The following is a 118,169-nucleotide window of genomic DNA, read 5'->3' as shown; positions in this document are numbered from 1 at the left end:
TTTATTTATAGCCGACAACTATATTCTGTATATGTCAATTGTTCTGATAGCTCAACTGCTAATTCTCTGCCTTACAAGGCAGAGTCCACCGGATCAAATCCCTGTAAGGAAGGGTGTGGCTAGCTGATGAGGCCAGAACAAGGCCGAAATGGGACCATCCTAGTCTCCCTTAATTTTAAAATTCCAGCTAAAAAAACAATTGACACATACAGAATATAGTTGTCAGCTACAAATAAATTAACTGCCTTGAAATGGCCCTGGGTTGGGCCTAGAGGCAAAAAGGAGCTGTGACATTCCTTCAAATATACCAGGGTGATCCGACATAAAAAAACATATTTTCAAATCTTTTACTGTTTGAAGTTTTTCCTCTGCTGCTGCTTGAAAAAGGGCCCGCCTGCCCATTCCCAGGTTTATACTTATTTACTCCTTTGCTGATAGCTACTGAGCATGCGTGGAAGCAGAATGGCACAAGGGGACATGTGATGCGAACCGATGGCAAAGGTAAGTGAACCCAACCCTGGACTGAGTAATTAAATTGCAGTTGATATCTGTAAAATTAACTGATAGTTGATAGGCACAAATGTTTGTTCAAAGGTTTCTTCAATTTGTGGGCAAGAAAACTGGAGAAACTTTTTTTCCCCTAAAAATCTCCAGGGTAAGGAGAAATCTTCAACAATTTCTCAAGAGCAGAACTCCTTGTTAGCAGAGATTGTACTACTACAGAAACAAGAAAAAACAAAACACTTATTATTACACTGCATTCTAGTGCTTGTCTTAAAGAGTATAAACTGTGAATAAAAGTTTAAAAGGCAAAAGTGCAAAGAAATGTAATGTTGTTTTCTCTCAATTTTTATTTGCAAATTGAGTCACATGATACTGTTTTATCAAAAGTACACTCAAACCTTTGCTCCAATTGAAATGAGATATGTATATATAACAATATACTGAAAGATAAGAAACCAAAGATAGAATAGGCACTCCAAAAAAAGGACAAATAAATAGTAAAAAAATTACTATGCTATTGGCACTAAAGGGAACATAATAGCATGTTAAGATAAGCAGGACACAGTAATCAACACAACTAAATTGGCCACTGTGCAAGAACTGAAGAATCATAAATTCCACATTTATGGTATGTTGCAGGGGTAAGATGAGGAAAGTATCTCCCACCTTCATGTTCACCCATCAGGTATGCAGCAGGAAAATCTTGTTTCTCATTTCCTCAGGCTTTGACATGCATTATAGAAGCTCTTATCACATTTTGGAGCAAGAGGTGGGAACTAGTAAACCATAAACGAAACAGAAGAACTTTGAGCGCCTCTGACCAAGTAGCTATAGCAAGAGCCTTTGTGAGCCTTTAAAAATCTTGAATGACTCAAGGCAAGTTATGGATGACTGCCAACATCGGGAGGGATGCCTGCAGTTATAAACACATTCAATCTGCAAGCCACTTCACTTTTTAAAGTCCATCATTTTTAAAGTTGGGACACAGTCCAACAAATAACTTGGCACAAAAATCACTGGGTTTAACTGTGCCTTAGTATTTGTCCTCAAGGTGTAAAATGGCTTTTGCTCAAATCACATTTGCAATACAAATGATTGTTTATATTTTATACATTTCTCTATTGTGTGAACATCACTGAAATTTTAATTTATATTTCAGATGCAGTAAGGTTGTGAGTTTAAAGCAGCTACTGGAAAAGGGGCAATTGGAATATATTTTTTTAATTTATTATAGGAGTTGGAAGGGATATTGTAGGTCATCTAGTCCAAACCCGGTTCAAGAAAGAGTTCCTACACCATTTTAGAGAGATGGCAGTTCAGTCTCCACTTGAAGGTCTCAAGTGTTGGCGCTCTCACAACTTCCGTTGGCAAGCTGTTTTCACTTCCAGATTGAATCTCTCTTTGGTCAGCTTCCATCCATTATTTGTTGTTTGGCTTTCTGGTGCCATAGAGAACAGCCTGACCCCCTCCTTTCTGTAGCATTTTAAACATAACACTGGCAAAAATGTTGATTATTCTTCCCCCAGCATTTTTGTATCCTTTTTTATCTATCTCTTTTCAATCTTAGAATGTTTAGCTTTAAATGCAAAAAAGGTGGTTTCTTGGATTAGTGCCCCTTCTCCTTTGCACCTAATAATAATATCAATTTCAGAGGCAGCTTTGAGGGACAGGATATAGCAGGTTTTATCTTCATTTAAACCTGGAACTAAACCTACGGTAGTTAATGGTTGAGATATTGACCATATTGCATTACTTTGGTCATGAAATAAGCAACAAACTTGGTCCTTCTACCATTTCACAATTTAAATATTTTTTTAAAATAAACACAACAAAAGGCCATTTGTTTGGTGTATCACACCACAAATGTTAATATAATCAAAGGAAGAAAAGTGTTTCTTTCCTAATGTAACACACTGCACATTTACTTTGAAATAATCATAATTTCATTATAGATAAAAACCTAGTTTGATGAGAGAGAGGGTAGGGAGGGAGAGGGAGAGAGACAGAGAGACTCTGACTGACTTATGGAAAGTTTGTGCTTGCTAGATGTTAATGACACTAGATCTTCCCTTAAGCAATGAATGTAGGATATTGACCTCCTATTTATGAACTCTTCCTATTTTGAGTTTTTAAAATGGTCTTTACTTTAGTCAGGTTGGCTACATTGTTGTTCATACTTTTTGATGTTTTAAAGGTACTCCTCTGCAATTTTGGTTATGGCCATATGGTGATAGGTCAATAGAAACACTAAACTACAGTATTTGCTATTATGATGTTTCCTAAATAAAGGGAACAGTGTAAACAGACCTTTATATATCCTGTCAAGAAGAAATTTGCAGACAGGAATTGGAATTTATATTTAATGTTACTTCTTTTGGACATGGACTGAAAAATCACCTTTCAAGTCACCCAGTTTTAGGCTACCATTTGTATGATATGCCACATCATTAATTAGGGTTGTAATCTTATAATAGTATTTTATTTGGATTTATTTTAATATCTTTATCCTTAATTATTTTAGATCCTACTACACTTACTTTTTGTTATGCATAGAAATGTAATACTGATATTATTAGATAATTTTGTTGCATCTTTTCCTTAAGGTTGTGTTAGATAAATTTGTGTTAGAACAGTGGTCCATATGGCATCTGATTTTGTTGTCCATTATTTTCTGCTATGGGGATCAACATTTAGAGAAGCCACAAACTTTAGTATCCAAACTGATTCTTCTGTTTTACCTTTTAGAAACACAATTGGCATGTTCTCAGGGACATTTCTCAGGGACTAAGCAATGCAGGTTGGTGGGGCTGCGGGGGAGGGCCTTCTCTGTTGCTGCCCCGACAACTCCCTATGGAACTCCCCCCCAATGCCCATACTGCTTCCAATCTACTGGCCTTCCATAAGGCCATGAAGACCTGGCTTTGTTTGGGCCATTAATTAACAATTATGTTGTCTTGATTGTTAATTATGAGGTTTTTAATCAGGGTTTTATAGTTTTAGATTGTATATTTGACTTCTTTTTATTGTTTTTATATTTATATTGTTGTTGTAAGCTGCCCTGAGTCCTTCAGGATTGGGCAGCATAGAAGTCAAATTAATAAAATAAAATGAATAATAAATATAGTTGGTAATATAGCTAGAGTCCAAACTGGAGAGGATGGATGAGAAAAAGATTCCTGTTCATAATGGAATAAATTAAACCTGAGAAATCAAATTTGCCATTCCATTATCAAATAGTCTTTCTCGTTTCTTTGCAGTTTTACATTTTATGCTTCTGTAGTTATTGTACCTATTAGTGGAGAAAAGTATATTTGGAATGAATTTATAACAATTTAGGTAAATAAAAACATGTCTCCAATACTTTATAACACATACACACGTTTCTATTTAAATCATTGCTGTGAGGTTGTCCTAATCCTATCTCTAGGAATGACACTAATGGAAACTTTTTGTTGATATTTCAGTGGTGATAGATACCATATGTTTCGAACTATATTTAGATATCACAGTTACAAGGTCATTTGGAACTGCTAACATATTCAAACCAGCTCTGTGTTAAATGTGCCAGAATTAACGATTATATTGTTTGAGCCAAAACAACTTCCTTCCTAATAACATTTATGAAAAGTAATATTTCATTTTCTCAGCTGTTTCCATTAGTGAACAAAATACAGGTGTGAGATCCAACACATGCTCTTATCGTTCACTTTTGTTCAGATGAGAGATTCACAAACTAAGATTGCCAAGTACTGTTACTGCAGTATTAGGGGAAAATATACTTCAGGAACATGGTCAGATTTTGGGGAGTAAATACTGCTCAGTGCATGGTTTCTGCTGAATTTTCCTATTCAATAAATGCCATTATGTGAGAATAAATCCCCTTATAATCATCTCGTAACTAAGTAATTCAAACATTGTTTTACAACATTGGCTTTATAAATCTAAGAAAAATAATGATAATTTTAAAAAAAATGCTAAAAAATAATAAAAGCACCAGAATGCAGAAATACAATAATAACATTGTATAGTGTGTTGTTTCCCATTAACATATATGAAAAACAAATTTAAAATATAATAAGTAAAACAAATACTCTTCGTATAAGCTATTGACACCATTGGGAATCTTCCTACCCCAATAATTTCTTTAAAAACAGTTTCTTTGCAGATACTTTTACATGGATCATAATCTAAATATAGCATTGATTTCTAAGTTCACAATTCATATGCAAGTTTATTTTGACATATCATTTCAATAGGGCTTAAATCTAAATCTTTTTTAGTTCATGAAAATGTGGGCAAGTTTTAGTATAACAAAGCTATATATAACCACAGTGGTTAATTGTTCTGCTTTTGCATGTGGAATGTTATACTTTTAATACAGTTATTTTAAAAAAAATACAAATAACAGTTCCATAAATAAAGAATATAAAATATAGTACTTTGCTGATTAGGCTTAGTGAAGTGTAAAGTTGCTTATTGAGGACAATGAGAATTATAATAAAAGAGAGAAGCAAATCCTAATTTGTTAAAGTAACAGTAAGAATCTTGTATTCTGAGAAAAGATGGATCCACAAACAGCCTTGGTTCAGAAGAAAAAAAGCAATTCCTTATTTAAATCCAAAAGACTAAATATAATGTGTTTCTTCAAATTTCTATGCCAGTAGAATGCTGATGCAGTTCAATATCTCAATTATGAATTATAAAGTATACTGTTACATTATATTAGTCTACGGAGAGGGGCGGCATACAAATTTAATAAATAAATAAATAAATTATGAAGTATAAAGTATAGTGTTGGTTATGACCTATAAAGCCCTACATGGCATCGGACCAGATTATTTATGGGACTGCCTCCTGCCGTATGAGCCCCAGTGATGGTCAGGTCCCACAGAGTCAGCCTTCTCCAGGTCCTGTCAACTAGACAATGGCACCTGGCTGGGCCTAGGGGAAGAGCCTTCTCTTTGGGGCCTCTGGAACCAGCTCTCCCCAGAGATTCACACTGCCCCCATCCTCCTTGCCTTCTGCAAGAGTTTGAAGACCCATTTGTACTGTCAGGCTTGGGCCCATTAGATACTAGCCCCCTGGCCAATGAATGAAATTTATGTTTGATTGTTTTAATGGGAGTGATTGATTTTTAAGGAATTCAAGTTTTAGATTAGTTAATTTAAAATTTAAAATTGGATTTAGGATATTTTTAATTGTTTTTTATATGTAAGCCATCCCGAGTCTTTGGAGAGGGGCACCATATAAATCAAATGAATGAATGAATGAATGAATGAACGAACAAACAAACAAACAAACAAACAAACAAATAAAAAGCTAGTTACATCTTGATAAATGTTTACAACCTTTCTTACATCCTGCTGCCTGTGCTATTAAATCACATGTAGAAAAAGAAAATTGTTCCTGTACATCAATCCCATATTTTCTAGTTTTTTATTAAATGTTTATTTAGTTTTTAGTTTTATTACAAAAACATCATGAATTTGGGAGTTTAAAAATTTCATGCAGAATATGAAGTAGATAATACTATATAATTATGATTATTTGGGCAAATTGGTAAAGTTTATGACTTAGCATTCAGTTCTGTGCTAAAAGACTATTGAATCTTGAATGAGAACTTTATCAATACTAGGAGTGGGTTCCACTTACCTTTGCCACCAACATTTCACACACATGCACATGTGCGCATCCCCTTGTGCAATTCTGTGTCCGTGCATGCTCAGTAACTATAGTCAGCCTGAAAAACAGCTGAGGAGCTGATCAGCTGTGTATTGGGTAAAGAAATAAAGGTAAGTATAAACCTGGGAGTGGGCAGGAGGGCCCTTTTTCAAGAAGCAGCAGAGGGAAAAAAATCCAAACAGTAAAAAAAAGTCTGGAAAAAAATCCAAAAAATAATGTGTACCACTACTGACCAAACTGGATCCATCATGCCATTGTGACATCACCAGTGGGTCACTACCAGTTCAGGTGATCAGGTCTGAACCGAGAGGAACCCACTCCTGCAGGAAGAAAAATATATTATTTCTGAAAAGCATCAAGGACCAAAAGTTATAACTAACACATTTTTAAATTCAGTTATTTTGGAATAACAATATAATATTTTAAAGAAAGACTTGTCAAGTGGAGCTTTAAATTGTGGTGGAGAAATAAATAAAATAAAGATTCTATAAATTTCTTCTTGGACTATAATTTGAATTGTGTAGGCATCTCTCTGTTCTAATAGCATCTAGATACAAATATTAGCAGAAACTGATTAGTAACTTGCAAATTATTATAATGGCTTTATCATAAAGCATAATTCACTTTCTCAGTCACATTTCTTTGAGAGTATTTATTTCACTAAAAAAAAAACAGGTTTTCTTTAAAGTTGACTTCCTTAATTCCTATAATACTGGAATATTCCTTAGATATGTTATTGACCTAACTGTCATATTGAAGTTTCTCCAAAAAATACAATTCTAATAATGACTTTAAATTATACAACTCTCTTTATTAGAGAGTTTATTTCAAAACAAGCATGCAGTATCAGTTCCTGAAAACAATAACTTGATAAATTGCTTTTCATTATGTTCTGGTGTGTACGTTTGTACCTTTGCTTGTTCCTAACTTCAGTTTATTTTGGAGATCTTGCAAATGAGAACACTGATAACACTAGTTGAAGCTGGGAGGCAGACGCATATCACTTTCTCATGCTACTTTACTAATGATCTCTCATTAGAGTGTTGACATAGCCACCCTTTTTCTTTCTTATTAAATTCCAAGTCTGTGCAAAACTTTAAAGTGACTTATGGAATCATAAAATGAAACCTCCCCTTCTTTCTAAAAATAATGTAGCAGCGTTACTTCTCATTTCTTGTAGTAAAGAAGAATATGCACATGAACAACGGTCCCTCCTGATTTCTCCAAACAACTGGTGGAAGTGCTAGAAGAGGCTTTTGTTCATATCTATAGTAAGAGAAATGCAAAAGCTCCTCTCAGTGTAATTGCTCAGCTAGATCAGTGATTTTCAACCTTTTTTGAGCCGCGGCACATTTTTTACATTTACAAAATCCTGGGGCACACCACCAACCAAAATGACACAAAATGACACTCTAACACATATATTATGTTATATATTATAGATATAGTTAATAATATAGTTTCTAAATGTATTTATACACATGTAATGTGAAACCTGGGTCTGTTTCGATGAACACAAACGGGATATCCTGGCAGGAATGGTAGTTTGGGGACCCATGTTTAATTTCCCCAAGGCACACCTGACCATGTCTCACAGCACACTAGTGTGCCACGGCACACTGGTTGAAAAACACTGAGCTAGATGAATGAAATTATTGGATTGCAATCAATAATAAAATAAATAAATTTGTACCTAAAATAAGGATGATATCAAATTTTATGGCAGCAACAATGAAAATATACATTTAAATTAAGGAAAGTTTGTTTTCTACTAAAATTATCATCCTTGTTGGCTTATTTGTTTGTTTGTTTGTTTATATTTGACCTCAATCTCATGATTCTGAGTAGCATATGAACATTGACATCAATAAAACTAAAAGAGATGGCTATCCTCCCTCCCTTAAAATCATTAAAATCTACTTGAAGATTAAAAAAATCAAACTGTACCTAAAAGCTATGAAGTGAACAAACATAATCCCAATAGCAACTTGTTCTATAGAACTGGGATCACAATTGAAGATTGGTTCACATCCTTCTCACTTTATGGGGTACTTGGAGAAGACCTCTGTTGGTTACTAAACTAGACAGCAAACCTCTTGCTGATATAAGGACCAAGCAAGTGATATTTTTTCCTTTTTTAGTTTTTTTTCTTTTTCCTTATTTATATTTTAAGAAGAAATAATCAACATGTCTATTAATAGCAGAAAATACAGCCTTGTGTTATGATAAACCTTAACTTTTGCAGAGTATGAGTTTTTTGAGTTCCTGTCCATGACCTTTCCATGAAGTGAAAATGAATTCTATTGGTTTCATTTCTGCATTTTTTAAAAAGAAAAAATATAAATTATTTTAAATTCACTCACAGCATTAAAAAAAAAAGTTTTGCACCAGGAATTAGTTTTCTGATTGCATTTCTCTGACAGGGAGAAGTATATAGTACTTCACTTTCATCAAAAGTTAAATTATGGAGAATTGTAAAAAGTCAATTTTCGAAAAAAGAAAATATTTTGTTCTTTGGGTGTATCATATGATTAATGATATTTAGTGCAAGTTAAGCAATCATTTATTCATATTTTAATTATTTATAATACATCTTTATCTACTTCCTTACTTGGCTAAGGAAACAAAAAATATTTTTACAAATATTTAAAATGTAATCATATTAATAATACATAATTTCAGAGCAGAATCCCTATTATAATCTCCTTTGACATACCGTATCTAATAAGAAACTAGGTAATAGTTTAAACAGGTTATAGGTATGTATGCAAATTAACATGTAGATGATATTGATTCTAAGCCTGCACCAGGTTTCTGCTTGAGCTGTTTCGAAAAAAAGGTATCTCATGTCTTGCTTTGTGGCTTTGTGGATGGATTTGTGAATCCTATGATACAGAATGGCCCGATCCAATGTTTTCATGGCAACACAAATTCAGTGTTGCTCACAAAAGGGCATATATTATGCTTTATAATGTCTAAATCTTTTTAAAAGCTCTGAGTATATAAGGGTGTTGCCTAGCATCTCGCAATATAACAGTATAAACATTTGCAATTCAAGAGCCTTTTTTATACTTTTGACTTACTAAGCAAGACAAATATGTTTACAGTGACTTTGCCAATAAAAACCAAACATGCTACCTTGGATGTTGCCAACCCATGCCAAAGGAAAGCTCTGAAAAACATAGTCCTGCCCTGTATAAGTAATGGGGGGGGAAAGAATTAATCAATCTATGGTGAAAAATGTATCTCAGTATATTTTGTTTCCATTATTATTGTTGTTGCTGCTTCCATTATTGTTGTTGATAAATAGTCTGAGGAACAAATAATCAAAATGACTGTCCTCAGCAATTCCACAATGAGTTGACTACAACAAAGCACTGTGGAAATTACTAAGTAGTCTTTTACATAAAGATTATTTCAGGCAGTTCTGCTTATAGTAGTAATGTACAATTCTCCTGATAGTAGTAACATACAATTCTGCTCATACCTGTTATGTACAATTCTGTGCATAGTACTAATGTAGTAGAAGTATAGTATAGCATTAGTGTTGGTGCTGCTTATTATATTATTATAGTATACTTTATTTTTGCTTCAAAGAGGAACACAAATTTTAACAATACATTTTGCCGGAGAGGCGGAGTAACGACACGGACACAAGAGCTGGATTTAAAACTGGGTCATTTTTATTAAAATAAATTTGCATAATTTATTTAAATAAATTAGCATAATTAGCATAATTAACTATAACCCTAAGAAGGACCCGCAGGGTCAAACAATTGCTTCCGGGGTGGAAAATGACGTAGAATAAACTTCTGGGGCAACTTATGGGCGTAGCTCCATGCTAATCCAGGTGAGGGACCACTCCCTCACCTGAGACCTTGCCATGCACTTGCATGTGGGAAGTCCCGCCGTCTAACCCCTACAAGGGGAATTAAATGGGCGGGACCCAAATACAGGTTCCCCCCAACTGCTCAGGTCACCAATACCACAAGCCTTTGCAGAGAACCTGTCAATCATCCCCAAAGATGCCCAACGGAGAACACGCAGTTGCTAAACCACCACCCAGTTTTTCACCCCTAACCTGCCACGGAGTGGGGGTCAGATCTCTATCTTGGCCCCCCGACTCCCCCCTCTAACTGCACCAGCTCATGCAGTGACCGCTGCAGGTCCTGTAAGAAGATGGTGTTCCCTTGTTCTGACAGGTGAACACCGTCAGCCCGGTAAAGCCATGGCTGATCTATGGTGATGCGGGGATGGGCCACTAACAACCCCACCTAGCTCTCTGACTACCGTGCCCAGGGCCTTATTCCTTCTCCGTCTAACCCGGTGAATGGCCCTAAGGGAAATGGCGTCCCTCCAAGTGATCCTCGGGAGGATCGCAGACCACACCACTTGCATGGTGGGCCACACAGTGCGAAGCTACCGCAGGTCCTCGCAAGCCTGGCAGATCAAAGGTAGACCTCCAAGCATACATAGGTCCTTGCTACCGAGGTGCAAGACCAACCACCTGGGCACAGCAATGGGATGCCGCCCTCCCAGTACCACCTGGGCGCAGCAATGAGATGCTGCCCTCCCAGCACCACCTGGGCACAGCAGTGGGATGCCGCCCTCCCAGCAATAGCGGTAGAAAAAACCCTTCCCACCGCACGCCTCTTCTCCCCAGCCAGACGACGTTGACCCATCAGCCAATGACAGTTGGGTCCCCCCGGCGGTTCTTGCTGCTGAGCGGCCGGCCCCAAAATATCATGCTGTGACTGCAAAGCAACGCCGTCGGTCTCGTACTGGCGGGGCTAACTAGAAGAGGGCCAAGAGAGGTAACCTAGCCTAAGACCTTGCCCTGGACCCTCAGCCGGCCATTTGTACCCTAAACAGGCCGCTGACCACCAGCGGCCGATTTCCCAAATCCTCCATATCGAGAAACCCCTAATTGACGCACTAGTGGCAGCGCCGATACGGAATGAATGTGTTCCATAGTCGGCGGGATCAATGCCTAGCCTGACCAGAACCCTGGACACTAGAACCCAGAATAGATAGCGGGTCAGAGGGGTACAATCCTGATGCTTAAAAAGGTACCCCTGTCCCAATCCCCTCATCTCTATGTAACTGATCCGTCTTGGAATGTCTCACTAAAAGGGAGACACCCCTGTCCCTAAACTCTAAATCAGCGAACTGGAAGGCATGGAGCGACCTGTCAGCCTGCGAGGAGGCCATAGCCTCGCTGACCCACAGGGCCCCAAAAAACATGACACAAGCCGCTGCCCTAAAAAGGCAGGCCTCGTACACAGAGGCACACAGACTGTCCAAAGCTTGGTGAACAAGCGACAGCTGCTGCACCGTCAGAGCCTGGCGACTATCAGAAGGGGTCCCTGTCGCTCCCTCACCCAGCCTTCCAGCATCTTCCGAATGCGGAAATCACCAGAAAGGTCCATAAACCCACCCGCCTTGGACAGAAAGGCGAGAACGGCTAGCTTGGACCTAATTGTCCTAACTGAAAGGCCACACTGCCTAAGCTGGACACAAAATTCCATCAGGTGTTCAACTGCGGCAGGTCAAATGTGGGGTAACCCCTATCCTGCCTGAAATCCCCAAACTCCTTACCTGCATGCTGATAAGCCCTCAGGGTGCCTGGTGCCACCGAGAGGGCCATGGCCCTGCAGGCCTCTGCTCTCCACAGCTCGGGAGCCCACCCAGGCCAAGCGGAATGACACCACTGGTCGCCTAGTATAACCACGGGTCCCTGCAGCATCTGAGCATAACTGCAACTCAGCTTCCAAGAGAAGCTCATGCCTCCAAAATGACAATCCATTAAACTGCTCTAAAAATTCCCGCCATACACGTAGGTCATCCCTGACCCTGGTGCATAGGCGGGTACGATGATGGGGCAAACGCAGCCCCTTCATCGCGTTGTATAACCTCCGGGAAAAAGCCCGGCCAGGAACAATGACCCGGCAGGCAAAATTAAGAAGCCCCGCTAATTCTTGTAGCTGCCGGAGGGTGACCTTCCGACAACCTAACAATAAATCAAGCTTACCCCGCATCTTGACCAATTTGTCCAGGGGCAATCTAGAAGATTGCTCCTCTGAGTCCAATTCAATACCAAGAAAGGTAATCTTGGTAGCAGGGCCCTCGGTCTTCTCAGGGGCTAAAGGCACCCCCAATTGAGTGCAAAGGGCTTCGAAGTCCTACATTAGAGCAAAACATTGCTCCGAACGTGCGGGCCCCGCTAACAAGAAATCGTCGAGGTAGTGAACGACCGAACCCAGACCGCTGCGCCTCCGGAGCGCCCACTCCAAGAAGGTGCTAAAGCTCTCACAAAGAGAGCACGAGACAGAGCATCCCATTGGCAATGCTCTGTCAACATAAAAACCACCTTCGAAGTGGAAGCCCAAGAGCTCGAAGTCGTCTGGGTGTATGGGGAGGAGCCGGAATGCCGACTTAATGTCGCATTTTCCCATAAGGGCTCCAACCCCACACTTCCTAACCATGGCCACGGCCGCATCAAAAGATGCGTACAGGACTGAACAAAGTTCATCAGGAATGAAATCATTCACTGATTCCCCTTTTGGAAAAGACAGGTGGTGAATTAACTTAAATTCACCACTCGCCTTTTTGGGGACCACACCTAAAGGGGACACCCGCAGAGATGGGGAGGGCGGCTCTGGGAAAGGCCCCAGCACCCGGCCCTCGGCCACCTCCTTTTGTATTTTTGCCCTAATGATGTCTTCATGTCCTACAACCGACTTAAGGTTGTCGGACATGAAAGCTTTCCATATCCCCACATAAGGGATCCTAAATCCCTCAGAGAAGCCCTGCAGGAGAGCAGCCGCTCTCCAGCGAGGGTGATAATTCGTTAGCCAATCCCTGAGCACTGGAAGCTTAATTGGGCTGGGCCCCTTTTCCCCCAGCGGGCAGGGGTTGTTTAGCCTGACCCCCTCCCTTCTTATCCTTCCCCTTTTTTGGCCTGGGACACACCAAAGCGGCGTGGGTACCCCCATAGTTCCCACAAGCATGTCTGAACTTGCAAAAGGGGCGAAAACAAGCCCCCTTTGCAGAGAATTCATGACATGGGGGAGGGACGGCTTTTGCCGCACCCCCCGTGGTGACCTTAGCTGGGGTGGACGCTGGAGGCACCTCTTTCATAAAGTGCCCACTATCTGTGCAATCACAACCCTCATTCCCAGACATGTGGGTTGCTGCAAACCACAAGTCAGGAACGACCATGTCCCAGGGGAGAGTGGGATCGAATGCCACCCGCATCCTGAAAGCCTTGTCATAGTGACGCCAAATTGTGCCCTTGTACTCGAAATGTGCACGGGCTATTAGATCAATATATTTGAGCATCGAGGCAGCCCTAGCAGGCTGCCTCTGAATCACTATGGAGGCGTAAGTCAGATAGGCATACAGCCAAGAGCTGAAGCACCTACTGACTTTCGCCTTCTTAGGCTTCTTTACCTGCGCCTCCCCTTCCTTGTCTTTCTTGGGGACCTCCCTGTTAAGGAGGGAGAAAAGATCGACATATTCCCCCTTCCAGATGGTTTCCCTAACTGAGGGATGTAAATGAAACTCTAGGGGCGGGGATGGCAGCCCCCAGGGGATGGCCCCTGCCCTAATACCAGCGAGAGGGTCCCAAGCTGTGGCGACCCCCACCCCTGACACCCCCGACCCTGACGGAAAAGCCATCATAGGGGGCTGAACAAGCGCAGCCGGAGCTGGCGGGGTCCAAACCTGGCTACAGGTGCCCACAGGTGTACCTAGAAAGTTGACCCCACTTCCAAAACCCGGTGGGACAATGGCCTGTCCGGGCAGAGGGAGGAGCGGTGTGGATGTTAAATGTGGTGCGATCTCACCTGCCCCCAAAGGGGTAGAAGCCATCCATGGGAGCCCCGTTCCTACGGGGCCCGGCAATGCCGCCATCTGCCCGGGCTGGGCCATCTGCCCGGCCTGGGCCGTCGATTCAACCGGAGCTCTGCTGAGAGCCGCAGGTGCTGATGGGGAGGCACCCACCGGGCCAGACACTGACTGTCAACGTTTGAGGTCGTCCAATCTTTCAGTGACCCTGGCCCAGGAAAGAGAGGACGTTAGCATCGGCAACCGGGGGCCCAGACCTCCTACCCCCCCTTGGGGCTCCACCCTGGGGCTCTCCCCTACTGGCTCGAGCCCGGGCCGAGGGCCTAAGTGCCCTCCTCGGCCTTGTCACAGGCTCAGCCAGTGGAGCTGGGGCCTTCTGCCTTTTAGGGGCCATTGAACTTTTTATTATTATTTATTTATTTATTTTATAAAACTGGAACAGGATGGCCCAAGCCCAACAGCCCAAAGCCGGAAAGGGGGGCCTGCTAGGCCGCCCTTCCCTGTCCACCAAGGGGCCTCTCAATAAAAAGCCCCCTCCCCCCAAGGGGAAAGTAATCACAGGGTGGGCAATGCCCTCTTCGGTCTTGAGGAGAGACCAGCTGTGCGCTCCAATCCCAAAGGCCTCGGCGAACCTGAGCCTATTGGGCCGCACCCCCCTTGCCCACCGAAACCACCACCCCTGGGGCTGTCCCAAAGGACCCCCCCCCACACTAAGGGGAAAGTCGCAGGGGGAAAAAGCCCTCCTCGGTTCCGAGGAAGACTTAAAGGGCTTCTCGCCCCGACCAAAACTCCAGCGAAAGCCTCCGATAAGGCCTCCCTGAGATGTCTGCCAGTCACGAGGCCACACAAAATGGCCGCCGCGATGAAGCAGACACCCAGCCGAGGGCTGGCAGGCTCCGGACCACGTCATTGATCAGACCACTCTGGTCTGATCTTCGGCCGAGATCTCGCGAAGCCTCATGGATCTCGGCCGATTCCTCAAAATGGCGGCTGCACCGAGCCTCCATATCTCCCGGGCCTCCTGCAAAAGGCGCCAGGGGATGAAGACCACTGGCGGTATTCTAGCAGAGTGTTTATTTTTATCCATTGTTTGCTAATTTTTATATTTAATTTTCAGCAAAGTTCATTATAGTGGGGTGTTGTTTTTTACTGTTTCTTACATTAGTAAAAAGTGTAGATTAGATTAGAATTCTTTATTGGCCAAGTGTGATTGGACACACAAGGAATTTGTCTTTAGTGCACATGCTCTCAGTGTATGTAAAAAGAAAAGATACATTAATCAAGTCATAAGGTACAACACTTAATGATAGGCACAGAGTACAAATAAACAATTTAATCATACTAGGAAACAATCAATATAAATCATAAGGATGCAAGCAACAAGTTACAGTCATACAGTGATAAGTGGGAGGAGATAGATGAGAGGAACGATGAGAAGATTAATAGTAATAGTAATGCAGACTTAGTGACAGTACTGAAGGAATTATTTTTTTAGTAGAGTGATGGCGTTCGGGGAAAAACCTGTTCTTGTGTCTAGTTGTTCTAGTATGCAATGCTCTATAGAGTCATTTTGAGGGTAGGAGTTGAAACAATTTATGTCCAGGGTGCGAGGGATCTGTAAATGTTTTCACAATCCTCTTTTTGACTTGTGCGGTATGTAGATCTTCAATGGAAGGCAGGTTGGTGGTAAACATTTTTTCAGAAGTTCTAATTACTTTCTGATGTCTTTGTCTGTCTTGTTGGGTTGCAGACTGTTATAGAGATATAGATGACAGACTCAATAATTCTGTAGAACTGTATTAGCAACTCCATGGGCAGTTTGAGCTTCCTGAGTTGTGCAGAAAGAACATTCTTTGTTGTGCTTTTTTAATGACGTTTTTGATGTTTTAGATCTTGAGATATGATAAAACCTAGAAATTTTAAGATCTCTCCTGTTGATATTGAATTGTCTATTATTGTAAAAGGTGGTAGCATGAGATGATTTCTGCTAAAGTCTACCACCATTTCTATGGTTTTGAGTGTGTTCAATTTCAGATTCTTCCAATTACATCACAGGCTAGTTGCAACAGATGCTGGAATAAACACATGGACCACAGAGCTGGGATTTATGGCTCACTTTATTAATTTAATTCTAGACCTGTAGAGGTGAATCAAATGGGGCGGAACTCAAGTTCAAACATTCCTGGGCAACTATGGGTGAAGGTCCTTGCTGAGCCAAGGAATTATGTCCTTGACCTTGGCCTCGGCCTTGGTCTTGCTTGCTCTTAGCCATGCCCAGGGATGTGGGAAGGCTTCACCTGGCTTGTCGCCTGTAGGCTTGTGGCAAGTGAGCCCCAATGGCACCCCCTCCCCAAACATTCAAGCCTGTGTAGGCCCTGAGCTCCTAGGGAGGAGCAGCCCATCACCTTCCAAAAAGTGCCCTAAATAGAATAGAATAGAATAGAATAGAATAGAATAGAATAGAATTTTTATTGGCCAAGTGTGATTGGACACACAAGGAATTTGTCTTGGTGCATATGCTCTCAGCGTACATAAAATAAATATACATTTGTCAAGAATCATATGGTACGACACTTAATGATTGTCATATGGGTCAAATAAGCAATGAAGAAGCAATATTAATAAAAATCTTAGGATATAAGCAACAAGTTACAGTCATACAGTCAACATGGGAGGAAATGGGTGATAGGAATGATGAGAAAAACTAGTAGAATAGAAGTGCAGATTTAGTAGAAAGTCTGACAGTGTTGAGGGAATTATTTGTTTAGTAGAGTGATGGCGTTCGTAAAAAACCTGTTCTTATGTCTAGTTGTCTTGGTGTGCAGTGCTCTGTAGCGACGTTTTGAGGGTAGGAGTTGAAACAATTTGTGTCCAGGATGTGACGGGTCAGTAAATATTTTCCCCACCCTCTTTTTGACTCGTGCAGTATACAGTATAAAGGAGATCACACAGTTGCTGTCAGCCTCTTTTTTCCACCCCATACTACCTTCCCCAGTGACCAAAGGGATTTAATCCAATTGACCTAGTTCTAGCAAAGCGGCCCTGCTAAGCAACTCCTAACTACTCCACTCCCCATCCAACCCCATTGTGGAGTAGGTGAAAAAGCAGCTGAAACTTAAAATGTTGTGGCCGCAAAAATTTCCTACTTGTCCCCCTTAGGTGACCAATAGTCACACTGAAATAAGGGGAGGATGGGAAGGTGCCTGCAACCATGCCAACAAGCCTAATGGAAAGAGGATGGAGAGTGGTGAGCCTGCCTCTTTATACTGAGGCTCACAGCCCCACCCTCAGGCCCTATCATGCCCACCACTGAATGCTGGGCATGCCGGGTGATCGCACTCGCTGGTGCAATCACCCCAACCTTGCTCCTCCTCACCGGTGGTGGTCATGTTGTCCAGCCCCACTGCAACTGCCAAACAGCCTCAAGCAGCTGCCATGCGCGGAAGCAAAAAAAACCTTGCCAAAACACCTGCGGCTCCATGTGCGATTTTGCTACCTCCACAGGTGCAGAAGCAAAATCACGCTGGCCCTGCAAGCACTTAGGAGCCACCACGGTAAGCACAATTTAGCAGTCTGGCCAGTAGCCCACTGCTGGTAAACAGTTACCTAAATATATAATTTGAATATTATTGGACCAGATAATCAAGGGGGTGGGAGAGGGGAAAATCAAGGGGTTTACTTGAAAATATTCAAATATGGCTTTACTTACACTGTAACAACTTAGCTTTAGTAAAATGTGTTTAAAATTTGTTTAAAATGTGCAGGGAGTATTTTTTTCTCTGTTGCAAAATGATCAGATTAGGTTCCAGGAAAGGCGCCAAACTTCAGCCTAATGGCATTCCACCGAGATAAGAAAGGGAATGCAACATAGAAGAAAAAAGTCAGCTCACCAATATTCTAACAGTCATGCAGCATTGGCAAAGAGTTTTTAGCAAGGCAAAAATCAGGTTTCTGGGGGGCATTTCGAGCACCCCAACTCTAACACAGCGTCCATGAAACAACATTGAAACCCCACCCCGAATTTCCCAAAATCATTTGCTTTTATACTTGCTGGGAATGGTATCAAACCCTCAAGAGGTAAAGCTGCAATCTTATTTCCTTTTACTATACAAGTTCTGTTGTCTTCTCAGTAGCCTCCTGTATCTAGCATATAAGAGTGGGTCATCTACTCTAATTTCTTCTTCCTACGACTGGAACCTTATTGGTATATCAGTCCCCTCTGGTGGTTCCTTAGGCTCATCCAGGTCACTTTCTCCCTCACTCTCACTCTCTGCATCAGCTGGCAACCCCACTGGCCCAGGCTATTCAGAGGGGCCTGGCTCATCCTCCTCAGAATCTGACATTACCAGAGGTGAACAAGGAGCGCTCACAACAAGGAGTAAACCTTGAGGCAAAAGTCAGAGCCGGAGTCCTGGAAGCAGTTCATAACTGTATACAGCCACATTCTGATGACTCCAGCAACGTAGCTGGAATCAATCATATTGGCCTTACCATTCCATTGGATTATTTCTGAGACATGGAGAGGGGGGCATCTGCTGCTTGTGTAAAAGCCTATCCTCCATACTAAACTACTCAGGCCTCATGCTCTGGAGAGGTTACTCCAGCTTTGCACACAACATTTTAGGAACTCTTTCCAGAGCATGATACCATAATCTTTAGAGATTGAAGGCTGCTGCTGCTGCTGCTGATGATGATGATGATGATGAAGAAGAAGAAGAAGAAGCCTCCCAAAGTCACTTACAGGGTAGATAAGTGCCATCAGAATATAATAAAATAAACCATATAGTTTAGGTATGCTCGGTTTCAATTCAGTTCTGTAATGTCATCACCTATTTTTTATTTGAACATGAAATGTAAGCTGGGGGATAGGAAGATGTGGCAATAATCAGTACTCAAATAAGAAGACAAAAGATGCTGCTTTTGGATAAGGAAGGACTATCTAACTCCCATCTAAAGAAGTATGACATCATGACCACAACCAAATGACCAAGAATTCAGAAAAGGAGAAGATGGGATATTATTCATTTGTATTATGGAGAGTCTAGATAACTGCTCAGCATCAAAAGACTGCAGAACATCTGTTTCCAAAAGATTTCAAAGCTGGGAGATGAAAAAAAGTTCTCAACCATGGTGGAGCTTTTATGAGCATACCTAAACTACTGGGTTCATTAAATGCATTTTCTAATCATCTTTACAAATTAATTATTTACCGTATTTTTCGGTGACAGGAACAAGGGAGGCATGCCTCTGAGTTAGCCGAGTCCAGCGGAGGAGGAGAAAATGGTGGCGGGAGAAGAGGGAAACAAATGAGAGAGAGAAAGGGAAAGAAAGAAAAAGGGAGAGGGAGAGGGAAGAGAGAATACAGGAGATTACTGAGAAGACAACAGAACTTGTATAGTAAAAGGAAATAAGCTTGCAGCTTTACCTCTTGAGGGTTTGATACCATTCCCAGCAAGAATAAAAGCAAATGATTTTGGGAAATTTGGGATGGGGTTTCAATGTTGCTTCATGGATGCTGTGTTAGAGTTGGGGTGCTCAAGAATGCAACCACTTGTATCCTGCTTTTAAGTGCAGGTTGGTCCTTGACTTACAACTATTAAGTTTAGTGACTGTTCAAAGTTACAATGGCAGTGAAAAAAGTGACGTATGACCATTTTTCAAGTCCACAAGTCTTAAAGATGTAAGTTTCAACATCTCTGGTGCGTGTTTTGTGAGATTTTGGTTCAATACTGTTGCCTAGTATAAAATACCTGTACTATTTTTTAAAAAACAAAACAAAACATTAACATTAATAGAGCTGGAAGGGACCTTATAGGTCATCTAGTCCAACCCCCTGCTCAAGCAGGAAACATTACATTGTCTGGATTATTTTGGTGCCTCTAACAGAGAGGAAAATTGTGAGAAAGGAGGAATTTATTAGGACAAGGCTGCCATGCAGAGTAAGACAGAGATAGTCTTTGACTTATTACCACAATTGAGCATAAAGTTTTGGTTGCTAAGCAAGGGCATTGTAAATGAGTTTCACCACATTTTACTCAATCTATGAAATCTCCTGGTTCTAACAGTCATGTGCAAGCTAGGGAAGAATATTTGAAGGGATATGTAATGTTCTAAGGTACAGAAGTCATGGTTAAAATGTATGGCAGAAAGTGGACTCTGAGTGTTTTTTCAAATGCAGTAAGTGAAGTTGAATGTGTATAGTTTTAGAAGAGGTGTGTGAGTGTGTGCATACGCGCGCGTGTGTGTACAAGCACATACAGTATATATAGTAGATAAGATACATTTTGTGTGCCTGTGTGTAATATGTATGTACACATATGGTATATATACATAGGATTAAATAGAATATTTTGAATGTTTGTAGTAGTAAATAGATGGGAAAATTTTATCTCATTGAGGCCAGACACCCTATCCTTAACCCTAATGTGACTGATGTGAAGTTGGCCACGTCTACTCAGTCACATAACAGCCAAACTACTTGCACACAGTCACATGACCATCAAGCCACTCCCACCCTGTCACATGATCATCAAGCCACTCCAACAAAATTAAACCATGCCCATAAAATTAAGCCATATCCACAGAAGAATCCACCCCTCGATTAAATCCTACAGCATCTGAATGAATGAAAGACCAGAACTGTTAGAAGAAAAAGTAAGGAGTTTAAAGTTAGTTTGTTTAGACAAAATTAAAATAAAACATATTTTTATAAAGTTCTAGGAACCCTTTATGGATTTTTTTCTGACATCAGAATTGAAATGTTAATTATTTATGGATTTTCACACAAATAAGGGGTGGGTTATAGAAAAGAAAAGATATTTGCATATAATCATATATGGGATGAAGGACTACTAAATTTGTTTGCAGTTGCAATGTAGTTGCAGTTTATAGAATTGGAAATCATTTTTAAAAATATTTCTTTTATCCTTTTCCTTCCTTCCCACTCTTCCTATTCTCTCTTTTTTCCCCTTGAATTTAATTCGCTTGGTATTTTACTATTATTTTTTTCACTAAATATTAATTAGGAGTAACATAAACCCTTTTAAAATCTGATCCATTGCTTCGAGCAAAATGGAAAAAATCAAAGGCAACTTACAAGCTCTGCTCTACAAAAGAGACAAAAGCATATGGTTCATTTGCCTTCTCTTGATACTGTGAATATGTCTGGATAAACTGTACATTCCATTTAATGCAAAGATGTGATAGAAAAAGCTGGTTCCTGATTTTTCAGAACACCCTTTTAATTATGTGGTAAACCAATTTCAAATCAATTAAGAATTTTGGCAGCTGAAGTTCAACACATTTGAAAGGCTCTTGATTGAGGAAAGCTAACTTATACAGCATTCTGCCTAAAGGCTGCTTTCACTTATAATAAAGGAGGCAAGCAAGGAAATATGGAACAATAGATCTACATACTGCTTCTATTAGTTTTAATTAATAAACGTAGCTTGAGATTATAAGTCACCACTGTGGCTTCCTTTCCATGAGATCGCTTTCCAATAGCATGCGGCAACATGTCTCAAATGAAAGGCAGATGGTAAAGGAAAAAAAGGCTCTATGCAGGTATGAAAAAACCTATTTAGAATTTAGATCCTGTTTTTCTTGACTAGCTCTAATCAGTTCAATTGAGGTAAGGTGGCCTTTTACTGACATTCCATAATTAGGGTTCTTTTGCAAAATGTACAGTTCTTAGACTACTTTTAGAAGTACTCAACATTCCCAGTTGAGGTTTCATAAATTGTCAGATTTACCAAGTAGGTTTTGGTTTACAGGCTCATGTAAATGACCTCACTTTCTCCTTTGCAAAATCAAAACAGAACTCAGAGTTCATTGTGAAACGTTTCTTATTATCACTTTGCCCTAACAAAAATAACAAAAGAGGCAGTCCCCAATTTTTATAAATTAAAGGAAAAACACAGCTTGGTCTAATTATTTTATGGGTAAAATTAGTAGTAACTGTGATAGGGACCTTGATGTCCTAGTGGACAACCATTTAAATATGAGCCAGCAATGTGCAGCAGCTGCTAAAAAAGCCAACACAATTCTAGGCTGCATTAGCAGAGAGATAGAATCAAGATTACATGAAGTGTTAATACCAGTTTATAATGATTGGTGAGGCTACACTTGGAATGCTACATTCAGTTTTGGTCACCACGATGCAAAAAGGATATTGAAACTCTAGAAAGAGTGCAGAGAAGAGCAACAAGGATGATTAGGGGACTGGAGTCTTAAACATTTGGTTTAGTGGTAAGAGAAAGTGATATGTATTTTTGTCAGTCAAAAAATCTTTCATAGATTCTTTGTACAAAACAGCAAAAAATCACAGAATTACTGCCTTGATCCATTTTATGTAGTAAAAATAAATTTCATCTTTACAACACCAATGTGACTGTGACTTGTTGCTTGTATCTTTACGATTTATATTAATATTGTTTCCTGATTGCTTATTTGAACCGTATGGCAATCATTAAGTGTTGTACCTCATGGTTCTTGACAAATGTATCTTTTCTTTTATGTACTGTACATTGAAAGCATATTCACCAAAGGCAAATTCCCGGTGTGTCCAATCACACTTGGCCAATAAAAAATTCTATTCTGTTTTGTTCTGTTCTGTTCTATTCTATTCTATATCAGAAGAGCTCCAGTTGTTATTATAACATTCAAAATGTTAGTACAGTGGTACCTCGAGTAGTAGTATGGTAACCAAAATAAGGCAAGCTAACCAGCTAGTATTAAACTTTTAGGTCTACCTGGGCCGTCTGGAAGAAAAATAGGGAAAACCTTCTCATGGTATTTGGCTAAATGGGTTTTGTATACATCAACCCATGACCTTGGCAGTTTTGTTCTTGGGTGTGGTGAGAGTCTTATCCACAGAGAGTCTTATCTGTGAGGTTAGTCCAGAACAAGAACTGGAACTACTGCTATATATTATTCTCCTAAAAGGTCCTTCCATTACTACTTTATCTCATTGCAAGATTGAAATGGATTTATCTAGGTTATCTAGGTTCCTGATTCTAGGCAATTTTAACATCCTTACTCTGTGTCCACGGACGTCGGCGGCATACAAATCTAATTAATAATAATAAATTATTATTATTATTATTATTATTATTATTATTATTATTATTATTATTATTATTATTATACACAGTTTGTAAATTCATGATTCCATAACAGTCTTGGTCTTAGAGAAGAAGAAATGTAAATAAATACATGGACTTGATTTCACACAGTTGGAACCATTTAAGGTACAATTGTCCATCTCAGAAATTCAGAGGAATGACATGGGAAAGTGGATTCAGCTAGTAATCAGTACTTATGTAAAGGAGAGAGAGAGAGAGAGGTTCTGGTTGCCTTTTTCAGGTGCTGGTTGCCTATTCCTCAAAGGGCTAGTTCTGGATTCAATGTTACTAGACAACTACTGGCATATTTCTAATTTCCACCTCTTAGGAAGGTTACAGAAAAAGCAATGGGGAACAAATTATAGAGAATATTGGAGGATATGGATTAATTAAATCTGTGATACTCTGGATTTAAATATCGACATGGAATGGAATTTGCTGTTTTTGATTTAGCGCCTGGAAATTGTATAAATATGGAAAGGAAATCTAAACGAATCACAAGACAGGGGATCGGGGTGGGAATAAATATATAAACATAGAAAGTCCCAGTTATTATTTGAGAGATTACAAAGACCATTTTATAAATACTTTTCATATAAATAGTGGGTTGGAAAACATGTCTTATATTTACCCAAACATTTCAGATGGTAGAATATCAGGAGCAATAGCAAGGATTACACAAAGCAGTCTGTAAAAGAATAGTAGCAGCTGAAATAACACAGCAATGTGGAAGGAAGTTCAGAAGGGTTAATTTGGTCCTCTTTATCCATCCTGGTTTATGATAAACTTCCTTCTCCTATAAGGAGAAAATGATTTTATATTTACAAAAATTATTCTACAAATAAATGATAATACAAACTTTCCTTGTAAACTTTCTCCATATTATTGTTTTTTCTCCATAAGATGAGAAAATAATGTTCTGTTTAAGTCAAGAGCAAGCTAAAGATTTGGGGTTGGAATTTTTTCTGCTTACACTAATCAATCATAAAAGTATTCAATTGGATCAATGTATCAAATATGTAGTTTAATACTATAATTTATTTTTAAAACTTTAATTTTACAAATCAGGAATCTATTCTCAATAGATTTGGTGAGGCCTGCTTGCAATCAAGATTCCTTCATTGGGGTTTTGTTTTGAAGTGAAACATATATTCCTTTCTGCTATTTAACATAAATCTATGTAAGGTTTAAAACGTGTGTGTTTGTGTGTGAGTACTGTATTTTTTGGAGTATAAAATGCACTGAAGTATAAGAAGCACCTAGATTTTAGAGGTGGAAAACAAGGAAAATAATATTCTGAACCAAATGGTGTAGTAATATATTACAGTGATCCCTCGATTTTCGCGGCTTCAAACTTCGCGAAACGCTATAGCACGGTTTTTCAAAAAATATTAATTAAAAAATACTCCACGGTTTTTTTTTCTATACCACGGTTTTTCCCACCCGATGACATCATACGTCATCACCAAGAGTCACTTCTGTCTCTCTTTCTCTTTCTTTCCTGTCATTCTCTGCTTCAATCATTTTCTCATTTCTCTTTTTTCTCCCTTTTTCTATCATTTTTTTCTCTCTCTCTACCTTCCACTCTCCCCCCTCTTGCTCTCTCTCTCTCTTTCTCCCTCTCCCTCTCTGTGAGAACGCCTGCCCCCACCTCTCCTGCAGCCCCCTCGCTGATAGCTGGGATGAAAGTGCTCCCCCTCCCTTTCTCTTCCTTTTTCTCTATCCTTTTTACCTCTTACTCTTTCTTTCTCTCCCTCCTTCATTCAATTTTCTCTCCCTCCCTTTCTCTCTCTTTCCTTTCTCTCCCTCCCTCCCTGTGCCTGCCCTGCACCACCCAACAGGGACGGACAGCCCCCAATCGTTGGTTCATCGCCCCCCCCCCCACAGAGGGAGATCGGGCTGCGAGGGCAGTGGATCCGCGTCCCCAGCCACCGGCTTGGATTCCCCTCCCGGCGGCATTGGGCTGCCCTGCATCGCTCACGCGCTCGACTGCGGTGGCTGCTTTGGCGGGGAAGGAGGAGGAGAAGATGAAGGCAGCGGGCAGCAGCTGAGGCGAAGCGAGGCAAAGGCGACGAGGAGTGGAACGTAACCCCCGCAAAAATCGAGGGATCACTGTATTTAATAAAATACCAGTGTAGCAGAATACTTTTTAAAAACATGTATACTTTTTACAACCATGTACACTTTTTACAAACTTTAAACTTGACAGCTTTAAGACTTGTGGACTTCAACTCCCAGAATTCCTTCTCCAGTCATGCTAGATGGGATAATTAGAAGGCAAAAACAGCCCAATTTTTGCCCATGTTTTTACAAAAATTGGGTGGGCAAAGGGAGCCTGCATGAAGCTCCTGGGTACCGGAGAACAACAAATCCCCCCATTTTTCACAAAAACAGGGGAATTTTTTCTATTCCCCAGCACCCAAGAGCTATCTGCAGGTGGGGAGTGGGGCTTTGGGGCAGCAAAACTGGCTGCACTCAATGTATCATTCACTGACATTTCCACCCTCTTTTAGGGGGAAAAAAGGTGCATCTTATACTCCCAAAAATATTGTGTGTGTGTGTGTGTGTCTGTGTGTGCATATCAAAAGAAAAGCAACTATATACAGTGGAACTTCTACCTATGAACGCCTATACTTACTAACTTTTCTAGATACTAACCGGGTATCCAAAGTTTTTTTGCCTCTTCTAACAAACCATTTTCTACTTACGAACCCAAGCCTGGCTCATTTGGCTTTTCTGGGCTGCTGGAGGGGAATAATATTAACTGCATCATATTAACACCTGAGAGGCAAACTAACCCGGCTGCTGGGAGAAGTTTATTCCCTCTCCCAGTGCCCATAGAAAAGAAATGCCCTCTTCACACTCCCTTCACTTTGGGCAGCCCAGAGTCAAGGGAGCATTTTCCATTCTCTGGGTGCTGGGGGAGGGACCCAGCACTCAGAGAAAAGAAGCAGCACCCAGAGAAAAGAAGCAGCACCCAGAGAAAAGAAGCAGCACCCAGAGAAAAGAAGCAGCACCCAGAGAAAAGAAGCACTCCCTTGGCTCTGGGCAGCCCGAGCCAAGGGAACATTTTCTGTTCATTTCATTTCATTTCATTTCATTTTATTGGATTTGTATGCCGCCCCTCTCCGTAGACTCGGGGCAGCTAACAACAGTAATCAAAACAACATGCGACAATCCAATACTAAAGAAGCTAAAAACCCTTATTTTAAAACCAATCATACAAACGAACGTACCATACATAAATTGTGGAAACCTAGGGGGAAGGAATATCTTAATTCCCCCATGCCTGATGACAGAGGTGGGTTTTAAGAAGCTTGCAAAAGGCAAGAAGGGTGGGGGCTATTCTAATCTCTGGGGGGAGTTGGTTCCAGAGGGCCGGGGCCGCCACAGAGAAGGCTCTTCCCCTGGGTCCCACCAAGCGACATAGTTTAGTTGACGGGACCTGGAGAAGGCCCACTCTGTGGGACCTAATTGGTCGCTGGGATTTGTGCGGCAGAAGGCGGTCCCAGAGATAACCTGGCCCGGTGCCATGAAGGGCTTTATAGGTCATAACCAACACTTTGAATTGTGACCGGAAACTGATCGGCAACCAATGCAGACTGCGGAGTGTTGGTGTGACATGGGCATATTTAGGGAAGCCCATGATTGCTCTCGCAGCTGCATTCTGCACGATCTGAAGTTTCCGAACACTTTTCAAAGGTAGTCCCATGTAGAGAGCATTACAGTAGTCAAGCCTCGAGGTGATGAGGGCATGAGTGACTGTGAGCAGTGACTCCCGATCCAAATAGGGCCGCAACTGGTGCACCAGGTGAACCTGGGCAAACGCCCCCCTCGCCACAGCTGAAAGATGTTTCTCTAATGTGAGCTGTGGATCGAGGAGGACGCCCAAGTTGCGGATGCTCTCTGAAGAGGTTAATAATTCCCCCCCCCCCCAGGGTAATGGATGGACAGATGGAATTGTCCTTGGGAGGCAAAACCCACAGCCACTCCGTCTTATCAGGGTTGAGTTTGAGTCTATTGACACCCATCCAGACCCCAACAGCCTCCAGACACCGGCACATCACTTCCACTGCTTCACTGACTGGACAAGGGGTGGAGATGTAAAGTTGGGTATCATCTGCATATTGATGATACCTCACCCCATGCCCGTGGATGATCTTACCCAGCGGTTTCATGTAGATATTAAATAGGAGGGGGGAGAGGACCGTCCCCTGAGGCACCCCACAAGGGAGCAACCTAGAGGTCGACCTCTGACCCCCCACTAACACCGATTGCGACCGACCAAAGAGGTAGGAGGAGAACCACTGAAGAACAGTGCCTCCCACTCCCAACCCCTCCAGCCGGCGCAGAATGATACCATGGTCGATGGTATCGAAAGCCGTTGAGAGGTCAAGGAGCACCAGGACAGAGGATAAACCCTTGTCCCGTGCCCGCCAGAGATCATCCATCAGAGCGACCAAAGCAGTTTCCGTGCTGTAGCTGGGCCTGAATCCTGACTGCTGAGGACCTAGATAATCGGCTTCTTCCAAGGACCGTTGGAGCTGGAGCGCCACCACCTTCTCAACAACCTTCCCCATAAAGGGAAGGTTGGAGACTGGGCGGTAGTTGTTAAGAATGGCTGGGTCCAGGGAAGGCTTCTTGAGGAGGGGGCGCACAAAGTGCTTCCTTGTAGGGATCCGGAAAGGACCCCCTCCCCAGAGAAGCGTTGACAATCTCCTGGACCCAGCTCCGTGTCACCTCCCTGCTGGCCAAAACCAGCCAGGAGGGACACGGATCCAGTAAACAGGTGGCGGAACTCACAGCTCCAATGGCCTTGTCCACTTCATCAGGTGTCACCAGATCAAACTCTTCCCAGACAGGTGGACAAGTACGGGCCCCAGTCACCTTGACTGAATCGTTATCAGTCGACTCTGTTTCCCAATTGGAGTCGAGGTCCGCCTGGATCCGAGCGATTTTATCAGCGAAAAACATGTTAAAATCCTCAGCACTACTCTGCAAGGGTTCCCCAACTCCCCCCTGGTTAAGAAGGGAGCAGGTCACCCTAAACAGAGCGGCCGGGTGGGATTCCACTGATGCAATCAAGGCGGCATGATACACGCATCTTGCCGCCTTGAGCGCCACTTTGTAAGTCTTAAAGCTCTTACAAGTGTTCGATCAGATTCAGACTTACTCTTTCTCCATCGCTTCTCTAGACATCTCTTCTGGCGTTTCAACTCCTGGAGCTCCTCGTTGAACCATGGGGCTCTACGGGGTCTAACGCCATGGAGAGGTCGCAACGGCGCAATTCGGTCAAGAGCCTCCACTGCAGCCTTGTTCCATAACCCCAAGCGCCTTCTGAAAACCTTCTGGATCCATCAGGCGCCTGGGGCAGAGCAACTTAATCAGTTCCACATCCCTGCGGGGAAGGATTGGAGCCAGAAAGTCAAGCCGCAGTAGAAAATGGTATGACCATGACAAAGGCACCACTTCTAAGCCCCTTAGTCTCAGACCATAATTCAATTGCTCAGAGAGGAATATCATGTCAGGTGCATGTCCCCCCTCGTGAGTTGGACCCTGTACTACTTGAGTCAGGTCCATGGCTGTCATGGTGGTCATGAACTCCTGTGCCAGTCCAGAGGTTACGCTGAGTGACGGCAGGTTAAAGTCCCCCAAGACAATAAGTCTGGGGAACTCCACCGCCAATCCGGCTACCTCCTCGAGTAGCACAGGCAGGGCCTGTGACACGCAGCTGGAAGGCAGATACGTGAGAAACAGGCCCACCTGTACCCCTAAGTCCAACTTCACAAGGAGGGACTTGCAACCCGCAATCTCTGGAGCAATGAATCTACGTAGGCCAAGGCTCTCCCGGGCTATAATAGCCACTCCTCCCCCCCTTCCCTGGGGTCGAGGCTGATGCCATATCTGAAACCCGGCTGGGCAAATTTCAGAGAGGGGAACTCCTCCCTCCGGGCCCAGCCAGGTTTCAGTTAAAGAAGCCAGGTCGGCCTCCTCATCCAGGATTAAATCCCAGATGAGGAGAGCTTTATTTACCACCGACCTGGCATTGAGTAGCAGCAGCTTGAGCCCAGGGCCAGAATTACACTCATCACCAGTACCCAGGATTGGGTTCACAGAGCCAGAACAAGGGATCGTTATTAAGCAGCGATCCCTCATTCCCCTGGAACGGCTAGCTCTGTGGCCCCCGCCATATCTGCCTCTCCCCAGCAAGACCAGAATATTCTGACCCTCCGCCACCCCAGACATCAGTGCTCCCTCCCCTCTTGCCTCTTTAGTGTCAGGTAGGCTAATTAAATCATTCATACCATTTTCATAATTTCATCCGAACCAAAATCCCACCCAACCCACCCATAACAGTCATTCATTTCATACCTATCATCACAACCCCTCCAATCATCCATCTAATTTAAAATCCCTCCCCAATAAATTAGTTAAAATATTAATAAGTAAAAAAACTCTAAAATCCTATCAGTAATTAATATAAATATCAAATAGAAAATATAAGTTAATTATTAAATAGAAAATGAAGGAAAAACAGCAGCAAGAGAGAACCAAACTCTAGGCTGGCTGATGTCTTAGTCTTAAAGTGTCTTAAAGCCAATGTCTTAGTCTTAAAGTGCAATAATAGAGTGGACTTCTCAGTGTTGGCAACTGCCATTAATCGGCACTCCAGGATCTGTCTCTTGCCTTATTTGGGATTATTCCAAGTTCTCTCCCTGTAGCAGTCCCAATAATCGCTGGTCACCCCAGTCTCCCCCAAGAGCTATGAGTTCTATTGGGCGACATCTCCGAATCCCCACACCCTCCGTGGCTCCATACGACTCTCAAACCTCTTCTGAGCAGCCTCCACATAGTCCCGACAGGGATGGTCCCGACACAGATGGTCCCCATATAGGTTGGTAATTCAGGTTCCAGGCAGCATCCCCTTCGACGCCAGGCACCCCCACCATTTGGCGTCCTGGCGTCTGAGGTCTGCCTTGTCCAGTAAGCCAGGCTAGCAGGGCTGTCTAATCCAATCCGAGTCAGCTGCAGATTGGCGCGGCAGGCAGGAGGCAATGAGCGGCTCGATTTCCCAATCTTTCAAGCTCTCCTCATAGCCGCCATTTCCCAAGTCCCAGCTGATCCCAGCTGATCCTTGGTGCCTTCAATGTCTCTGCCGTTTTTTCTTCTGTCAGTTCTTTTTCTTCTGTCGGTTCTTTTCACAGTTCTCCCACTGGTGATAGGCAGTTAGGTGTCAGGCAGATGTCAAGCCTGATAAGAAAGTCGCGGAAGCTCACGGAAGCTCAAGGAGGATGGCTCAGGCGGCAAGCGATTAGGGGGAGGGGGGCGGCTCAAGTTGTAATGGCGGCCGCCATTTTCAGCTTCACAGCTGGTCCCAGCAGATCAACTGGTTGACTCTCCAACGCCTCCAACATTTCCCCAGGCAGGGTCCTCCAATACGGGCACTTCTCCCCTCTCCGGTGTTGTAAAAGATGAGTTGCTGCGTTTATTAAAAAAACTCCATATTTTGATGTTCCCCCCGTAGTCCAGCGGAGCAAGGGAACTCTCCTCCCTGTTGCTTCACCGGAACTGGAAAATGTTCTATTCCCTGTTCTTGGGGTGCTGGGGGAGGGGATAAATCTCTCCCAGTGCCCAGAGAAAAGAAGCGCTCCCTTGGCTCTGGGCTGTTCTGTCGAGCTCTCTGATAGAATCCTCCCACAAATGCACAGAGACAATTTCAGACATACACACGTTTGAAAATTCAAAACAATGTTCTGTATAATGAAAATTCACTTAAACCAAGCCCTCTTTTGGTATAGCAAAGAGCACTTGTCTCCAAACAAGCTGGTAATTTGTACAAGTCCCTTATCAGTTCTGTGATACTTAGCTTGCAGCTGTGAGACAATTCAGTCCTTCTTTTTTCACAGAGTGAAACACACTTTGCCCTGGTTTAGTTTCACAACGGGGAAAAATCAGCACACAAAAAGTCAGTAAAGCAGTCACGAAACACGATCAGATAATCCTCCACAATGGCCAAACCCACAGGCTGCTCTTAATAGCAGCCTTACTAATTACCACAGCCCCACCCAACCACAGGTGGCCTCATTTTCTTTGATAATAATCTCTCAGTTGTTGTTGCCTATGCATCGCTCTCCACATGCGTGGCTGTATCATTAACTCTTGTTCTGAATCCAAGGAGGAACTAGATAATTGATCTCTTTCTGAGCTGGCTGCCACACTCTCCTCCTCCCTGTCACTCATGTCTTCTTGGTCAGAGGAGCCTTCATTAGCAGATTCCACCGGGAGCAAAATAGGCCTGCAACATGTGGATGTCTCCCCCACATCCACAGTCCTTGGGGCAGGAGCTGGGCCAGAGCTAACCACAACATGGGCAAGGGAGTGTTTTCCTTTCTCTGGGCACTGGGAGAGGGAATAAACAACTTTGCTGTGGTGACTCCCTTGCACTGCCTTCCATATACCTGGCACGAGGCTGCCTCCCGGAGCATCTCGGTGCGGAAAGGCAAAAGTGGGCACTTTGCCCTGGCTGGATCAACTCGGCATCAGCCAAACTGAGGAGTAACCACAGCAAAAGAAAGGCATCAGCTACAAAGCGAGTGAGTGAGAGGAGAGGGGACCCCTTCAGCATGGGAAGGAAAGGCACCGGGTAGCAGTAGCAGCAGCGGCCGCCTCAAGCTGAGTGTATGAGAGGCACGTATGCCTCCTTGCCCCCTCGGAGTTCCTCTTTTTTAAAAAACCTTAAAGTTTTTAAGCCTTAAAGTTAATGACTTAATGACTGCTTATTTTATTCCCTCTCCCAGTGCCCATAGAAAAGAAATGCCCCCTTCACACTCCCTTCACTTTGGGCAGCCCAGAGCCAAGGGAGCATTTTCCATTCTCTGGGTGCTGGGGGAGGGAATAAGTCTCTCCCAGCACCCAGAGAAAAGAAGCAGCATCCAGAGAAAAGAAGCAGCACCCAGAGAAAAGAAGCACTCCCTTCTTCCTCACCTTCTTACCTTCTTCCTTCAGAAGCAACTCTCCTCCTCCTCTTCTTCCTCCTTCCATCCAAATTCCGAACTTTTATTTCTTTCCTAATGGGTTTTCCCACATTATTCGCTTCTATATTGATTCCTATGGGAAAAATTGCTTCTTCTTACGAACTTTTCTTCTTACGAACTTGGTCACGGAGTGATTTAAGTTCGTAAGTAGTGGTTCCACTGTATATGTATATGTATACGTATATGTATATGTGTATATGTATGTGTATGTAGGTTCATAGGTACGTAGGTACGTAGGTACGTAGGTATGAAGGTCTTGGCATATTCATGTTTCTTCCTGTGTAAATTTCAAAGATTCCTGGTGATGTTTCAAAAAGGTCCCATTCATCATATTCAGGCTGGTGCTTTCAGCTTTGTGCTTGGGTGAATGTTCAGGGTAGGGTAAGGTAGGGTTGGGTACAATACAATACAATAATGTACAATCTGAAAATAGGATTAGTTTTATTCCTAAATAATCATCTGAAAATTATGTTGACATTTATATTCATTAAGAAGCTGTTAAAAGCAAATGGCAGGAAGTGCAAACAAAGAAAACAAGTAAGTGAAACAGGTGAACAAATATGAAATATGTTGTAATTCCATTAAAAAGAAGCAGTATTAGTAAAAAGAAGCAGAACATGCTTATTCTACTGTCTTTTATTATAGTAATTTGCCTTGGATTTAAGGTAGACTACTTACACAGTTAAGTAGCCTGCTAGTGTAGCCCATTATTGAAGAAAGCTGAAGCCTAGAAGCAGGGGTGGGCTGCTGCCCAGACGGGGGAGCGGGGAACGCAGTGGGGTAGAAAAAATGGAGCTCCATCCCAGAGCATCCAATTTGCGCTGAAAGATGTTGGAAGAAAATGCAGGGCATCCTGCATAGGCCATGCCAACAGTGTGGTAGTAAAAACTTTGGTAGCCCTTTATTACTAGAAGTGATACTTTTCATCATAATACTGTTCTGTCGGGCTCTCTGATAGGAGCCTCCTGAAAATTCAAGGATACAAATTTCACACACACACATTTGAAAATTCAAAACAATGTTCTTTATCACAAAAGTCAAAATAAACTAAGCACTCTTTTTGTATTGCAAAGAGCACTCTTCCCAAAACAACCGGGTAATCTATACAATCTGCTGTACGAATCCCAGCGACCAGTTAGGTCCCACAGAGTGGATCTTCTCCGGATCCTGTCAACCAAACAATGCCGCTTGGTGGAACCCAGAGGAAGAGCCTTCTCTGTGGCGGCCCCGGCCCTCTGTAACCAACTCCCCCCAGAGATTAGAATTGCCCCCACCCTCCTTGCCTTTCGTAAACTGCTTAAAACCCACCTCTACCACCAGGCATGGGGGAACTGAGATACACTTTCCCCCTAGGCCTTTATAATTTTATGCATGGTATGTTTGTATGTATGATTGGTTTTTATATAATGGGTTTTTAACTGTTTTTAGTATTGCATTTTGTTATATACTGTTTTACTGCTGTTGTTAGCCGCCCCGAGTCTGCGGAGAGGGGCGGCATACAAATCCAATAAATAAATAAATAAATAAAATAAGCAGCCATTAAGTACTTAGCCAGCTGTGGAGAAACTTCACACCCCTTCTTCCAACGAAGGGAGAGACACACAAACACACATGCTGCTCTGCTTTGATTTCAAAGGCATGAAAAAGCAACAAAGTCCAGCACACAAGATTCCTGACTGCAACAGATATTCTTCCACAATAGCCAAACCCACATGCTGCTATTTATAGCAGCAGCCCTAATTACTGGAGCCCCACCCAAACACAGGTGGCCTTCCTTATTTCCTGTAATATGTTCTTACTTGGTCTCTTCTATGCATAATTCTGCGCTTGCGTGGATCCAAAATGTCATCATCTGAAGCTATAGAAGATAAGGAAGATTGACTGCCTTGGCTGCGGGCCAAGCCCTCCTCTGCCAAGTCACTTCTACCTTCTTCTTCGTCCGAGGAAACTAAACTCTGATCTGATTCTGTCAGCAATAACACAGGCCTGTGACATGTTGAATTTTCCCCTGCATCCACCTCCCCATTCCCTGGGGCAGGAGCTAGGCCAGAGCCAACCACCACAAATACAAAACAGTATCTCCTATGCAATCACATGAAGGACAAATGCTTGTGACTTATAATGATTCAATTCATCCACTGCATGACTATCCCCTTCAATTTGGTGTAAGAATTGTATCTTCATGGCCATTTCTGTTTTGGCTGCCAAAGCAACTATGCACAACATGTATATTGATAATGTCAGAGAATAAACTGTTCTATACTGTCTTACTCCATTACCACACTTATGATTTCATTTTAGTTCTTTACATTATTTAATCTGGTCCAATTGACTTAATGTGGCCTAAAGTAAACTTAAATAACTTTTGGGTTTAGGTGGGGTGGATTGAAAGATTAAAAAGGGAAATAGAGAAAAGACAAAAATGTCCAGTGGGACAAAAATATATTCAAATATAATACAAAGGAATGTGAGATTAAAAAGAACTGTGATATAATTGAACTGCATTGAAATCAATTCAAACTATCTCCAGCAATAACACTGGAATGGTTGTTAACAGTACATGAGGAGTAGCTCATTTTGCTGTGTGTCTATTATTTTAAATATCTCATCTCCTGCAACAGCAAAAGTGCAATACATGGCTTACAAATAACAGAACCATTTTCCAACAGCGACCACAGCATGATAAACTTCAGTCTCAACCTAAGCCACACTATGATCCACCAAAATAATACAACAAATAAAAAGAGGACACATTTTCTTGTGGGTGACTCGACTGTTAGAGGTGTTGATTTGGGACAGAGTAAGGATGTGGTGAAGCTTCTTAATGAATATAATGAGGTGTCTCCCAGGGGCCACTGCCAGCAAGGACAGGAGGCGGATTACAAACATTGTCAAGGCTGTGAGTAAAGATAATAACGTTGATGTGGTAGTGCATCTTGGCACAAATGATTTGTCCCAGAGAAATGTTAATGTAGTAAAAAGAGATTTTCAATGTCTAAGTGTGGAGCTGGGTAAAATAACTGATTCAGTGATTTTCTCAGAGGTGTTACCGGTTTGTGGCCAGGAGGATAAAACAACTTGTATCAGAGAGTTTAATGTGTGGTTAAAGCAGTGGTGTAAAGCTGAAGGTTTTGGCTATGTAAGTCATGATGTCAGTAGGTGGTCTAATAGGGAGTTGTTTAAGAGGGATGGTTTGCATCCATCATACAGAGGTACCCAGGTGCTCAGTGAGGAATTCAGAACTTTTTTGGACAGGCATTTAAACTAGGTAAAGGGGACAGAGATGTAACTGATGTGGATGATTTCTGTCCCCGACCAATGAGGATAAATCAGTTTCTGGAAGCTTATGAAAAGGGAGCTGCAAATAAAATAGATGTAGTTGTTGATGATAAGGGGGAAACTAATAATGAAAATAATGTTCTTCGGGTAATGTGCACGAATGCTCGAAGCTTGAGCAACAAGCTCTGTGAGTTAATGGCCATAATATTTAGAGATAATTTGGATCTGGTTGCCATAACTGAGACATGGTTTAAGGATTCTAATGAATGGGAAATATCTGTACCAGGATATACACTGTATAGGAAGGATAGAATAGAGAAAAGGGGAGGTGGAGTAGCCATTTATGTTAAAGAAAGTCTAAAAACAACACTAATTCAAAATACATGTAAAGATCTGGAGACTCTCTGGATTTGCATGCAAAATAAAGAAGGTTCTGTCATTAGAATTGGGGTGATCTTTAGGCCTCCAGGGCAATCTGAGGAATATGACAACAAGATGGTGGATGAAATTACCCAAATGGCACTAAAGGGAGATATTGTGGTTATGGGTGATTTCAACATGCCTGATGTTGACTGGAATATCCCCAGTGCCCTTACATGCAAAAGTAAGAATATAGTAGAGGCCTTTACAGGAGCAGCTCTGGCACAGCTGGTTAAGACACCAACTAGAGGGGAGAATATTCTAGATTTAGTTTTTACGAATGGGAATTGGGTTTCAGAGGTCAAGGTGGGAGAAAATCTAGGTTGCAGTGACCATCTATGTTTGTGGTTTGATGTAAAAACTGATTGGGAGCAATCCTATACTGCAACCAAAGTATTGGATTTCAGAAAAACAAATTTTAATGCAATGGAGGAATATTCAAATAATGAATTAAAGGGAAGGGATAAAATGGCAGGAGCGAGCACCCAGTGGACTGTATTAAAAAAGGCCATCTTAAAAGCCACTGGACTATATGTAAGACAAATAACTAAAGGTAAAAGGAAGAAGAAACCGCTATGGTTTAGCAATGATGTAAGGGCTATAGTCAATGAAAAAAAGGCTGCCTATAGGAGGTATAAAGAGTCGGGAAGTATAGCTGATAGAGAGGTGTATAAAATGAGACAGAAGGAGGTGAAACAGATAATATATGCTGCTAAAGCCTCAAAAGAGGAAGAAATTGCCAAATCTGTAAAGAAGGGGGATAAAACCTTCTTCAGATATATTAGTGATAGGAAGAAGAAAAATTGCGGCATCACGAAGCTTAGCACCGGGAATAATACATGCATTAATGGGAATAAGGAGATCACTGACCATTTCAATAGCTACTTCTGTTCAGTTTTCTCAACAGACACCTTACAAAATAATACTATAGAGAGATATAGCATTGCTTCCAGCTGTACGGATTCAGCTCCAGTGATCTTAGAAGCCAATGTCTTAGAAGAACTTGAACAATTAAAGATAAATAAGGCAATGGGTCCAGACAGCATCCATCCCAGAGTTCTTAAAGAACTCAGATCTGTCATTGCTACCCCCCTGACTGATTTGTTTAATCAATCCCTGTTAACAGGAGATGTTCCTGAGGATTGGAGAATGGCCAGTGTTGTGCCTATCCACAAGAAGGGCAGTAGAGAAGAAGCTGAGAATTGCCAGCCAACAGAGACTTTCCTTAGTTAAAGTGTTGCTGTGTTTCTTTATTTGCTCTGATCACACCCCCTCTTACATCACTCCCACAATCCTTATCTTTCTCTGTTTCCTATATATATATCCGCTTGCTTATGTGAGCGAGCACATTCTAATCTAACCTTCTTGTGTGCTTGTAGCCATGTTTTTGTTAGAAGCTGCTTGATAAAGCGCAGCTGGCTCAATGAACTTTTTCTGTTTATAAAATAAAGTTTGTTTTCACTATGGTGCCTGCCTGCTGAAGTCCTGCTTTAAAATCCATCCCCAACATGGTACGCCGAGAGATGGTTCGTTTATTTTTATTTTTAATTTAATCAGGCTGATATGCCTGCTAAGAAACGGCGGCAGCAAGCTTTTGATTTTTCTTCTTCTGAACTTCAAAGCATCATGCCGACTCCGTCTGAACATCTGCCGGGCCTCTCTCAAAGTACTTTTTCAACTCAGCAGACATCCATCGAACAGATAAGTGAAGTTACTAACTTGCTTAGTTTAACTGAGCCTGTAAATCAAATAGGTGAAGCAAGGGCAATTAGCCCACATTTTCAGGCAGAGATAGCTGTAAATCCTAGTTTACCGGAACAGCTAGGAGCGAAGCCAAAAGTTAAATTTCAACAAAGTTTCATGTCTAAGCCAACTTTACATGAGAGCAACCTTTTAGACGATGACATAAATATTCAAATTACTAAGTCCTTGGCAGATGATTTAAAGCATGATATTGCTGCAATACAAAAATGTTTATTAGATTTGAAACTGGATAAAGAGTCAAAAGATCTTAGCCAGTCTGAACAGGATCTTGCCCAGTTCTACAGCTCTCAACTTATTGTCAATGAAAGGCAACTGAGCCGGATAAGAGGTGCACAAGTAGAATACTGTGAAGGGAAAATACATGACTCATTAAAGTTGAAAAATATGGTCTCTGTTCAAAGACAGTCTGTTGAGGCCACGCATTTACCAGCATTCAAGGAACTAGATGCAGCACCACCCAATGGCCAAATTGTGGAAACACCCAGTTTAACTTTTCCTCTGGGATTTGGCTCAATTCCAAGCCAGATCCAAAATGCGCCACCTGGTGGACAACTTAAGCAACTGCATCAAAATGTTGTTTTATCGCCAGAGAATTCAGGAGCGCCATCTAGTGACCGTTTGAAGCAATATAAGTTACCAGATGATCGGAGAAACGTTGACTCGGCGCAAATTCCACTTCAACCAGCTCAGCCATTGTTGGCACCACGCCCTCAATTGCAACAACAGATGCCGGCTGCATTTCCAAGACAATTCTCTACCTTGTCACCATTGCAAGGTGAGTCTCAACTTCAAAATAATGGGCGAAATTATAAGACGTGGTTACACCAGATCACGCTGATATTAGCTGCAGAAGGGGTTGACACCATCGTATTCAACCCACCAAACAGACTCTGGACACAAGAAGAAAGAGCCTTAGATAGAAGAGCGACCATTTTGATTCTCATGTCTTTAGTTACAGATTTATCTATCAGATTCTCTCTTGCCAATACTGCAAACGCCGTAATTACCGCGCTCGATGAACTGTACCGTCCTATCTCTCCTGAGGGCACATGCCTGTTGTTCACTGATTTTTTTAATGCGAAATTACAACCTGGAGAGAAAATTGCTCCACACTTGTCGAAGCTCTTGGCGATGCAGAAGGAATTGATCGAAAGAGGATACAATATTGACCATATACAAATGACTACTGCAATCCTCACGTCGTTAAATGAGGACTGGAAAGAAGCTATCACGAAGTGTCTTAGTATACCCATACCTCAACGCACTACAACCAGAGTTTGCCAAATGTTGACCGAAGTAGAAATCATTATGGAACGAATGCGGAAACCCAGATTCACTACTATTAGATCTCCAGTGAGTCGTGGTTACCAGCAAAGGAGTAACCAGTCTAGAAGATCAGATTTTCAACGCTCTCAATCAGTGTTCCCTCTAATTTTTTGGGGGTTGGGCGGAAAAGTATAGTGTCTGAGCGGCAGTCCCTTCGGGACTGGGCAGCACTCTTTTCCTCTCACTCTTTCCCTCTCACTCTTTCCCTCTCGGCTTCTGGGCAGGTTTGAAAAACTCTGAGTTGATGATGATTTTTAAGTGAGCCATTGCTCACTGCTCAGCTTAGAGGGAACTATGCTCTCAATCTGCTGATCCACAACGCTCTCAATATCCTGCCCAGAATAGAGGAAGACGTTCCACAGGCAGTAGACGCAGAGGTTCCAGTACCTATAGGTCAGCTCAACGAGGTTCCGGAAGCGAATCACAATCAGAAATCAATACTGTGCTTCAGAAAAACGTTCCTGACTTAAATTGTGAGTACAACACAAAACGTTTATGGACTATAGATAGTGGAGCTGCTTTTCATATTACTCACCAAAAAGAACTTTTTACGGAATTACGACATTAAGGAGGTGTATGGATTCTCAAACAACTTATCCCGAGTCAAAGGAGAAGGAACAATCTACATAGATGAACTGGACCAGACGATTCCACGGGTTCTCTACATTCCAAATTCTGAAAGCAACATACTCAGCCTTCATCGCCTAAACAAAGACTTAGGCTACAAAGCAATGCTATTGAACTCTGATATCCACATGATTAGAAATGGCACTGTTGTCGCACATGCCATTCCGATTGGTGGTGTTTTCTACCTCAAGCCGAACTTTCATTCATTGGTAGATGTAAGTATGAGCGTTCCAAAACATGAAAGCGCAGGCCCAGAGAGAAAACCTGCTGCTATTATAAAATCAGAGGCTCATAAAGCCAATGAATCACAAGATGTTCCGCATAATGTTGCAAATGCTAAACCTTTACTAAAAAATAAACCTTTTCATTCTAGGTGCATCCACCGTTGGCATCGACGTTTGGGCCATGCTTCCTATGATGTATTATCTAAGATGCCTGAGTGCGTGAACGGTTTCAAAGTTGATAGTAATTGTCCTATTTATCTTGATTGTTTTGTTTGTAATAAATCTAAATCAAAGGCTGCCCCCATTGCTAAACATGCCCTTCGTTTGTCTTCATGCATTTTCGATTTGGTTCATACCGACATTGTCGGTCCATTTCGGCCTACTAGGGGTAACAATAAGTATTTTTTAACAATTGTTGATAGTTTTTCTAGATATGGCTTTGTGTATCTAATGAAACAGAAATCAGAGATGTTTCAGATCTTTACAGACTTTGCTGCAAAGGTCTTCAATCAATTCGGTGTCCGTATTAGAAGAATCCAAAGTGATCGTGGTGGTGAGTTTATGTCTCAGCGATTCCAGAACTGGATGAGACGCAAAGGAATACGGCACCAAGCTTCAGCACCTTACACTCCGGCCCACAATGGGATAGCTGAACGAAGGCAAGGTGTTCTACAGACTATGTATCGCTGTCTCTTAGAAGACGCTGATCTCGATAATGCTTATTGGGGCGAAGCATTAAGGTATGCAAACTACCTTGTTAATCGTACTTGGAGCAGTGTGTTAAAACAAACTCCGTACTATATGTTTTATGGGAAGAAGCCTGACATTCAAAACCTTCACATATTTGGCTCGTATGCCATGGTTAACATTCCACTGGCTCAAAGAAAGAAGGGTGGTCCAGTGGCACAAAAATTGAGATTTATAGGTTTTGATGAAAGTTCCAAGTATTATAAATTTACTGACTCTAATTACAGAGCTATTGTTTCCAATTCAGCAAAATTTGAGGAAGATACAAATTGGTCCAGGATACACAGTAACGACACATCAGTTTATTTTCCTAAAGATGTTCAAGGTACAGCGCAACCTGACTCTCAGATAGATGTTCCAGATGTTCCAATTGTCCCAGATGTTCCTGATGTACAGTCTTCATCAGTCGCAGATGATGTTATTAGCGATGTAAATGAAGATGGAGATGACCAAAATGAATGGACCACGGTTCTACGACGTTCCAAGAGAACCACAAAAGGAGTTCCTCCTCAGAGATATCAAGCGCAAGTAGCTCAAAAATTGTTTCCTGTTATTTGTAACAATGTTTTACTTCCTCCCGATAATTTTTATCAAATAAAACATTTACCTGAACCTGAACAGGAAAAATGGTATAATGCCATGCAAGCTGAACTTGACAGTTTAAAGAAATTGAAGGTGTACAAACATGTTGACCCTCCAGAACATAAGAAAGTTATTGGCACACGATGGGTCTATAGAATTAAGCGAAAGCCAAACGGTGAGGAACTATACAAAGCTAGATTAGTAGCACAAGGCTACTCTCAGACTTTTCCTGATGATTACACCGATACTTATTCACCTACTGTCAGAAATGAAAGTGTCAAAATTGCCTTAACAACTGCCGCTGCCCTGAATTTAGAAGTTTTCCAGTTTGATGTTGAAACTGCATATCTGAATGCCGATCTAGATGAAGAAATCTACGTGAAAGGCGCACCCGGATTCCAGGACCAGGAAGGATGTGTCTGGCGACTGCAAAAGAGTCTATACAGATTGAAACAATCTGGTTTAATGTGGCATAGATGTCTAATTGACAAACTAAATTCAATGGGCTTTATTAAGTCCGACTCTGATCAATGCGTGTTTACAAAAGGGCAAGGTAATGTTTATGAAATTGTTCTTGTGTATGTTGATGATATTGTGTATATTGGTCCAAATCAACATATCAGTGAGAATTTTGCAAAGGGTTTAGCAAAACATTTCACACTAAAAAGCTTAGGACACATTCATGATTACTTAGGGGTTCAAATTCAGAAAACTAAGAAGGGGTTTAGTCTCTCACAATCAAACAAGATTGATCAATTGTTACAACAATGCAACATGGCTGATGCACACCCATGTCGGTCTCCAATGCAGACAGATTTTTATAGGTTGACATACCAAAATAGTCCTTTGTTTAAGGACCAAACACTTTATCGCTCAGTAATTGGGTCATTGTTATATATTAGTAGTTGGACAAGACCCGACATTTCACTTAGTGTGAATTTGTTGTCACGACACGTAGGCAACGCGACTGTATTTCATTGGTCATGTATAAAGAGATTGCTCAGATATATGAAGCACACGATGGACATAAAGTTGTTCCTGGAACCAGAACAAAACAAGTATCCTAAACTGATTTGCTATGCAGATTCTGATTGGGCGAGTGACATTGAAACTCGTCAAAGTACTTCTGGTTTCATAATGTTTTTGAATGGGTGTCCAATATATTGGAAAGTCAGAAAGCAGAGATTTATTTCTTGTTCCTCCACTGAGTCCGAATATGCTTGTGTTTCTGACTGTTGCAATGATTTAACCAATGTTTCTGCTCTCATTACTAGTATCTGGGCAGAGCCAATGAAACCTATTGTCATTATGGAAGATAATATTTCAGTGAAATTCATTGCTGATGCTGAATATGTGGGAGCACGTTCACGGCACATCGATTTACGATATAAAAATGCGAGAAAATATGTGCAACAAGGATTCGTGACTCTACAATATGTGCCTTCAAATGAACAGATCGCTGATGTGCTGAATAAGCCACTGCCAGCTGACCAACACGAATACCTTTCTGAGAAACTGTGCCTGAAGTGAATCAAAGTCCCTGATGACTGCCAAAGAAGGGGTGTCACGCTGAGAATTGCCAGCCAACAGAGACTTTCCTTAGTTAAAGTGTTGCTGTGTTTCTTTATTTGCTCTGATCACACCCCCTCTTACATCACTCCCACAATCCTTATCTTTCTCTGTTTCCTATATATATATCCGCTTGCTTATGTGAGCGAGCACATTCTAATCTAACCTTCTTGTGTGCTTGTAGCCATGTTTTTGTTAGAAGCTGCTTGATAAAGCGCAGCTGGCTCAATGAACTTTTTCTGTTTATAAAATAAAGTTTGTTTTCACTATGGTGCCTGCCTGCTGAAGTCCTGCTTTAAAATCCATCCCCAACAGTAACTACAGGCCAGTTAGCTTGACATCAGTTGTAGTTAAAATGATGGAGACTCTACTCAAAAAGAGGATAAATCAGCACCTAAAAAACAATAACTTGTTGGACCCAAATCAGCATGCCTTTAATGAAGGCAAATCATGTCAGACTAATCTCATTGATTTCTTTGACTATGTCACAAAGGTGTTGGATCAAGGTGGTGCCGTGGATATTGCCTACCTGGACTTCAGCAAAGCCTTTGATACAGTTCCACATAAAGAGCTGATAGATAAATTAGTGAAGATTGGACTTAATCCCTGGATAGTTCAATGGATTTGCAGCTGGCTGAAGTGTAGACATCAGAGAGTTATTGTTAATGGCGAGTATTCTGAGCAGGGATAGGTTACAAGCGGTGTGCCACAAGGGTCTGTTGTGGGTCCTATTCTTTTTAATATGTTTGTGAGTGACATAGGGGAAGGTTTGGTAGGGAAGGTTTGCCTATTTGCCGATGACTCTAAAGTGTGCAATAGGGTTGATATTCCTGGAGGTGTCTGTAATATGGTAAATGATTTAGCTTTACTAGATAAATGGTCAAAGCAATGGAAACTGCAGTTTAATGTTTCCAAATGTAAAATAATGCACTTGGGGAAAAGGAATCCTCAATCTGAGTATTGTATTGGCAGTTCTGTGTTAGCAAAAACTTCAGAAGAAAAGGATTTAGGGGTAGTGATTTCAGACTGTCTCAAAATGGGTGAACAGTGCAGTCAGGCAGTAGAGAAAGCAAGTAGGATGCTTGGCTACATAGCTAGAGGTATAACAAGCAGGAAGAGGGAGATTATGATCCTGCTATATAGAGTGCTGGTGAGACACATTTGAATACTGTGCTCAGTTCTGGAGACCTCACCTACAAAAAGATATTGACAAAATTGAACGGGTCCAAAGATGGGCACAAGAATGGTGGAAAGTCTTAAGCATAAAACGTATCAGGAAAGACTTAATGAACTCAATCTGTATAGTCTGGAGGACAGAAGGAAAAGGGGGGACATGATTGAAACATTTAAATATGTTAAAGGGTTAAATAAGGTCCAGGAGGGAAGTGTTTTTAATAGGAAAGTGAACACAAGAACAAGGGAATACTATCTGAAGTTAGTTGGGGGAAAGATCAAAAGCAACATGAGAAAATATTATTTTACTGAAAGAGTAGTAGATCCTTGGAACAAACTTCCAGCAGACGTGGTAGATAAATCCACAGTAACTGAATTTAAACATGCCTGGGATAAACATATATCCATCCTAAGATAAAATACAGAAAATAGTATAAGGGCAGACTAGATGGACCATGAGGTCTTTTTCTGCCATCAGACTTCTATGTTTCTATGTAACACCAAAATTCAATTTCAAAAAAGCGAACTGGAAAACTCTATTCTCTGAATGCTACACTGCTGATGACCTCTACAACACATTCCTATTCGAAATGAAAATTATCATCAGACTTCACGTACCTCTAACATGTACCATAAACAAAAAAAATAACCTCCCCATCTCAATAAGAAAATTACAAACAAGAAAAAAAATATCTCTGGAGGAAAAACAAAAAAGGACAAGTTTCCAACTTCAAAAGCCGATATAAAAGCATTTGCAATCAAATGAAAGCAGAATGCCTTAACTACTACAGCAAACCTCCTACCCACCAAATATAATATAGCTTTCTACAACTTTGTCAACAATAAACTCAAAGACTCTAGACCCATCCCACCTCTCAAAGTACCCAACAACAAAGAATACCACGATGATTCATCCAAATCCAACCTCCTCAACTCTTTCTTTGGCTCTCTCTTTGTTAACAGCAATGGCTCATCCCCCAATTTCATCAATTGCACCTCAAACTCCCTCAACGACCTAACCCAAGTAGACTTCACGGAAGACCGAGTTGAAAAAGCATTATGTGACTTCAAACCTTCTCTATCAATCGGACCAGAGGGTCTATGTGCTTACTTCCTAAAAAAGCTCTCTTCTGCCATAGCTGAACAACTAAGCATAATTTTCGAAAAATCCTTCAGAACCAGCACACTTCCTAAATTATGGTCAAAATCAATGGTCATCCCCATCTTCAAAAAAGGAGACCCCCTCACTTGTCGATAACTACAGACCAATTTTACTATGCTGCGTCCCATGCAAAGACATGGAATCAATTATAAATAAATCAATTACTCTCCATCTAGAAACTAATAATTTGCTCTCTAACAAACAATTTGGTTTCAGAAAAAAACTATCCTGCAACCTGCAGCTCCTCCACTGCAAAAATATATGGACAACTCATCTAGATCAAGGGAAATCTATAGATGCAATTTATATCGACTTCTGCAAAGCCTTTGATTCAGTGGTCCATGACAAACTACTCCTAAAACTCAAATCCTATGGCATCTCAGGATCCCTCCATAGCTGGATTGTGTATTGGACAAAATAAATAAATAAATAAATGGATGAATGGATGGATGAATAAACAAACAAACAAATACTGGTAGAAACTAGGCATGTTTTTTTTAGTAAGGTTTTAAGAAACATGATGTCATTAGGAGAGCAGGAAAAGATAAGTTGTGATGCATCCCACAGTGGCTCAAGGGCTGGTTCAGAGATTATCAGGACTGGCCAATAGAGTTAGTAGTTTTGTGGATATATCACTCTTGGATGGATAGAGAAAATGTATCGTATATCAACAAAGCTGCATGTTATTGCCTAAAGTGAAATCGGATTTACTAGGAAGTGGGTGATCAGTTGTTTTCCAATTCTTTTCTTCGACGTGTTGCTTTGCGTAAATTTTTATTTATTTCTTTATTGCTCTTTTCTTTAACCAATCATAAAATTTTGCCCATATTTTATAATAATCCGAGTCTTCTTTTCTCTCTAATCTTTTAGATAGCCTGTCCATCTCCGCACCTTGCAAGGCCCAATTTTCAAAAGGGGTTGGGGACGTCTATTCTAATGGCTTGTGCTGTTAGTGTTTATGGGTGCAGTTTTGCTTCTTCGGTTGGACTTATTTGTTTCTTTAGTTGGGCTATTTATTTTTAGCTTGTTTGGCAGTTCTTTAATTGGAATATTGTTTACTTCTTGATTGTTGGTCTGATGCTAAATTTGGTCTTACTCTATGCTCCTCGGAATGTTGATTGATGATGGGGAGATATTTTGATCTTTTTCTTCCCTTTTTGGCTTGTTCATTGTCTTCTTTGCACAGTATGTAGATATTGTTTAGGTCTATGTCTATTGATGGCTAATTTTTCAGAGTGCCAGGCTTCTAGAAATTCACTAGAATTTTTGGACTTGGCTTGGTCTAGGATAGTCAGATTTTCCCAGTTGAAACTATGGGTGAGTCTGTCCATATGTTGTGAAATTCAAGAGTTTTTATTATGTCTTCTGGCTGCTAGTTGGTGTTCATAAATACATTCTGCTAGCCCTTTATTTGTCCTATGGATTGGCTGTTGCAGTCATTACACTGTATGTTGTAGATGACTCCTTTTTTCCTTCTGGGACAGCTGAGTCTTTTGGTTTTGTTTTGTTTGACGTGCTTTAATTTATTATGTCATATGAGTATTCTATGTTATTGTAATAGTCTATTGGTGGTTTCTGAAACGTTTTTGATGTATGGCACTATTATTGTTATGGCTTGCATTGGTTTTGTTTATTGGGATGAGTGATGGTCAGCACTTTTTGAATAGAATAGAATTCATTATTGGCCAAGTGTGATTGGACACACAAAGAATTTGTCTTGGTGCACATGCTATCAGAGTACATAAAAGAAAAGATGCATTTGACAAGAATCATGACGTACAACACTTACTGATTATAGGGGTCAAATAAGCAATGAGGAAACAATCAATATTAATAAAAATCTTAAAGATACAAGCAACATGATAAAATTTTGATGAAATTGTGTGGATATCCTCATGCATCTGTGTTTTGTGATGATGAGTAGGATGTCTGGGTGAGATCATCCAAGGGCATGGGGTGAGGTATCATCAGTATGCTGATGATACCCAGTTATACGTCTCCACCCATGTCCAGTCAGCGAAGCAGTGGAAATGCCTGAAGGCTGTTGGAGTCTGAATGGGTGTCAACAAGCTCAAACTCATCCCTGACAAGAAGGAGTGGCTGTGGGTTTTGCCTCCCAAGGACAATTCCATCTGTCCGTCCATTATCCTGGGGGGGAATTATTGCCTCCCTCGGAGAGGGTCCGCAACTTGGACGTCCTCATTGATCCACAGTTAACATTGGAACATCATCTTTCGGCTGTGGGGAGGAGGGCGTTTGCACAGGTTCACCTGGTGCACCAGTTGCGGCCCTATTTGGACAGGGAGTCATTGCTCACAGTCGCTCATGCCCTCATCACCTCGAGGTTCGACTACTGCAATGGTCTCTACATGGGGCTACCTTTGAAAAGTGTTTGGAAACTTCAGATCATGCAGAATGCGGTCATGAGAGCTATCATGGGGTTACCTAGATTTGCCCACGTCTCTCCAACACTCCGTGGCTTGCATTGGCTGCCGATCAGTTTTTGGTCGCAATTCAAAGTGTTGGTAATGACCTATAAAGCCCTACATGGCATTGGACTAGAATACCTCCAGAACCATCTTCTGCCACACGAATCCTAGCAGCCGATAAGGTCCCACAGAGTTGGCCTTCTCTGGGTCCTGTCAACTAAACAATGTCATCTGGCGGGCCCCAGGGGAAGAACCTTTCTCTGTGGTGGCCCCAGCCCTATGAAATCAACTCCCCCCAGAGATCAGAACTGCCCCCAACCTCCCTGTCTTTTGAAAATTGCTTAAGACCCACCTGTATCACCAGGCATGGGGAATTGAGATATCTCCCCAGGCTTATATAATTTTTGTATGGTATGCTTGTGTTGTATGATTTTAAATGATGGGTTTTTAGATGTTTTTTAAATATTAGATTTGTTACATTGTCACATTGTTATTATTATTGTTGTGAGCCGCCCCGAGTCTGCGGAGAGGGGTGGCATACAAATATAATAATTTATTATATTTGTATGCCACCCCTCTCCGCAGACTCGGGGCGGCTCACAACAATAATAATAACAATGTGACAATGTAACAAATCTAATATTTAAAAAACATCTAAAAACCCATCATTTAAAATCATACAACACAAGCATACCATACAAAAATTATATAAGCCTGGGGAGATATCTCAATTCCCCATGCCTGGTGATATAATTATAATTATAATTATTATGTCTAACAGGGATTAAGTTGGCATGCCAAGTTATGTACCAGCAGGGCTAATTAGTAGGACTGACATTCACCAGAATCCTAGACCAACTGAAGATATATTAGAAGGAGAATAAGAAATCTGCCAAAGTAGAAAGTTGCTTGTGGTAGTGGCACTGGGATAAGGCTTTTATCTGACTTGGGGAACAAGCAGAAGATGTATGGTGAATTGTCAATACAAAGGTCAGAAGAAGTTATGGGGGTTTTATAGGACAAAGTCCTTTAATTGTAGTTTTGTCTCTTTTATGAGTCTCGGAACCTCAGTTTGTATTATTGATTGATTTTACAGAGACAATACTCATCCATGAGTTGGCCATGGATGAGCAAGCTAATCTGGAATGTATTTCTTAAACCTGATTGGGAGAGGCAGAAATATGGCATGAAATTTGCCTTGCAGATTTCAGGTGTTTCAACACCAACAATTTCTAAGTAACAGAGAGAGGATAATAATCCTCTGAGACACTCTTGCTTTGATTGGAAGCCAATAAGATATACTTAGTAAATTTAATATTATTTATAATAATAGTTTAATAATTATTAAGTTTATTGATTAGCCCTTGCATCATCATCATCATCATCATCATCGTTGTTGTTGCTGCTGTTGTTGTTGACTGAAAATATCCCCTTCTCTGTTCCCTGTCCCCTTCTATGGAAAACAAGAAGCAGTTCATTTGAAAAACTTCAGAGAGGGACGGAGGGAGGGGGAGGGAGACTGAGATAGCTTTTACATATCTGTTACCTAGACCAGATGTTCTGCAGTTAAACTTTGTACCTAATTATAAATTCAGGCTTAGCTTTGAGGAATGCATGTTGGATTCCCCTATCCTACTACATATTGGTGAAAAGAAGCAAATTACAACAGAAATAGATTGTGCTTCATTTTGCTTCAGATCCTGTGTTATTTTTACAAATATTGGATGCAACGAAGAGCATTGATGATAAAAGGTCTGGAGCTAGATATGTCTAGCCTGTAGAAGAGAAGGATTAGTGGGACATGATAAATACTAGAGGAGCTGTCATGGAATCTTTTTCTCCATGACACTAGAGGGCAAGACAAGAAGTGCTGGGTCAGATGATCCGGCAGATTCCCACTCTTAGAACAGCAGCAATTCCTCACCTTATAGCAACTAATGGTTTGCGATCAGGCTAGCCCTCATTCTTTTAAATTTTAGAAAGTAGCTAAAAGCTATAATCTTCCACAGTGCTTTGAGAGCTGGATTTTAATGTATTATAAAAGAAAAATTTAAAAACATAATGATTGCAACATATATGCTATAATCAATTGAAGGATTGCAAGGGAGAAAGGAGAAAAGTATAGTGAGAAGTTTACTTCTGACAAGGAAATTAATTTTGGCTCCTGTCAAAAATGTTACTCTGTATTTACTTCCTCTTCCTCTATCCTTACATGCTCTGGAAATTAGCACAGGAAAGTTTTAGAGAAAGGGAGTGTAATTTTCTGTTTGTTTACATCATCTATCTGGGAATTTGAGCTCAAAATCCTTGACTTCATAAATAGTAACTATTTATCTTGACTACAGAATCTGCGCTGGAACAGCTTATATTTTATTTCTGGTCTTGTGGAGAAAGAGGATATGAAGAGGCACGACACAATCTAATTTTTGGTAGGATCCTGGACTTCAGTGTCTCATCTGTTTCTTCATCTCTGGAACTAGGGACTTACAACAGTTCTGCAATAATTCAAAACATTCAAAATTGCTTTTTGTAGCTCTGCTGATTCAGCAATTCACACACTTTTGGGCAAGCTGGCAACAAAAAAAAACCAAAGCAAAGCAAAAGAGAAGAAAGGAAATCCAGCAGAGTATAAATCCACTCACATGCTTATCTCCTGATCAGATAATAAGTAACTTTATAGTGAATTTAGAGATGTTTCAACTCTTAAAGGGTTCCAATTAATTCCGACCATACAGTTTGTTACATACTGAAATCGTTCCTCCTCCTGAACAATCAAAAATAACTTGCCTATCAATTCAAAGATCAGGTGCCATCCTGACCTTAGAGTAGCTTTCATGAAGGTCTGGAGAAAAAGAGGATTTTGTTACATATTGTTTCAAATTCTGGTATTTTGCAATTAGTTTTTTTGTTGTTGGTGATTTCTTCTGCCAGTCATTAGACTTAAGAAATGTATTGGCTAAGAACATTTGAAGACCGATTCTATCTCTGTTACGAATGGTTTGTGTCCCTTGTTCAAGGAGGTTAGAATAAAGGAGAGACAAGCATGTTCACAAGTTAAACATAAAGATGCACTATTGTTTAATGAAGTGACATCGGTTGGGGTCAAAGATAAGCTTTGAGGCTGACATTTTTTGATGACACAATTTCTGCCTATCAAGGCAGCCCTTCCTTCATCTAATTTCTTACAATAATTAATCTCTATTTTTATTGATTAGTTAAGTAGTAGTAAGTAGTATGATTTCCATCTCTGTTTCATATTATCCTTAAGTTATTTGAATTTCTATATGTCCACCCATCAAATAAGACTGCCTTGTCCTAGACCAGGGATGGGCAATTAATTTTGCCATGGGGCTGCATGGGAAATTGGGATGGTTTTAGATGGCCGGACTAATATAATTAACTCAGTTCGTATATTGTGTGTGTGTGTGTGTGTGTGTGTGTGTGTGTGTATATATATATATATATATATATATATATATATATATATATATATATATATATATATATATATAGTGGGGGGGGGGTTATGTCGGATCACCCTGGTATATTTGAAGGAACGTCACAGCTCCTTTTTGCCTCTAGGCCCAACCCAGGGCCATTTCAAGGCAGTTAATTTATTTATAGCCAACAACTATATTCTGTATGTGTCAAATGTTTTTTTAGCTGGAATTTTAAAATTAAGGGAGACTAAAATTAAGGGAGAACAAGGCCGAAATGGGACCATCCTAGTCTCCCTTAATTTTAAAATTCCAGCTAAAAAAACATTTGACATATAGGCTACTTGATTGTTTTATAATGTGTGTTCTGAGTCTGGTTTCTATAGCTGGGATATGTTTGAGGGCTGGGAAGCCATCGAGATAGAAAAACATCCCCAAAATATGAACAAGCGGGATGATACCTCTCGCTTACCAGACATCTGGAAACCAGCCCTCAAACGTATCCCAGCCATAGAAACCAGACTCAGAACACACATTGTAAAACAATCAAGTAGCCTGCAAGTTCCAACTACTCAGGATATCACGCCTAATCTACAACCATTAACTAATCAGCATACCTCAGCTACATCAACGACCCCAATTGTTACCCCACTGACTCACCAGGAAGTTTCTACACAACAGGCAATTGCTGAGCCATCAAACCACACCCAGCCACCAGTATTTATAGAAGGAAGGCAGCTCAGGTCTCGCAGTGTTCGCCTGAGAACAAGGACAGAAACACCAGCCTGAAGATGACGAGTGAGACCTTGTCGAAACGTCGCCAGAAATTTCCAAATCCTACACGGGAAGAAACCCGAATATACCAAGACCGTCATACCTGTACCCGTGAAAATCTACGAAAACAAATACACACACACACACACACACACACACATATATATAAATTCATAATGCAAAGTCATAAAATCATACAGTATATATCATAAACCCCTTATTTATGTATCGTCCATTAATTTTACCCATGTAATTCCATATAGTTCTAAAATTCTAATCCAATTTTACGGATTATTACATCCTAATATTAAACAACACCTAAATATATCTTTTACCATCATTCCATAATCAATCCATATTTAATAATCAATCATCCCTCCTCAAATTTCTACCACTCTCTCATTTCTGGGTACCCCTCCCTCTCTCTCCCCCTTTTCTCTCTCATTTGTTTCTCATTTCTCCCTCTTCCTCCCTTTTGCTCTCATTCCTTCCCTGTCTCACTTCCCCTCATTTTCCATCCGTCTCCTCCCCCCTTGTGTGTGTGTGTGTGTTTTTCTTTCTTATTCTTTGGGTACTTTTTAAATCAAGAGTCACTTCTCTCTCTCTCTCTCTTTTGTTTCTCTCTCTTTCCTCTCATTCTCTGCCTAAATCATTTTCTCATTTCTCTTTTTTTCTCCCCTTTTTGTTCTTATTTCTCTCACTCTCCCTTTCATTTCTGTTTTTCTCTTCCCTCTCCTTTTCCTTCCCTTCCCTCCCCTTCTATCTCTCATTTGTTTTTTCCCCCTCCCTCGTTCTTTCCATCATTTTCTCAGTCCCCCCCCCCTCTCTTTTCCCCTCTCGTCTCTCTGCCTCCATCTCTGTCTCTCTTAGCTTATCCTCCGGTTTCACGCAGAACTTCCTGGTTTTACAGCCAGCCGAGCCAACCGAGCATGATCGACTCCTCTCGTTTCCCTCTTTCACCCTCCCTCTTCTCTCCCAGTGGATGACTCACCCGACAAGCCTCCGACCCCAGACTTACCTCGGCCTTGGAGGTGCCTCAGTGAGGGGGGCGCAGAGACTCACCACCTCCTCCGGGCGCAGTCCCCACCTCCTCTCTCAGGGCTGCCTCAGGGCAAACTTCTGTGCCCTGCCATGCATCTCTGGGGTGGGGTGGGGAGGCTGACCACTGCTATTTCCCCACAGGGTGCCGATGCCATTCCTGAGTGCACAACATTCAGAGGGGGGAAAACCTTCACAGGTGGAAGACTTCCTCACACTTTCCTTGCCACTCCCCCACCGACTCCGATGCCCAGCTCCCCTGCGCAGCCTTAGAAAAGAGGGGGGCTGGTCACAAACAGCAGGTGGGCCAAATGCGGCCCACGGGCTGCCCCTTGCCCAGGTCTGTCCTAGACAATCACAAATAAATTGAAGGTTATCTCCTCTTTTCATATAACTAAAATCCACTTAGAACCTCTTTGATCCATCAAGTTAATTACTGTCCAAACATTTTATATTACTATAAGGTCACAAGATACTACATTGCATCGGATGGGAAATGAACCCTCGGACACCAAGCTGGGAATAAAAGGTTCACTTTATTAAATATTTACAGAGAGACCTGCAGGGGTCACTAAATGGGGCGGAATTTTCTGAACACAACATATTTGGGCAACTAATGGACGTAACTCCATGCCTGGTCAGGGTGAGGCATGCCCTGCCTGCACCCAGCCCTGTAAGCCATGCCCAAGCATGTGGGAGGGCTCACCCCCATGACCCAGAACGTGAAATGATGTAAGTAAGCCCCAAAGGCACCCCGTTCACACCACTCCGACCGGTTAGGCAGCATGAGTTGTGCAGCGGGGGAACCAATCATCTTCCAAAAGATGTCCAAGGGAAAACACACAGTTGCTACTGATACCCTTTTTGCCCTGTTTCTGCCATACAGTGACCAATATAAGCATCAAATTGTTAAATCAAAAACCTATTTACCAGCAGGTGCACCCCCTAGCCACAATTCCATCTCTCTTGTTAATTACTGTCCAAACATTTTATATTACTATAAGGTCACAAGATACTTCATTAGAAGCTATTCAGAATATCCAATCATCATTCTGGTGTTGTCTGCTCTAAGAATACTAGTACAGTATGTTAAATTTAGTTACTATATACTAAATTTCTACATTGCAGAATCTAAATACTATTCAGCTTTGCTTATCCAGCTTTAACGCAGAATTAAAATCTATGCAATGGGGTCTGTGCATCATTTCAAGCCATATATGTATGTATCAGTGATGGGTTTCATATGCCAGTTCAGACACGTATGTATGCGTCGGTTCTGTGCAGAAACTGCGGATGTGCAGAGCATCCGTGATGACATCTAGTGAGCAGAGCCACCCGCAGCCGCCACTAGTAGTACACCTGAATTGGGCCAAATGATAGAAACCCACTACTGATATGTATGTATGACATTTATTTCCTCCCATGTAAAGCAAAGCAACTCTAAGTGGTTTACAATTAAAACAAAAATATTAAAACACAAATATACAAATACTAAGAACAAATACACAACTTAAGAATCAAAGGCAAGAATGGTACCAAAGTGACATCTTTCCTGTTAATCCATTATTGTGAGGGGAAATATCAGAAAAGTTTATTTGTTACAGAAAGTTTATTTTGTTACAGATTTTATTAAAGTGAATCAATTGCTAATGGTTCTTTGCTGAGCTGACGTTTTGGTTGTTTTTAAAAACTATGGAAAATATACTAGTAACTATTTTTCCTAAGTTTGCTATTGGCATTTCAAAGCATTGTTGCTAATTATATTCTTGACAGCTATGCCAGCTATTTTTGTAGCTTTGGAATGAAAAATGAAAAGACAAAGAGGTTATTAAAAATTGCCACTGTTCCCTATAGTAGAACATCAGAAATATTTGAAGTTTTCTTCCATTAGAACACAATCAACTTGAAACATTCCAGTAGAAAATTGGAGTGGAGTTGTATTCTGTAGTTGTTATGAAACTTTATCTTACCATTGACAATCATACATCCAAAGTACAAGTTATTCATTAAGATAGGAATATCCTGTTTATACTAGAGGAAATATTGCTGAATTCGAAGAAGGTAATTTTTTGATGTTGTAAGAGTTGATTTCCCAAGTAACCATTCAGCCAAGTTGTATATGTGTATACCCATCAAAGCAATTGAAAAATACTTTTGTGATTTCCAGATAATCCAAAATTAAATTCCTGAAATATATAATAGTTTCAATGTATGATGACTACTTAGTAAAACCCAGAGATTCTGAAAATGGAAACAAGCCCTTCCCTCCATTCTTTAAATCAGTCCTTAAAGTAAATATTTTGTGAAATTAAAAAAAAAACAAGAGCCAAAAGATATAAATTCTATATTTACTCCGAAGAAGTGGCTCTAAGTAGTAAACATGCTCTCACGTCAAACAATGATTTAAGGAAAGAAAACCCATTTTACTATTTTGTCACCAGGTCTGTGAATAATGCTTAAAAATGTAATGGCATAGTTAGATTTAGAAAGCTGTGCACTTTACTATACTGTTTGCTTAACTGCTCATCAGCTGTTGGTAACTTTGTTTTAACTGCAGGTTAAGAGCTGTTTTAAAATTTTGTGTGCTGGACACCTGATCTACAGAATAATGAAGGTAGCACTTCATTATGTGTGGCTCAGCTTCTCCTGTATTCAGCTTAGTAGGATTGTTTGGGTAGATTGTTTGTGCCTTTTTAATAGAATATTACACCTGCCTGGCTTCACCAGACATTTCCTTTCCTCCCTTCTCAATAGGCTTGGAGAAATATGGTTTTTGTGTTAAAACTGTAGCAGTGTATTTCTCACCAGTTCATGTTCATAAAAGTGGACAGCAACAAACCCAAAGAATTTAAGCAATACTTTAGTTGGAAAAAATTCTGAGTAGCACAATTAAACATCCAGGATTATCTCTATATGCTGACATTTTTAAACTATCCTGTGAATTTATCATTTTTCTCCAGCTTCCTTTTTATGACACTAAACCTGATTCTTCTAGTGTTTCCAGTAGAGATGAGAGACTTAAAACCAAGGTATTTTCAATTTTATTCCATTTCTTTATTTTTATTTCTATTTTAAAACAGTTGTGCTACCTTATAATTTCTATAGGAAACATTCCAAAACTGGGCATTTGGCACCTTTAAAACATAGTGTTTGAAACTGAAAATGGAAAACTTAGCGATCAGCTTTTTTCCCCAAATCTCTTTTCTTCTGATTAGATCAGAAACAGATCAAAGAGATCAATTTGTTTGAAAAAGTATGCATATGGAATGTGAATTTAAAAACAGCCTTTAGCTTAAGGCTAAGGCCCATTTTAGCTTAGCATTCTCCGAGTGCTAATTTGATGTGTCCATTAACAAAAAAACGGTTCATAAAAATTATAAAAAAGTAGATGTGTTTTGCCCAATGCTACTTGGAGGCATGCTGTTATCCAGAGGTAACACAGAGACTTTTAAGACTCCAGGTAGACATCTGTGAATTTATCAGTGACCTCAGTTAAAGTAAAATTTGAGAAATTAAGTTTTAACTTGAATTATCAGAATATCAGTTCATACTACCAGTGGAACATGCTGACAGAAAGCCCTATTTCCTTCCAAGCTTAATGTTTAAAAATGAACAAAGAAAGGGGGCAAATTATCAAAGAAGGAAATCTTAATTTTCATTTGAATGATCCAAGCAGCTCTTCTCTGTTTCAGAATCAACATAAGATTCCTGAAAAATGGCATCCTAGATATGTTTATGTTTTGCTGGTGGCCACCATGTTGTTCCATAGCTATACTACCTCTATTAATCAGTAGCATAACTTTACTTTTAGTGGCCATAATTTGATTCAGGGGTCACTTTCCGTGGTCAGCCACATAATTCCCAATGGACTGATATTAGCATGAATTTTAAACCACAAAAATCTGGCTCTTAATTTTTTCAGGGCTTTTTAATTTTTTTACAGAATCTATTCCTTGCTTTATTTATCATACATTTTTATAATAATTGGGGATGGTCCCAGCTAGGTCAATGACCCTTCTGCATACTCTTTTCATTTTCAGGGCTTTTCATCTTATACAAATGCTTTCTTTTAAAGCTTTGTCATAACCAGACGGGTCAATTCCTTACTGGAGGGCAGGAACAGCCAGAGGCATTTGTTGGCTCATCAAAATGAGGCGTGGGAAGACCGAGATGAAATGGGAAGGGGACGGGACGACAAACATAGGCTGATTCTTTATCTCCGGAAAGAAACAAAACGCAGAGCCTGACACACGAAATTCAGCCAGCCGGACAGTCACCAGAAGGGGAAGCCGCGAGTGGAGGTGGAGGAAGGGAGGGACAAAGGGAGGCAACTTCAGTGCAGGTGACACCAACTTCGCCTTGCACGGGTCGGATTCAGTTTTCCTTTAGACCTCCGAGCCTGGAGGCTGTGGGGAGGTTAATACCAGCAACCGAAGGAAATCGCCGGAGCGGCCGCGCAGCTCTGAGCTACAAGGAGCCGGCGACGACTCTCGTGGAAAGTGCAAACAGAAGCAAAATGCACCTGAAGGACAAAGTGGCTCTGGTCACTGGGGCAGCTCAGGGCATAGGCAAAGCCTTCGTGGAAGCTCTGCTGGAAAAGGGCTGTAAGGTAAGGGCGCCAACTACGCGCTGCTCGAGCACGGGGGGGGGGGGGAGGTGGAAGCCTGGGGGTGGGGGTATTGCAGGAAAGATTCATTATCACTGGCAGGCAGCCCACTCCTGCGTTGCTTGCCTTCTCGCTTGCGCTATGGAGCAATGATAGAAGTTCCTCTCGGAGTTCGTAGGATCAAACTGGCTCCTCCTTTTTCTTGAACATACAAGTACAGTACAGTAGCTCGGAGCTATTGGCTTTGTCCCTCCAGCACTGCGAGCTCTGCAGCTGCTCTCTTTTGGGGGGGAGGGGAGAGAGAGGTAGAGCGGGTTAGGAGTGACAGAATGCTAGTTTAAAAGTGCTGCGTATTTGTTGATATGTGCGGATAATGGGTAAAACCTTCCTTTAATTCTCTTTGGAGAAACTACGTTCCTGGGCCTATTTGAAATAGGATTTGGTGTTTGTATTCCGTATCTAATTTTAATAACATGCATTGATAAAAATAGGCATGCATGTTTTGTCTAAATCTCTGAAGACACTGCTGTTCCATATATATATATATATATATATAGATAGATAGATAGATAGATAGATAGATAGATAGATAGATAGATAGATAGATAGATAGATAGATAAACACACACACAGTATATAGGCCAGTAATGTATTCCATGTGTACTTAATGTCATGCAAAATTCATCTGGCTTGCTGTCAGGAAATTTTATATTCAGTATTCCTTCATTTTTTATGTTGTAAAATCAAGAACTTCTAGGGAAGAACACATTTCAAACAGTTGAAACTTACTTAGCCTCCCTTTGAAATGCCTAGGATTTATGTCCTCAAATACGTTATATAATGTGAAATGGTTAGGTAATATGCTTCCAATTTCCACCACATTTGTTTCATATAAAGTTACATATTTGTACAAATGTAGATATTATATCAGCTAATCACTACTCTCTAAAACAGCCCTTTCTTTTCCTCTTTTATGTCTATGAAAGGTATAACTGATTATTCTGTTTTTTATGTCAACATATGCACCTAATTTCATAGGTCTATGTGGGAACACTGTTTATTTTTTCCTAGGTGGCTCTTGTGGATCTGAATGCAGATGCAGGCAAAGTAAGCAAAGATACCTTTGATAACCGGTATGATCCACAGAGAACTATCTTCATTCCCTGTGACGTTTCAAATGAAGAAAAACTTAAAGGTTAGAAGTTTTTCCCAAAAGGTTTTTTAATGCCCTATCTTAAATGCCATGCAGCTGAAATAATAATAAGTTTTTATCTCCATCTAGCCAAACAGATGAATGTTGTTACTTCAGTATGCAAGTACAGTCTGCTACCTTAATAAACCTGGGGGGAAATGCTGAAACCTCCTGCCATTTATTATATGGAAAACTATTTATAATAAATAATTTTTGCTACAAAGTCCAAACTTTGTACACAGCTGATAGATAATAATCAAATTAAACAGGTCAGGACACTTTAGCAGTATGATTTAATGACCAGTATATATGGATGCCACAGAGAGCATACCACATTCTTAAGGAAGTTCTGCAGGCTCCAAAAAGTATGTTAACCTCTCACACTATTTGTGGAGTCTCCAGGAGCTACACTATTCTGTGCTCCCTGAAGCATCCAAAAAGCAAGACCATTTCCCAAAGCTCCAGGCCTCATGAGAACCAGAGTTGACTTGGATATGAATTTTAGTCTGAGAGACGAAGACAAATAAAAAAAATACAATTATGTATTTATTTATTTATTTATTTAATTTCATTATCCAAAGCAACTCTCTTATGAATTGTTTTGCTTTTGTCTGGGAAAGTGTGCGTGTGTGATGGTGGTGGTGTGACATGTCAGTTAGGCATGTTTTAAATTTTTGACATCCCAAGCCCCAAAGATTCGTTATCAATACTTTAGTGGCTATTACCACACTGAATAAGGTAATTAAAGAATCAATTAGAAATATTGGTATTCAAATGATGTAAGGCTCACTGTCAAACAGGAGTATTGTTTCTGATCCTAGGCAGAGATTCATGATATAATTTTTTAATGAAATCTATAATAGTTTAGATTTAGATAATTTAATTTACACTAAAGTGTAATGAACTAATATAGTAAATGGTATAAAATACTATAGAACAGTATTGTAGAGCTGTTCCCAGGATCAATGGTTTTAGAATCTGTTCCTAAAGGCTTTTTGGAAAACTCAAGTCTTTGCAACTTTTCAGAAGGTTACAAAAATTGGGGTCATCCTCATTCCATGGGTATGTTGTTGCATAAAATGTTAGACTCTACAGAATATTATATGTACTTGCTTGGTAGGTGGGCAGTCTACCCATTATCTGGTGGTCTGATTAGTTAGACAGAATTATTTGTGAAAGATGGTCTTTTAGCCAGACACTGAGCCATATAGGGTTTTAAACATGATGATCAGATCTGAATTGCACTCAAAAACAAAATGATCAGCTAAAGCTTCTGGATGAACCCTTATACTGTACTGCCTTAAGTACCTCCTGATCCAGATTTGACTATACTGTAATTGGCAAAAACACTAAAGCAAAGACTCTGCCCATGACTCCTACCTATTCAGGATCTATGAACCCAGAAGGAAGTAAATGTTTTGAGGAGGAGAAAGAGAAGGATGTGCATGCCAATGAGAGTTGCAAGATTCTCTTATTAAAGCCAATCTCAATAAATATTGTTCATAAGTTAAAGTTGATTTCCTAGTCTGGTTTACCAAGTAAAGCTGACTATACACCACTCTGAACCTAATAAATTACCTTACCAAATGAACAGGAAAAAGAATGAAGCTCGATGCAATCCCACAACAATTACAGCAAAGGTCCAACCTTCCCACTACTGTCACTATTGACTAAATTGCCTAATTAGGACAAGCAAAACCAATCAATCAATATCAACTTTATTTGATTAGTCAATCGACCATATCAAAGCAAGGAAAAGAACCACATCGGTCGTCATAAAACTGATTGGTTAAAATACAATAAAATTGGCTAAAATAGAGGGAATTTGAATAAATAATAAGTTAAAATGTAGTATAATATGCTAACATTGAGTAGTAAAACATGAGAATATAACTCATGCAAAGGATTATATTAAACAAATCTAAGATACTGATATAAAATATTCTTAAGAGAGTTCATCTCCTTTGCATGCCACCCCAATATATTCTATAAAACGTATTGTCATCTGAACAGCCCTGACTATAAACTTAGCAGTTCTAGAAACTACATATATATTTGTACCCTGAAGAAAATATGATAATTGTTTATTACAGTCCCAGTGTATGAGTTTGTCAAGTAGGGGCTGTAAATACTGAGGTCTTACTGAGGAGTATAGTTTACAATTGAGTAGCACATGTGCAATGTCTTCTATTTCTGCTGCACCGCAAATGCATGTTCTCTCAAAATATGGTACTTGGTGGAATCGTCCATATTTGACCATAGAATCTAACTGCTCAAATCTTGCTCTAGTGAGTGCTGTTCTATGGTATTGGGTCAGACCCATTGTCAGGTATGTTTCTAGTTGAAAGGCTGTTTTGTTCTTGGCTAACCATTTCAGTGACCTGCACTTAGAAAGTGCCTCAATATCAGTTTGTGCATTAACATCTAAAACTCTTTGTTTAAATATTGCCTTGGCCTGATGTCCGGCTGAAAGCAAGTGTTGCATTGAGAAACCGAAATATAGGGTGGTTTGAGAAAGTTGGTTGACCCATGTAGTGGGTTTGGGTGTGCCCATCTGTTCTTTTAAGCACATTTTTGGGAGTCTATCAGGTTCCATTGGGGAATCCTCCACCAATAGTTGAAGACTTTAATAACTGTTAAACTGTAGCTCTTACTGCTGCTGCGGATGTATTTCTATTGGTCCCCAAGATGGTTCTTAGAAAGCATGCTTGGTTTTGTTCTAGTGGTGCAGTCTTTAACAGGCCCCACAATTCCGCACCATATGTTAGCACAGGTGTGGTTTTTGCTTTATAGACCTTTAGAATTGGGAGCAGGGAGCTTGGGTGATTATAACTAAGTAGTTTAATTAATACTTTAGAGCTCGCTGTGGCCTTCATAGAAGTTTGTTTAAAATGATTGGCCCAGGGCCCTGTATCTGTAAAAACCACCCCTAAGTAGGCGAATCTGTCTATTTTTCTATAGGCTCCCCATCTAAATACCAGTTATACAGTATTTAACTCGCCTTTTCCCAAAAACCACCACTTTGGATTTGTGCTTATTAATGTTCAAGAAGTTAAGAGCACAATAATCACTAAATTTCCTCATCAGTCTTCTCAAGCCTACTTGAGAATGTGCCATCAGAACCATGTCGTCAGCATATAGAAGGATGTTAATATGTCTATTGAGGATCTTTGGTATGTAAAGGTCTGTGAAATGGAGAAATCCTGGAATGTCATTGACATAAAGGTTAAATAACATTGGGGCCAAGATGCATCTTTGTCTGACTCCTTTGTAGGTGGGGATGCTCTCAGTGACAAGCAAAACCATGTGCTAAAATGATGCTTCCAACTTTCAATCATTGTAATCCAGTGGTCCCCAAACTACAGTCCGCGGGCCGCATGTGGTCCGCTGAGGCCATTTATCCGGCCTGCGAGTGAGTGACAGAAGCACAGGATGCGTCTGCATCCTGTGCTCCTGGCCACTGTTCCCTCTAGCCTGTGCGGTTGCACAGCCACGCAGGTAAAAAATAAACTCCGTGCAGGTTTTTCAAACCACACGCGGTAGAGCCGGCGCTGTTTCTCCCGCCCGACAGTTATCTGCTGTTGGCCAGGAGAAAGCCCCATGGGTTCTGAGCCCCACCCAGCTTCTCTGGCTGTGTCTAGGGACCACGCCCTGCCCATTCCTGCCAATATTCTTCCTGCCGCCGGGAAGAAACAGGAAGCAAAAAAACTCCCAGGAAACAAGGGGTAGCGGTTGGATGGCTTCGCCACCTGTGCGTAGAAGCGGCACCATGGGGAAAAAGCGGTGGGCATAGACTTGTGCCTACACCGGAGCTGTCACCTCGCCCTCTTTCCACCTTTCCCATAAGTTGACTTGTGGGGAGTCTCATTTTTTCAGCAGAGAGAGAGACACAGAGATGCACCCCCTCAAGTTCATTCATCCTGCCTGCTTAGACTTTTTAATATTGGAATTGTTCATTGAAACAATAAGTAATCACATTACATGGGTCTCAGCTATGAAAAAGCTTTCTCACAGGATATTTTGTGGGGATAAAAAAAACCACTCTCATAAAAAACCACCTTCTTATTTGGAGTTCTCTCATTTTTCAAGAATTCTCTCATATTTTTTAGACATTGGCTTTGTTAAACATTAAGCATACAGATTAATTTGGGCATTTGCAGCAGAGCCTCTCCCACCCCCACCCCTGAGGCGCAGTTTTTGTGAGAGAGAGGGAAAGAGAGAGAGAAAGAAAAGGGAAAGAGAGAGAGGGAAAGAGAAATGGAGGGAACAAGGAAGGAAGGAAGAATGAAATGAATGAAGGGACAGAGGAAGGAAGGACTGTTTTGGAGGGGGGTATTTTTTTTTATTTTTCTCTTAACACACATTCAAACAACACAGTGTGCCATCTCATTTTCCATGAATAAAATGTGGTATTTTGTTAGTAAGTAATATCAATCATCAAAAAAGTTGTAAAAGGTTTTTTTTTCTAATTTTGTCATCCAGTTACATTCATTTTCTTTTAATTAAATTCCCTCCTTAATTTTACTTCAAAAAGCACACCAATTATATTTCTAACTTATTAACCATTATGCCAAAGTGCTTCCTTCTTTCTCTATACATTTTTTCTATAAGCTAAGAAAACCTTGTATATCCAATCAGATGTTAACAAAAGAAAATTAAAAACAAAACATAAGCATATATGAATTTCAGATTTCTCCCCCCCCCCTCTAAATAGTACGTTCCCATTTTGTTTTTTACTCTAAAATAAGTTATGTGCAGTGTACATAGGGATTTGTTCATAGGTTTTTTTATAGTCCGGCCCTCCAACAGTCCGAGGGACAGTGAACTGGCCCCCTGTGTAAAAAGTTTGGGGACCCCTATTGTAATCCATCCAAAGGGATACTATGAAGAACAGTATAAAAAATTGCTAAGAGATCTAGAAAGAAGATAGTTGTATGACCTCTACAAGATATATCTCCTATCACCTTAATGGATTCTATCCACTCAATTTCCATCTTGGAAGGAAAGCAAATAATTTTCTTTATGTAATGTTTGGACAGACAACTGATTGTTTTATATTCAGTTGTTATTTCAGACCATTCCTCCTTAAAAGGGTCAAGGACAATTAAATATATATGGATATCATCTCCAGTGTTGCATGTCTTCACATACTTGATTTCCTAAAATTCCTTAGAAAGTAAGGCACTGCTCAGAAGCAATGTGTGAGGAGCAGACACCACTCAGGAGTAACTGTATCAAGCAACCTAGTCAACTTTATATTCTGAATCTAACAAGGCATCCTATAGAACTCTGCCTCAGATTGCTGGTAAATCTACAAATGGTATTTGGAAGTATTTGAGATGTGTCAGCAGTCTTAATCCGAACCTTCTGCTAAATTGGGTAGAGCTTCCAGTTAACCCTGACGGAAAGAGGATCTCACTGAGAGAGCTCAGCCTGTTAAAACTGAAGTGAGGCTTTCCGGAGGTCGAGGAATTAAAGCTACAAGCATTCATTATAAAAATGAAGTTAACTTTTATTGTAAAAAGTAGAAAAAAGTATTTTTGCCGGAGAGGCATAAAAACATGTCTTACATCTTAGTTAGTAAGAGAAAGAAGATGGCCACAGCCAATATTAAGTCAGAGCCGGAGCGGATAGCTGGAACATGTTTATTAGTCGGATTACAGCTACAACAACAACACGAACAAGGTAACTGACAGGATATATATATACCCGGTACCCACTTAGGCAGCCAGTAGGAGGACCGGATTTCTCCCGCCTCCCGGAGGCAACAAATCATATAACAAGTCCTTATTACTAGGCAAATACACTACACACTTTCCCCCTTAGATTGGAAACCACGTAATCTTGTAAGTAACTGGGGGAACGTCTGACCCGCTCTGAGCGGCGGAGGAGTGGAACTTCACCAGAATGCTGTAATTCGGTTGGGCTTCCGAATTGGCCCCTGGGAACTGTGTCACTGTTCCCTGCGGAATCCCTAGTAGGGGGCGGGGCACTTGTTTGAGGCGAAAGAGGGATGCCCAACCCATCCCCCTGATGACCTAACTCACAGCTCGGAACAATTGGAGGAGTGGGGCACGTACACGGCCTCAGTTGATCTATATGGCGATGCCAAACACGCCCATCGGGGAGCTCCACCTCGTAAGACCTGGGCCCCTTAATTGTCGTGACCTTTCCCGCCACCCAGAGGGCCCCGCCGCTATACGATCGGGCAAAAACTGGTGCATTTAGGCCAAAAGAACGCCCTGGGGCAGGCCAAGGGGGCTCACTTGAGTAGGTGGGGTTTAACCTGTCCAGGGTAATCCTAAGCTTTCGGCCCATGAGCAACTCAGCCGGAGACTTATTAGTTGGGGTAGTAGGAGTGGCGTGTTGGGAGAATAAGAACTCTGCGAGTTTTTCCTGCCATGTACCCCAGGACATCTTCTTTAGGGCGTCCTTCCTGGTCCGCACCATCCGCTCTGCCTGCCCATTTGAGGCTGGGTGCCATGGGGCTACGAGGGCGTGGCGAATTCCCGCCCCAGCTAGGAACCCCTCGAACTGGGTCGACGTGAATTGAGGGCCGTTGTCGGAGACTAACAAATCCGGGTAGCCGTGGGTTGCGAACAGAGAGTTTCAAATCTGGATGACAGCCAGGGATGTGGTCGAGTGCAACAAGTTAACTTCTAACCAACGGGAGTACGCATCCACGGTAACTAGGAACATCTGACCCATAAATGGCCCTGCTAAATCTACATGTACCCTGGCCCACGGGCCAGCCGGTGGTTCCCAAACTAAAGGGACCTCCCGTGGAGGGGACGCTCTATGCTCCTGACAGGGTGAACACTGGGCTACTCTACGCTCCACGTCACAATCAAGGCCGGGCCACCATACATAACCTCTTGCCAAGGCTTTCATTCTCACCACCCCTGGATGACCCTTGTGCAGGAGGGAGAGTACCTTATCCCTTAATTTAGGAGGAATGCACACCCGGCACCCTCGCAATACACACCCTTGGATGACTGTAAGCTCCTCTTTGCATCGAAAAAATGGGGCGAATTCCGTGGAGGGGGTGGACGGGGGCCACCCTCGTAAGACCCATTGTAGGACAGTGGATAACATCGGGTCGTGATTGGACTCATCAGCAATTACGGTGGCGGATAATGCCAATGGCTGATTGGTGATGGCTAATACTGATGATGCCGGGGCCGGATCCTCGAGCAACCGCGGCGAGGGGCAACGGCTAAGGGCGTCAGCGTGGGCAATGTTGCGCCCCGGCCGGTACAACAGATGATAGGAGTAATTGGCCAGAAACACTAACCATCGGGACATCCTTGGAGATAAGATGAGAGGGCTCTGGCGGTCACCTGACAATAGGCCGAGAAGAGGCTGGTGGTCAGTTACAATGTCAAAAGGGCGGCCATAGAGGTAGTCATGAAACCGCTTGACTCCGGCTACTATGGCCAGGGCTTCCCTATCGATGTGGCCAAAATTCCTCTCGGCTTTGGCCAGAGTCCTTGAAAAGAAAGCCAGCGGTACTTCAGACCCATTAGGAAGCTTGTGGCTGAGTACAGCCCCCACCCCGTATGGGGAAGCGTCACAGGTCAAAATCAACGGCAAGTGGGGGGAATACTGCGCTAGAACTGTGTTAGACGTGAGAATTTCTTTGACCGCTGCAAAAGCATCTGCCTCCCGGGGGCCCCAATCCCATTTCCTATTCTTATCGAGCAGACGGTGTAGGGGCTCGGCCAAAGACGCTTTGTGGGGGATGAAAACCGCGTAAAAGTTCACTAACCCCAGGAAAGCCTGGAGCTCAGCTTTGGACCTGGGGGTGGGAGCTTCCCAAATGGCCTTGGTCTTCTCGGGAGTGGGATGGATTCCCTTCCTATCTATTATGAACCCCAAAAATTCCACCTGGGGCACACCGAACACGTATTTGTATGCTTTGATTTTAAGACCGGACTCTTTAAATTTAGAGAGGACTAACTTGACCCTGTTGAGGAGGTCAGCCTCAGACTGGGCGGAGACCAAGACATCATCGAAATATGGAACCGTGCCTGGGATTCCATACAGTAACCGTTCCATAAGTGCTTGGAAAATTCCCGGGGCTGTGGACACCCCGAATTGCAGACGTTTGCACCTAAACACTCCCCTGTGAGTCGTAATCGCCTGTGTGTCAGCTGCCTGAGAGTCCACGGGGAGCTGTAGGTAAGCCTGGGAGAGGTCGAGTTTCGCGAATATAGTACCCTCCCCCAACGAGTGCAACAGGTGTTGCACGACCGGCACTGGGTAGGAGTGGTGGCCTAGTGCCTTGTTGATAGTGCACTTATAATCACCACAAATCTGAATTCCGCCCCCCGCCTTCACAGCCACCACTATGGGGGTCTCCCAGGTGGCCTGGTCAATGGGCTCCAGAACGCCCTGGGCCACAAGGCGGTCCAACTCGACATCCACCTTAGGGCGTAAAGCCAAAGGGACCCTACGGGGCTTGATTCTGACAGGAGGAACCATTGGATCAAGCCCGAAAGAGATAGGGGACCCCTTATAACACCCCAAATTGCTATCAAATACCTCTGGAAATTGTGATGCCAACCCCGAGAATGCCATTCCCCCAGACACAAAATTAATCCCAGAAACCGATAAACCCAAAGGCCCAAACCAGTCCAGGCCCAACAAATTAGCAAAAGGGCCGTCCACAATAATAAGCGGTAAACGGCCTGAGAACTGTTTGAAGTGGACAAAGAAATGGCCTTCTCCCACAACCGGAATCTGGGATCCCTGGTAATCCCAAAGATTCAGTGGGCATGCAGAAAGGGACCGTCTGGACAGACGTGGAAAACACCGCTTGATGGTCGCCCAAGGCACCAACGAATGGGCCGAGCCCGTGTCCACCTGCATCGCGCAAGGGGCTCGCCCAAGGGTGACGGAAACGCAGATCTTCTCCCTGTACGGGTTGGTGGCGGCAACTTTGATAGGAGCTCCTGGAGAACGATCGTGGCCGGATGAAGGCACCGCGGAGTAAACGGCGTTGCAATCATACCGCCGAAAAGCAGGGTCCCTCGGTGGAGCACGGAACCCTCCTGGAATCTGGTCCTTGCTGGCAGAAGCGGAATAAGGGCGGCGAATCCTACACACCCGGGCGATATGCCCCCGGCCTCCACAACGGCGGCACGTCACTTCCGCAAAAGGGCAGGCGGCCCGGAAGTGATTGCCGCCGCAGCCACGACACGGAGATGGAGGCGGGCGGGGCCGGCTAGGAGGAGCGTCACGGGGCCTAGAGGCAGCCAAACGACAAACCTCCTCCTGGGCTAAGGCAGATTCAAGGTCTTGAGGCAGCTGGGTGAGTGGCTTAGCCGGGGCCGACGAGGTAGCGTTCACAGCCACATCCATTGCAGCTAAGGATTGTGTGGACATCTCAAAGGCCCTCGCTTCAGAGAGAGCGACTTTAAAAGATAATCCCTGGATGGCAAGGAGGCGGCGCTTCAGGCGTCCGTCTTTTACCCCAAAGACCAAGCGATCCAAAAGATAGTCCTCTAAATCCGCAAATTCGCAATACAGGGCAGCACACCGGAGGGCAGCCACAAAATCGTTTATAGACTCCCCATCGAGTTGGTTCTGATGAAAAAATTTATATCGGCGAGCGCAGCGGGAGGGGGCGGGGGCGTAATGATCTTGTAAAGTGGAGAGAAACACATCCCAGGACACGTCATGAATGGGAGTAGGAGCAAAAAGAGCCCTAGCAGTCTAGAACATTTCGGTCCCGCAAAACCTTTTACGGTCCCGCAAAACCTTTTACGATTTCGGTCCCACAAAACCTTTTACGATCCCCCGCTATTTCAGTATACCCATTTGAGATAAGAAAACAATCGAACCTGGCTACGTAGGAGTCCCAAGTTTCTGCTTGAGGGTCGAAAGGAGCGAAAGTGAGCTGAGTGGACATTTCGCTTACAAATAAATCTGTCTCTAGGCACAAAGGAAACGGCGTGGATACGAACACAAGCCTTCGTCGCCAATATTAAGTCAGAGCCGGAGAGGATAGCTGGAACATGTTTATTAGTCGGATTACAGCTACAATAACAACACGAACAAGGTAACTGACAGGATATTCCGGGTTCCGGTTGAGCAGTGGGGAGAATGGTGGGTCCGCTGCTCCTCTAAAACGACGGTAAATCGTCAGGAAATGGATCAGTCCAGGTCCAAGACGGTCAAAGATAGGTCAGAGTCCAGTGCCTACTTTGTCCCCCTATTTTAAGAACCTGAGGGTTGGGAATATTTCCGCCTGTTGGAGGGACGCCGAGAAAGACCGCGGCGAGGAGAAGTGGCCGATGGAAATGGCGGCGGCGGCTGGCGGAGTCTCGCGGAAGCTGCAGTCTGTGTGAGAGAGGAGAGGACGGAGGAATGCAGCCTTTGTGGGAGAAGATGGAGGAATGTCTAGCTGCTGCTGCAGGGGTGCCGAGGGGAGCCGAGAGAGAGCGTGGCGCCGGAAAAAACATCTAGCCGGTGCGGAGGATGGCAACGGGACCGGACAGAGGATGGAGGGTCGCGGCACCGAAGGAAGTGTTGAGAGGAGTTGAGGGGAGTGAGAGGAGTCGAGCCCCCGTTCAGATAGACTCCCAGCCTGACTCCGGAGGTGAGAGGTCCGGTGTGGACTGGGAATGACGGACACGACGGGAGGACGAGAAACAGTGGAGGGGATGAAGCCCCTTGGCGGGGAACGACTGCAGACGCGAGGGGCAATGTTTCTTGCCCCCCCCCGTATGGCACCAGTGGGTGGGAGCTACTGGGGGCCAGGGGGAGACTATGGTGAGGATTATGCTATCAACCTCCCTCCCCCCCTTTTTTCCCCTCTTAACTTTAATTCCTGATCTGTTTATACCATCCTGATCTGTTTGTACCATCACCGAAGAACTATGCCCCCTTGTGGATTATGGATTAATTGAAGAACTATGCCCCCTTGTGGACTGACCTAAAACGACAACTATGAGGACAGGAGATTAAGACCAAGACTCTTTAAGCTAAACTAAATTAAATTTAAGACCTAGACCCAAAGACTAAAAGAACATCATACCTGGACTGATGGATTCCTGAGGATTAAAGAATGTTTTAAGATCTGATTTTATAACATCAAAATCAATTTATATATTTATATGATTTTTATCTACATTTTATATATTTATAGATATTTTTAATGTTATTGTTTTTTATTGCTATTACGGCTATTTTATATTGTTATTAATTTAATTGATTTTTTTTAATATAACGGGGTTCTAAATTAATGGATGATTGGGATAAATATGCTTGTGGTTATGAGTGGAATGACTGGCATAATGATTGGGTTGGCGGGGGTGGGTGGGGTTATGGTATGGATGAGATGATTGATAGTAGTATGAATGATAGATTTGGCCCACCTGACGCCCGGGAGACAGGAGAGGAGGGGGCACCGATCTCTGGGGTGGCAGAGGGTCGGAATATCTCTGTGTTGCTGGGGAGAGGCAGATACGGCGGGGGTCACAGAGTTAGCCGTTCCAGGGGAACGAGGGACCGTTGCTTAATAACGGTCCCTTGTTCCGGCTCTGTGAACCCAATCTTGGGTACTGGTGATGAGTGTAACTCTGGCCCTGGGCTCAGGTTGCTGCTGCTCAATGCCAGGTCGGTGGTAAATAAAGCTCTCCTCATCCGGGACCTGATCCTGGATGAGGAGGCCGACCTGGCTTGTATTACTGAAACCTGGCTGGGCCCGGAGGGAGGTGTTCCCCTCTCTGAAATTTGCCCAGCCGGGTTTCAGATATGGCATCAACCTCGACCCCAGGGAAGGGGGGGAGGAGTGGCTATTGTTGCCAGGGAGAGCCTTTGCCTGCGTAGACTCATTGCTCCGGAAATTGCGGGTTGCGAGTCTCTCTTGATGAGGTTGGACTTAGGGGTTCAGGTGGGCTTATTTCTCACGTACCTGCCTCCCAGCTGCGTGTCAAAAGCCCTGCCTGTGCTACTCGAGGAAGTAGCCGGGTTGGCGGTGGAGTTCCCCGGACTTATTGTCCTGGGGGACTTCAATCTGCCGTCACTCGGCGAAACCTCTGGGTCGGCACAGGAGTTCATGGCCACCATGACAGCCATGGACCTGACTCAAGTAGTTCAGGGTCCGACTCACGAGGGAGGACACGCACCTGACATGGTATTCCTTTCTGAGCAACTGAGTAATGGTCTGAGACTAAGGGGCTTAGATGCGTTGCCTTTGTCATGGTCAGACCATTTTCTACTACGGCTTGACTTCCTGGCTCCAATCCTTCCCCGCAGGGAGGCGGAACCAATTAAGATGTTCCGCCCCAGACGCCTGATGGACCCTGAGGGCTTTCAGACGGCGCTTGGGGTTATACCAGAGGCACTTGTCCACAGTTCGGCAGAGTCTCTTGCGGAGGCCTGGAACAAGGCCGCAGCGGAGGCTCTTGACTGGATTGCGCCTTTGCGACCTCTCCGAGGCGCTAGACCCCGTAGAGCTCCATGGTTCAACGAGGAGCTCCGGGAGTTGAAACGCCAGAAGAGACGTCTAGAGAAGCGATGGAGGAAGAGTAGGTCTGAATCCGACCGAACACTTGTAAGAGCTTTTATTAAGACTTACAAAGTGGCGCTCAAGGCGGCAAGATGCGCGTACCATGCCGCCTTGATTGCATCAGCGGAATCCCGCCCGGCCGCTCTGTTTAGGGTGACCCGCTCCCTTCTTAATCAGGGGGGAGTTGGGGAGCCCTTACAGAGTAGTGCCGAGGACTTTAACACGTTTTTCGCTGATAAAGTCGCTCGGATCCGAGCCGACCTCGACTCCAATTGTAAAACAGAGTCGACTGACAACGAGTCAGTCGAGGTGACTGGGGCACGTACTTGTCCACCTGTCTGGGAAGAGTTTGATCTGGTGACACCTGATGAAGTGGACAAGGCCATTGGAGCTGTGAGTTCTGCCACCTGTTTACTGGATCCGTGTCCCTCCTGGTTGGTTTCGGCCAGCAGGGAGGTGACACGGAGCTGGGCCCAGGAGATTACCAACGCTTCCTTGGGGAGGGGAGTTTTTCCATCACTCTATAAAGAAGCGCTTGTGCGCCCCCTCCTCAAGAAGCCCTCCCTGGACCCAGCCGTACTTAACAACTATCGTCCAGTCTCCAACCTTCCCTTTATGGGGAAGGTTGTCGAGAAGGTGGTGGCACTCCAGCTCCAGCGGTCCTTGGAAGAAGCCGATTATCTAGGTCCCCGGCAGTCGGGTTTCAGGCCCGGTTACAGCACGGAAACCGCTTTGGTCGCGTTGATGGATGATCTCTGGCGGGCCCGGGACAGGGGTTTATCCTCTGTCCTGGTGCTCCTTGACCTCTCAGCGGCTTTCGATACCATCGACCATGGTATCCTTCTGCACCGGCTGGAGGGGCTGGGAGTGGGAGGCACTGTTCTTCAGTGGTTCTCCTCCTACCTCTCTGGCCGGTCGCAGTCGGTGTTAGTGGGGGGCCAGAGGTCGACTCCTAGGTTTCTCCCTTGTGGGGTGCCTCAGGGGTCGGTCCTCTCCCCCCTGCTATTCAACATCTACATGAAACCGCTGGGCGAGATCATCCAAGGACATGGGGTGAGGTATCATCAATATGCGGATGATACCCAGCTTTACATCTCCACCCCATGCCCAGTCAACGAAGCGGTGGAAGTGATGTGCCGGTGCCTGGAGGCTGTTGGGGCCTGGATGGGTGTCAACAGACTCAAGCTCAACCCGGATAAGACGGAGTGGCTGTGGGTTCTGCCTCCCAAGGACAATCCCATCTGTCCGTCCATCACCCTGGGGGGGGGAATTGTTGACCCCCTCAGAGAGGGTCCGCAACTTGGGCGTCCTCCTCGATCCACAGCTCACATTAGAACAACATCTTTCAGCTGTGGCGAGGGGGGCGTTTGCCCAGGTTCGCCTGGTGCACCAGTTGCGGCCCTATCTGGACCGGGACTCATTGCTCACAGTCACTCATGCCCTCATCACCTCGAGGTTCGACTACTGTAATGCTCTCTACATGGGGCTACCTTTGAAAAGTGTTCGGAAACTTCAGATCGTGCAAAATGCAGCTGCGAGAGCAGTCATGGGCCTACCTAGGTATGCCCATGTTTCACCATCACTCCGCAGTCTGCATTGGCTGCCAATCAATTTCCGGTCACAATTCAAAGTGTTGGTTATGACCTTTAAAGCCCTTCATGGCATTGGACCAGAATATCTCCGAGACCGCCTCCTGCCGCACAAATCCCAGCGACCGATTAGGTCCCACAGAGTGGGCCTTCTCCGGGTCCCGTCAACTAAACAATGTCGGTTGGCGGGCCCCAGGGGAAGAGCCTTCTCTGTGGCGGCCCCGGCCCTCTGGAACCAACTCCCCCCGGAGATTAGAACTGCCCCTACTCTTCCTGCCTTCCGTAAACTCCTTAAAACCCACCTTTGCCGTCAGGCATGGGGGAACTGAAACATCTCCCCCTGGGCACGTTTAATTTATGCATGGTATGTCTGTGTGTATGACTGTTAGTATATGGGTTTTTTAAATATTTAAATATTTTAAATTTGTCTGATTGCTTATGATTTGTTTTTACATGTTGTGAGCCGCCCCGAGTCTTCGGAGAGGGGCGGCATACAAATCTAAGTAATAAATAAATAAATAAATAAAATATATATATACCCGGTTCCCACTTAGGCAGCCAGTAGGAGGACCGGATTTCTTCCGCCTCCCGGAGGCAACAAATCATATAACAAGTCCTTATTACTAGGCAAATACACTACAGTATTTGGAAGTATTTGAGATGTGTCAGCAGTCTTAATCCGAACCTTCTGCTAAATTGGGTAGAGCTTCCAGTTAACCCTGACGGAAAGAGGATCTCACTGAGAGAGCTCAGCCTGTTAAAACTGAAGTGAGGCTTTCCGGAGGTCGAGGAATTAAAGCTACAAGCATTCATTATAAAAATGAAGTTAACTTTTATTGTAAAAAGTAGAAAAAAGTATTTTTGCCGGAGAGGCATAAAAACATGTCTTACATCTTAGCTGGTAAGAGAAAGAAGATGGCTACAGCTTCTCTTCCTGCGTGAGGGAGGAAGTGAGCAAAGCAGTGTTACATCATAGAGAGGGAGGAGCTACATTAACAAACAGAGTTAACCATTTAACTACAGGATGTTTCTTAATGTCTTTGGAGGCTGTCAATCCACAGCGTGACACCCCTTCTTTGGCAGTCATCAGAGACATGAGGGACATCAAGACATCAATTCACTTAAGGCACATTTTGTTGGAGAGGTATTCATGTTGATCAGCTGGCAACGGCTTATTCAGCAAGTCAGCGATCTGCTCAGTAGTAGGCACATACTGAATTTTCACAAATCCTGCTTTCACACTCTCTTTGGTATTTCTATACCGGATGTCAATGTGCCGTGAACGAGCTGCAACACATTCAGCTTCAGCAATATATGTGACTGAAACATTATCTTCCATGATAACAATTGGTTTCCTCGGACATTCCCAAATACTATCAATGAGAGCAGAAACAGAGGTTAATGCATTACAACAATCAGAAACACAAGCATATTCAGCCTCAGTTGAAGAGCAAGAAATAAACTTCTGCTTCCTAACTTTCCAAAAGATAGGACAACCATTTAAAAACAGTATGAAACCAGAAGTACTTTTTCGTGTTTCTACATCACCTGCCCAGTCAGCATCTGCGTAGCAAATCACTTCAGGGTACTTATCATGTTTCGGCTCAAGGAACAACTTCATGTCCTTTGTAAGCTTCATGTATCTCAACAGTCTCTTTATGCAAGACCAATGAAACGTAGTTGCCTTGCCAACGTATCTGGACAGTAGATTCACACTCAGTGAAATGTCAGGTCTTGTCCAACTGCTGATGTACAATAGTGATCCAATCACTGACCGATACAGCGTTTGGTTCTCAAACTCAGGATGTTCTTCTCGGGTTAACCTGTAAAAATCAGTCTGCATAGGAGAACGACAAGTGTTCGCATCAGACATGTTACAATTCTGCAAAAGCTGGTCAACCTTGCTTTCTTGTGAAAGAGAGAACCCCTTCTCAGTTTTTTCAATCTGAACACCTAGATAATCATTAATATGCCCTAGGCTCTTTAAAGTGAAATGTTTCTCAAGACCCTTAGCAAAAGTTTCACTCATGCGTTCATTGGGACCAATGTAAACAATATCATCAACATAAACAAGAACAATTTCATAAGTCTTACCTTGCCCTTTTGTGAACACGCATTCATCTGAGACGGACTTAATAAAGCCCATTAAATTTAGCTTTTGAATGAGGCAGCGATACCACATGAGGGCACTCTGTTTCAGGCCATAAAGAGATTTGTGCAGGTACCAGACATCACCTTCTCGGTCCTGGAACCCAGGAGCACTCTTAACGTAAATCTCTTCATTCAGATCAGCGTTCAAATAGGCAGTCTCTACATCGAACTGAAAAACCTCTAAGTTCAAAGCAATAGCAGTGATCAGGGCAATTTTGACACTTTCATTTCTGACAGTGGGTGAAAATGTATCAGTGTAGTCATATGGATAAATTTGAGAAAATCCTTGAGCTACGAGTCTAGCTTTGTACAGCTTTCCTTCATTAGGTTTTTGTTTGACTCTATACACCCAACGTGTGCCAATGACTTTCTTGTCTGTTGGAGGCTCCACCTGTTGGAACACCTTAAGTTTCTTTAAACAGTCCAGTTCACGTTCCATAGCCTCATACCACTTTTCTTGTTCAGATTCAGGCAAAAGTTTAATCTGATGAAAATGTTCAGGTGGAAGTGTAAGATTGTTACACATGAAAGAAAAAGGAGATTGAGATACTTGCTGTGCAAATCTCTTTGGAGGAGTTCCTTTTGTAGTTCTCTTTGAACGCCTTGGAACCTTGGTCCATTGTTCATCATCATCTCCGTCTCCAAGTTCATTATCAGGGATTTCCTCTGCGACTGTCGAAGACTGTTCATCATCTGGAACATCAGGATCATCTGGAACAGCTGCCTGAGAATCAGGTTTCGCCATACCATCTGTGTCATCCTCAGGAAAATAAACTGAAGTATCATTACTATGTATACTGGACCAATTAGTGTCTTCCTCAAATTTGGCTGAATTGGAAACAACAGCTCTATGGTAAGTGTCAGCAAATTTGTAGTACTTAGAGCTTTCATCAAAGCCAATGAATCTCATTCTTTCTGACACATGACCTCCTTTTCTTCTTTGGTCAAGTGGAATGTTAACAGTGGCACAACAACCAAAAATGTAGATGTTTTGAACATCAGGCTTCTTAGCATGAAGAAAGTAATAAGGAGTCTCTTGTATTGCGCTACTCCATGTTCTGTTAACAATGTAATTAGCATACCTTAATGCTTCGCCCCAATATGAAAAGTCCATGCCTGCGTCCTCAAGGAGACAACGGAACATTGTCTGCAAAACTCCGTTCCTTCTCTCAGAAATTCCATTCTGAGGAGACGAGTGAGGAGGAGAGGTCTGTTGACGGATTCCATTCCTTTTCATCCATCCATGGAACTGCTGGGACATAAATTCTCCACCGCGGTCACTTTGAATTAGCTTGATCCAGACATCGTATTGGGTAAGTACCTCTGCAGCAAAGTCTTTAAAGACCTGAAACGCCTCAGATTTCTGTTTCATCAAAAAGACAAAACTGTAACATGAGTAACTGTCAACAATAGTTAAGAAATACTTACTGTTACCTTTAGTAGGCCGAAATGGACCGACAACGTCGGTATGGACCAATTCAAAAATGTGTGAGGACAATCTAAGAGCAAATTTTGCAACCGGAGCTGCACGAGATTTTGCTGTATTACACACTTTACAGTCTAGATGAATTTTGCAACCACCATCAACTTTGAAACCATTCACAAACTCAGGCATCTTTGCTAAAACGGGGTAAGACGCATGCCCCAAGCGACGGTGCCATCTGTGAACACACCTGGAATGAAAAGATTTGTTTGTTAATACAGGTTTAACATTAATAAAAGCATTAGGAACCTCGGAGACTTCATTGGCTTTAGGAGCCTCTGAATCTATAGTTGCAACAGGTTTTCTCTCTGGACCTGTGCTTTCGCCCTTTGGAACTTTTATACTTACATCACCCTTGGGTGGAGGTTTAGGTTTTAAATAGTAAACACCTGTAATAGGAATGCCAGTGGCAAGGATTTTGCCATCCTTTACAATGTAAGCTTCTGAAAGTTCATGGGTTACTACAGTTCCTAATTCTTCATTCAGGCAATACACGCTGAGAATGTTGTTCTTGGCACTTGGAACGTAGAAAACATGTGAGATGTGGCTGTCCAGTTCTTTGACGTAGACATTTCCTTCTCCTTCCACTTTGCAGAGATATTCTGCAACTTCAGTCACCTCTTTGACATCTGCCTGGTGGAGCTCAGTGAAGAATCCCTTCTGGTATGCAAAGTGCACGGCTGCTCCGCTGTCGAGTGTCCATAAGTGACGTATGTCGTACTGTGGATTCTTGTCAGGAACAGTGTTGAGGAGGAGAGTGTTAACATAAACACGTTTCTCACCTTTGGAGTCTTTAGGAGTTGACTTGGCACCTCCGGAACTCTTTCCTCTGGATCCTTTCTTTTGCACCCCCTTGGGTTGAGTTGGATATGTGGGAGAATCAGACTCGCCAGATTGAACACTTTGCAAATCGCTAGATTTCTGAGTGTCATCTTTCTTAGATTGCTTCTGGCGTGTGTGTCTCGGTGTGCTACTTTTCTGTTGACCGCTCTTGGCCAAGTTAGTTTTGTATGTAGCTGACATTGGTCTAAACCTAGTGTGCAGCAACTGTTCTTCTTCAATTAGCATGTTACAGAGTCTCTGTGTTGTTCTATGGGCCAATGGGAAGCTGCTAAATCTGAAAACTGCCTCCTTCCATTCAGGGCCAAGGGAATTTATGATGGCAGCATTGACTTGCAAGAAGTCCATGTGGTAGCCTCTCTCCTCTAAGTCCTTGTGCATTGTTAACATCTTGGACAAGTGTGGAGCGATTTCATTCCCAGAATTAAGTTTGGCACTATGGAATTGGGTTAACAGAAGGAAGTTGCCTTCTTCTGAAACTGGCCTGAACAACCCATCCAATGACTCTAACAGCTCAGCAGAAGTAATGTCAGGTGAGTACCTGGCTGATAGGTCTGAGTCAATACTCATAAGAATGAGGAGCGTGGCTTTTATGTCAGCTTCTCTTTCTTCTTCAGTCCAACACCTTACTGGTGGATTCAGAGCGATCTGGTCTATCTGATGTGCCAGTAAAAGCAATCTCATCTTATGGAGCCAAATTCTGTAATTATGCCCGTTCGATTTCAACACAGACTCACCTTTCAGGATTGATGAGGTGATGGCTTGCCTTGTAGATGCAGCAGGCATTGCTGCAGGTGGCTGTTGCGCTTGGGGCACAACACCCAGTGGCAAGGCTGGAGGTTGAGAAGGCTGGGCTGGTTGTGGCAGATGAGGAGTCAGGACTGGTGGTCTCTGTTGTGGTACAGAGGTTGCTGGAACTTCAGGAGGTCCGTCCCGTTGCATTTGTGCAGCCTGGAATGCCTGTGAGAGTGTTGGCTTAACATCGAAAGGATTTAACATATCAGTAAATAGGCTTTTGTTTCAGGAAATGACTTTAATTTTTGGCCATACCATCCACTAGAGGCGCTGCTGCACTGTCTGCAGCTGCTGTGGGCAATTCACCCCACTTCCTTTTTTCAGCTCCTAGCAATGAGGTTTCTGTTTGGAATGCAGCCGGAAAATAATAGGAGATTGAGGCATGCCCAGTTTGAACTGGGTCACACACAGGAATTGCAGACGTGTCTTGACCAAACTGCGCATGACCGCCTTGAGCTGGATAGGACAAAAGAATTCCATCGCTATCAGCTTCTTTGCTTTGCGCATAGTTTGCAAGGGAAACACATTCCATTTGATCAGTTAACAGTTTAAATTGCAATTTCTTCAATTCTCTCAATTCCTTTCTAGATTCAGTTACTTGTTGCAAATAACATACACATGAATCTTGTTGCTGCACTGTTTTCCCTCCAGGTTGATTATCGAGATGGATACAGAATGATTCTAAATCACGGATCTCACTCTGAAGCTTCTCAATCATTCCCTCTATTCTCTCCAGATTTGAGGGGGTTTGCCTGCTTCTGTTAGAAGTTTGGGAAACTTGATCATCAAGATACTTTGTTTTAGCGTTTGCCTTTAACGGAAGACTTGATGACTGAAAGCTAAGGCTTTGGGAGGGGACAAGAGTTTCATCCCCCTCCTCTTCCTCACTTTGCTGGGTAGAAGTAGATTCTATGGGGACCCCCATAATTGATTTTACTTCTTCATCCCCCTTCTCAATCAGATAAGTAAGATGACTTACGGTTTGATGAGAATCACCGGCTTCAGAGGCTTGCAGCATACGCTGCTGAGACATGATGAAGTTTCGTTTCTCTTCCGAAGTATGGATGAGGGATTTGAGGTCAGCTAGCTGTCCTTCTGAAATTCCATCTATGTAGCTCTGGGAGAAAAGAGGATTCTTTCTCCTTTTAGCCGGCATCAGGGTACGCCCAGTAAGTGCTTACCGTGGGGAAGCGCTTGTTGCTTTAATCGGGAGGCCACCCAATGCTACCATGACGGAAAGAGGATCTCACTGAGAGAGCTCAGCCTGTTAAAACTGAAGTGAGGCTTTCTGGAGGTCGAGGAATTAAAGCTACAAGCATTCATTATAAAAATGAAGTTAACTTTTATTGTAAAAAGTAGAAAAAAGCATTTTTGCCGGAGAGGCATAAAAACATGTCTTATAATCTTAGCTAGTAAGAGAAAGAAGATGGCTACAGCTTCTCTTCCTGCGTGAGGGAGGAAGTGAGCAAAGCAGTGTTACATCATAGAGAGGGAGGAGCTACATTAACAAACAGAGTTAACCATTTAACTACAGGATGTTTCTTAATGTCTTTGGAGGCTGTCAATCCACAGCGTGACAAACCCTAATATCAGTTTCTTGTCGGTCCTTCAGTATGAAAGATTCAAAGGAGTACACACTATTAGGATCAGTATTTCTATGTGGAGGTGATAAATTTGAAATGGGTAATCAAGTTGCTGGTTCATTCAAATTCTAGAGATAACTATTGTTTCTGTTCCTTTCTTCCAGGAAGTCTGGGGCATCATATGTAAAAGTTTTATAAAAGCCTGTAGTGGAAAGAAAATAGCCTTTGTGGTAAAGTTTTGTTTTTTGTAATAATATGTAAACTAATGGTTCAGATATATCTGCACCTGTAGGCAGTAGAGATAAAATGATATATATTTTGACAATATGAAACTTCACTAAAACAAAAACATATTTATTACTTACTGATCATAAATCAAAATGATGTTTTTATGTCAACATATAATTATAGTTTTTAGAAAGAAGTCTGCATCTAACAAGGTTTATAAATGCAAATTTATAATATTTATAAAGGTTTATAAATGCAAACTTATAATATTGATATATTATGTGTTCTGCCTGGCCCCAGGCCACCCAGAAATGAAGTAATTAATCAAACATAAACACGCACACACACACAGGCTTGTAAAAATAAAGCAAAGAGGTGTTCTTTATACTCAGAAGGCTGCCAGCCACAGCGTTTCAGAACATGTTAGTTAAGAGTCCAGCAGATCAGAGTTAATTCACTCAAGTCAATACAGAAGCCTTTCTGGCTTACGTTAGCCAAAACACATTGCTTAAATGTCAGAATGTCCCAAAGGTATCCACAGCAAATATGAAACCACAGTTGAGAACTGAACTGATAAATTCCCACACTGTTATCTGCAAACATTTCTCTTTATCAAGGCTGCGGCAGCGTCTTTAATTCTTAACACCTGTGACCTAAAATGTTTCTGCATTTGCGCAGCTGCTCTTGGCGTCCCACCATTCTCCTGACCCGAACATTTAGAATAGAATTATTCCTAAAATTCTCCCCATCTGATTCAGAGGAAACTTTAGCTGGAGATCTGACTGGCTCCCTCTCTTCGCCTCTAACCCTTTCCTCATCCCTTTCCCCTTCTGGTTCACTGTCTGATTCCTCCTCCATCCAGATGGGTCTTCTCTGATCAGACAGCTCCCTCTCTTCTGAGTCAAAATCAGCAGCCATAGGAGCTGGCCTGAAGCCAACCACAACATTATGTAAATAACAAATATAGGTTATTTCTGAATTTTGGTATTGGTATTTTAAAACCTCCCCCACCCCCCCTCCCATGATTTTCTGTCTGGGCTTTGCCTTCGCCAGTAGTTACACAATGAACCAATATTTTCACTGAGCTTTTACTAATGTCCCAACTCCCTCTTCTGGTTAATCACAAACAGTTAATCCATGAACATTAGACCTTCTCCCTTGTTATTTCAATACCCTTTCTGAATATATAGGAACTTCTTTTACCTCTTCATTTTCTACCTTTAAACCAAAGCTAAGGCATAAGTAAAACATTTATCTTCTACTATTACAAAAGACACAAGTTTTCTCCATATTAATTCAGCAAGGTAATATTTAATATTTATCATATTAAATAGCACAATATTTATTTATATCTGGCCTTTATTATTTTTACAAACAACCGAAGATGGCGAACATATTCCGCATACCTTCCTCCACCTATTTTTCCAACAACAACCTTGTGAAGTTAGTAGGGCTGAAGAGAGTGACTGGCCCGAGATCATAGCTAAGGCCAGAATTCACAGTCTTCCACTTTCTAGCATGGTGTGTTGGTATTAGACCAAACTCCCTAATATCTAATAGATAGCATTTTAATCCTGTCACACTTTCCAAACACTCTTCAACTAATCCCTTGTAATCCCTGCATTCATTCTTGCATTTTACTCTTTGCTACTTTATCAGACAGCAATCTTCTGTCATCAGAGGTAGATGAGATCTTCACACTTAAGGAATTTACACAAGTTTAAGATTCTTAAACAAACCTTAAGTTTAATCCTTAAGTAAACCACCCCTGCATTCTAGCAATTCTTCAGCTGCATTGTTAGACATGCAGCATTAGTATTTTTTAACATTTCCATGTTTATGACACCTTTCTCACTGACATCTTTCTTGAATATTAATATTTATAACATTTTCTATTTCATTCGTTATTATATCACCAAATATTTGACCAGTATTTTTAAAATCCTGCTCCTAGCATTCCCTCATTTCAGTTCATACAGCTTCTTTCACTTCTTTCTTCTAAGTTTCATGTTTTATACTTTCCACTAGTTCTGGATGTATTGGTTTTTCACTTATGCCCTTATGGGTTATCTAGGATTTATGGTAGAGTGATATTTTTGCCACACAGAAGTAGATTGGGATTTATCAATTGTATTTACTGGGATTTATATGTAGAGATACACACAGACAATGCATAATGATGCCCATAATTCTGTTTCTTTTCGGGCTAAACAATAGAACCATAGAAAAAGAGTGGAAAGTAGTAACCTAAGGTAACTAAAAATAAATGATATAAGAAAAGAAAATGAATTCTGTTCCTTATTTTACATCCAAATATAATTTGCTACAGTTTTTTCATAACATTATATCTTTGCAAGCTATTTTTGCTTGTCCACATCCATTCACCAATTTGGATAAATAAAATGTCTATATATTAGGGTATGCATTCCATTGATAAAAGTTAAATCAATATATATGATGAATGATTTACTTAAACTATATAACTGAATTTACTTTCTTAAAGCACAATCATAGTTCTGAAGGTATTGTCATAAACCATTACATATTATTATACGGAAATAAATATCAAATTTCCTTACAGAGGCATTTAAGAAAACAATTCAACATTTTGGAAATCTGGATATTCTAGTCAATAATGCTGGAGTGAATGATGAAATGAACTGGGAAAACACAGTTCAAATCAACTTGGTAAGTCTAGTACATATCGTACTATATTTTTAAAAGAAAAAAAGTGTAGTTAAAAATCTAGAGAAAAAATGTTACATTTTTGTGGGTTATTTTTTTTTACTTCCAAGTATATATACAATTAATAATAATTAGATTTGCTATTTTTTCTACAAGCATATATTTTTTAAACAACTTTTGAATTTGGATATATGACAACAGCTGAATATTTTTATATTACTCAAACTTCCTAAACTCCTAATTTTTATGTAGAAACCGATTGAAAACTATTCTAGAGTCGGATTAACAAATCTGATCACTTTTTATTAATATGAAATCAATATATCAATTTGACTTTATTTCACTGGGAAAAACAATTTAAGAAATTTACTCAGGACATCTTAGCTTCTGTCTCTAAATCAACAAGCCCATCTACCTTCGGGGGGGGGGGGGTGTCTTTTTTTGTTACAAGTAGAAAAGACTGGATTTCTGAAAGAGTAAAGCCAAGTATACCTTGCTTCTCATTTCTGAACCTGAACAGGATAAGTTTCCAATTGTCCTAAATACATACATCTGAATATAATTTTAATGAAAAGGGGTGTTTTACTTACCTGAAACGCCCTTTCTCGTAGGGTGGAGCTAGTCTCCAAGGTTGAGAAGACACCACCCTTAGCCAATCAGGACTGAGTCTGAAAACAGTATAAATAGCACTGTTGTGGTTCTTTTAACAAGGGACGAAAAACAGACTCTGCATGCCAACTCTGAACCAACAAGTTTATTAACACAGACTCCCAGAACATATGCATGAAACATAGGCATGAAAAGACAAAAAATAGCACCAACTGGTTGAGAAAACAACAATAACAGAAAGGTGGGACTTGGAAGTTAGCTCCACCCTACAAGAAAGGGCGTATCGGGTAAGTACAATGCCCTTTCTCCATAGTAGGTGGAGCTAGCCTCCAAGGACACACCAAACTAATTAGTTCTTTGGCTGGGTTACTAACACCGGATTGGAGTCCCCACCTTTCTGCTCCACACTTGGCACCCAAAATCCACCTCCTCTGAGGTGAAAACATTCAGTTTGTAATGACAGATGTATGGCATCAGGGAGGACCATGTGGCAAACATTTTTGTCTGATGGCCAGGTATTCCATGCAGCGGTGGTAGCTGCACTGTGCGTTGAATGGCAGTTACTTTGCAGGATCGAGGCAACAATAACTGATAATAAGTTATAGAGATAACAATACGGATCTAGCAACCCATAGTAGATGATGAAGCTTTCCGTCTCATAGAAGAGGGCTGGAATGAGACAAACAATGCCTTATCTGATTCAGACATTACCATCATTGAGGTTTCTACAGTCTCTGGAGGTTCCTCAGGTTTCTCAGGTTCCAATTCTCCCTCATTCTCACTATCTGACTCAGTTGTCAAGAACACTGGCCTAGGGTGCTAAGATAGACCCGATTCATTCTCCTCAGAATCTGTGACTAACTGTGCTGGTCGTGAACCACTCACAACAACTTATAAGTTAGGTTACACAGAGAAGTTTATTGTAATGCCTCAAACAGACCCTTCATGAGTGCATGGAACACCTTGGACATGTCCCAGGATGGGCACCTGTTAACCACCCCTTTAAGGAATGTGCGTATTAGAGGATGTGCTGACAGAGGTGCAAGAGACTCACAGTTTAGCACTGTTAAGAGTGCCCCGACTTGGCAACATAGTGTATTCAGGGAGAGCCCTTTAGTTAAGCCCTGGTGCAGAAACTGTAATATAGCAATGATAGACAGGTCTGCAGGGGAAGGTCCCCCTCCTGGGAACACCCTTCAGGTAGTTGAATATATTCTCTCCATAGATGGCATTCTAGAGGCCAGCATAATCTGCATAATGCCCTCCGGAATCCAATGATGCCTCAGAGTGAGCTGTTTAAGTGCCAGGCGGTCAGTTGCAACCAGCATGGATCTGTATGCCGGACTGATCCCTGCATAAGCAACCACTCTGTTGGAGGGATTCTCCAAGAGGGTGACATCAAGAAAACAACTCCATCCACATATTAGGGTCTTCTTGGCCAGTGAGGGGCAAGAAGGATTACCTTGACCATCTTCTCCAAGATCCACCTTATCACCCTCGGAATTAGTGAAAGGGAGGGAAACGTAAAGTACCCTAACAGCCAGGCACACCAAATGGCATCTGTTCCTTCTGCCCCTTGAGTCTGATATCTGGTCATGAACCAGTCTGCTGCTGTGTTGCTCACCCTGGAGATGTGCTCAGCTGTAATGGGTAACAGGTGCCTTTCTGCCCAAAGCCCCAAGCTTATGGCCTCTGCCATCAGTTGTCTGGACATGGTTCCCCCCCACCAATTTATGTGCACTTTGGTGGTCACTTTGTCTATTATTATTAGGATATGCTGATTTGACAGGAGGGTCCTAAAATGTCACAGGGCTAGGGAAATAGCACAGAGCTCCAACAGGTTTATGTTGAGGCTAGCTTCTGTCTGTGACCAGACACCTTGAGCCACCTGTGAGCATGCATGGGCCCCCTACCCCATCATGCTGGCATCGCTAGTCACTCTGATCCTGTGAGGTTCCAGGAAACAAGTACCCTTGTGGAGAGCATGGAACATTCGCCAGTGGAGTGACTTCTAAACTGAAGGCAGGATTCTGACCCTGGCAGGAGAAGAGCTGCATCCAGACCTCTGAAAAGGGAGGAGAAATGATTGAAGGTCCCTGTAGTGCAAGTGAGACCTTGGGGTGATGTGGATGGCAGAGATCAATGTTTGGTTCAACCTAATTCCAATAGGTTATCTCTCCGTTCCTGGGACAGATGCACTGTGCACTCTAGGGAGTCAATAATGGCCCCCAAATGGATCAGCCTGGTGGAGGAATTCAATTGGCTCTTACCCAGATTGACCAGGAATCCAAGTGTGTTAAGGGTTATCTGGATGCAGTGAAGGGCAGCCATTTCCTGGTGCTACCGGAATGCCTTGGGAGTGTGCGCGAGATTCAACTTCTGCGCGTGCACAGAAACTGAATCTCATGTGAGGACACACGCATGTGTGAGATTTTGCTACAAGTGCCTTGGCATTTTGAAAGGTGTGAGATCATCTATAGCTAGCTGGCAATTATAAAAATGCCTCTGGCATCTATTAAGCAGTCAAAGAAACTTAAAATCACATATATATTAAAAAGACAGATAGATGGATGGACGGATGGCTGGATGGATGGACAGATAGAGAGATCAGAGATGGAGAGATAGAGAGATAGAAATAGATTGGAAGTAGATAAAAGAAATATTCCACATAAAATGAGAAATAATGTTACATGAGTCACAAAATAGGAAAATGGCATTGGAAAATGTTCTTAAATTTATTTTTAAAAACAGTTATAAGGATGAAATATACCTGATAACTCATTTGTATTTTCTATGTCAGATTTCAGTGATTAGAGGAACATATATTGGACTAGAGTACATGAAAATTGAAAATGGTGGAAGTGGAGGGGCTATTATTAATACAGCATCATTAGCAGGTAAAAATATACCTTATATCTTATTTCTAAGGGCATACTGCCCAGATGGGGGGGGAACGCAGTGAGGTAGCTCCACCCCAGAGCACCCAGTTTGTACTGAAAGATGTTGAAAGAAAATGCAGGGCGACCTGCCTAAGCCACACCCACAGTGTGGTAGCAAAACTTTTGGTAGCCCTTCACTGCCAGAAATAATTAAGATTTGGAGGGTGGGGGCACTAATTCAGCCTCTTTTCTGATGTTTTTTTTCCTAATATTGTTTAGGCAAGCTGGTAAGTTCCATCATCAGCCATTATGCATTTAGCTGACCCTTATTTGTGAAATTATGAGTGTGAAAAAAAAACAATATTATTTGGGCTACATACCCAAAATTTCAGGCTCTGTGACCTTGCATTTACTGATTTGATTTGATTTGTGTGTCATTTCATCTATAGGCATTTGTGTGTCATTTCATCTATAGGCAGCTCTTGGAAATTTACAAACATTAAAAAATAAGCATTAAAATGATAAAACAATAAGTGATAAATAATAATTTACAGTATTATATATCATCAGCTAGCACTGGGTTGGGCCTAGTGGCAAAAAGGAGCTGTGACGTTCCTTCAATATACCAGGGTGATCCGACATAAAAAAACATATAGCCCCTCCCTGGTTAATATTGCTTAATAACAATCCCTTGTTCTGGCTCTGTGAGCCCAATCTTGGGTACTGGTGATGAGTGTAATTCTGGCCCTGGGCTCAGGTTGCTGCTGCTCAATGCCAGGTCGGTGGTAAATAAAGCTCTCCTCATCCGGGATTTAATCCTGGATGAGGAGGCCAACCTGGCATGTATTACTGAAACCTGGCTGGGCCCAGAGGGAGGAGTTCCTCTCTCTGAAATTTGCCCAGCCGGGTTTCAGATATGGCATCAACCTCGACCCCAGGGAAGGGGGGGGGGAGTGGCTATTATAGCCAGGGAGAGCCTTTGCCTACGTAGACTCATTGCTCCAGAGATTGCGGGTTGCGAGTCTCTCTTGATGAAGTTGGACTTAGGGGTTCAGGTGGGCTTGTTTCTCACGTACCCGCCTCCCAGCTGCGTGTTAAAAGCCCTGCCTGTGCTGCTCGAGGAGGTAGCCGGGTTGGCGGTGGAGTTCCCCGGACTTATTGTCTTGGGGGACTTCAACCTGCCGTCACTCGGTGAAGCCTCTGGACTAACACAGGAGTTCATGGCCACCATGACAGCCATGGACCTGACTCAAGTAATACAGGGTCCGACTCACGAGGGAGGACACGCGCCCGACATGGTATTCCTCTCTGAGCAATTGAGTAATGGTCTGAGACTAAGGGGCTTAGAAGTATTGCCTTTGTCATGGTCAGACCATTTCCTACTACGGCTTGACTTCCTGGCTCCAATCCTTCCCCGCAGGGAGGCGGAACCAATTAAGATGTTCCACCCCAGACGCCTGATGGACCCAGAGGGCTTTCAGACGGCGCTTGGGGTTATTCCAGATACACTCGTCCACAGTTCGGCGGAGTCTCTTGCGGAGGCCTGGAACAAGGCTGCAGCGGAGGCTCTTGATCGGATTGCGCCTTTGTGGCGTTACACCCCGTAGAGCTCCATGGTTCAATGAGGAGCTCCGTGAGTTGAAACGCCAGAAGAGACGTCTAGAGAAGCGATGGAGGAAGAGTAAGTCTGAATCCGATCGAACACTTGTAAGAGCTTTTATTAAGACTTACAAAGTGGCGCTCAAGGCGGCAAGATGCGTGTATCATGCCGCCTTGATTGCATCAGCAAAATCCCGCCCAGCCGCTCTGTTTAGGGTGACCCGCTCCCTTCTTAACCAGGGGGGAGTTGGGGAGCCCTTACAGAGTAGTGCCGAGGATTTTAACACGTTTTTCGTTGATAAAATCGCTCAGATCCGGGCGGATCTCGACTCCAATTGGGAAACAGAGTCGGCTGACAACGAGTCAGTCGAGGTGACTGGGGCCCGTACTTGTCAACCTGTCTGGGAAGAGTTTGATCTGATGACACCTGATGAAGTGGACAAGGCCATTGGAGCTGTGAGTTCCGCCACCTGTTTACTGGATCCGTGTCCCTCCTGACTGGTCTCGGCCAGCAGGGAGGTGACACGGAGCTGGGTCCAGGAGATTGTCAACGCTTCCTTGGGGAGGGGATCCTTTCCATCATCCTATAAAGAGGCGCTCGTGCGCCCCCTACTCCAGAAGCCTTCCCTGGACCCAGCCGTACTCAATAACTACCGTCCAGTCTCCAACCTTCCCTTTATGGGGGAAGGTTGTTGAGAAGGTGGTGGCACTCCAGCTCCAACGGTCCTTGGAAGAAGCTGATTATCTAGGTCCCCAGCAGTCGGGTTTCAGGCCCGGTTACAGCACGGAAACTGCTTTGGTCGCGTTGATGGATGATCTCTGGCGGGCCCGGGACAGGGGTTTATCCTCTGTCCTGGTGCTTCTTGACCTCTCAGCAGCTTTCGATACCATCGACCATGGTATCCTTCTGCACCGGCTGGAGGGGTTGGGGGTGGGAGGCACTGTTCTCCAGTGGTTCTCCTACCTCTCTGTTCGGTCGCAGTCAGTGTTAGTGGGGGGCCAGAGGTCAACCCCGAGGTCTCTCCCTTGTGGGGTGCCTTAGGGGTCGGTCCTCTCCCCCTGCTATTTAATATCTACATGAAACCGCTGGGTGAGATCATCCAAGGGCATGGGGTGAGGTATCATCAGTACGCTGATGATACCCAGCTTTACATCTCCACCCCATGTCCAGTCAACGAAGCAGTGGAAATGAGGTGCCGGTGTCTGGAGACTGTTGGGGCCTGGATGGGTGTCAACAGACTCAAACTCAACCCGGATAAGACGGAGTGGCTGTGAGTTTTGCCTCCCAAGGACAATTCCATCTTTCCTTCCATTACCCTGGGGGGGGAATCATTGACCCCCTCGGAGAGGGTCCGCAACTTGGGCGTCCTCCTCGATCCACAGCTCACATTAGAGAACCATCTTGCAGCTGTGGCAGGGGGGCGTTTGCCCAGGTTCGCCTGGTGCACCAGTTGCTGCCCTATCTGGACCGGGACTCACTGATCACAGTCACTCATGCCCTCATCACCTCAAGGTTCGACTACTGTAATGCTCTCTACATGGGGCTACCTTTGAAAAGTGTTCGGTAACTCCAGATCGTGCAGAATGCAGCTGCGAGAGCAGTCATGGGCTTACCTAGGTATGCCCATGTTTTACCAACACTCCGCAGTCTGCATTGGTTGCCGATCAATTTCCGGTCACAATTCAAAGTGTTGATTATGACCTTTAAAGCCCTTCATGGCACTGGACCAGAATATTTCCGAGACTGCCTGCTGCCGCACGAATCCCAGCAACCAATTAGGTCCCACAGAGTGGGCCTTTTCCGGGTCCTGTCAACTAAACAATGTCGGTTGGCGGGCCCCAGGGGAAGAGCCTTCTCTGTGGCGGCCCCGACCCTCTGGAACCAACTCCCCCCAGAGATTAGAACTGCCCCTACTCTCCTTGCCTTTCGTAAGCTCCTTAAGACCCACCTTTGTCGTCAGGCATGGGGGAACTGAGACATTTCCCCCGGGCATATACAATTTATGAATGGTATGTTTGTATGTATGTTTGTTTAGAAAATGGGGTTTTTAAAATATTTTTAAACTGTAATTTAGATTTGTTGTAAACTGTTTTCACTTGTTGTGAGCCGCCCCGAGTCTGCGGAGAGGGACGGCATACAAATCTAAATAATAAATAAAATAAATAAATAAAAAGAGCTGAAGGGATCAGGCCTGGTGGCCTGGAGGTTAATTCTCTGCCTTCAACACCCACATCATACCCCTTCTGCCAGCATGGTAGGGTGAACCAATCCCATTGGAGTGAGATGTTTCCTCAGATAGCATAGCATATATCTTATTCTCTTATCTTCTCCTGCAGCAGTTAATACTAACATTTTCTAGCTGTTGGCTAAGCATTTCTTTCTGATTTATTAGTCCTTCTTTGTTCCTCTGAATCTTGACTTCTGTTAGAGCTTACTTATGCATATCCAAAGATAATTGTTTTGGAAAATATGCTTGTAAAGAAGATGTTACAGCATTAATTATGAGATTAAAGATATGACACAATAGAACAGTTCAAAGCATTAAAATATTTTAGTGGGGAAACATAGTTTTCTGATAACTAGGCTTGTGCAAAGCTTCAAAGGAAAAAATATTGGTTTATAAGGCTTTAAGAGAAGCATTATTTTGAAACTGCTTTTAAAGCAATATCCCCGTTTATGTTTAACAATAAAATCCAGTCAAAAATCTTTATAATATTTAAGCCAGTAAACACTACAATAATATATACATAAACCTATAATTAACAGAACTAAAAAGTTTATTTATTTATTTATTCGATTTTTATGCCGCCCTTCTCCTTAGACTCAGGGCGGCTTACAACATGTTAGGGTTAACAACATGTTAAAATAAAAGGAACAATAATAAAGTGACAATCGCCAACATTTGTACTAAACTGCATTCACAGACTGAAATGATAGCACAACATCTGGGCAAAAGTGGGAAATATACATGTCATGGTCCTGATTGGAGGGAAGTAGTAAAGGTTAAGCTTTGTGCTCTTTACCAGGATAGTTCTTCAAAATGAGACCTATATGTCTACCTGTAGAAAGAGTAACAAAGGAACATGAGACTGGGGGATTCCTGCAGCCATCTCCAATAGGCAATAATCACTGCTGAAAAGGAATGTGGAATTCTGGATGACAGTGCATACAACCTGCACAAGGTGAAGGCCCAACAAAATTCCAGAATTAAAATTGAGGAGAGATAAGACATAACATGACTATACTGCTTCACGTGGCCTGTCAAAAGAACAAGCTATGTTTTTGTATGAGTACTGTCTAGAAACTGCTAATCAAAGATTTTAGCACATTCCAAATCATGTTGTTAAGGCAATTTGTGTTGTTTCTTTGCTTTCACTATTGGAACTGCTAGTTAATATTTATTTATTTTATTTTATTTTACTTTATTTTAGTAATTAGACTTCTTGAAGTGACTCAGAGCGGCGTACAACAGGGAGGGAGGGAGAGAGGTAGAGTGAAGAAATAAAGAGAGAAAAAGAGAAAAAAAAGAGGAAGAAAGGGGGGAGAGAGAAAGATGAAGAAGAAAGAGAAGGAAGGAAGGAAGAGAAAAGAGAGAGAGAGAAATGAAGAAGGAAGGAAGAAGAGGAAGGAAGCACCACAAACACTGCTACTAGACATTGCTCCAGAAGATTTTTTGAAACAGCACAGCAATTTAGGGAAGATATCTCAGAGGCTATCTAGTCCAACCCTGTGCTACAGCAGAAACCTTACATTGTCTGGATTATTTGGTACCTCTAATAGAGATGAAAATATCAAGGAAGGAGAAGAGATTTACTAGGACAAAGCTGCCATGCAGAGGAAGGCAGAGATAGTCCTTGACTTATGACCACAATTGAGCCCAAAATTTTGGTTGCTAAGCAAGAGCGTTGTTAAATGTGTTTCACCACATTTTACTCAATCCATGACATCTCCTGGCTCTAACAGTCTTGTGCAAGCTAGGGAAGAACATCTGAAAGCATGTATAATGTTCTAATTTACAGAAGTTATTGATTGATTGATTGATTGATTGATTGATTGATTGATTGATTGATTGATTGATTGATTTGCATTATATGCTGCCTCCCTCTGAGGACTCGGGGAGGCTTACAACATATAAAAGAAATAATACAAATATCCTAAATCCAATTAATTTAAACTAGCTAATCTAAAAACCCCAGCTACTTAAAATTCAATCATTCCCATTCGAAGAATAAACATACATTACATTCGTCGGCCAGGGGCCTAGAGACTAATGGCCCCAAGCTTGGCGGCATAGATGAGTCTTCAAACTCTTGCAGAAGGTGAGGAGGGCATTGCGAATCTCTGGGGGGAGCTGATTCTAGAGGGCCAGAGCCCTCACAGAGAAGGCTCTTCCCCAGGCAATATTGTCTGGTTGATGGGACCTGGATAAGACTGATTCTGTGGGACCTAACCGGTTGCTGGGGTTAACTGGTTATGATTAAATGTGTGGCAGAAAGTGGACTGGATTTTTCCAAATGCAGTAAGTGAGGTTGAATGTGTAGTTTTAGAAGAGCTATGTGTGTGTGTACTGTGTAGGTGCGTGTGTGTGTATATGTATGTAACATAAGGCATTTATACATAGGATTAAATACTGTAGTATATTTTGGATGTTCAGTAGTAGTAAATAGACAGGGGAATTGTATGTCATTGAGACTTTTGAGGCGAGGAAAGTCCAGGCACCCTAAGCCTAAACCTTGACATGAGTGACATCAAGTTGGCCAACCCCACCCAGCCACATGACTGCAAAGCCCCTCCCACCCAGTCACATGGCATCCAAACTACTCCCATTCAGTCACATGATCACGAAGCCACACCCACTATCACATGACCATCAAGCCATGACCACAAACAAGTCACACCCACAGAGTGGTGGTAAAAACATTTGGAACCTACCCCTGTCCTAAACCCTTTGCGATCACCCAAACATACTCCGCATTTTCAGAAATTCCCTGAACCCTTTCTCAAAAGCTCATCCCCTCTTCAAGAATATCAAAAGAGCAATCCAGATGCCAACTGCCCCCGCTTTGAATGCCACAGTCCATCTTCGTTTTAATCCGGAGTCAGCTCGATTCCAGAATCTATCTTTATTTATTTATTTATTCATTCATTTATTCATTCATTCATACATTCATTCATTCATTCATTCATTTATTGGATTTGTATGCTGCCCCTCTCCGCAGACTCAGGGCGGCATACAAATCGCTTCCTTCTTGAGCAAGCAGCATTCCCAGCGAAGGCAAATGAGAGACAGCAAACGGTTGTTTCATACAACCATGAGTGGATTCTGCCTTCCTTGTCTCGCGGGGATGCAGCTTGGACCCTTCACCCTGGCTAAGCTCGCATGGGAAGCATGGGAGTTGTAGTCCTGAAAATCCAGGAGGAAGCTGCCTAGGGAATGGCAGGACCTCTTGGCTGGCAGGACCTCTTTCTGGGCAGGTGGGCGGTCCTGGCATTGGCTGCCACAGCGGCAGATGAATCGGCAAAACAGGCTGCCTGCTGCAATCCAGAGACCCAGCTGGGCGGCGGGCTTGTGAGGGAGTGGAGGGGGATTTTCTGAGCATGATAGGCAGGTGACATGGTGCAGCTGGCCGCTTCCATGAAGCCCCTTTAGGACTGGGGAGGAAGGGGGGAGAGGCAAGGAGGCAAACCTTAGCCGAAGCCACCAGTAACCCCATGGCCAGTGGCAGGTCCTGGGAGATGGGCTTGTCCAGGCTCTGGAGCACCACCATTGCCGCTCCCGCCATGGAAAGGCAGCCGAGGGGAAAAGTCACTCAACAGTTGTCAATGCTGCTGCTGCCTCTGCTGGGGCTGGCTAACTCGGGTGGCATGCGTTATCCCTGCCAGCTGGGACCAATGTTCCCTCTATTATTTTTTTTTTTTGGTGTGGGCGGAAAAGTATAGTGTCTGAGCGACAGTCCCTTTGGGACTGGGCCGCATAGAAGTATAAATAAATAAACAAACAAACCAACAAACAAATAAATAAATAAATAAGAAAAAATTCACCTTTTTATTAAAAGAAATTAATAATAAAACAAAACCAAAATCTATTACTATTATTACTACCTTCTCTTTTTCCATCCCTGTCTCCTCCCCCCTTGTGTGTGTGTGTGTGTGTGTGAACTCTTGAACCATTTCCAATAACAGGTGAGCTATTGGAAATGGTTCAAGAGTTCACACAAACACACACACACACAAACAAACGGCTGGGTTTTTTTCTCTCTCTTATTATTTGGGTGCTTTTTACCATATGCTTTAAATCAAGAGTCATTTCTCTCTCTTTCTCTCTCCCCCTCTTGCTCTCTCTCTCTCTTTTTCTCACTTTCTCTCTCCCTCTCTTGTTTTCTTTCTCTCTTTCTATTGCTTTCTTTCTTTCTCTCTCTTTCTTTCTATCTCTCTTGCTTTCTTTCTCTTCTCTCTCTTGCTATCTCCCCCCCCTTTCTCTCTCTCTCTCTTTCTCACTTACTTTCTCTCTCTCCTCCTCTCTCTCTGTCAGCGAGGGGGCTGCGAGAGCGCTTTCTCCGAGCGCTTCGGGAATGCCTGCCCTGCCTCTACTGCAGCCCCCTTGCTGGAAGTCTGGGACGAAAGTGCTTCCAGCGAAGGGGCTGCGAGAGGGGAGGGGCGGACATTCCCGAAACAGACGGAGAAAGCCCTCTCTCGCAGCGAAAGCGCTCCCAGCCCCTCTCGCAGCCTCCTGGCTGGGAGCGCTTTTGTCCTGAGAAGCCAAAGCCGCAGCCCCAGCCGCCGCGAGAGAAGTCTCGCCCAAGGCAGGAGGCGGCGGAGGAGGAGAGGGGGCAGATTGGGTGGGCGGGAGGCAGGGCCGAGAGGCCAGGAGCGCGAGGGGGCCAGAGGCACCATGGAGAGGCAAGGGCGGCCACGGCTCCCTTCTACTGCCCGTGCCTCCCCGCCCGCCCCTTCCGCCGGCTGGCAGGGGGATGGGGAGCGCACGGAGGAGGAAAAGGCTGCGCGAGGGGGTATTTTGGAGCATGCGCGCATGCACACAACTTACGGGGAACGGTGGCTGGGACCCCTGCCAGCTAGTGTTGGCCGAGGAGCCCTCCAGGCAGGCTGAAAAGCAGCTTGGCCGAGCGGCTCCGCCCCACTCTGGAGCCACTTTAGGTAATAATAGTTTCTCCATTTCATATATTAGTAGTATTTGTTTGTTTGTTTGTTTGTATGCCGCCCCTCTCCGTAGACTTGGGGCGGCTGTGTGTGTGTGTATTTACATCAGTTCATTTCTATATAGGTATATATAGTAAAAATAATGTACAGTTATACATCAAAAATTTTCTATAGTTTTCCATACCCAAATTTTGAAATCTCATAGCTGTCTAATTGTTATGTATGTTTTGTTTCATAAATTTATAATCTTTTAGTGATAGCAAGAACATAATATACAGTTTAATAAAATAATATTATTATAAAAAGCTTTCATTGCACAAATTTCCATTTGAGTGATAAGATTTCATGACATTCACATAGACTGTAATGGTAATATGAAATACCTCAGGAGATAGGTGGTAAGATATGCTAGATATGTCAAATAAGAGACAGCAATAACCCACAGCTGCAAAATGGACAGGAAAATGTGATCATCAGGGACGCCTCCTATAAACAAGCCAGCAAGAAACTTGTACTTTCAGATTTGTAAGATTCTATTGATGTACAGTAGCTTTACAATAAAGTAGAATTAGCTTATTATGGTTATGGTTCCTGTCTGGTCTTCCTGACATACAGTTAGACACATGCAAATTAATATCCATACACCTGCAATAAATTCTGTTGCGGTCAATGATATTATTTTGAGTGTACATCAATAAGATTCTGCATTAGGATATGAAGTGCAAAGAGGGCTGGAAAACCTTATTTTTAATCATTATTTTTTCTGACCCTTGAATGAGGCATTATTTAAAGCTGTGTGACCATTAAACATTATTATTTCCAGTTTAAGTAAACAAGGGAAGTTATACTCTATGAAAGGAAAACCATACATAAATACAAAAAAACTAATAATACCAGCCACAGAGAAGTGAACAGGATATGGTTTAATCAAGCAATTATAGATGAGAATAACAATCAACAATTCAAGAAATATAAATGTTGGCCTGAAAAAAGAATGGAATTATTTTTTGCCAATTCTCCTTTCTTCATTTTTAAGATGATTCAACATTTCCAAATGTGTGTCTTCTATGATAAAGACGTACAGAAAGTAAAATCCAGAAACTTCAGGGAAGTCAAACTTGAATAATCTATTTCTGCTTAATATTTATGCTATCAAGTACCATCACTTTTGTTCTTCCCTAGTCGATATTCTGAATTTCTGTATTTGAGTGGTTTGACAATCTGATCAGCATTGTTTTTAAATCTAATTTTCCCCTCAAAAATAAAGTTATAATCAGCATGCATCAAAGTCATGATTCTATAGCTATTAAATAGTAGAGAACAGAAATAGCATGTAGTTTATTTAGGAAAAAAACAGAATGCTATCAATAGCCTTTTATTTTTTTAAAAGGAGACTGATGGCCAGTTATCACTTTGTCGATATATTGCAGTGGATTACTAATGAAAACTTCACAAGGCAGCCACAAATGTTTGTATACCATTCCCTTTCCTATAATCTATCTACCAACTGAGTAAATTATTTATGTAAAATCAGTAAGCGTACCAAATAAATGTTCTTTTTTAACTTGGTAACTTTAAGACGTGTGGTCTTCAACTCTCAGAATTCCTCAGCCACTAGTGCTGAAGTTGAAGTCTACCAGTCTTAAAGTTGCCAAGTTTAGAGATCTCTGTTTTAAGATGAAGATTCTGTTACAATGATATAAGTATTAAATAATGGTCAATTGTACTATGAATTTTCTGGAACCCTTTCTGCTATTAATTAATAGAAATTAAAATATCTTCTGATCATAAAGTTTGGGAAAAATATTCATAAATAGTGATAATTAATAAAAAATTCATATACATTGGAAAATAATAACCAGTCAGAGAAATAGAGTTTATTACTCAGATTTTTTGTCAAAAGACTTAAAAGAAAAGAAAACTATGATTGGGTGCTGAGCCTGAAGGCTCTGTAAGACTTCATTCCTTGTTTTCCACCAGCCAGTCTAGAATTAGCTACTTGCTCCCAGATTTCAATATTGTGGGTATCTTCGATTGTTTTAAAGAAACAATAGACAACCTTGATAGAAATTACATATTAATATGATTATTAAAATTGGAATAAATATACTGATTATGACACCAGTTTCCAGAACAACCTGTCACTTTTGTCTAGGTTCTCTCTGTTGCTTAATATAATAAGATTTGCTTGAACTCAACAGGTTTTAATTATATTGACAATGAATTATGAGCAAAGGTGATCTGAATCCTGAAATTCCTCAGACTTTTGCATTTTTCTTAGAACTTGCTTTTTTATGTAAATCTTTTGATTTTGCATTGTGAGAAGATGGACAATAGTAAAGCTAGCATAGAATTTAGTTTAGCACATAGCATAACATAGTATATCAAGTTAGAACAATTAATAAGTGGAACAACTTGCCTCCAGAAGTTTTTAAGATGTTGGATAACCATCTGTCCGAAGTTGTGTAGAATTTCCTGCCAAAGCAGAGGGTTGGACTAGAAGACCTCCAATGTCCCTTCTAACTCTGTTGTTGTTGTTGTTGTAGTTGTTGTTATAAATTTAGCTTAAGCCTATTTCCCATTAAGGCCAAAGTCCCATTTGAGGTAATGTTCAGAGTAGGTCCTTCCATATTGTAATATAATGTGCTGCACAGCAAGATACATTCAGAATAAGGTATAAAGTATTAGATCTCTTCAATATTGCATGTATCAGAGGCAGATCTGAGAAAGAAAAAAATTACAATATTCCTCTTTATATCCAATGCACATATTACAAACCCATGATTAGAAATAAAAATATTGCATTAATTATGAAAAGTTGGCCTGAAATGGTTTTCATTTTATTTTCAATGAACCAATGATGGCTGGTGGGAAATATATCAACAGGATCAAAGCTTATAAAGTGTATTTTGTCCGGATATAGCTGGGATCAAACTAATTCAGGACATATTTTACAAGGAAAAGCAGGAAGCTCTTATCGAACAGCTATTGGTTTAAAGATGTCCATACTTCTATATGAAGACAGCAAAACACACTTCTCAACTGTGTAAATTTACGTTGTGAATTCCGATGGTGGGATTGTTCTTTTTCATTATTTCACCTTATCTTTCTATTCTATTTCTTTCTACTTCTGCGATTTCACAACCTGCAAAGTTAATACTAATGTGATAGCTTTTATACTGTAATACTATTCTTCTACTCATTGTCATTTTAGGGCTGTTTTTTACAAATTAATCAGTTAAAGTTAGATACACAATTTGCAGAAAACATTGTCATGTGTATCTCTAAATTATGTGGGATTTTGGAAAAATAATTCTTGTGAAATAAAAGTACAATCATACCATTAGAGCTAAATTTCTTCCCACATGAATGATACATTTTTGAAACCCTTTTCATAATTGCTTTTTTGAGTGATAGTCAAAATGGCTGTACAGCTTAAGATTCAAATTCAGTCTCCAAAAGGCATTGGAAAAGATCCATCTATTCTGAAATATTGCAGAATATTCAATTCAAGTAATTACATTAAAGTTCTTTTTAAATGTCTGATTTTCTTTTCATCATTAAAGGGCTATGGCCAGTTGCATATCAACCAGTGTATTCTGCTTCAAAGCATGGAGTAATTGGATTTACACGTTCAGTGGCTGTGAGTATAACTAATAGGGGGAAAGTCTTGTTCTCTTCTTGATAAAACCCGCATTTCCATTTCCTTCACACATACACACAATTCAGATTTGTTTAAATGAAGATTTTCTGAGGTTCTCATTAAAATAATGAGAACTCCCGGGTTCGGGGTTTGGGAGGCTGCTGGGAAGCCGCGCAGCCCGGCTGTCACCTTTTAAAACAGCCGGGGGGCTTCCCAGCAGCCTCCCAACGCCGAACCCGTAAGTTCACAGAGATGCATGGCGGGGCACAGAAGTTTGCCCTGGGGCAGCCCTGAGGGAGGAGGCGTGGACTGCGCCTGGAGGAGGTGGTGAGTCCCCACGCCTGCTCATTGAGACACCTCTGAAGCCGAGGTAATGGAAGGCCTGCCGAAAGCTGAGCCAGGCACAACGTACACACACACACACTCCTCCTCATCCTCTCTGAGTTGCCAGCTCTCGTTTTTAGAATGGGGACTGAATTGGAGTCCGGGGTCGGAGGGTGGAGGCTTGTTGGGTGAGTTCTCTGCAGGGAGAGAAGAGGGAGGGTGAAAGAGGGAAGCAGGAGAGGAGTCGATCGTGCTCGGCTGGCTTGACTGGCTGTAAAACCAGGAACCTCTGCGTGAAACTGGAGGATAAGCTCAGAACAAGTGAGGTAGACTGCTGGCTGGTCCCCAGAGAGACAGAGATGGAGGCAGAGAGACGAGAGGGGAAAAGAGAGGAGGGGACTGAGAAAATGATGGAAAGAATGAGGGAGGGGAAGAACAAAGAAATGAGAGATAGAAGGAGAGAAGGAAAAGGAGAGGGAAGAGAAAAACAGAAATGAAAGAGAGAGAGTGAGAGAGAAATAAGAGCAAAAAGGGGAGAAAAAAGAGAAATGAGAAAATGATTGAGGCAAAGAATGAGAGGAAAGAGAGAGAGACAAAAGAGAGAGAGAGAGAGAGAGAGAGAAGTGACTCTTGATTTAAAAAGTACCCAAAAATAAGAAATCAAGAAAAAACCCAGCCCTCACCTGTTTTTGGAAATGGTTCAAGAGTGTACACACACACAAGGGAGGAGGAGACAGGAATGGAAAAAGAGAGGGGAAATGAGAGGGAAGTAATGAGGGGGAAAAGGGAGGAAGAGGGAGAAATGAGAAACAAATGAGAGAGAAAAGGGGGAGAAAGAGGGGGTGTACCCAGAAATGAGAGAGTGCTAGAAGTTTGAGGAGGGGTGATTGATTATTAAATATGGATTGATTATGGAATGATGGTAAAAGATATATTTAGGTGTTGTTTAATATTAGGATGTATTAATTCATAAAATTGGATTAGAATTTTAGAACTATATGGAATTACATGAGTAAAATTAATGGACGATACATAGGATAAATAAGGGGTTTATGATATACACTGCATGGTTTTATGACTTTGCATTATGAATATATATATATATATATATATATATATATATATATATATATATATATATCACATGTTTAAGCTGAATTTGAAAATTAAGGGAGACTAGGATAGATCTATTTCGGCCTTATTTTGGCCTCATCAGCTAGCCATACCCACTGGGACTTGAACCTGCAACCTTTGCCTTGTAAGGCAGAGAATTATCCTCTAGGCTACAGTATCCAATCCCTTCAGCTCTGTACCAGGGAAGGGTTACATTTTGTGTCGAATCACCCTGGTACCGTGTTTCCCCGAAAGTAAGACAGTGTCTTACTTTCTTTTTACCCCCAAAAGCCCCACTACGTCTTACTTTCGGGGTATGTCTTACATTGTAAAAAAATTGAAAGGGTCGCGTTCCCGAAGGCATCTCCCCAGAGTCCAGAAGGGCAGCCGACGGGACAGGAGCCTCGTGAGCCCTTTTCCAAGTTCAACCTCAGGGCTCCAAGCGGCGTGCACGCATGGAGCCACAGACGCGTGTCGGGGAAGCGTGTGTCTGGAGGGGAGGAGCTGCTCTGCGCAGTTGGGCAGCCCCACCTGCCTGCCGGAAAGGAGGCGGGCGAAGGAGGGCGCAGCTCCGGCCGCTCGCCTCGGAGCTGGTTGGCCTCGCTGGCTGCTTGCAGCCGAGCCTCGGCAGGACTCAGTTGCTGGGACGAGCGCCTTCACTGCAAGCCGCCGCCCCGCTCGGCTCGCTTCGGACCAGCGCCGTCCTTCGCTTTGCCAAGCCGGGGAAGAGGCGGTGGCGCCGCGGCGAGGCGAGGGGGAGGGCGCGCGGGGAGCTTGGAAGCGACGTCATCGGGCTCCCCCCCCCCCGGCAATACCCCCGTGTTTCCCCGAAAGTAAGACATATGTCTTACTTTCGGGGTACGGCTTATATTAGCCGACCCCCCTGAAACCCCTGATACGTCTTACAATCGGGGGTGTCTTACTATCGGGGAAACAGGGTATATACACACACACACACACACACACACACTATATATGAACTGAGTTAATTATATTAGTCTGGTCCTCTAAAACCATCCCAATTTCCCATGCGATCCCACGGCAAAATTAATTGCCCACCCCTGGCTTAGAAGAAAGGTGATGAAAGACCAGAACAAAATATTAACGTGTAAGGGCGTCATGCTGACAACAAAGTCATAGTTTCCTGGTTGTAATACTGTATATGGTTGTGAAAAGATGAATCCTTAGAAAGAATGAAAAAAAACCCTAATGCCTTTGAATTTTTGGTATTATCTGGATTACAAAGAAAACAAATCTTCAGTATGTGATGAAGTAAATCTAGACTGCTTACTGGAATAATGAAGTTAGGTTTTACCTATTTTATATGCATAAGGCAAAAGCATGGCTCAATGAAATTGCATTACATTCACATTATGCTTGCAAAAATTGAAGGCCATTGGGAAAAAGCCACAGAAGTTTATGTGGTTCTATATAATCATTAATGACAGAAATATGAGGTTAGAAACAGTTTCTGATAGAAACATCTGGAGAAATGAAGTCCTTTGAATCAAAAGAATCAGCAATGACTAAAACACTACACTGTAGCAGCATAAAAATATAAATTATAAAAAATGTTATGTTATTGTTGGTTGAATGAAAAAATATTTGTAAATTCAGTAGACAATGTAAATTTAGGAACTGTTTTTTATTTTATACAAGATTATTTCTTCTTTTGACTGTGCTCAGTATAGTTTCTTACATGTTTGTTTAATGTTCCTTTGAATTAAAGGTGCCAGAGACAGAACCTATTTTTTTTCATATAAAGAATGTTTTCTTACCTTATCTCAACAATAGTACATAATATACTTTCCTGTATTGCAGCTGGCTGCTACAGCAAAAAATTATGGTGTACGAATAAATGCTATCTGTCCTGGCTTTGTCAACACACCAATTCTTCATACCGCTTTTCAGGAAGAATACATGGGTTTATATTATTCATTCAAAGAAGAAATCAAAGATAAGATGGAATTCTATGGCATTTTGGAGTGAGTAAAAATTATGTAGTTGTACTTAATGTCTGTAATTCAATGATAATTATAATTTTATATATAAATATATATGATACTTCCATAGTACTGCTAAGAAGACTATGTGGATATGTCCATATGGTTGCAATCTACCTACATTGACTCAAAGGGAATTTTTATTTTATACTTCTGCTTGGCTGTCTCAAAGTAATTACAGTGATCCCCCGGTTATTGCGTCCCCGACCATTGCGAACAGGGTAATTTGCGATTTTTGAACCCGGAAGTCAAAACACCATCTGCGCATGCGTGCCCTTTTTTTCTATGGGCACGCATGCATAGATGGCGCCGGGCAGATCAGCTGCTGGGCGGCTTCCCTGGGTCTTCCCCCTCTTGCTGGCGGGAGGGCGAAGCCCCCCCCAGCACCCGCTCGCCCGCCCTTCGCCCGGGAAGTTCGCCAGGAGTCAGCGGAGAACGGCGCGCCTGTTTTAAAACGATCGGAGCCGACCGGCTCCGATCGTTTTAAAACAGGCGCGCCGTTCTCCGCTGACTCCTAAAGCGGGGAAGTTCGCCAGGAGTCAGCGGAGAACGGCGTGCCTGTTTTAAAACGATCGGAGCCGGTGGGCTCCGATCGTTTTAAAACAGGCGCGCCGTTCTCCGCTGACTCCTAAAGCGGGGAAGTTCGCCAGGAGTCAGCGGAGAACGGCGCGCCTGTTTTAAAATGATCGGAGCCGGCCTGGGGGGATCGGAGCCGGCCTGGGGGGGCTTTCCCTTTCAGGGCGGGCGAGCGGCGGGTGCGGCAGCAGCGAGGAGTTTGCGTGGGAGGCGGGGAAACCCCAATCTTCGGCTCCTCGCTGCTGGGAAGTAAAAACACCATCTGCGCATGCGCAGATGGTGTTTTTACTTCCGCAGCGCTACTTCGCGAAAACCTGCTCGTTGCGGGGGGTCCTGGAACGGAACCCTCGCAATGATCGGGGGATCACTGTACATGCATGACAGAGTTTTTTTAAAGCAAATAATAATAATAATAATAATAATAATAATAATAATAATAATAATAATAATAATTTATTAGAAACCAGCACCTGGGATAATATAGAATTTAGATTGTAGCTTAACTAAAGGGCTTTGCATTCATCCTTCCTGTTATTAAATCATAGTCCATAAGATCCAAATCAAGCATATATATTTTGTTTGTTTATATATAGTGTTGGGCGAACCGAACCCGCACAATTCGGGTCCGTACTGAATTTTGTGGTGTTCGGCATGCCGGACCCGAATTTTTTAAACAATTCATGCTTTAGTTCGGCGTTCGTGCCAAACACCGCGAAAGCCACCACCCGGCTGTCATCTGCTGAGAAGAGGAGGAGGAGCCGGGTGCCGGTGGCGGCAGAGGAAGGCGAACACCGGGAAGCTGTCAGCCCGTCGGGAGGCACAAAAAGAGCTCGGGAATCCCACAAAGAGATTCCGGGGGCGGAGCTTTGACGTCACATACACCGGCAGGTTGCTAAGGACGCCAAAGTGTTCACTTCCTGGATTCCATGGAATCTAGGAAGTGATCACCTTGGCGTCCTTAGCAACCTGCCGGTGTACGTGACGTCAAAGCTCCACCCCCAGAATCTCTTCATGGGAGGGATTCCCCAGCTCCTTCAAAGGGAGGTCTTTTCATGTAAAAATAAAAGTTTTTATTTTCATGTGAAAGGACCTCCCTTTGCTTGCGGCGCCGCTGCGGCGTCCTTTTTTGTAAAAAAAAAAATACATGAAAGGCAGGAAAAAGCCATTTTAAGTTGCACTTTTTAAGTTGCACTTTCAGATCACAGAGAAGGAGAGAGGAAGGTAGTGCTTTTTACATTTCTATTGTTTGAATTCAAGGAGGAGGGGCTGTAAGAGACAATTTTATTGGCAGTTTGTGTTCAATCAGATTAGGCTGGGGCAGGATTAGACTGGGAAGGATAAAAGGCAGGAAAAAGCCATTTTAAGTTGCACTTTCAGATCACAGAGAAGGAGAGAGGAAGGTAGTGGCCCGCGCGCCTAACGGCACACGAATCATATAACTATAAACCAAAATCAGCAAAGTTTGGTAGCAATAGGGGTTGTGGATTTTCTTGCTAAGTACTTGTATTTCAATACATTGTTAAGATGACTGGCTTGGTGCAGTGTAACACTTGTTTGGCTGTTGTCTTCCGTAGTACCTTGTGGAACTTGGGGTACTGCCCTCTTTGCATAAGGACATCTAGGTTAGATGGCGAGATCTCTAGATTGCAGTCCTTAGTTTGTAGCTTGCAGTCTGAAGTGGAAAGATTGTCCCAGCCACGTGCTGTAATGCAGCCATGTGTGCAGCCTCCACTTCCACAGCGCCCCCCGAGGAGGAGGGCTGTGTGGACAACTGTTGGTTCAGGAAGATTGCGTGCAGTTGAGCAAAAACATAGCAATTTTGGTCTCTCTGTATCGAATTCCTATAATGTTCTTGCGGATTTAAATAGTAAGGATGTTGGAGATATTAGCAAGGTCCCTCAGGCAGAGAATGAGGGGATGTTCAAAGGGGAAGTTGTTCTAAGTGAGGTACATAGTGTCAACAAACCATCAAGTGCAGTTAGTAGAAATAAAAAGAGGACACATTTTCTTGTGGGTGATTCAGCTGTTAGAGGTGTTGATTTGGGACAGAGTAAGGATGTGGCGAAGGAGATGAGGTGTCTCCCAGGGGCCACTGCCAGCAGGGACAGGAGGCGGATTACAAACATTGTCAAGGCTGTGAGTAAAGGTAATAATGTTGATGTGGTGGTGCATCTTAGCACAAATGACTTGTCCCAGAGAAATGTTAATGTAGTAAAAAGAGATTTTCAATGTCTAAGTGTGGAGCTGGGTAAAATAACTGATTCAGTGACTTTCTCAGAGGTGTTACCGGTTTGTGGCCAAGAAGATAAAACAACGTGTATCAGAGAGTTTAATGTATGGTTAAGGCAGTGGTGTAAAGCTGAAAGTTTTGGCTATGTAAGTCATGATGTCAGTAGGTGGTCTAATAGGGAGTTGTTTAAGAGGGATGGTTTGCATCCATCATACAGAGGTACCCAGGTGCTCGGTGAGGAATTCAGAACTTTCTTGGACAGGCATTTAAACTAGGTAAAGGGGACAGAGATGTAACTGATGTGGGTGATTTCTGTCCCCGACCAATGAGGATAAATCAGTTTTTGGAAGCTTATAAAAAGGGAGCTGCAAATAAAATAGATGTAGTTGTGGATGATAAGGGGGAAACTAATAATGAAAATAATGTTGTTCGGGTAATGTGCACGAATGCTCGAAGCTTGAGCAACAAGCTCCGTGAGTTAATGGCCATAATATCTAGAGATAATTTGGATCTGGTTGCCATAACTGAGACATGGTTTAAGGATTCTAATGAATGGGAAATATCCATACCAGGATATACACTGTATAGGAAGGATAGAATAGAGAGAAGGGGAGGTGGAGTAGCCATTTATGTTAAAGAAAGTCTAAAAACAACACTAATTCAAAATACATGTCAAGATCTGGAGACTCTGGATTTGCATGCAAAATAAAGAAGGTTCTGTCATTAGAATTGGGGTGATCTATAGGCCTCCAGGGCAATCTGAGGAATATGACAACAAGATGGTGGATGAAATTACCCAAATGGCAGTAAAGGGAGATATTTTGGTTATGGGTGATTTCAACATGCCTGATGTTGACTGGAATATCCCCAGTGCCCTTACATGCAAAAGTAAGAATATAGTAGAGGCCTTTACAGGAGCAGCTCTGGCACAGCTGGTTAAGACACCAACTAGAGGGGAGAATATTCTAGATTTAGTTTTTACGAATGGGAATTGGGTTTCAGAGGTCAAGGTGGGAGAAAATTTAGGTTGCAGTGACCATCTATGTTTGTGGTTTGATGTACAAACTCATTGTGAGCAATCCTATAATGCAACCAAAGTATTGGATTTCAGAAAAACAAATTTTAATGCAATGGGGGAATATTTAGATAACAAATTAAAGGGGAGGGATAAAATGGCAGGAGTGAGCACCCAGTCGACTGTATTAAAAAAGACCATCTTAAAAGCCACTGGACTGTATGTAGGACAAATAACTAAAGGTAAAAGGAAGAAGAAACCGCTATGGTTTAGCAATGATGTAAGGGCTATAGTCAATGAAAAAAAGGCTGCCTATAGGAGGTATAAAGAGTCTGGAAGTATAGCTGATAGGGAGGTGTATAAAATGAGACAGAAGGAGGCAAAACAGATAATATATGCTGCTAAAGCCTCAAAAGAGGAAGAAATTGCCAAATCTGTAAAGAAGGGGGATAAAACCTTCAGATATATTAGTGATAAAAAGAAGAAAAACTGCAGCATCACGAAGCTTAGTACCGGGAATAATACATCCATTAATGGGAATAAGGAGATTGCTGACCATTTCAATAGCTACTTCTGTTCAGTTTTCTCAAAAGACACCTTACAAAATAATACTATAGAGGGATATAGCATTGCTTCCAGCTGTACGGATTCAGCTCCAGTGATCTTAAAAGCCGATGTCTTAGAAGAACTTGAACGATTAAAGATAAATAAGGCAATGGGTCCAGATGGCATCCACCCCAGAGTTCTTAAAGAACTCAGATCTGTCATTGCTACCCCCCTGACTGATTTGTTTAACCAATCCTTGTTAACAGGAGAAGTTCCTGAGGATTGGAGAATGGCCAGTGTTGTGCCTATCCACAAGAAGGGCAGTAGAGAAGAAGCTGGTAACTAACTGGTCAGGCCAGTTAGCTTGACATCAGTGGTAGTTAAAATGATGGAGTCTCTACTCAAAAAGAGGATAAATCAGCACCTAAAAAACAATAACTTATTGGACCCAAATCAGCATGGCTTTACTGAAGGCAAATCATGTCAGACTAATCTCATTGATTTCTTTGACTATGTCACAAAGATGTTGGATGAAGGTGGTGCCGTGGATATTGCCTACCTGGACTTCAGCAAAGCCTTTGATACGGTTCCACATAAAGAGCTGATAGATAAATTAGTGAAGATTGGACTTAATCCCTGGATAGTTCAATGGATTTCAAGCTGGCTGAAGCGTAGACATCAGAGAGTTATTTTTAACGGCGAGTATTCTGAGCAGAGTAAGGTTACAAGCGGTGTGCCACAAGGGTCTGTTCTGGGTCCTATTCTTTTTAATATGTTTGTGAGTGACATAGGGGAAGGTTTGGTAGGGAAGGTTTGCCTATTTGCCGATGACTCTAAAGTGTGCAATAGGGTTGATATTCCTGGAGGCGTCTGTAATATGGTAAATGATTTAGCTTTACTAGATAAATGGACAAAGCAATGGAAACTGCAGTTTAATGTTTCCAAATGTAAAATAATGCACTTGGGGAAAAGGAATCCTCAATCTGAGTATTGTATTGGCAGTTCTGTGTTAGCAAATACTACAGAAGAAAAGGATTTAGGGGTAGTGATTTCTGACAGTCTCAAAATGGGTGAACAGTGCAGTCAGGCGGTAGGGAAAGCAAGTAGGATGCTTGGCTGCATAGCTAGAGGTATAACAAGCAGGAAGAGGGAGATTATGATCCCGCTATATAGAATGCTGGTGAGACCACATTTGGAATACTGTGTTCAGTTCTGGAGACCTCACCTACAAAAAGATATTGACAAAATTGCACGGGTCCAAAGACGGGCTACAAGAATGGTGGAAGGTCTTAAGCATAAAACGTATCAGGAAAGACTTAATGAACTCAATCTGTATAGTCTGGAGGACAGAAGAAAAAGGGGGGACATGATCGAAACATTTAAATATATTAAAGGGTTAAATAAGATCCAGGAGGGAAGTGTTTTTAAAAGGAAAGTGAACACAAGAACAAGGGGACACAATCTGAAGTTAGTTGGGGGAAAGATCAAAAGCAACATGAGAAAATATTATTTTACTGAAAGAGTAGTAGATCCTTGGAACAAACTTCCAGCAGACGTGGTAGATAAATCCACAGTAACTGAATTTAAACATGCCTGGGATAAACATATATCCATCCTAAGATAAAATACAGAAAATAGTATAAGGGCAGACTAGATGGACCAGGAGGTCTTTTTCTGCCGTCAGACTTCTTTGTTTCTATGAAAAGACCTCCCTTTGAACGAGCTGGGGAATCCCTCCCACGAAGAGATTCCGGGGGCGGAGCTTTGGCGCCACAAACCGTTCGGGTTTGGGTTTGGCTGAATTTTGCACGAAGTTCGTCCAAACTTGCCGAACCCGAACACCGTTGAGTTCGCCCATCACTATTTATATAGTTTAGTATTTTGTGTGAGTGCAACTGTTGCATTTTGTACACTAGCTTTTTCTTGGAATGTCCTTGGTTCAAATGGCATTTTCCAATTTTCCAATTCTTCATTATTTTAAAAATAATAAGCAAATTAATAGAAATATAGAACTTAAACTTGGATTGAAGCTTAGATTAAGTGATTGCAACTTCAGAAGCTCATACATATATGTGGGAGGTGTAGCTTTGACCAATCCTTAAAAATAGTGTATTTAGCATCACCCTTAAATAGCCATAATGGTACAAGGAGCAAACAATACAAATTAAGCAATATAAAATTGTTTACCACAATATTACTTTATATAACAATCTTGTATGTTGCAAGCTAAGCTAAAGTTAGGAAATTTACAAAGCATATCACTATTAAAGTGAATTGTTTTCTCTACACATAATGAATACATATTCAGATGGGAACAGTTGGAGGTTTAAAATGGTCACAAGTTTTCTGGTATATCCAATATAACCTAGTCTCTAAACACCTTCAATAGGATTTCATATACAACCAAAATTGAGCACACAATTTCTGTTGCTAAGCAAGACATTTCTTAAGTGGGGTTTTCCTTATTTTAACAGCTTTTGTTGCCACAGTTGTTAAGTGAATCACTGCAGTTGTTAAATTAGTAGTACAGTTGCTAAGTAAATATGGCTTCTCCACTGACTTTACTTGTCAGCAGGTTGCAAAATGTGATCACATGACCCCAGGGCAATGCAACCATCATAAATATGAAGTAGTTACCAAGCATACAAATTTTGATCATATGATCATGGAATGCTGCAACAGTTGTTAAGTGTGAAAAATGGATATTATTCACATTTTTCAGTGCTGTTGTAACTTTAAAAGGTCACTAAACAAAATGGTTGTAAGTTGTGGCGTATATGTAATTGTTCTAGGTGAATGAGTAAGGTATGTAAAAGCTTAATAACTGACTTTTATTTTGACTCTTGCAGGATTCCAGAGACAAATATCAGAATATTTTATCCAGTATTAAAAGTACTATATGATTTGTTGTATAGAATATTGGATTTTTTATCATTATGATAGGAAAATGAATAGAAATAACTTAAATCACATCATTATTTAACTGACCAGTCCTCAAGTATATATCCTTGCAAAGACAGAAATTTGCTTTCCCCCCCTTTTTAGGAATTTTAGGAGTTTAGGAAATATGAAATTATTTCTAATATTTATAGTAAACCTTGTTTAATTTGTGTCATATGAATTTATTTGTAGCCCATCACTAATTGCTGAAGGACTGATAAAAATTCTTGAAGATGATTCATTAAATGGAGAAGTTATGAAGATTACAAAACAAGGAATTAATTTTCATGAATATTATACAACACCATAAAAATAATCATCACTATTTTTTTCCTGAAATAATTTATAATATTTCCTTCCCTAAATTGTTACCAAAAAATCTTGGTAATGTTAATACTTCATTTCAATATGAAAACTTCTGTCAATATGTGAAGGATTTTTGATATTAAAATTTACTTATATTTTCATCAATTAATATTTCGAATGCTTTAAAAATATATTATATAATTTTAATTGTGAAAAGTACAGTTATAAATGTGATGTTTAGCAAGTGATGGCTTAATTAATTTAGAGTTTTTATAGATTTAAGATAAGAGAAATAACATTACACATTCTGTTATTCATAAATTAATCCAAGCAGCATGACAGAATTTCAGGATCTGAGCTACATAACACAGGATTGCATATTTAAGATTTCATTCAAATTAAATAATTTTATCTTTGTAATGAATTTTGCCAAGTGTTTATTCACCTCTTGTACAGACATATTTAACAGTATATATTATAGTTATTTAGTCTGAACCTACCAAATAATATTTGCTGAAACATTATGCTAAATGTAAGATTGTTACCTAGTTACATTAAAAGTCATAATTTGGTTCACCTTTCTCACAAAATATACTTGCATTAGAAAAATAAATGAACAAAAGCTTTTTCTATGAGAGTGAATGATTTCCACTGGCAGAATATTGTACTTTTAGATACAATATCATGACTCAACACAAACTTTTAAACATTTGGAATACAATGTTAAATTACAATTATTTTTATTTATTTTTGTGGCTTCTGTTTTTATTTCTGATCACTAGACTAGCCCCAGCACATTTCTTGGCAAGATTTTTTGAAGTGGCTTGCCACTGTGTTCTTTCAAAACCTGACTAGCTCAAGGTTGCTCTGCTAGTTTCATGCCTAAAGGTTGGGGATGGGGGCTAGAATTCATGGTCTCCTAGTTTCCAGGATGGCAGTCCTTGGGGTCCTGGGCAAGCATACAGTAAGGAGTTGCTGCTTTGGGTCCTCCCAGCCCGGAAAAAGTTGCAGGAGAAACTACTGAGAGCGCTGGTGGGCTTCTCCATCTAAACAAGACTGTGGAATTGCGGCAAGGAAGGCCTCAGCCAATCCCTGGGCTCGGATACACTGCAAAGCCTTCCAGTGTTCTTGGCAGTTTCTTGCCACCCCCTACTGTCTACTTCCCATGAAGTTACTTACCTATAGGCAGTCATAGAAGGAGGCAGCAGCAATACAGGCAGGTCAAGAAGTCATCAAATGACACCAGGAGGGTGATGCCGCGTGGGCCGCAGGGCAGTCAGTGAGCCAGTGACTGGCTAGGCAGACGGGGCAAGCATGTTGCAGATGAATGGGGCAAGTGAATTTCAACCAGGCATGCAGGGGGAGCAAGTGGAACCAGCACAGAAGGGAATGAGTGGAACTGGCTAAAGGGCATGTACAGGCTACTGTTACTTCCAGTTCAAAGAACCGGACCCTATTTTTATAGAACCAGTCCAAACCAGTTGTAACCCACCTCTGTGTTGAGGTAAGAATTGCCTTTAGCCAATGTATAGATTAAAAGTTCACAAACAATATTGCATGCTCATATAAAAATAAGAGATGGTTTATTCAAAATATACTCTATTTTATTAATCCATTTCAATCAGAGTTTCATATGAGTCGTTTTATTTAATTGGTGGTGGGTAATGATTTGCTGCTGGCTAAAACAAATCACCAGTTATTTATTTTAGAGCTTCGTATTTGTGGTATTTAACACCCTGTTATCCAGGTTCATTAGGCACTATGTCTTTTCTCATGTTTTACATTTTTTGCTAAAGAGATGATTTATTTATTTTTTATTAATTACATTTGTATGCCACCTAACTCTGTCTTCTCTTAGTCATTCCAGTTATCGGTGAATATCCTTTTAGATTTGTTTGTTTATTGTTTGTGATAGTTTATTTCACACTTCATCATTAGGTTTATGTCCAAACTAGTATGACTTGTGTACTATTCAATCATTTTTAATATAGTCCCATTCTTCTTTTATGAATTTCTACATTCTGCCCTATCATGTAGTGCAGCTACAAAAGTTGAAAGGAAGGAAAATTGATTCATTAGAAAAACTCATCCCATGGACACACACCCATGACAAGAAAGCACTGGAGTCCATATGGCCAGGCATATCACTGGAAGACAAAATCATAACATTCTACTTTACTTATTTGAGCCATTTCATGTGATCCAATTCACTGGAAAAGGCATTTATGCTCGGAATGTTCAGCAACAAAAGGAAATGAGGCTGCCAAAAACCACAGCAGTAAGACATCAGCAAAGGTGACACTAGCCAGAGTATAAAACAACTGAAAGAAGTGATACTAGATTGAAAAATGTGGAGATAACTGGTCTATAGAACAGCCTGGGAGCAGATACAATTGAACAGACCATCACATTGGTTTGGTTTTCTTTTCTTTTCCTTTTTTAAAGTGGATCAATAAATAACAAAATTGGGATGCATAAATAGTTCTGTTTGCTCGTCTAGAGAAGGGGAGGGTTGCTATTTCCTTGTCTTTCCTCACTGGCCTAAAAATAATAATAATAATAATAATAATAATAATAATAAATAATAATAATAATAATAGTAATAATAATAATAATAATAATAATAGTAATGTTTATATGGATATTATAATAATATCTCTCTATGGCAGCTGGGCTGTGACTATCCGCTGAGAAAACTGCAGGTTTGCAGCCATCAGATGCCAGTTTGGGAGTGATGTGGATGAGAACGGAGGAGGTCTCACATGCATGCAACATACTCTAATCCACATCCATATACTGTACCTCTCTCTCTTTCTCTCTCTCTCACACACACACTCAGAAATGCACACACAAACACACACTTACACATATAGGCAGGATGAGGTAATGTTAGGAAGCATCAATCCACTGAGCAAACTGTGTATTAGCAAACCCCTCCTCTGTGACCTGATGATAGGTTGAAATTTACTCCAAGCAGACAGAAGGCAGTCAGTTTATTAAAGAGATAGGACTTTGGCTGATCACAGATATCTGGGCCAGAGGGGTGGAGGATGGAAGCAGGAGATGGAATTTGAGGGGATATAGTCGTTCCGGAGCACCAACCTGTGTGCCTATCGACATTCCTCTATCCCAAAATAAGCCCAAAATTTCATAAATAATTTCATAAATCATTGCTAATATTACACACTGTGTCATATAAAAACAAAAAGAACCTTAAAAGATTGCACAGGAGAAACTAGTATAGTTGCATTCTGGAATGAAATTTTGAAACACCAGAATGATTCAAACCATTAGTGATAATTGCATCTACTCACAATACTTACCTAATAGGCAAATTGAATGATGCCCTTCTATTAGTATCTGGATAGTCAGAATTCTTGCTCAAATGCCTTACTAACAGAAACTATCCTAGTTAATTTGTGAACTGCTTTTTCCCCTTTCTGTCTCCTGTGTTGTTTTTCTCTGTCTCATTTATATTTATTGTGTATACAGATGTCACAGAGTATTCTATAATCATAAGGGCTTTCTTTACAACCCATCCAAAAATGGGAAAATAATTTAATTAACAGCATTATTATGTATTCATAATGTCTATAGGATATTACTCTATATTAAAGATCTGGAATAAGTTTTTAATATTGTGGCTTTCTGTAAATAGAATGGATTACCATTCCTTAACAATTCATTCCCTAACAATACACTAATGAAAATAAATGCTTTCTGGGATTCCCAAGTAGCACGTATTTTGCAACCTAAATAGGATGGCATGCATCCAGTTAACAAAATGAAAAGAAATTGAGTTTGTTTTGTCACTTACAGAACAATCTGATCGTATCTCAAATTAAGTATATACTGCATTTAATATATCACATAATGAAGCCTTGACCGTTTTCTAAAATTCAAATGCTGCCTAAAACACTCCTTTTGAGATACAATATAGAGCTATTTAGCCACCCGGAGTCTTCGGAGAGGGGCAGCATACAAATCTAATTAATAATAATAATAATAATAATAATAATAATAATAATAATACTGACCGAATTCTGAAGCATAATACACCAGACATTGTGATCGTGGAGAAAAAGAAAGTATGGATCATCGACATTGCAATCCCAGGAGACAGCAGAATTGAGGAGAAGCAGCTAGAGAAATTAGTGAAATACGAAGATCTAAAAATCGAGCTGCAACGACTCGCATAAGCCAGTGAAAGTAGTCCCAGTGGTACTTGGCATGCTGGGCGCAGTACCAAAGGATCTCAGCGGAAATTTGAAAACCATCAGAATTGACAAAATCTCCATCTGTCAGTTGCAAAAGGCCGCTTTAATGGGATCGGCAAACATAATTCGCCGCTACATCACGCAATCCTAGGTGCTTGGGAAGCACCCGACTGGTGATGAAATACGAAATCTAGTGATCTCGTTTGCTGTGTTGTACTGATAATAATAATAATAATAATAATAACAATAATGTTATTGTTATTATTATTATTATTATTATTATTATTATTTAGCTACAAAATACTCTGTTGAGATACAATATAGAGCTATTTAGCTACGACTAAAAGGGAAATAATTACAGATGGAAGCAGAAGATTCACAGTTCTTTAAAGTAAACCAAAATTCCACTAACCGTAGTACAGGTACATAATGCTGTTGTTGGACTTAATGGCTTTGTATTTCTCCATTGTCACCACTATCATTCACTAATGTCTATTTCTAAAATAATAAAAATAACATGATTATTAATAGTTGCCATATTTGTCAGAGTATAAGACGCACCTTAGTTTTGGGGGAGAAAAATAGGGAAAAGAATATGCTTACCAGGTATTCATCTGGCTAATGTCCTTAGTCTGGTCAACTTCAGCACATTATCCTCTGGTTAGGGCTTTAAAAAAATTATTCTGAGAGAGTAACAATGAAAGAGGTTGAAAGCCAGTAAGAGCTGGGAACATCATTAGCATCTGGGAAGAAACATTCAGAGGAAGTAGAGCAATGGAAAAAAAAATCCTACAAAGACAGAGCTTGGAAAACATTCTTCTTCGCAGAGAGTAACAATGAAAGAGCTTGCAAGCTGGTATGAACTGGGAACATTGTTAGCACCTGCTTAGGGCTGGAAAGAAATATTCGGAGCAAATAAAGCAATAAAAAAACCTACAAAGACAGGGTTTGGAAAATATTCTTTGCAGAAAGTAACAATGAAAGAGCTTGCAAGCGTAAGAGCTGGGAACATCGTTAGCAGCTAATTATGGCTGGAAAAAAGCTACATTCAGAATATAAGGCACACCCAAATTATCAGCCTCCAAAAATATGGTATGTGAATGTTCAGTTACCAATGATTTCTCCTCTTTATTGCATGGCACACTCAATACTTTTCTCTATTACTTCTCTTGCAATGAGCATTATCATTTCTATGGTAATTGTATATTCCTAAGTCAATTCATCCAGTCCTCCATCACCTGTCACACTATAGACCTGTATGTCAGCCTCTCTGCATTATTCTTCATTGCTTCACTGCATCGGCTGCCATCAGGAAACAGGGGTAGGGGGAGGCATTCAGGATTTGGGGATGGAAACATGCTGGAGGAGCCCATAGGAGTTTTCAATTTGTATGAGAAAGAGACAGGAGGGGGGGGGGGAATTGCAGCCTGGCACAGACCCACAGAGCAGACCTGCTTATCACCAACTCAAGGTTAATGGCCTGTGTATTCCAGAAGTATGACACGCCAGCCAAGATGCACCCACCTGATGCTTATGGGCATTTCGGATTGAGTGGACTGCCAAAGGGGGGTGTTGGGGTTACTTTGTAATAGGCACCTTACATGCCTTTTTCTTCAGAGTTTGTTTTTCTTTATTGCATTCACTTCTGATTTAGTAAAAGTGCTCTCTGAAGTTCAAAATGGACTCTGAGTTTTATCCTAAATTCTGAGTGACGCAGATCTGATACTGTGCTTCTCAACTTTGACAACTTCAAGATGTGTGGAATTCAATTTTCAGAATTCCTCATCCAAAATGTGCAATTCATGGCTGGCTGGCGGATTCTAGAAGTTGAAATCCACACATATATTTATTTTATTTTATTTTATTTTATTTTATTTTACTTTACTTTCTTTGTTATTTTGTTTTGTTTTATTTATTTTATATTATTATTATTATTATTATTATTATTATTATTATTATTATTATTATTATTAATTAGATTTGTATGCCGCCCGTCTCTGAAGACTCGGGGCGGCTCACAACATAACAGTGATACAATGCATTACAAATCCAATACAGTAGAAAAATAAAATCAATTTAAAAAAACATTAATAACATAGTAAAATCCCTAACTATACAATCATACATATTCAACCTAATCCATCATACAGTAAGGCCAAAAACGTAACAAAAAAGGGGGGAGAGGATGGTAATTATCCCCACGCCTGGTGACAAAGGTGGGTCTTCAACATTTTACAGAAGGCAAGGAGGGTGGGGGCTGTTCGAATCTCTGGAGGGAGTTTATTCCAGAGGGCCGGGGCCGCCACAGAGAAGGCCCTTCCCTTGGGTCGACATTGTTTAGTCGATGGGACCCGGAGAAGACCAAATCTGTGGGACCTAATTGGCCGCTGGGATTCGTGCGGCAGAAGGCAGTCCCAGAGATATTCTGGTCCGATGCCATGCAGGGCTTTATAGGTCATAACTAACACTTTGAATTGTGACCGGAAACTGATTGGCAGCCAGTGCAGTTCGCGGAGTGTTGATGAGACATGGGCATACCAAGGGAAGCCCATGATTGCTCTCACGGCCACATTCTGCACGATCTGAAGATTCTGAACACTTTTCAGAGGTAGCCCCATGTAGAGAGCGTTGCAGTAGTCGAACCTCAAGGTGATGAGGGTATGAGTGACTGTGAGAAGTGACTCCTGGTCCAAATAGGGCAGCAACTAATGCACCAGGTGAACCTGGGCAAACGCCCCCCTCGCCACAGCCGAAAGATGATGTTCCAATGTCAGTTGTGGATCGAGGAGGACGTCCAAGTTGCGAACCCTCTCTGAGGGGGTCAATAATCCCCCCCCCAGGGTAATGAATGGACAGATGGAATTGTCCTTGGGAGGCAAAACCCACAAATTTTATTTATTTTGTCAAGCATATATATGATTACAGACAATCAGTGATCGGCTACCAAAATTTTTACTACCACACTGTAGACATGGCTTATGCATTTTGTTTCAACATCTTTCAGTTCAACATCTTTCAGGTGTTCTGTGGTGGAGTTCCATTTTCATTACCCCACTGCATTCCCCCACGTCTGGGCAGTAGCTCTCCCGATTATCTACTATATAAAGTGTATGTACACACACGGATACACACACAGCTCTTCTAAAATTATACACATTCAACCACATTTACTGTGATAGGAAAAACATACCCAGAGCCCAGAAGGGGGGAAAAAATCAATTTTTTGCTACCAGTACTGCGTACCTGACCATACCCATAGGAGCCCACCCCTGCAGACAATGTATAATGATTATTGTGAATACATAACATGTATAAAAATGCTTATGAGTACACGAAATGGGGACATTAAGACAGGGATGGTAGGCACACTTGAGCGCTTATACAGACCTCTTAGGAATGGAGTAAGGTCAATGGTAGGTAGTCTATGGTTAAAATTGTGGGGGTTTGGGGAAGAAACTACAGAGTCAGGTAAAGTATTCCAGGCATTGACCACTCTGTTAACATCCTAAAGTTGCCAAGGTTGAGAAACATTGGTTTAGAACACAATTGTCAAACTCACTGCATCATGTTGCTATCACATGATGTTTCACAATGTTTTTCCTATTTGCAAAGCTGGAGTAGGCATGGCCTATGCCTGACGCATCCAGCCTGCAATCTGCCACTTTGACACCCCTGGTTTAAGAGATCGTTTAGATACGGAGTAACAAGGAATCTGGTCTAAGCTGCTATACTGTCTTCATCTACAACTTAAAATTACAGTGGTACCTCTACTTAAGAACTTAATTCATTCTGTGACCAGGTTCTTAAGTACAAAAGTTTGTAAGTAGAAGCAATTTTTCCCATAGGAATGAATGTAAAAGCAAATAATGCGTGCAAACCCATTAGGAAAGAAATAAAAGCTCAGAATGTGGGTGGGAGGAGGAGGAGGAGGAAGAGAAGGAGGACAGTTGCTGTCAACTGTCTTTTACTTTAAAGAAGGTGAGGTGAGGGGAATAAAAATAAATCCAAAACTTTAAGGCAGCGGTCCTCAAACTACGGCCCGCGGGCTGCATGCGGCCCGCTGAGGCCATTTATCCACAGGTGAGTGACAGAAGCACAGGATCCTGGCCACTATTCCTTCTAGCCTGTGTGGTTGCACAGCCACACAGGCAAAAAACAAACTCCATGCGGGTTTTTCAAACCCCGTGCGGTAGAGTCGGTGCCGTTTCTCCCACCCGACAGTTGATCTGCTGTCGACCAGGAGAAACCCCCGTGAGCTCTGAGCTCCGCCTGTCTTCTCCGGCTGTATTCGGGGACCATACCCCGCCCACTCCTGCCAATATTCTTCCCGCCGCTGGGAAGAAACAGGAAGCAACCCACCCACCCCCGGAAATAAGAGGCAGCAGTTGGATGGCCTCACCACCTGTGCGCAGAAGCGGCACCCTGGGGAAAAAGTGGTGGGCGTAGACTTGTGCCTACACCAGAGCTGTCGCCTCTCCCTCTCCCCACCTTTCCCGTAAGTTGACTTGCGGGGAGTCTCATTTTTTCAGCAGAGAGAGAGAGAGAGAGACACACACCCTCAAGTTCATTCATCCTGCCTGCTTAGACTTTTTAATATTG

At 42.0% G+C, this 118,169-nt stretch overlaps 1 protein-coding gene across 3 annotated transcripts; it reads left to right on the top strand.

Annotated features, from left to right (window-relative positions):
• Positions 1-57,019: 57,019 nt before the first annotated feature.
• Positions 57,020-109,983, top strand: HPGD (15-hydroxyprostaglandin dehydrogenase). Of its 3 annotated transcripts, XM_070756607.1 has the most exons (7): positions 57,020-57,351; positions 58,420-58,543; positions 82,308-82,414; positions 85,821-85,917; positions 98,224-98,300; positions 101,559-101,722; positions 109,240-109,983. In XM_070756607.1, the coding sequence occupies exons 1-7, from the start codon at positions 57,259-57,261 to the stop codon at positions 109,355-109,357; spliced, it is 780 nt and encodes a 259-aa protein (XP_070612708.1). In that variant the 5' UTR covers positions 57,020-57,258; the 3' UTR covers positions 109,358-109,983. The 3 variants fall into 3 exon arrangements, with proteins under 3 accessions (XP_070612708.1, XP_070612710.1, XP_070612709.1); XM_070756609.1 differs by lacking the exons at positions 98,224-98,300; positions 101,559-101,722; positions 109,240-109,983 and adding an exon at positions 95,694-96,080 and having other exon boundaries at positions 57,032-57,351; XM_070756608.1 differs by lacking the exons at positions 82,308-82,414; positions 85,821-85,917 and having other exon boundaries at positions 57,033-57,351.
• Positions 109,984-118,169: the final 8,186 nt, after the last annotated feature.

Source organism: Erythrolamprus reginae, chromosome 7, assembly GCF_031021105.1.
Source record: "Erythrolamprus reginae isolate rEryReg1 chromosome 7, rEryReg1.hap1, whole genome shotgun sequence".
NCBI lineage: Eukaryota > Metazoa > Chordata > Lepidosauria > Squamata > Dipsadidae > Erythrolamprus > Erythrolamprus reginae.
This window is presented reverse-complemented; position numbering and strand designations above follow the sequence as displayed.

What these genes read in the sequence shown, in the direction of transcription:
- HPGD (XM_070756607.1), top strand. Translation starts at nt 57,259, where the DNA reads ATGCACCTGAAGGACAAAGTGGCTCTGGTCACTGGGGCAGCTCAGGGC. An exon ending in TAATACAGCATCATTAGCAG is followed by an intron (nt 85,918 to 98,223) that starts GTAAAAATATAC and finishes TCATCATTAAAG; the next exon opens with GGCTATGGCCAGTTGCATAT. An exon ending in GATTTACACGTTCAGTGGCT is followed by an intron (nt 98,301 to 101,558) that starts GTGAGTATAACT and finishes CCTGTATTGCAG; the next exon opens with CTGGCTGCTACAGCAAAAAA.